Source organism: Leucoraja erinacea, chromosome 14, assembly GCF_028641065.1.
Source record: "Leucoraja erinacea ecotype New England chromosome 14, Leri_hhj_1, whole genome shotgun sequence".
In the NCBI taxonomy this organism is placed as follows: Eukaryota; Metazoa; Chordata; class Chondrichthyes; order Rajiformes; family Rajidae; genus Leucoraja; species Leucoraja erinaceus.
This window is the reverse complement of record NC_073390.1, coordinates 6,854,347-6,976,242: the sequence shown is the minus strand read 5'-3', so window position 1 is coordinate 6,976,242 and position 121,896 is coordinate 6,854,347. Positions and strand designations below refer to the sequence as shown.

The 121,896-nt window shown below is 43.4% G+C and overlaps 2 protein-coding genes across 48 annotated transcripts in view; both read right to left on the bottom strand.

Moving 5' to 3' along the window:
- Window positions 1-383: 383 nt before the first annotated feature.
- On the bottom strand, window positions 384-80,327 carry LOC129703230 (mucin-2-like). The gene is made up of 21 exons (XM_055645509.1): window positions 80,055-80,327; window positions 51,067-51,243; window positions 49,071-49,253; window positions 45,522-45,653; window positions 43,358-43,540; window positions 35,271-35,453; window positions 28,231-28,413; window positions 22,459-22,644; window positions 21,128-21,313; window positions 14,903-15,031; window positions 13,888-14,073; window positions 12,500-12,685; window positions 11,486-11,614; window positions 10,407-10,592; window positions 8,433-8,618; window positions 7,751-7,936; window positions 6,332-6,517; window positions 5,291-5,467; window positions 4,609-4,794; window positions 3,190-3,375; window positions 384-2,325 (listed from the first exon to the last, which is right to left on the bottom strand). The coding sequence occupies exons 1-21, from the start codon at window positions 80,131-80,133 to the stop codon at window positions 2,081-2,083; spliced, it is 3,660 nt and encodes a 1,219-aa protein (XP_055501484.1). The 5' UTR covers window positions 80,134-80,327; the 3' UTR covers window positions 384-2,080.
- A 33,483-nt stretch (window positions 80,328-113,810) lies between these two features.
- The window catches only part of LOC129703226 (mucin-2-like), a 177,536-nt gene continuing 169,450 nt past the window's right edge, over window positions 113,811-121,896 (bottom strand). For all 47 annotated transcript variants that reach the window (XM_055645492.1, XM_055645491.1, XM_055645478.1 and 44 more), the window contains 4 exons: window positions 119,410-119,534; window positions 116,270-116,396; window positions 115,076-115,205; window positions 113,811-113,988 (listed from right to left, as the gene is read on the bottom strand). In XM_055645492.1, coding sequence (XP_055501467.1) covers window positions 113,952-113,988; window positions 115,076-115,205; window positions 116,270-116,396; window positions 119,410-119,534 — 419 coding nt within the window. In that variant the 3' untranslated portion in view covers window positions 113,811-113,951. The remainder of the gene's footprint in view (window positions 113,989-115,075; window positions 115,206-116,269; window positions 116,397-119,409; window positions 119,535-121,896) is intronic.

Below are 121,896 nucleotides of genomic sequence, written 5' to 3'. Positions count from 1 at the left end.
CCGTAGGCCCAGTGGACTCGGCCATGGGCCCAGTGGACCACGTCGTTGGGAGCTTGCATGTCCCAGGTTGGTGACCTGTTTTTCCGGAGCTCCCACAACAATAGCTTTGTCTGCTGGACTAGAGGGCGGCAGCTTCGGCAGCTTCGACCACTCTGGGCCGCGGAGTTTGAACTGGCTCATTCGCGGAGCTTGGATTCAGCTGGAGGACTGACTTACTTACCATCACCCGGCGGGGTCACAACATCGAAAGCCTGGATCGCTTCAGCGCAAAGGGGGAACAAGGAGGAACGAGACAATGACTTTAAGACTTATGACTTCCATCACAGTAAGGAGGTGCCTGGTGAACTCACTGTGGTGGATGTTAAATTTGTGTTTATTGTGTGTTTTTGTTATTTTTATGTATGACTGCAAGGCACGAAATTTCATTCAGACCGAAAGGTATGAATAACAATAAAGGATACTTTTACTTGAGGAGGAAAGGATTGGCCAATCATTATTATTATGTGGCAGGTCACATTTTACTATCTTGATCAAGATTTTTGAGGAGCCCAAGAATGTGATTGATGAGGGAACGCAGAGAATGCTGTCTATATAGATTATAGTAACCATTTCATAAAGTCCCTTTCGGTAGGCTGGGACAAAATATTATGATGCATGGGATTCACAGAAATGTTGTCATATAGATTAAGGACTGGTTTACAGAGAAATTATTCAAGGCTGCTGCAGAAGTACGATATTCAGGCTGGAGATCTGTGACCTGAGGATTTCCACAACAATTTGTGTTGGGATCTCTGTTATATGCAAAATATTTGACAGTTCAGATGTTAAAATAAACCAGCCAAGAATGAATGGTGGAGAAGTCTCGATGGATCAAATAGCCTAATTCGGCTCAAGGGACTTATAATCTTACGAACTTATAATCATACTGTTGGAACAATATGTTTTATGATATGCCAGCCTTCAGACGGGTTGGTTAATAATATTATTATTGATAATACCAAGATTGCGGGAGTAGTGGAATGTGCAGAAGGATGTCAGAGTACACAGCGGGATATAGATCAGCTACTGAATTGTGCGGAGGGATGGAAGAACACTGTAATCAGAGAGAGTGTGAGTTGTTTCACTGTGGCAGGTTGAATGTTAGGATAAAATGAACAATTAATGGCAAAAATATAGATCAGCCAAGATTAAATGGAGGAGTACATTCAATAGGCTAAATGGCATAATTTTGCTCCTATGACTTATGAACATGAACTTATGACAAGTTTATGGGGTGATATGAAGTCCTACCATATTCCAGCCTTCATTGGTAGAGGCATTGAGTATAATAGTTAGGAAGTCATAATACACATTTAAACTGGATTAAGAATTTCTCTCCAGTAGATCTTTATTCTTTGTTCATGTGATACTGAGAGAAACCCTGCACATTGATAACGGACAAAGCTTTACAGACTTACTAATTCCAGAAGTTGTAGAACTGATATCAGTAGTCGTTTCACTTGTTTGAATTGGAGTGGAGCTCTCGGTGGTTGTAGATACTTCTGTGCTCACTGTCCCTGAAGTGAGTGATGTTGAGGTTGATGATAGACCAGTTGTAAATGTTGAAACAGGAATAGTTGTCGGAGTGGTAGATGTTGTTGAGGCTGCATTAAAACACAGATAATCAGCGTGGAAGGCAAGGTGAAATTAGTTGCATATTTCCTTTTTCACTCACAACATTAAGGATAGTGGGTAGTTGAAATGTGAATTGTTGAAACAGGAGGAGATGAGAAACTAGCACGTAGATTTCAGTAAGACATTAGTTAACATTCCTCGTGGTGGGTTTGGGGTGCAAGTCCAGAACTTAGGAAAAGGTGCATCACAAGTTGATAGTTCAGAGGGAAATATAGTTCAGCCAGGAATGAATGGCGGAGTAGACTCGACAGGCCAAATGAATAAAAATAACATCATAGCGTGATAAAGAAGTCATTTGATAGGCTAGCCTTCACTAGCAGAGGCATTGAGTGTAAAAGCTAGGGCCGTATAATACATATTTAAACTGCAACAGGAAATTGTCCGCACTAGATCTGTGTTACATTATTTAGGTGACACTGAGAGAGACCATGTACGTTGCTAACAGACAAAGCTTTAGAGACTTACTAATTTCTGAAGATGTGGAACTGATATCAGTAGTCGTTTCACTTGTCTGTGTTGGAGTGGAGCTCTCGCTGGTTGTAGCTACTTCTGTGCTCGATGTCCCTGAAGTGAATGATGTTGAGGTTGATGATGGACCTGTTGTAAATGTTGACATAGGAATAGTTGTCGGAGTGGTAGATGTTGTTGAGGCTGCATTAAAACACAAGATACTCAGCACGGAAGGTGAGGTGAAATTAGTTGCGTATATCCTTTTTCACTCACAACTTTGAGAACAGTGAATAGTTGAAATATGAAATGTTAAAACAGGAGGAGATGAAACACCATACATATGTCAGGGTAAAGCGCAATCAGCAACGTTCAGCAGGGACATTTGCCGCAAGAGCTGTTGCGAGAAAAATGATTGAAAATGGAATAGTGGTAACAGGAATATTTGCAACAGCAGGACAATATTGGCCAATCCTTATTATTATTTTGCAGGTCACATGGTACAATCTGAATCAAGTCTTTTGAGGAGATCAAAAAGATGATTGATCGGGGTAGGGCATGGATGTTGCCCACATAGATTTCAGTAAGCCATTTGATAACATTCGTCGTGGTGGGCTGATCTAAAAGATTAAGACGCATGAGATTCACAGTGATTCACAAGTGTGAGTTGTTGCACTGAGGGAGGTTGATTGTAAGCGGATAATATACAGTTAATGGCCGAACCTTAACAGCATTGATGTACAGAGGAAGCTTGTGGTGCAAGTCTAGAACTTACCAAAAGGTGCATCACAAGTTGATATTTCAGAGGGAAATATAGTTCATTCAGGAATGAATGGTGGAGTAGACTCGCTCGGCCAAATGAATAAAAAATAACATCATAGTGTGATAAAGAATTCATTTGATATGCTAGCCTTCATTAGCAGAGGCATTGAGGATAAGAGTTTGGGACGCATAATACATATTTAAACGGCAACAGGAAATTGTCCCCAATAGATCCGTGCTACTTTATTTAGATGATACTGAGAGCGACCATGCATGTTGCTAACAGATAAAGCTTTAGAGACTTACTAATTTCTGAAGTTGTGGAACTGATATCAGTAGTCGTTCCACTTGTTTGTGTTGGAGTGGAGCTCTCGGTGGTTGTAGATACTTCTGTGCTCGATGTCCCTGAAGTGAGTGATGTTGAGGTTGATGATGGACCTGTTGTAAATGTTGAAACAGGAATAGTTGTCGGAGTGGTAGATGTTGTTGAGGCTGCAATAAAACACAGATAATCAGCACGGAGGGTGAGGATAAATTAGTTGCTTATTTCCTTCTTCACTCACAACATTAAGGACAGTGAGTAGTTAAAATGTGAATAGTTGAAACAGGAGGAGATGAAAAGCCAGTACATCTGTCAGGATAAAGTGCAATAAGTGAAGGTCAACAGGCATATTTGCAGCACGAGCGGTTGTGAGAAGAATGACTGAGAAAATAATATTTGTAACAGAAATATTTGCAATAGAAGGAAAAGATTGGCCAATCATTAAAATTATGTGGTAGGTCACATCTTGCTATCTTGATCAAGATTTTTGAGGAGACCACAGAGGTGATTGACGAGGGGAGGGTGGAGAATACTCTCTACATTGATTATAGTAACCATTTCATTCATTCCCTCACAGTAAGCTGGTACATAATATTATGATGCATGGGATTCACAGAGATTTTGTCATATGGATTAAGGACTGGTTTACTGAGAAATGAGACAGGGCTGTGCCGGAAGAATGATATTCAGGCTGGAGATCTGTCACCAAAGAATTTCCACAGCAATTTGTGCTGGGAACTCTGTTATTTGCAGGATATTTGACAATTCAGAGGGAAACATAGACCAGCAAAGAATGAATAGTGGAGTAGACTAGATGGACTAAATGGCCTAATTCTGGTCAATGGGACACAATCTTACGAACTCATGAACATGCTGTTGGAAGGATATGTCTTATGATATGCTCGCCTTCAGACGGGTTGGTTAATAATATTACAGATAATACCCAGATTGCCGGATCAGTGGAATGTGTGGAAGGATGTCAGAGTACACACCGGGATATAGATCAGCTACAGAAATGCACGGAGGGATGGCAGATGCACTGTAATCAGAGAGAGTGTGAGTTGTTTCACAGTGGGAGGTTGAATGTTAGGGAAAAATGAACAATTAATGGCAGAAATATAGATCAGCCAAGATTGAATGGAGGAGTACATTCAATAGGCTAAATGGCATAATTTTGCTCCTATGACTTATGAACATGAACTTATGACAAGTTTATGGGGTGATATGAAGTCCTACCATATTCCAGCCTTCATTGGTAGAGGCATTGAATATAATAGTTAGGAAGTCATAATACACATTTAAACTGGATTAAGAATTTCTCTCCAGTAGATCTTTATTCTTTGTTCAGGTGATACTGAGAGAAACCCTGCACATTGATAACGGACAAAGCTTTACAGACTTACTAATTCCAGAGGTTGTAGAACTGATATCAGTAGTCGTTTCACTTGTTTGTGTTGAAGTGGAGCTCTCGGTGGTTGTAGATACTTCTGTGCTCACTGTCCCTGAAGTGAGTGATGTTGAGGTTGATGATAGACCAGTTGTAAATGTTGAAACAGGAATAGTTGTCGGAGTGGTAGATGTTGTTGAGGCTGCATTAAAACACAGATAATCAGCGTGGAAGGCAAGGTGAAATTAGTTGCTTATTTCCTTTTTCACTCACAACATTAAGGATAGTGAGTAGTTGAAATGTGAATTGTTGAAACAGGAGGAGATGAAAAACTAGCACGTAGATTTCAGGAAGCCATTAGTTAACAATCCTCGTGGTGGGCTTGGGGTGCAAGTCCAGAACTTAGGAAAAGGTGCATCACAAGTTGATAGTTCAGAGGGAAATATAGTTCAGCCAGGAATGAATGGCGGAGTAGACTTGACAGGCCAAATGAATAAAAATAACATCATAGCGTAATAAAGAAGTCATTTGATAGGCTAGCCTTCATTAGCAGAGGCATTGAGAGTAAAAGTTAGGGCCGTATAATACATATTTAAACTGCAACAGGAAATTGTCCCCACTAGATCTGTGTTACTTTATTTAGGTGACACTGAGAGAGACCATGTACGTTGCTAACAGACAAAGCTTTAGAGACTTACTAATTTCTGAAGTTGTGGAACTGATATCAGTAGTCGTTTCACTTGTTTGCGTTGGAGTGGAGCTCGGTGGTTGTTCTGTGCTTGATGTCCCTGAAGTGAATGATGTTGAGGTTGATGATAGACCTGTTGTAAATGTTGAAATAGGAATAGTTGTCGGAGTGGTAGATGTTGTTGAGGCTGCATTAAAACACAAGATACTCAGCACGGAAGGTGAGGTGAAATTAGTTGCGTATATCCTTTTTCACTCACAACTTTGAGAACAGTGAATAGTTGAAATATCAAATGTTAAAACAGGAGGAGATGAAACACCATACATATGTCAGGGTAAAGCGCAATCAGAAAAGTTCAGCAGGGACATTTGCCGCAAGAGCTGTTGCGAGAAGAATGATTGAAAATGGAATAGTTGTAACAGGAATATTTGCAACAGCAGGAAAATATTGGCCAATCCTTATTATTATTTTGCAGGTCACATGGTACAATCTGAATCAAGTCTTTTGAGGAGATCAAAAAGATGATTGATCAGGGTAGGGCATGGATGTTGCCCACATAGATTTCAGTAAGCCATTTGATAACGTTCGTCGTGGTGGGCTGATCTAAAAGATTAAGATGCATGAGATTCACAGTGATTCACAAGTGTGAGTTGTTGCACTGAGGGAGGTTGATTGTAAGCGGATAATATACAGTTAATGGCCGAACCTTAACAGCATTGATGTACAGAGGAAGCTTGTGGTGCAAGTCTAGAACTTACCAAAAGGTGCATCACAAGTTGATATTTCAGAGGGAAATATAGTTCATTCAGGAATGAATGGTGGAGTAGACTCGCTCGGCCAAATGAATAAAAAATAACATCATAGTGTGATAAAGAATTCATTTGATATGCTAGCCTTCATTAGCAGAGGCATTGAGGATAAGAGTTTGGGACGCATAATACATATTTAAACGGCAACAGGAAATTGTCCCCAATAGATCCGTGCTACTTTATTTAGGTGATACTGAGAGCGACCATGCATGTTGCTAACAGATAAAGCTTTAGAGACTTACTAATTTCTGAAGTTGTGGAACTGATATCAGTAGTCGTTCCACTTGTTTGTGTTGGAGTGGAGCTCTCGGTGGTTGTAGATACTTCTGTGCTCGATGTCCCTGAAGTGAGTGATGTTGAGGTTGATGATGGACCTGTTGTAAATGTTGAAACAGGAATAGTTGTCGGAGTGGTAGATGTTGTTGAGGCTGCAATAAAACACAGATAATCAGCACGGAAGGTGAGGATAAATTAGTTGCTTATTTCCTTCTTCACTCACAACATTAAGGACAGTGAGTAGTTAAAATGTGAATAGTTGAAACAGGAGGAGATGAAAAGCCAGTACATCTGTCAGGATAAAGTGCAATAAGTGAAGGTCAACAGGCATATTTGCAGCACGAGCGGTTGTGAGAATAATGACTGAGAAAATAATATTTGTAACAGAAATATTTGCAATAGAAGGAAAAGATTGGCCAATCATTAAAATTATGTGGTAGGTCACATCTTACTATCTTGATCAAGATTTTTGAGGAGACCACAGAGGTGATTGACGAGGGGAGGGTGGAGAATACTCTCTACATTGATTATAGTAACCATTTCATTCATTCCCTCACAGTAAGCTGGTACATAATATTATGATGCATGGGATTCACAGAGATTTTGTCATATGGATTAAGGACTGGTTTACTGAGAAATGAGACAGGGCTGTGCCGGAAGAATGATATTCAGGCTGGAGATCTGTCACCAAAGAATTTCCACAGCAATTTGTGCTGGGAACTCTGTTATTTGCAAGATATTTGACAATTCAGAGGGAAACATAGACCAGCAAAGAATGAATAGTGTAGTAGACTAGATGGACTAAATGGCCTAATTCTGGTCAATGGGACACAATCTTACGAACTCATGAACATGCTGTTGGAAGGATATGTCTTATGATATGCTCGCCTTCAGACGGGTTGGTTAATAATATTACAGATAATACCCAGATTGCCGGATCAGTGGAATGTGTGGAAGGATGTCAGAGTACACACCGGGATATAGATCAGCTACAGAAATGCACGGAGGGATGGCAGATGCACTGTAATCGGAGAGAGTGTGAGTTGTTTCACTGTGGGAGGTTGAATGTTAGGGAAAAATGAACAATTAATGGCAGAAATATAGATCAGCCAAGATTGAATGGAGGAGTACATTCAATAGGCTAAATGGCATAATTTTGCTCCTATGACTTATGAACATGAACTTATGACAAGTTTATGGGGTGATATGAAGTCCTACCATATTCCAGCCTTCATTGGTAGAGGCATTGAATATAATAGTTAGGAAGTCATAATACACATTTAAACTGGATTAAGAATTTCTCTCCAGTAGATCTTTATTCTTTGTTCAGGTGATACTGAGAGAAACCCTGCACATTGATAACGGACAAAGCTTTACAGACTTACTAATTCCAGAGGTTGTAGAACTGATATCAGTAGTCGTTTCACTTGTTTGTGTTGAAGTGGAGCTCTCGGTGGTTGTAGATACTTCTGTGCTCACTGTCCCTGAAGTGAGTGATGTTGAGGTTGATGATAGACCAGTTGTAAATGTTGAAACAGGAATAGTTGTCGGAGTGGTAGATGTTGTTGAGGCTGCATTAAAACACAGATAAACAGCGTGGAAGGCAAGGTGAAATTAGTTGCTTATTTCCTTTTTCACTCACAACATTAAGGATAGTGGGTAGTTGAAATGTGAATTGTTGAAACAGGAGGAGATGAAAAACTAGCACGTAGATTTCAGGAAGCCATTAGTTAACAATCCTCGTGGTGGGCTTGGGGTGCAAGTCCAGAACTTAGGAAAAGGTGCATCACAAGTTGATAGTTCAGAGGGAAATATAGTTCAGCCAGGAATGAATGGAGGAGTAGACTTGACAGGCCAAATGAATAAAAATAACATCATAGCGTAATAAAGATGTCATTTGATAGGCTAGCCTTCACTAGCAGAGGCATTGAGAGTAAAAGTTAGGGCCGTATAATACATATTTAGACTGCAACAGGAAATTGTCCCCACTAGATCTGTGTTACTTTATTTAGGTGACACTGAGAGAGACCATGTACGTTGCTAACAGACAAAGCTTTAGAGACTTACTAATTTCTGAAGTTGTGGAACTGATATCAGTAGTCATTTCACTTGTTTGCGTTGGAGTGGAGCTCTCGGTGGTTGTAGATACTTCTGTGCTTGATGTCCCTGGAGCGAATGATGTTGAGGTTGATGATAGACCTGTTGTAAATGTTGAAATAGGAATAGTTGTCGGAGTGGTAGATGTTGTTGAGGCTGCATTAAAACACAAGATACTCAGCACGGAAGGTGAGGTGAAATTAGTTGCGTATATCCTTTTTCACTCACAACTTTGAGAACAGTGAATAGTTGAAATATAAAATGTTAAAACAGGAGGAGATGAAACACCATACATATGTCAGGTTAAAGCGCAATCAGAAAAGTTCAGCAGGGACATTTGCGGCACTGAGGGAGGTTGATTAAACGGCAACAGGAAATTGTCCCCACTAGATCTGTGCTACTTTATTTAGGTGATACTGAGAGAGACCATGCATGTTGCTAACAGATAAAGCTTTAGAGACTTACTAATTTCTGAATTTGTGGAACTGATATCAGTATAATAGTTAGGAAGTCATAATACACGTGTAAACTAGTTCAAGAAGTTCTCTCTAGTAGATCCAGTTGACCGACCCTAAACTGCATTGATGTTCAGAGGTATATTGTGGTGTAAGTCCAGAAATTTTAGTTTATTAGGTTGTGCATGTGCGTGGGGGGTAGAAACTTGTTTTTGGTCTCTACCTTCGGGGGGGATGCGACTTTTTCTTGTCGTATCCCCCGTCTCCATCTCCGTCCGCGCTGAGGCCTAATGGTGGAGCTGGCGGCCTCGGGGCTCAGTACTCAGTATTCAGTATTTACTTTAATGTCATTTTAACGGAGTACTTACATACACAGATGACACAAAAAAATTGTTTCTCAATCAGTTCCCATCAGTGTGGTTAAAAAAAAGCGAATAAATACATATAGCTCTAAAAATTCAAATTACCATATCTGACTGACTTACTTACCATCACCCGGTGGGGTCACAACATCGGAAGCCTGGATCGGTTCAGCGCAAATGGGGAACAAGGAGGAACGAGACAATGACTTTAAGACTTATGCCATCGATCACAGTAAGGAGGTGCCTGGTGAACTCACTGTGGTGGATGTTAAATTTGTGTTTATTCTGTGTTTTTGTTATTTTTATTATATGTATGACTGCAAGGCACAAAATTTCGTTCAGACCGAAAGGTATGAATAACAATAAAGGATACTTTTACTTGAGGAGGAAAGGATTGGCCAATCATTATTATTATGTGGCAGGTCACATTTTACTATCTTGATCAAGATTTTTGAGGAGCCCACGAATGTGATTGATGAGGGAACGCAGAGAATGCTGTCTATATAGATTATAGTAACCATTTCTTAAAGTCCCTTTCGGTAGGCTTGGACAAAATATTATGATGCATGGGATTCACAGAAATGTTGTCATATAGATTAAGGACTGGTTTACAGAGAAATTATTCAAGGCTGCTGCAGAAGTACGATATTCTGGCTGGAGATCTGTGACCTGAGGATTTCCACAACAATTTGTTGTTTCAGTGTTTCAGTGTGGGAGGTTGAATGTTCGGGAAAAATTAACAATTTATGGCAGACCCTAACAGCAATGATGTAGAGAGGGATCTTGGAGTATGTCCAAAACCTAATGAAAGTATCATCACAAGTTGATAATTGAGAGGGAAATGTAAATCAGCCAAGATTGAATGGACGAGTACATTCAATTGGCTAAATGGCATAATATTTCTCCTTTGACTTATGAACATGAACTTATGACAAGTTTATGGGGCGATATGAATTCCTACCATATGCCAGCCTTCATTGTTAAAGGAGTTGAGTCTAAGTTAGGAAGTCATAATACACATTTAAACTGGATGAAGATATTCTCTCCAGTAGATCTGTGTTTCTTTGTTCAGGTGACACTGAGAGAAACCATGCACATTGTTAACAAACAAAGCTTTACAGACTTACTAATTCCAGAAGTTGTGGAACTGATGTCAGTAGTCGTTTCACTTGTTTGTGTTGGAGTGGAGCTCTCGGTGATTGTAGATACTTCCGTGCTCGATGTCCCTGAAGTGAGTGATGTTGAGGTTGATGATAGACCGGTTGTAAATGTTGAAACAGGAATAGTTGTCGGAGTGGTAGACGATGTTGTGGCTACATTAAAACACAGATATTCAGCACGGAAGGCGAGGTGAAATTAGATGCTTAATTCCTTTTTCACTAACAATAAGTGAAGGTCAGCAGGCATGTTTGCAGCATGAGCGGTTGTGAGAAGAATGATTGAATAGTTGTTACAGAAATATTTGCAACAGCAGGAAATTATTGGTTAGGTGATTAAAAAGATGGTTGATGAGGGTAGGGCATGGATGTTGGCCACATTGATCTCAGTAAGCCATATGATAACGTTCCTCATGGTGAGCTGATCCAAAACATTAAGATGCATGAGATTCGCAGTGATTCACAAGTGCGAGTTGTTGCCCTGAGGGTGGTTGATTGTAAGGGGATAATATACAGTTAATATCAGACCCTTAACAGAATTGATGTTCAGAGGAAGCTTGGGGTGCAAGTCCTGAACTTACCAACAGGTGCATCACAAGTTGATAGTTCGAAGGGAAATATAGTTCAGCCAGGAATGAATGGCGAAGAAGGCCAAATGAATAAAAAATAACTTCATAAAGAAGTCATTTAACAGCAATGATGTACAGTGGGATATTAGAGTGGGTCCATAACTTACTGAAAGTAGCAGCACGAGAGTTGAGAGGTAAATATAGATCAGTCAAGATTGAATGGAGGGGTAGATTCAATAGGCGAAAAGGTGTAATTTTACTCATATCACATATTAATATGAACTTATGACAAGTTCATGGGATGATATGAAGTCCTACCAAATGCCAGCTGTCATTGGTAGAGGCATCGAGTATAAGAGTTCGGAAGTCATAATCCATAATTCAACAGGAAGAAATTCTCGCTAGATTTCTGTTGCTTTGTTTATGTGACATTGAGAGAGACCATTCACATTGCTAATGGAGAAAGCTTTACAGACTTACTCATTTCAGAAGTTGTGGAGCTGATATCTGTTGTTTCACTTGTTTGTGTTGTAGTGGAGCTCTCGGTGGTTGTAAATACTTCTGTGCTCGATGCCCCTGACGTGAGTGATGTTGAGGTTGATGATGGACCTTTTGTAAATGTTGAAACAGGAATAGTTATCAGGGTGGTAGATGTTGTTGAGGCTCCATTAAAACACAGATACTCAGCACTGAGATGGAGACGGGGGATACGGCAAGAAAAAGTCGCATGTGTTGGTGTATGATATATGGGGAGCCTTCGGGGCTGTGGCGGAAGTCGGGCCTACGCCGCCGGCAGCGGCCCGACTTCGGAGTTGTGGCGGCGTTCTTGCGCCGGCAGCCCACTTCGGAGCTCTTGCGGCGTTCCAGCCTTCCGGCGGCTGCCCGACTTCGGAGCTGTGGCGGTGTTCCGGCGGCGGCGGCCCGACTTCAGAGGCTCAGCCGTAGGCCCAGTGGACTCGGCCGTGGGCCCAGTGGACCACGTCATTGGGAGCTCGCAGGTCCCAGGTTGGTGACCTGTTTTTCCGGAGCTCCCACAACAATAGCTTCGTCTGCTGGAATGGAGGGCGGCAGCTTCGGCAGCTTCGACCACTCAGGGCCGCGCAGTTCGAACCGGCTCATTCGCGGAGCTTGGATTCAGCTGGAGGACTGACTTACTTACCATCACCCGGCGGGGTCACAACATCGGAAGCCTGGATCGCTTCAGCGCAAAGGGGGCACAAGGAGGAACGAGACAATGACTTTAAGACTTATGCCTTCCATCACAGTAAGGAGGTGCCTGGTAAACTCACTGTGGTGGATGTTAAATTTGTGTTTATTGTGTGTTTTTGTTATTTTAAGTCGTTGTATATAAAGGCGTTGAGTCTCAGTTAGGAAGTCATAATACACATTTAAACTGGATCAAGACGTTCTCTCCAGTAAATCTGTGTTACTTTGTTCAGGTGACACTGAGAGAAACCATGCACATGGTTAACAGGCAAAGCTTTACAGACTTACTAATTCCAGAAGTTGTGGAACTGATGTCAGTAGTCGTTTCACTTGTTCGTGTTGGAGTGGAGCTCTCCGTGGTTGTAGATACTTCTGTGCTCGATGTCCCTGAAGTGAGTGATGTTGAGGTTGATGATAGACCAGTTGTAAATGTTGAAAGAGGAATAGTTGTCAGAGTGGTAGATGATGTTGAGGCTGCATTAAAACACAGATATTCAGCATTGAAGGTGAGGTGAAGTTAGTTGCTTATTTCTTTTTTCACTAACAACATTAAGGACATTGAGCATTTGAAAGGTGAATTGTTATTGAAACTGGAAGAGATGAAAAACCAGTACATGTGTCAGGATAAAGTGCAATAAGTGAAGGTCAACAGGCATATTTGCAGCACGAGCTGTTGTGAGAAGAATTATTGAAAATGGAATAGTTGTAACAGAAATATTTGCAACAGCAGGAAATTACTGGTCAATCCTTATTATTATTTTACTGGTCAAATTGTACCACCCTGATCAAGTCTTTTGAGGAGATTAAAAAGATGGTTGACGAGAGTAGGCCATGTATGTTGTCCACATAGTTCTCATTAAGCTATTTGATAACGTTCCTCGTTGAAAGCTGATCCAAAACATTAAGATGCATGAGATTCACAGTGATTCACAAATGCGAGTTGATGCACTGCGGGAGGTTGATTGTAAGGGGATAATATAAGTTAATGTCAGACCTTTAACAGCATTGATGTACAGAGGGAGCTTGGGGTGCAAGTCACAACTTACCAAAAGTTGCTTCACAAGTTGATAGTTCGGAGGGAAATATAGTTCAGCCAGGAATGAATGGTGAAGAAGACTCGATAGGCCAAATGAATAAAAAATAACCATAAAGAAGTCATTTAACAGCAATGATGTACAGTGGGATATTAGATTGGGTCCATTACTTACTGAAAGTAGCATCACAAGAGTTGAGAGGGAAATATAGACCATTGAATGGAGGAGTACATTCAATAGGCCAAAAGGTGTAATTTTACTCATATCACATTATTATGAACTTATGACAAGTTCATGGGATGATATGAAGTCCTACCAAATGCCAGCCTTCATTGGTAGAGGCATCGACTACAAGAGTTCGATTGATGATGGACCTGTTGTAAATGTTGAAACTGGAATAGTTATCAGGGCGGTAGATATTGTTGAGGCTGCATTAAAACACAGATACTCAGCACGGAAGGTGAGGTGAAATTAGTTGGCTATTATTTTTTCACTTACAACATTATTGACGGGTGAAATGAAGTCCTACCATATGCCAGCCTTCATTGATAAAGGCGTTGAGTATAATAGTTAGGAAGTCATAATACATATTTAAACTGGCTCAAGAAGTTCTCTCCAGTAGACAAAGCTTTACAGACTTACTAATTTCAGAAGTTGTGGAACTGATATCAGTGGTCGTTTCACTTGTTTGTGTTGGAGTGGAGCTCTCGGTGGTTGTAGATGCTTCTGTGCTTGATGTCCCTGAAGTGAGTGATGTTGAGGTTGATGGTGGACCAGTTGTAAATGTTGAAACAGGAATAGTTGTCGTAGTGGTAGATGTTGTTGAGGCTGCATTAAAACACAGGTATTCAGCACGGAAGGTGAGGTGAAATTAGTTGTGTATTTCCTTTTTCACTAACTACATTAAGGACAGCGAGTAGTTGAAATGTGAATTGTTGAAACTGGAGAAGATGAAGAGCCAGTTCATATGTCAGGATAAAGTACAAATTGCTGTGGAAAATGGCCTAATTATTCTCAAGGGACTTATAATCTTAAGAAATTATGAACATGCTGCTGGAACCATATCTCTTATGATATGCTAGCCTTCAGACGGGTTGGTTAATAATATTACAGATAATATCAAGATTGCTGGAGCGGTGGACTGTGCAGAAGGATGTCAGAGTACACAGCGGGATATAGATCAGCTACAGAAATGCGTGGAGGGATGGAAGATGCACTGTAATCAGAGACAGTGTGAGTTGTTTCACTGAGGGAGGTTGAATGTTTGGGAAAAATGAACAATTAATGGCAGACCCTAACAGCAATGATGTACAGAGGGATCTTGGAGTGCGTCCATAACTTACTGGAAGTATCATCACACGTTGATAATTGAGAGGGAAATATAGATCAGCCAAGATTGAATGGAGGAGTACATTCATTAGACTAAATGGCATAATTTTTATCCTATGATTTATGAGCATGAACCTATGACATGTTTATGGGGTGATATGAAGTCCTACCATAATCCAGCCTTCATTGTAAAGGCATTCAGTATAACAGATAGGAAGTCATAATCCATAATTCAACTGAAAGAAATTCTCACCAGATCTCTTGCTTGTTTATGTGACATTGAGAGAGACCATTCACATTGCTAATGGACAAAGCTTTACAGACTTACTCATTTCAGAAGTTGTGAAGTTGATATCTGTTGTTTCACTTGTTTGTGTTGGAGTGGAGCTCTCGGTGGTTGTAGATACTTCTGTGCTCGATGTCCCTGAAGTGAGTGATGTTGAGGTTGATGATGGACCTGTTGTAAATGTTGAAACAGGAATAGGTGTCGGAGTGGTAGATGTTGTTGAGGCTGCAATAAAACACTGATACTCAGCACGGAGGGTGAGGTGAAATTAGTGGCTTATTTCCTTTTTCACTCACAACATTAAGGACAGTGAGTAGTTCAAATGTGAATTGGTGAAACAGGAGATGAAAAGCCAGTACATGTTTCATGATGAAGTGCAATAAGTGAAGGAAAACAGGCATATTTGCATCATGAGTTGTTGTGAGAAGAATGACTGTGAAAATGATCGTTGCAACAGGAATATTTGCAACAGGAGGAAAAGATTGGCCAATCATTATTATTATGTGGCAGGTCACATCTTACTATCTTGATCAAGATTTTTGAGAATCCCACGAATGTGATTGATGAGGGAACACGGAGAATGCCGTCTACATAGATTATAGTCACCATTTCATAAAGTCCCTCACGGTAGGCTGGGACAAAATATTATGATGCATAGGATTCACAGAGATTTTGTCATATGGATTAAGGACTGGTTTACTGAGAAATGATACAAGGCTGTGCCAGAAGAACGATATTCAGGCTGGAAATCTGTGACCAGAGGATTTCCACAACAATTTGTGTTGGAAACTCTGTTATTTGCAAAATATTGGACAGTTCAGAGGGAAAAATAGATCAGCCAAGAATGAATGGTGGAGAAGACTCGATGGATCAAATAGCCTAATTTGGCTATAATCCTACAAACATGATCATACTGTTGCAACGATATGTCTTATGATATGCTAGCCTTCAGACGGGTTGGTTAATAATATTATAGATAATACCAAGATTGCAGGAGTAGTGGAATGTGCGGAAGGATGTCGGAGTACACAGTGGGATATAGATCAGCTGCAGAAATGCACGGAGGGATGGATGATGCACTATTATCACAGACAGTGCGAGTTGTTTCACTGTGGGAGGTTGAATGTTTGGGAAAAATGAACAATTAATGGCAGACCCTAACAGCAGTGATGTACAGAGGGATCTTGAGGTATGTCCATATCCTACTGAAAGTATTATCACAAGTTGATAATTGATAGGGAAATATAGATCAGTCAAGATTGTATGGATGAGGACTAAATGGCAACATTTTTATACTATGACTTATGAACATGAACTTATGACAAGTTTATGGGGTGATATAAAGTCCTACTATATTCCAGCCTTCATTGGTACAGGCGTTGAGTATAATAGTAAGATTAAACAAGAACTTACCAGTTTGAAGTTTGATCTTTAGTTTATGAGTAGTTACGATGAGGTAATACGTGAAGAAGACCGTTCAGCTGCACATGCGTCAATCTTCAAAGCAGCGGTTTGAAATCACAGATAATAATAGTGACTGAAGTATGATAGTAAGATGAAAGAAGACTAGAACTTCCAGATGATCTTAATGAGGGCTGGGAGCGGAGGGCACGTAATCCCTCATCGTAACTCCTCATAAAATAAAGATCAAACTTCAAACTGGTAAGTTCTGGTTTAATCTTACTATTTTACTTCGGAGTCACGTGAGTGACTACGTGAAGATTTCAAAGCTCTGTGATTTCATGTCGTGAGAAAACAAGTCTACACAACCACAACTGCCTCATTGACAAATGAGGGAAAACATTCATAATGCATACAGTCATGACACAGATTTAAACATGCTGATGCTGTTAAATAACCAATAACAATAATCACATCTCTCATCCTGATGGAACCTATAACAGAACATAAAATAAATTGAGAAATACCCCAGGTCTGGCAACGGGTTATTATAACATGTTTGAAATTTTTGTTCATTTGACAACACTACAGCCGTTAGGATGTGGTCCAGCAGAACGTAATTAACCCTTGCTGCTGCTGTTATAGCAGCCCTGGTGGAGTGAGATCCGGATCAGTATCTACTCCTGCATAACTCAACTCAGTTTTAACACCTGGCAAGATCTGAGCAGATAGGTTCCTATAACATCTTTTGTAACTAACAATCGTAGTGAGCTCAGAGTCTCAAATGCTCTTGGTGACCTTGACGTATTGTTGTAAATGTGTGTCCCCACATAACAAAAGGTCCCTGTGTATGTCTTGAACTATCTTGAGACCTGACACCCCTACTGCTCTGCTTAAATTAATTATAACATGAAATCTTATGCATATATTCACAGATATACCATCCTCTCCTGTCACAATAATGTAACGAGTGACCTGTTGCGCTAACCAGCGCCAGGAGGATAACTACCTAATGAGGTCCGATCAAAGCTAAGAATGTAGCTAAGAACCCCCTAGTGAAATAGTGTTAACACAATGTCAATCTCCCATACTGCATTGTACTTGTCCTGGGAACCTTGGGTAACAGATATCCTTTACTAACTCGATATCCGATCCGAGGTGAACACCACAACTTGGACCTTGTTAGCTGCAGTAAGTCTGATGGAAAGCACCTTGGCACAGTTAATGATCTTATAACTCAATATTGTCAAAGACCATTTAAATCAACTGCAATAGCTCAGGATCTGTACCATTTTAAATGTAACATGAGCATTAAACAAACGCTTCCCATCTGAAACGGCAAATTACCGCTTTTTGGTACCATTCCAGCACTGTGAATACATACAAAAATAGGCGTGAATACCCCAGCCGTAAGCAGTCTATTGAGAATCTGTAGAACGTATATTAATTTTATCATGCAACAGCTGATCTCTCAAGGCACAGGCTGGACCAGCAAGTTTCATTTAAAATAACCATATAATGTTGCATTATTATTATTCCCGACAAATCGGGAATCAAACTGCATAGGCCAATTCCACAGCTGGAACCTAAAGCGACTCTTGATGACTTTATTTCAAGACCTGACTCATAAAGCAAATTGGAGGAAGACATAAAAGACCATTCCTCATGCTTGTAGCGAGAATGTATCTTTCGCCACTGTCATGCCACACAGTTTTGCAACCTTTAATTAGCATGAAAACAATATATCTATATTCGGTGTTCAATTAAATCAGAATGTCATAAATACTGCGTGGTCCAACATCCATTCTGTGTTGTCATTGATCTGTACTTAATGATACTCCAGTGGCAAATGAGATTATGTACCTTTTACAGGATCTTTTCCCTGATTGCACCCTCGTGCTTATCATATGCCACATCTTAGTGCATCAACATGAAATTGAGCATGCACCTATGCATATTCACTCAATCACTCTTTAACCCATGTATGCACTTAGGGTCTATAGATAGTTGATACCAACACTGACGAGTTAATAACTCGTTGCAAATCTCCTGCACCTCCAACTGGAGATGACATTTGCATGTTCCCACCTTGAGCCATAGCATTGTTTTTGCAATATAATGACATACTTATTGATCAACTACTGGAGCAATGCTGAATACTGTTTGTCCATCATAGTGGCTTTATTAGCTTCAGCTTGCAATAGCAAGTTGTATTATCAATGACCTTCATGACCCTTATTGTTTGTCATTAAGCATGCTGTCAGTTCTCCCACTTGCACAGCTGCATCACATCTATTACATTGCCAGTTAGTCTAATGAATAGGAACTCCTTTATAACCACAAGGCTGTTCCAGGTTTCTATTGATTCCAATCTGTTGCCCAGGGCGGTCACAGGCCAACTATCCATTTGATAACAACCTAATTTACTGGATAGGAGAGAACAATTCCTCAATTAGCTTGAGACTGAGTGGATTTTAGCCAAATACAGCATCAAAATATAATCCAGACAATACATCACAAGTGTTTTTGAACTCTGAGTAGTCCTTTGAATGATTTATTGTTATCAAACTGTTTAAATTGCCTCATCATAACAATGCCTTCAAATATCTCTGATGATCATCGTACATGGAAAACCCTATGAAATCAGTTTGATCACCCTTCTTTCATAATGAACAGGCCACACCTGCCATAATTTCGAGTCTGCCCTGACGGCAACTCTGGCCCGGTTCCGATAATTCTCACATGTCCCAAGACAACTCTTGCCATAATTCTGACCTTGCCTTGAAAGACAATTCCCCATATCTCCTAGCCTATCTTGAAGGCAACCTGGCTAAAATACTGGACCTGGCTCAACACTCTTCTGGCCAAATTCCAACCTTCTTGGAATATTAGTATTGTCCAGTTACCTGGTTAAAATGCCTCTGCAAAGATGACAATGTCTCAGTTATTTGTGTATTGCCCAACCAATTGTAAATCTTACCAACTTGTTCATGGTCACTTAGTTGTAGAGTAACTCTGGTCAGCTTTCATGCTGCTACCAGCTTCAGTGAACCGCTTCCTGCCGATGAAGCCATGGGGTGCGTTTTCCCCTAAACTATGAATCCTTACTCATCGTTGGCCTAATTGGTCCAATAGTTTATGTTTTGTCCTTCAGGTTTTGCCTGTGGAATAGGTCTTACCTGAATAGAAGATTCGGCAGGTGGCTCTAACATCCCGATAGTGGTGTTCACTGCATTGTGTTGGGATGCTGTCAGGAATCGTACCTCTGACATGTTCCCTTCATCCCTTGAGGTATGCTCCACGCTATACCCTCAGTCTCGGCATCAGATTTACACTGAACCGGCATGTTCTCCTCTTCCATAAGGGAGACATTAAGCAGCCCTACTGCAAGGCGCTGCTGGCATGGCCTCTCCAACAGGCCCACCCTTCAGGGTCAGAAAATGCCCCGGTAAGCTCATCTCCTCCATGAGGGAGACATCATGCAGCCCTTCTACAGGTGCTGTTGCCATACATTTAAGCAGCCCTATTACAAGGTGCTGCTGACACAGCCTAGAGCAATAGGCCAGCACTGCCATAGATTCGGCATCCCCTTTATGCAGCCCTGTTACAAGGCGCTGCTGGCAAGGGCTCTCCCATCTGCCCAACAGTGCCATATCTCCTGATGTTAGGGTGTATCTATCTTGAGCCTCCTCTCAATAAGGCTCCATCCTGGCAATTCCACATTATTAATTTTTTCCCCCGGAAGGAACCCTCTCGGCACCAGGACTGACCACTTGGGTCGATTTGCCCCATATCTTGGGGACCTCTGCGGTCTGGGTACTGCTTAGCTGGTGGATTTCCCTCCCCTGGGAATCCCAGACCCCTTATATATTACTGGAGGGAAACCCCTACCGGCACCAGGGCTGACCGTTCTGGTCCGTTTAACCCCTGTCCTGGGGACCCCTGCGGTCTGAAAACCGTATAATTACTGGATTCCCCTACCCGGGAACCCCAGATCTATATGTATATCGAGGGAAAAACCTCCCGACACATATTTATATCCCGACTCCCGGTCTACTGGAGATCCCCAGGATTAACATTCATATCGGAGGGAAAAGCCCTCCCAACTCCCGGTGTACTGGAGGTCTCCTCCCCGGGAAGCCCCAGCATTCAAATTCATATTGTCAGAGGGAAAAGCCCTCCCGACTCCAGGTCTAGTGGAGGTCCCCTCCTCGGGAAACCCCAGTATTCACATTCATATCGGGGGGGGGAAGCCCTCCCGGCCTACTGGAAGTCCCCTTCCTTGGGACACTCCCGCATAAATTTTATTGTCGGAGGGGAAACCTCTCCCGGCACCCGGCCGGTTGGAGGTCCCCTCCCTGGGAACCCTAGCATCTCTGTGTCTATCGGAGGGAACCCCTCCCGGCACCTGGAGCGCCTGGAAGCCACTGACCCCCGTTAGCGACCATCATCCACGACACCCAACAATCCAGCTACCCGCTCATGGCAGCAAGAACCGGGGTTTCCCCACAGCCCATAGCTGGTTCCCTCGTCAGGCCTCGCGAATCCTTCGGCAGAAAGCCTCTGGAACAGAAAGCCTCTGCAGGGAATAAAACAGGTAAGAAAACGAGCTTACCTTGAGTTCAAACTTACCGCGTTGGAGGAGCTCCTGCTCCCCAACCAGCCACCTGCACCAATGCGTCTAACGTAATGATGCACGTGCGGCTGAACGGCCTTCTTCACATAGTCACTCACGTGACTCCGGAGTAAAATAGTTAGGAAGTCATAGTACACATTTCAACTGCATCATAGATCTTTGTTACTTTGTTCAGGTGACACTGAGAGAAGCCATGCACCATGTTAACAGACAAAGCTTTACAGACTTACTAATTCCAGAAATTATGGAACTGATGTCAGTAGTCATTTCACTTGTTTGTGTTGGAGTGGAGCTCGCAGTGGTTGTAGATACTTCTGTGCTCGATGTCCCTGAAGTGAGTGATGTTGAGGTTGATGATAGACCAGTAGTAAATGTTGAAACAGGAATAGTTGTCAGAGTGGTAGATGTTGTTGAGGCTGCATTAAAACACAGATATTCAGCATGGAAGGTGAGGTGAAATTAGTTGCTTATTTCCTTTTTCACTAACAACATTAAGGACAGTGAGTAGTTGAAATGTGAATTGTTGAAACTGGAAGAGATGAAAAACCAGTGCATGTGTCAGGATAAAGTGCAATAAGTGAAGGTCAACAGGCATGTTTGCAGCATGAGCTGTTGTGAGAAGAATTATTGAAAATTGAATAATTGTAACATAAATATTTGCAACAGCAGGAAATTATTGGTCAATCCTTATTATTATTTTACAGGTCACATTGTACCACCCTGATCAAGACTTTTGAGGATATTAAAAAGATGGTTGACGAGAGTAGGGCATGGATGTTGTCCACATAGTTCTCATTAAGCCATTTGATAACATTCCTCGTGGTGAGCCGAGCATGAGATTCACAGTGATTCACAATTGCAAGTTGTTGCACGGACGGCGGTTGATTGTAAGGGGATAATATACAGTTAATGTCAGACCTTTAACAGCATTGATGTACAGAGGGAACTTGGGGTGCAAGTCCAGAACTTACCAAAAGGAAATCACAAGTTGACAGTTCAGAGGGAAATATAGTTCAGCCAGGAATGAATGGCGAAGAAAAATTGATAGGCCAAATGAATGAAAAATAACTTCATAAAGAAGTCATTTAACAGCAATGATGTACAGTGGGATCTTGGAGTGTGTCCATAACTTACTGAAAGTTGCATCACAAGAGTTGAGAGGGAAATATAGATCAGCCAAAATTGAATAGAGGAGTACATTCAATAGGCCAATTAGTGTAATTTTACTCATATGACTTTTGAATATGAAGTTATGACAAGTTCATGCGATAATATGAAGTCCTCCCAAATGCCAGCCTTCATCGGTAGAGGCATCGAGTATAAGAGTTCGGAAGTCATAATCCATATTTCAACAGGAAGAAATTCTCGCCAAAAATTCTCGCCAGATCTCTCTCTGTTGCTTTGTTTATGTGACATTGAGAGAGACCATTATAGTTCGGAAGTCAAAATACATATTTAAACTGGATCAAAAAGTTATCCCCAGTAGATCTTTGTTACTATGTTCAGGTGACACTGAGAGAAACCATGCACATTGCGAACAGACAAAGCTTTACAGACTTACTAATTTCAGGAGTTGTGGAACTGATATCAGTAGTCGTTTCACTAGTTTGTGTTGGAGTGGAGCTCTTGGTGGTTGTAGATGCTTCTGTGCTCGATGTCCCTGAAGTGAGTGATGTTGAGATTGATGATAGACCAGTCGTAAATGTTGAAACAAGAATAGTTGTCAGAGTGGTAGATGGTGTTGAGGCTGCATTAAAACACAGATATTCAGCACGGAAGGTGAAGTGAAATTAGTTGCTTATTTCCTTTTTCACTAACAATATTAAGGACAGTGAGTAGTTGAATTGTTGAAACAGGAGGAGATGAAAAGCCAGTACATATGTCAGGATGAAGTGCAATAAGTAAATGTCAACAGGCAAATTTGCAGCATGAACTGTGGTGAAAAGAATGACGGAAAATTGAATAGTTGCAACAGGAATATTTGCGACAGGATACATTATTTATATATACAATATACATTATTTATTTAGATGAAGGAATTCAAAGTAACATTAGCAAATTTGCAGATGTCACAAACCTGGGTGGCAGAGTGAACTGTGAAGAGGATGCTTTGAGGATGCAGGGTGACTTGGACAGTTTGGGTGATTGGGCAGATGCAGTATAATGTGGATAAAGGTGAGGATATTCACTTTGGTGACAAAAACGGGAAGGCAGATTGTTATCTGAATGGTGTTAGGTGAGGAAAAGTGGTAGTGCATCGTGATTCTGGGTGTATTGGTACATCAGTCACTGAAAGTAAGCATGCCGGTACAACTGGCAATGAAGTAAGCTAATGGCGTGTTGGCCTCCATAATGAGCGTAGTTGAGGGTCTGAACAAAGATGTCCTTCTGTAGTTGTACAGGGCCTTGGTGAGATCACACCTAGAGTATAGTGTTCAGTTTTTGTCTCCTAATTTGAGGAAGGACATTCTTGCTATTGAGAGTGTACTGCGAGGTTACAGTAGGTTCACGAGGTTAATCCCCAGGATGGCGGTACTGTCATATGATGAAATAATTGAGCGACAAATCTTGTATTCACTGGAATTTAGGACGAGAGGGGATCTTGTAGAAACATATAAAATTATTAAGGGATTAGACATGCTAGATGCAGGAAACATGTTCCCGATGTTGTGGGAGTCCAGAACCTGGGGCTACATTTTCAGAATATGGGGTAGGCAATTTAGAACTGAGATGAGGAAAAACATTTTCATGCATAGAATTGCGAATTTGTGGAATTCTCTGCTTCAGAAGGCAGTGGAGGCCGACTCACTGGATGCAGTAAAAAGAGTTTGATAGAGGTCTTAGGGCTAGAGAAAGATATGAGGAGAAGGGAGGAACGGGGTACTGATTGTGGATGATCAGCCATGTTCACATTGAATGGCGGTGCTGGCTTGAAGGGCTGAATGGCCTACTCCTGCACCTATTGTCTATGTGTCTATGTATCTATGTGTCTATGTAGGAGGAGAATATCGGCCAATCCTTATTATTATTTGTCAGGTCACATCTTACATTCTTGATCAAGTCTTTTGAGGAAGTCAAAATGGTGATTGATGCAGGTAGGGCATGGATGTTGGCTACATATGTTTCAGTAAGCCATGTGATTACGTTCCTCGTGGTAGGCTGATCCAAAAGATTAAGATGCATGAGATTCATAGTGATTCACAAGTGGGAGGTTGATTGTAAGGGGATACTATACAGTCAATTTTAGGCCCCCTGCTTTTCTCCCTTTATCTACTTCCACTGGGCTCAATTTTAAGAAGGCATGGCATCTCCTTTCACTTTTACGCGGATGATAGCCAGTTGTACATGCCACTCAGGAAAGAAGATAATTATTCCCTAAAACCACTTCTGGTGCATCACAAATTGATAGTTCAGAGAGAAATATAATTTGGCCAGGAATGAATGGCGGAGTAGACTCGAAAATGTACTTCATAGTGTGATAAAGAAGTAGTTTGATATGCTAGTATTCATTTGTACAGGCGTTAAGCATAATAATACATATTTAAACTGCAAAAGGATATTCTCCACAGCAGATCTGTTACTTTATTTAGGTGAAACTGAGAGAGACCATGTACATTGCTAACAGACAAATTTTAGAGATTTACTCATTTCTGCAGTTGTGAAACTAATGTCAGTAGTCTGTTCACTTGTTTGTGTTGGAGTGGAGCTCTCGGTGGTTGTAGATACTTCTGTGCTCGATGTCTCTGAAGTGAGTGATGTTGAGATTGATGATGGAACAGTTGTAGATGTTGAAACAGGAATAGTTGTCGGGGTGGGAGATGTTGTTTAGGCTGCATTAAAAGGCACATATTGAGCATGGAAGGTGAGGTGCAATTAGTTGCGTATTTTCTTTTTCACTCACAACATTGACTTGATTAGTTGAAATGTGAATTGTTGAAGCAGGTGGAGATGAAACACCAGTACATATTGTCAGGATTAAATGCATTAAGAAGGTGTCAAAAAGCACATTTGCAGCAGGTAGCAGTTTTGAGAGGAATGACAGTAAAACGAATAGTTGTAACAGGAGGAAAAGATTGGCCAATCATTTTCATGTGGCATGTCACATGTTACTATCTTGATCAATTTGTTTGAGAAGCTCACCAAGGTGATTGATGAGGGAAGTGCGGAGAATGCTGTCCACATAGATTACAGAAAGGCCTTTCATAAAGTCTCTCATGTTACGCTGGTACAAAATATTAAGATGCATGGGATTGACAGAGATTTTGTCACATGGATTCAGGACTGGTTTACTGAGAAATGATAGAGGGCTGTGCCAGAAGTACGATATTCGGACTGGAAATCTGTGACGTGGACCAAGGAAGGTCCACAGGAATCTGTGTTGGGACCTCTGTTATTTGCAGTATATTTCACAGTTGGGAGTGAAACATGGACCATCCAAAAATTAATGGTCGAGTTCACTCGATGGACCAAATAGCCTAATTCTGTTCCTGTTTCTTGTGAACATATGAGCGAGCAAGTTCATAAGGTGACAGTCTAATGCCCCTGTCCCACTTAGGAAACCTGAACGGAATCCTCTGGAGACCTTGCGCCCCACCCAAGGTTTCCTTGAGGTTCTCGGAGGTTCCAGCCACTCTCCCTATTGATGGAAAGTGGTTTCCGCGTAGTCGAGGCTTCTTCTATGTTCCTGCGATTATTTCAAAAAAAACAAAACCGGCCTCGACTAAAAATAGGTTGCTGTTTGGTCGAAGCCAGTGGAGTGGGGTTGCTATTCACTTACAGGCAGTCGAAGGCAATCTCCTTCACTGACCGGCCATTTTGATGGGCTCGTTGGAGTTTTCAGCAAAGAAAACTCTTTGGTTTTCAGGGCCTAAAAGATCCGCCAGAAGGTAAAATGCCCCTCACAACAACTTGATTAACCTTCTTAAAACTGTTGAAGCAGGTGGAGATGAAACACCCAGTACCCCCCCCCCCAGTTTAAATGCATTAAGAAGGTTCTCCCCCACATTCTCTCCAGGTAGCAGTTTTGAGAGGAATGACAGTAAAACGAATAGTTGTAACAGGAGGAAAAGATTGGCCAATCATTTTCATGTGGCATGTCACATGTTACTATCTTGATCAATTTGTTTGAGAAGCTCACCAAGGTGATTGATGAGGGAAGTCCCTCCCTCCCTGTCCACATAGATCAGAAAGGACTTTCATAAAGTGATCTGTGTTAGCTGGTTACCTTCCTCTTCATCTCGCAGACAGCGCTCCTCCGCTATCCCTGGCCCCCACGTTTGCGATGTACTTGTTTGTGTGGGTGTGGGTGTGTGTGTGCAGTCAGTAGCAAAGACCCTATAGGATCTTTGATCAGTAGATGCAGTTCACGCTTCGGTCGAGGCTTTCCAGGCAAGTGGCCAAAACCTCTGGTGACTCATGGAGAGTGACCGAAACCTCCGGGAACCTCACTGAATCCTTGGGTAGGGCGCAAGGTCTCCAGACGTTTCCGTTCAGGTTTCCTAAGTGGGACAGGGTAGGATATAGAAACATAGAAACATAGAAATTAGGCGCAGGAGTAGGCCATTCGGCCCTTCGAGCCTGCACCGCCATTCAATATGATCATGGCTGATCATCCAACTCAGTATCCCGTACCTGCCTTCTCTCCATACCCTCTGATCCCCTTGGCCACAAGGGCCACATCTAACTCGCTCTTAAATATAGCCAATGAACTGGCCTCGACTACCCTCTGTGGCAGAGAGTTCCAGAGATTCACCACTCTCTGTGTGAAAAAAGTTCTCCTCATCTCGGTTTTAAAGGATTTCCCCCCCCCTATATCCTTAAGCTGTGACCCCTTGTCCTGGACTTCCCCAAACATCGGGGCCTAAACAATCTTCCTGCAATCTAGCCTAACCAACCCCTTAAGAATTCTTGTAAGTTTCTTTCTCCTCTCCCTTCTCAATCTCCCCCCGTTCTAGAGAATATAAACCAAGTTCTCCCCCCTTCTTTCTTCATAAGACAGTCCTGACATCCCCAGGAATCAGTCCCCTGAACCTTCTCTGCACTCCCTCTATGGCAATAATGTCCTTCCTCAGATTTGGAGACCTCTCCCTAACCTGTCATTGGTAGAGGCATTGAGTATAAGAGTCCCTCCCTCCCAATGCAGCGCTCTCTATGAACCATAGGCAATGATCTGTGGCAGTTTTTTGTTTTTTCCTCTTCATCTCGCAGACGAGGGCTCCTCCGCTAACATGTCCCCCACGTTTGCGATGTACTTGTTTAATTCATAGATATGTGGGTGTGTGTAACTGGGATAGGAAAGACTCTAGAGTAGATCTTGTGTTACTTGTTTTAGTTGACACAGAGAGCACATTGCTTACAGACAAAGGTTTAAAACTTCTGGTAATTTCAGAAGTTGTGAACGAAACCTCCGTTGTCCTCACTGATTTGTTTGGAGTAGGGCTCAATGGTCCAGATACGTTTCCGTTCGAGGTTTCCTAAGTGAGTGAGGTTGAAGTTGATAGAAACATAGAAAATGTAGAAAGGAGGTTGGCGTAGTAGATGATGTTGTAGCTGCATTAAAGCCTGCACCGCAGCATTCAATATGACATGGCTGAATTGCTCCAACTCAGTATCCCGTACCTGCCTTCGCTCCATACCCTCTGATCCCCTTCGCCACAAGGGAAGAGAGATCTAACTCGCTCTTAAATATAGCCAATGAACTGGCCTCAACTACCATTTGTGGCAGAGAGTTCCAGAGAAAACCAATGGGCTCTGTGTGTAACAAAATATTGCATCTCGGAGGAAAATCCTTAAGCTGTGATTGGCCAATCCTTATTATTATGTGGCAGGTCACATCTTACAATCCTGATGAAGTGATTAATGAGGGTAAGGCATGGATGTTTTTAACATAGATTTCAGCAAGCTTCTCATTTCCTAAATTCTAGTCCCTCATGGTAGGCTGATCCTTCATGAGACAGTCCTGCATGAGAATCACAGTGATTCACAAATGCACTGAGTATGTTGCACTGAGGGAGGTTGATTGGAGACCATAATATACAGTTCATTGGCTGACCCATTAACATAAGAGTGATGTTCACATGGAGATTTGGTGAAAATTCCAGAACCATAGGAAATTCCACAATAATGGTAGTTTGAGGGAAACATTGATCAGCCAGGCTCAAGCGAGGGCTCGACTCGTAGGCCATGTCCAGAACTCTGACATCTGTCCTTCTCCCATTCATAGATATTCCCATTCTTCTAACTGGGATAGGAAATTCTCCAGAGTAGATCTGTGTTACTTTGTTTAGTTGACACAGAGAGCACATTGCTTACAGACAAAGGTTTATGTACTTACTAATTTCAGAAGTTGTGGAACTGATATCAGTTGTCGTTTCACTTATTTGTGTTGGAGTGGAGCTCTCCATGGTTGTAGATACTTCTGTGCTCGATGTCCCTGAAGTGAGTGATGTTGAAGTTGATGACGGAACTGTTGTAAATGTTGAAACAGGAACAGTTGGCGGAGTAGATGATGTTGTAGCTGCATTAAAACACAGATACTCAGCATGGAATATGACATGAAATTAATTGCTTGTTTCCTTTTTCACTCACACCATTGAGGACAGTTAGTAGTGAATTATGAATCGTTGAAACAGGAAGAGATGAAACGCCAGTGTTTATGGCAGGATAAAGTGCAATAAGAGTTGGTCAACAGGAACATTTGCAGCAAGAGCTGTTGTGAGAAGAATGAATGGGCAACTAATAATTGTAACATAAATATTTGCAACAGGAGGAAAAGATTGGCCAATCCTTATTATTATGTGGCAGGTCACATCTTACAATCCTGATGAAGTGATTAATGAGGGTAAGGCATGGATGTTGTCTACATAGATTTCAGCAAGCCATTTGATAATGTCCCTCATGGTAGGCTGATCCAAATGATTAAGCTGCATGAGATTCACAGTGTTTCACAAATGTGAGTTGTTGCACTGAGGGAGGTTGATTGTAAGGGGATAATATACAGTTAATGGCTGACCCTTAACAGCATTGATGTTCAGATGGAGCTTGTGGTGCAAGTCCAGAACTTACTGAAAGGTGCATCACAAGTTAATAGTTCAGAGGGAAACATAGATCAGCCAGGAATGAATGGCGGAGTCGACTCGATAGGCCTATGACAACTCCTGGCAGGGTTGCAGTATTTCTCCCACTCTGTCTAACGTATGGGGGTCAGAGGTGCTCCAGTCCTTCCCTGGAATACTCTGTTGGGGCTCCAAAAGGGAGCAAGGACTCGGATTCACTAGCAGGTGCATCATGTTTGGTACGTATAATAATGATACCAACAGAGCACCAATCTGCACAGCTAGTCCTGGTTCAGCTGCTGAAGGGAGCAGCCTGATGGGGCAAAGTCATAGCCAAGTCTGTGGAACAAGTCTTGTAGGATGCTATGGGACATCTAAGGCAGATGTGATTGGGCGTTTGTCTCAATTAGAACATCTGATGAATCAGATAGTGGCACAAGAAATGCTCCGTGTTACGAAGGCATGTCAGGCAGCAGATCCTGGTTCAAGGTTGCAATTTTCCTCCCACTCGGATGAAAGGAGCATTGGAGGTGGTGCCAAAATATATGCACATATGCCTGAAGCAACTCCTGGTTCAGGGTTGCAATATTCCTCCCACTCGGATGAACAGAGTGACGGAGATGGTGCCAAACTATATATGCACACATGCCTGAGGCAGCTCCTAGTTCAGGGTTGCATAAATCCTCCCACTCGGATGTATGAAGTGCTGGAGATGATGCCATATTTTATGCTCCGTATTACGGAAGCATGTACAGGCAGTTCAAGTCATATGCTTGTAGCTGTCCCTGGTTTCAGGATTGGTATATTCCTCCTACCCGAAAGACTATTGGAGATAATGTCACTAAATATGTTCTGTGTTATAGAAGCATGCAGTCCGAGGCATCCGCATATGGCAATGCCTGGTTCAGGGTGCAATATTTCTCCCACTCTAAGAGAGTGTCAGAGATCAGTATGGACTGACTCCAAACATGACCCCGAACATGACTATGTGCCTGTATCCCATGCTTTAATGCATGATGTGCGACAATCGCATAAGGAAGAGCTGCCTGCTCTTGCCTCTAAATTTGCTGTTCCCTCGGGGACAGACAAGCCACCACAAGAGTAATTGGCCAGCAGCATCAGCTATCTAACAGAAATGACAAGCATGATAGACAGGGTCTGCAAATGGAACTTCGCTGAAGCTCCAACAAAGAAAATCGACCCGCGGTTATGGACGCCGGTAAGTAAGGTCTCGTTATTAACTTCCGTAAACTCCGAAATGGAGCAGCCTGTTGGCCCAGGTTTGGTTTACTGCCAGCATGGGCTGTCTAGTCGGTTTCACTGTCTCTGGGATAGATCAGGTTGATGTAGAGACATTGGCAAGGAGCCTTGCATAGTACCCTCTGTAAGTTCCAAGTAGGAACAGTTTGGTTGTCCTGGATCAGGGTAGACCAACATGGAACTGGCTGGCCATAGGGGTCCTAGTGGCCAGGGAAGCACTGCTTTCACATCTGTGATTGAGGTTATCAGACTGCTCAATAGAATAAAGTAGTTGAAGTTTTTCTCAACATATGGTTTATTTCTCCTCAGTTAGTAGAGTTGCTGGTTCATTGGAATCATCATTGCAATCCTCTCTGGGATAGGTAGTTACCAGCAGGAAGCTTGTCTGGCATATAATATAATTTTATCTGACCTGCAGGTTCATGTTGTGAATCAACAATGTATATATAATAATCCATAGGCTCTCAATACCAGTATTCCTGATTAAGTTGCGGGTCGAAGAGATTGTGTTGTACACTCTGGTGACTTAGACATGTGGTTTCAGTCAAAGGACTGCGAGTTAATTCCTGATTCAGCCTTGCATTATACTATTCTCCACTCTGAAGGAAAACGCTGAGTATTCGTGGTGACTCTTAGTCAAGAGTTGACAGGGAACTTGTATTCCCACATCTAAGGGAGACTCTGGTTTCAGCTCTAGTCATTTGCTGCTGATTATATGTTATCAGCGATATGTATGAATAACTAGATAATGCATCTTCCGCGGGTAGGAAAGCCCAACAAATTTCCGTCCGTAGGATCAATAGAGGAACAGCAGTTCCGAGTGCAATCAGTGACAGCTCATCCGATGATGTGTGGTCTGGCCAAGGACTAGAGGGGTACATTTCTGATACTTCTCAAGATTACAGAAATATGGTGCAGGCCAAATCAGGTTAGCATTTGGCTAATCGGATTAGGGGTTTACTTACCCAGTTTAAGATGGATGATTGGGTTTCTGCAATTTAACTGACTCAGAGAATTGATCTGGTAGTTGCATACTCTGTCATATCTATACACATAAGGCACAGATTCTGCTGTTTTAATAGCAAAGCTAGTGGTGTAAGCCTATGCTGCCCTTCTCAGATTAAAGGGCATTGTGCCATCGAGTTTTAGGTAATATGAAAAAATTGCAGCTGATAAAACCTATGGGTTGGCGGTAGACATCTTTTGCGATATTACAAATGAGGCAACATGAAATTTAACAGTACCAATTTGCCTATTCAATCACACCATTGTAGGCGGCTGAAGCAAGTCTTATTTACTCAGTCACGAGTGACGGCTGGGGCAGCTAGCTCTGCATGATTGTATGAGAAGCTTGTGAACAACATATGTGAGTCAATTTTAAACAGAAGTAACAGAGGTTTGTGTGGCTTCCAGTTTGAGCCTAGAGAAGCTTTTATGTGATAGCAGAATTGACATTGCTTGTACTGCTTTATCAATTTCTGTAGTACCATAAGTGGGACATAAATGATTGGTTATTCACCCACTGTTCTCTAACGTTATGCAGGGTGTATTTTATTTGACCACTCTAATAGCCTACACTCTTTGTAGTGTGCGATGTACATCAGTAAATTATTATGCAAATATTCCTCTATTTTTCCTAATGGGACCAGTATATTAAGATGATCATGCTTTCAGCAACTGATCTCATCATAAAGAGGACAGCCTTTACTCAATCTCTGGCTTAGTCTCTACGTCATAACTGACATTAGGGTAGCTAGTTATAGAAATAATCTCATAAGCAAATGAGCAGGATTGCGTACATTTGAGGTTGACAGCATACCCACCAGAGCAGAAATAAGGGTCATTAGGTATACAAGTGCACTCAGTTGCTAGTACCTATGCAATAAAAGATCGTTCTTTTGTTATTCAATAGTCTCAAGATATTGCTGATGGCTCGTTAGCAGCCAATAGAATGGATTTCCCTTTCATCATACAGCACGAGGTTTACATAATGCAGGTTAATAAATTATAAAATTTGGTGTAATGTGTCTGGATATTTGCAGATAGAATTATGCACAGTGTTGCATGAGTTATTGTCTAACTCAACAGTCTATTGGGACTACGGTCCAGTTAAGAATAATGGCCATGTATGCAAGTTAGCATCATGATATTAATAACTCATGTTTTTTTCCTACCATTAATGGTTTATCTGTTTAAATGTTTCACACACAGATTGTGTCACTGCATGAAACCACAGAGCTTTGAAATATTTACGTAGTCACTCACGTGACTTCGAAATAAAATAGAAAGATTAAACGAGAACTTACCGTTTGAAGTTTGATCTTTATTTTATGAGAAGTTGAAGTGAGGGATTACGTGCCCTCCACTCCCAACCCTATTCTCATAAAGATCATTCGGTAGTTCTAGCTCGTAAACGTCCTATAGCTTAGGTCAGCAACTATTCTGTGGTTTCATACAGCTACGTTGAAGATTGAGGCGCATGCGGGCTGGCGGGCTCGTCACGTAATCCTTCACTTCAACCTCTCATAAAATAAAGATCAAACTTCAAATGGTAAATTCTCGTTTAATCTTTCTATTTTGGTTGTTTTCTATTGGTGTTGTACAAGCGAGGGAGGTTGTAGAAGGCCCTGATTCCTGATATCTGTTTCATTCATATATTTTCACACCCCAACTGGGACAGGAAGTTTTCCCGAGTAGAACTGTGTTACTTTGTTTAGTTGACACTGAGAGAGACCACGTACATTGCTTGCAGACAAAGCTTTATGTACTTACAAATGTCTGAAGTTATGGAAATGATTTCACTTGTTTGTGTTGTAGTGGAGCTGTGGGTGGTTGTAGATACTTCTGTGCTCAATGTCCTTGAAGTGAGTGATGTAGAGGTTCATGATGGAACGGTCGTAGATGTTGAAACCGAAATAGTTGTTGGGGTAGATGTTGTGGAGGCTGCATTATAACACAGATACTCAGCACGGATGGTGACGTGAAAATAGAAATAGATCACCCAGGAATGAATGGCAGAGTTGACTCAATAGGCCAAAAGGCCGCATTTTGCTCCTGATTTATAAACGTATGAACTAATGAACATGTTCATAGAGTGATAGTCTTATGATATGCTAGCTTTCATTGTGGGGCATTGAGTATAAGGTTTGGAATTCATGATGCAGCTTTATGGAAAATATCTGGACCATTGACCACAGACTACAGTGCAGCCTGGTGGCGCAGCGGTAGAGCTGCGTCCTTACAGTGCCAGAGACCCGAGTTCAATCCTGAATTATGGATGCTCTCGGTACGGTGTTTGTACGTTCTTCTATGACCTGTGTGGATTTTCTCAGCGATCTTCAATTTCTTCCCATTATCCAAAGATAACAGATTAGTAGAATAATTGATGGTGTAAATGTAAAAATTGTCTCTAGGATGGGGTAGTGTAGTGTTTATGTAGTATTGTGTTAATGTGGGGGGATCACTGGTCATTGTGGACTCGGTGGGTCGAAGGGCCTGTCCCCGTGCTGTATCCCTAAACTAAAATATACACAGGAGATTCCACAATTATAGTTTTTGGTGTTTTTCTCTTGGTGTGGTTCAAGCAGGGACAGTTGTATCTTGTCCTGATTCCTTTTGTCTGTCCTTGTTTGATTCATATAAAATCACATTCCAACAGGAATAGAAAATTATTCCCAGTAGATCTGTGTTACTTTGTTTAGGTGACAATGATAGAGACCATGCTCATTGATAACTTACAAAGCTTTACAGACTTACTAATTTATGAAGTTGTGTAACTGATATCTGTTGTTGTTTCACTTGTTTGTGTTGGAGTGGAGCTCTGGGTGGTTGTAGATACTTCTATGCTCGTTGTCCCTGAAGTGAGTGATGTTGAGGTTGATGATGGAAATGTTGTGACAGGAATAGTTGTCGGAGTGGTAGACGTTGTTGAGGCTGCAGTAAAACACAGATACTCAACATGGAAGGTTAGGTGAAAATAGATGAATATTTATTTTTTCACTCACAATATTGTGGACAGTGAGTAGTTGAGATATGAATTGTTGAAACAGGAGGAGGAGAAACACCAGTACATATGTTAGCATAAAGTGCAATGTGAAGGTTTACATGAATATTTGCAACTGAGCTGTTGTGAGAAAAATGACCGAGAAACTAATAGTTGTAAAAGGAAAATAGACACAAAAAGCTGGAGTAAAAGCGGACAGGCAACATCTCTGAAGAGAAGGAATGGGTGACGTTTCGGGTTGAGAACCTTCTTCAGACAGTAAAAGGAATATTTGCAACATGAGGAATAGAGTGGCCAATCCTTATTATTATGTGGCTGGTTACATCTTACAATCTTGAACAAGTACTTTGAGGAGCTCACAAAGGTAGTTGATGAGGGTAGGGCATGGATGTTATCTACATTGATTTTAGTAAGCAATTAGATAACGTCCATCATGGTAAGCTGATCCCAAAGATTAAGATGCACGAGATTCACAGTGATTCCCAAGTGTGAGTTTTTGCACTGAGAGAGGTTGATTGAAAGGGGATAATATACAATTTATGGCAGACCCTTAGCAGCATTGATGTACAGAGTGAGCTTGGGGTGAAAGTCTAGAACTTAGCGAAAGGTGATTCACAAGGTGATAGTTCAGTGGGAAACATAGATCAGCCAGGATTGAATGGCGGAGTAGACCCGATAGGACAAATGGACGGAATTATGAACTTATGAACAACTTTAATAACCTACGAACTTATCAACATGTTAATAGGGTATTAAATCAGTATTATGATTATGATTGGGTAGAAACATTGAGTATAAGAGTTAGGAAATCATAATGCAGCATTATGGAAATTTCTAGACCAGATTAATCTACATTAATGGATTTTAGTTGTTTTCTGTTGTTGATGGTCAAATGAAGGAGGTTGAGAATGTCTTGATTTCTGACATCGGTTTGATTGATATATATTCACACTCCAACTGGGACAAGAAATTCTCCTGAATACATCTGATACTTTGTTTAGTTGACACTAGAAGAGACCATGCACATTGCTTACGGACAAAGTTTTATGTACTTACTAATTTCAGAAGTTGAACTGATTTCAGTAGTCGTTTCACTTGTTTGTGTTGGAGTGGAGCTCTCGGTGGGTGTAGATACTTCTGTGCTCGATGTCCCTGAAGTGAGTGATGTTGAGGTTGATGACGGAACTGTAGTAATTGTTGAAACAGGAATAGTTGTCGGAGTGGTAGATGTTGTTGAGGCTGCAGTAAAACACAATATACTCAACATGAAAGGTGAGGTGAAATTAGATGCATATTTCATTTTTCACTCATGACATTGAGAACTGTGAGTAGTTGAAATATGAATTGCTGAAACAGGAGATGAAACACCAATACATTTGTCAGGATAAAGTGCAATAAGAGAAGGTCAACAAGCATATATGATGGATGACTGAGGCGAGCATCTGCAGGGTGGCATCTTCTGCCATGCGAACCGCCAAAGTATCCAGATGTGAAGGGTGAGTGAAATCAATTGCCATAACGTCAACAGTGTTCTGATGTGTGCTGGGTGCTTGACCTCCTTCTTCTTCTTTTGTGTGGCGCGCACAGCCTAAAGTTGTTGGACAACTTGTTCTATTTGATCTTCCGTTTACGCACGTCAAGTTGTTTGCATTAGTCGAAACAGGGAGGACCACGTGAAGGTTGCAATCTTCCACCCCGCTTGACCTCCTGGGAGCACGGGAGTAGGTGACACTAACAGCCACAGCTTTAAGACCATCAGCCATGAAAACATGCCCCACGTAGCTCACCTGGTTAACACGGAACCGACATTTTTGGGGATTCAGTTTTATGTTGACTTCCCTGGCAAGCTTGAGAACCTTCTTCAAATTGGCACCATGTTGATCCATGTCTTTGCCACTAACAATAATATTGTCCATGATGATAGCACAAGGGTATCCGTCAAACAGTTGTTCCATGGAGCGCTGCAACATCTCACTGGCTGAACTGATATCAAACAGCATGCGCAAAAATTTGTAGCGGCAGAAACCAGTGCTGAAGGTGGTACGCATAGATGATGCATGATCCAGGAGAATCTGCCAAAATGAGCTCTTGGCGTCAAATACAGAGAATACCGTTGCCTTACCCATGTGGGCAGCCACCTCCTCCACAGTACACATGGGGTAATGGGGCCTTTTGAGTGCGGTGTCCAGGTCCCTTGAATTAATACATATATGAATCTCCTGTTTATTCTTCTTGGTAGCAGCCTCCATCAATGACACCCAGTCATTGTGTTCAGAAACAGATGCGATGACACCCAATGCCACCATCGTGCCCAGTTCAGCTTTGACCTGGTCTCTCATGGCAATAGGTACATGCTGAGCAGGACGAATCACAGGTCGCACCTCTGGGTCTAAAGACTTAGAGTAGGTTATTGGTAGCTTGCCTAGTTCTTCAACGAAAAGATCTTGGTAATCCATGAGAATATGTTGTGTAGAATCCGGAACTGGAGTGAGTTGATGCACAGCCCTGCTGAAGATAACCAGTCCAATATCTTTGCAGGCATCATCGCCTAAAAGTGGAATAACATTGCGGTTGATGACATAGAATCTCAACCTGTATGGTTGATCCCCGAGGTGGCACTGCAGCTTCACAATACCGACCGTATTGACCTTGCTTCCTCTATTTGTGAGAAGAGTAGCAGTGCTGGGTTTAATAGCTCTGCCTTCCTCAGAGGATTAAACTATTCCCGAGCCAAAACATTGCATTTTGCTCCAGGGTCGATTTTCATCTCGATCACTTTATTGTTTACTGTTACGGTGGCCATTGGCTCACTATTCTGAACATTTTGTGTGATAATAGAATGTGCCTGCAGAAAATTCCATCGACCTTTGGCCTCTTGTCCATGCTGCTATCAGACAAATCTGACAGGGGCTCAGCCTGGAGCAAATGTATGGGCTGCTTTGTCTGCTCTCTGTTAGGTCAGGATCTGCAACATCTCCAGAAATGGTTTCACCTCTTGCACCCATAGTAGACTTGACCAAAGGCAGGGCACTTCTCTCTCTTAGCCAAGTGCGCACCACCACAGTTATTACATTCTTGAATAAAACGAGCCGCAAGATAATTAAACTGTCTCTGCTGTGTTAATTCTTGTCTGGGTTGACTGGGAGATAAGGCCTGAGTGTTCCCAAGCTGACCTTGTCGTGCTACATGCTGCTGCCTTCATTGCCTTGGAGATGGAGCTAGAACGCTATCAACCCCTATACTGGAATGTATACTATCTACTCCCACATTGGAATGCTGTGCTTGGGTGAGCGTTTGAGCATTGCGAATCGACAGCTCGTAATTCTCACAGACCGCTATAGCTATAACCAGAGTTATTGCAGGGTTGCGGATGAGCTTTCTTCTCAGCTTGTCATTAAGAAGATCACACACCAACTGGTCTCTAATAAACTCATCTTTGAGATCGCCAAATCTGCAAGTTCCTGCAGCTTTTTTTATAGCACAAACAAAGGATTCAATAATTTCACCCTCATTCTGGTAACTTGAGAAAATGTTCAAACGTTCGATGAGTGGATTAGCTTGAGGGTCACACAATTGTCAAAACTTTCTCTTGAGACACTCAAGGTCGTCCGGCGACTCAGCCGGGGTCACGATCGGCGCTCCACCATCGGCAGGTTGATGAGTTATTGCCTCAGCATACACACACTGTTGTGCTCGTTCGTAAGCTTCATCTCCTGCGAGGAGAAGGAGCATACTTGCACGGACCACTGCAGGCTTGTCATGAGAAGTTGCAACAATGAACAAATCATACTGTTGCTCAAAGGTACGCCACCGCTGTCTGATTCTGCAGGTCTTCGGAAAGCTTCAGCCATGTATGAGACTGTGAAAAGCCTTTGAATAAAAGCCAAAGTCGAACCGAAATCCCACTACTGCCATGTGCAAAGTACTATTGATACAGAGTCATTATATATCATAATAAGTACTTTAATTGGAATACATACAGAGATCATCAAAATGAGTACTGTAGCTCGGAGTCATAAGTTGAACTAACTAGCATGGCTGCCCGCATGCCACCAGGTGGTAGTGTGGATACCTGACATGGATTATGGATCAGGTCAGCAGCGAAACCAGACACAGATCAAATCAGCAATACTGTTTGATCTACAAGTTGTATCATGTCCTGATTCCTGATGTATGTCCTTGTTTGATTCATATACATTCACATTCCACCTGGGACAGGAAATTCTCCCGAATAGATCTGTTACTTTGCTTAGTTGACTCTGAGAGAGACTACACACATTGTCAATAGATAAAGCTTGACAGACTTACTAATTTCTGAAGTTGTGGAATTGATATCCTTATAATTATCTGGCAGGTCACGTCTTACAATCTTGATCAGGTTTTTTGAGGACTCAAATGTGATTGATCAGCGTAAGGCGGTGGATAATGTCTGCATAGAATTTAATATGCATTTGATAATGTCCCTTGTGGTAGGCTGATCCAAATGATTAAGATGCATGAGATTCACAGTGATTTATTCATATTGATTCAAAACATGGTTTACTGAGATAAGACAAGCGTGTGCTGGAAGTACAATATTCAGGCTGGAAGTCTATGACCAGAGGAGTTCATTTATTTATCACAGGCATAATTGTAGATGGGTTGGTTAATAAGATTGTAGATATCACCAAGATTGCAGGAGTGTGGTTTGTCAGCTAGGCTGTCAAAAACTAGCGGGATATAGATTGCCTAGAAAAATTGGCCTAGGAATGGCAGATTAATCTTATTCAAGTTCAAGTTCACATTTATTGCCACATACACCAATTAATGTACAGTGGAATTTTAATTTACCATGCAGCCACACAATCAAAAAGAGCACAATACGCAATAGACTATAACATGAACATCCACCACAGTGGAATCAACATTCGTCACGGTGGTGGAAGGCAATAACGTTCATCCAGTCCTCCTCCTTTGTTCAGAGCAACCGCGAATTGCTACACTGTGGGGGGTTGAATGTAAGGGGAAATTAATGGCAGACGCTTAATAGCATTGAAGTATAGAGGGATGTTGGAGTATGTCAATAATTTACTGAAAGTGGCATCAGAAGTTGAGAGTTGAGAGGGAAAAAGATTAGCCAAGATTGAATGGCGGAATAGACTCGATGGTTCGAATGGTCCAATTGTAGTCCTATGGCTTATGAACATAAACATGAGCAAGTGGATGGAGTGATAAAGTAGTCTTAATAAATAAGTAGACTTAATAAAGTCTGAAGAAGGGTTTTGGCCCGAAACGTTGCCTATTTCCTCCGCTCCATAGTTTCTCCAGCAATTTTGTCTACCTTCGATTTTCCAGCATCTGCAGTTCCTTCTTGACCAAATGCTAGCCTTCAGTAGTATAGGCATTGAATATAAGACTGAAGACGTTATGATTCAACTTTGTGGAACATTTTTGGACCACATTAGATTCTACAACATCGGCTAGAAATGATTTTCTATTGTTGTGGGACAAGCGGGGGCAGTTTGATTCATATATATCCACAATCCAACTGGACAGGAATTTCTTCTTGGTGGATCTGTCTAACATTTTGTTATGTGACACTGAGAGAGACCATGCACATTGCTCACAGCCATAGCTTTATGAACTTACAAATGTCTGAAGTTATGGAACTGATATCATCAGTTGTTTCACTTGTTTGTGTTGGAGGGGAGCTCTGGTTGGTTGTAGATACTCCTGTGCTCGATGTGCCTGAAGTGAGTGATGTTGAGGTTGATAATGGAATTGTTGTAAATGTTGAAATTGGAATAGTATTACTGGTAGATGTTGTGGCTGCAATAAGACACAAATATTCAGTGTGGAATTTGACAACATTAGTTCCTTATTTTATTTTTCTGTCACAACATGTAAAGAAGCATTAGGTGGTGAAAAATATCTGTGCCACCGCACTTTCTATAATGGTAGCTTATGTGTGTTTATAACATTATGGATCAAATGAGGATGGTAGGTAGTTGAAATATGAATAGTTGAAATTGGAGAATCTAAACGCCAGTACAAATGTCACAATAAAGTGCAATAAGAGAAGGTCAACAGGCACGTTTGCAGCAAGGTTTGAGAAAGGAATAGTACTAATAAGGATGTTTGCAACTGGAATAAATGATTGGCGGTTCCTTATTATGATCTTGATCAAGTTTTTTGAGGAGATCACAAAGGCGATTGATGAGGATAGAGTGGTGGTTGTGGTCTACACGGATTTTAATAAGCCATTTGATCAAGACACTCATGACAGGCTGATCCATAAGATTAAGATGCATGGGATTCACAGTGATTTGGTCATATGGATTCAGAACTGGTTTACTGAGATATGGTAGCGGGTTGTGCTGGAAGTGCAATATTCAGTCTGGAGATCTGTGACCAGAGGAGTTCACAGGAATCTGCATTGGGACCTCTGTTATTTGCAGTATATATAAATGACTTAGGCATAAATGTATAAGAAGGAACTGCAGATGCTGAAAAATCGAAGGTAGACAAAAATGCTGGAGAAACTCAGCAGCTGAGGCAGCATCTATGGAGCAAAAGAAATAGGCGACGTTTCGGGCCGAGACCCTTTTTCAGACGGATGTGAAGGTGGGGGGACAGGAAGAAGAAAGGAAGAGGCGGAGACAGTGGGCTGGCGGAGACAGTGGGCTGACGGAGAGCTGTGAAGGGGAGGAGAAAGCAGGGACTACCTGAAATTGGAGAAGTCAATGTTCATACCGCTGGGGTGTAAACTGCCCAAGCTAAATATGAGGTGCTGCTTCTCCAATTTACAGTGGGGCTTTCAGGACGGAAAGGTCAGATTCGGAATGAGAGGGGAAGTTGAAGTGCTGAGCCACCGGGAGATCAGGTTGGTTATTGCGAACCAAGCGGAGCTGTTGGGCGAAGCGATCACCAAGCCTACGCTTGGTCTCACCGATGTAGAGCAGCTGACACCTAGAGCAGCGGATGCAATAGACGAGGTTGGAGAATGTGCAGGTAAACCTCTGCCGCACCTGGAAAGACTGCTTGGGTCCTTGAATGGAGTCAAGGGGGGAGGTAAAGCAACAAGTGTAGCATTTCCTGTGGTTGCAAGGGAAAGTGCCAGGAGAGGGGGTGGTTTTGGGTGGGAAGGGACATATTGACCAGGGAGTTACGGAGGGAGTGGTTTCTGCGGAAAGCAGACAGGGGCGGAGATGGGAAGATGTGGCCAGTGGTGGGATCCCGTTGGAGGTGGTGAAAATGTCAGAGGATTATTTGTTGTATGTGATGGCTGGTAGGGTGGAGGGTGAGGACAAGGAGGACTCTGCCCTTGTTAGGAGTGGGGGGATGGGGAGTGAGAGCAGAGTTACAGGGTATAGAAGAGACCCTGGTGAGAGCCTCATCTATAGTAGAAGAAGGGAACCCCCATTCCCTGAAGAATGAGGACATCGGGTTTGGAACACCTCATTTTGGGTGCAGATGCGGCGTAGACAGAGGAATTGGGAGTAGGGGATGGAGTCCTTACAGGAAGCAGGGTGGGAAGAAGTGTAGTCCAGATAGCCATGGGAGTCAGTGGCTTCATAGTAGATGTCGATCAGTAGTCATATGGGTTGGTTAAAACGATTGCAGATAATACCAAAGGTAGACAAAAATGCTGGAGAAACTCATCAGGTGAGGCAGCATCTATGGAGCAAAGGAAATATGCTCTTCAATTGCTGGAGTGGGGGACTGTGAGGAAGGCTGTCAAAGTATACAGCGAGATATAGATCTGCTACCAAACTGTGCAAAGAAATGGCAGATGCACTGTGGAAGGTTGAATGTAAGGAGAAAATATAAAAATAATGGCAGTTCCCAAACAGCATTAATGTACAGAGGGATCTTGGGATGCATCCATAATAGAATAGAATGCATTTTATTGTCATTCAAACAGCTTGGTTTGAACAAAATTGCATTTTCTACAGTCTTAACATTACAAAAAAAAATGAAGACCCACACTTAACACAATTTACACAAACATCCATCACAGTGAATCTCCAACACCTCCTCACTGTGATGGAAGGCAAAGGTCTTATCTCTTTCCTTTCTTCTTCTCCCGCGGTCCGGCATTTCAACTGCAACGTTGAGGCGACTGGGGCTCCTGATGTTAAAACCCCCGGCGGGCGATGGTAAGTCCCGCGGACGTTAAGCCGCGCCGGGCGATATTAGGCCCCACTCCGTAATTTAACCCCGCGATTCCGGCGGGATAAGTTGCCGTTGCGTGAGCTCCGAAAAGCGGTCTCCCACCAGGGACCTGCGAGCTCCCAATGTTACCATCCACAGGGCCTGCAGCCGGAGCCTCCGAAGCACTGAAGTCGGGTCGCAGCCGTGCTCCACCACAGCTCCGCCCGCTGCGAAGTCGGCCAGCTCCACGATGGCAGGTCCGCAGGCTCCGCGACTGGAACCCTCAGGTTGGTCCCAGCCGGAGGCCAACCTGAGGGCTCCAGCCACCGGCTCCATGATGTTAGGCCCAACGACATCGGAGACCCAACAAGGAAAAAGTTGGGTCCCCTGTACAGGGAAGAGATTAACCAGATTCCCCCACCCCGCACATATACACAACTAAAAAAGTAGTAAAACTAGAATCAAAACATACATTTAACGAGACTAAAATTTAAAAAAGACAGACGGACTGTAGTCGAGCTGCTGCCGTTAGGCGCTGCCACACCACACTTATGTAACTTACTGAAAGTGGCATCACAAGTTGAAAGTTGGGAGGGAAACACAGATCAGCCAGGATGGAATGGTGGAGTAGACTCGATGGGCCAAATGGCCTAATTCTGCTCCTGTGTCTTATGAACATATGAGCAAGTAGATAGAATGATAAAGAAGTCTTAATAAATGCTAGCCTTTGTTGGTAGAAGAGTGAGGAAGTCATGATGCAGCTTTATGGGTATTCCTGGACCACATTAGATTCTACAATAATGGATTTAGGTGTTTAAGTGTTTTAGGTGTGGTAAACGTGAGGACAGTTGTATCAGGTCTTGATTCCTGAATCTGGCCTTGTTTGATTCATATCAATTCACACTCCAACTGCGGCAAGAAATTCTCCCGAGTAGATCTGTGTTGCTTTGTTTAGTTGACACTGAGAGAGACCATGCACACTGCTAACAGTCAAAGCTTTATGTACTTACAAATGTCTGAAGTTGTGGAACTGATATCTGTCGTTTCACTTGTTTGTGTTGGAGTGGAGCTCTCGGTGGTTGTAGATACTTCTGTGCTTGATGTCCCTGAAGTGAGTGATGTTGAGGTTGATGATGGAACTGTTGTAAATGTTGAAACAGGAATTGTTGTCGGAGTGGTAGATGCTGTTGAGTCTGCATTAAAACAAAGATACTCAGCACGGAAAGTGACGTGAAATTAATTGCTTATTTCCCTTTTCACTCACGACATTGAGGACAGTGAGTAGCTGGAATGTGAATTGTTGAAACAGGAGATGAAACACCAGTACTTATATGTCAGGATAAAGTGCAATGAGAGAAGGTCAACTTGCAGCATGCATATCCTTATTGTAAATGTGGCAGGTCATGTTTATCTTGATCAAGCTCTTCGAGGAGCTCACGAGGGTGATTTATGAGGTGATTGCAGTGGATACTGACTACATGGATTTTAGTAAGGCATTTGATAAAGTCCTTCATGGTAGGCTGCACCAAAATATTAAGATGCATGAGATTCACAGTAATTTTGTCATATGGATTCAGAACTGGTTTACTGAGAGATGATAGAGGGTTGTGCACAATATTCAGGCTGGAGGTCTGTGACCAGAGGAGTTCTACAGGAATTTGTGTTGGTACCTCTAATTTGAGGTATATTTAAAAGAATGGGGCAGAAATTAAGATAATAGACAATAGACAATAGATGCAGGAGGAGGCCATACGGCCCTTCAAGCCCGCACCACAATTCAATGTGATCATGGATGATCATCCACAATCAATGGGTTGGTTACTAAGATTGCTGATCCTACCAAGTTTGCAGGAGTCATGGACTGTGGTGTAGGCTGTCATAGTGCACAGCAAGATATAGATTGGCTGCAGAAATGCAGGTAGAAATGGCAGATGTACTTTAATCAGAGCAAGTGTCTGTTGTTATACTGAGGGAGGGTTAATATAAGGGGAAAATACACAATTAATGACAGACCCTTAACATAATTGATGTACAGAGGGATCTTGGGGCCCAAGTCCATATGAACTTATAACGTAAACATATGCACAAGTAGACAGATTGATAAGAAACCTTTATCAATGCTAACCTTCAATGGTATAGACATTAAGTATAAGAGTGAAGAAGTCATAATACAGCTTTGCAGAACATTTTCGGACCACTTTAGATTCTACAACATTGGCTGGAGGTGTTTTTATATTTGTGTGTTACAAGCGAGGACAGTTGTTGACGGCATGAACATTGACTTCTCCAATTTCAGGTAGCCCTTCCTGTCTCCTCCCCTTATCAGCTCTCCCTCAGCCCTCTGGCTATTCCTCTTCCTTTCTTCTTCCCGCGCCCCTTTTTCACCCAGAGAGTTGTGAATTTATGGAATTCCCTGCCACAAAGGGCAGTGGAGGCCAAGTCACTGGATGGATTTAAGAGAGAGTTAGATAGAGCTCTAGGGGCTAGTGGTTTCAAGGGATAAGGGGAGAAGGCAGGCACGGGTTATTGATAGGGGACGATCAGCCGTGATCACAATGAATGGCGGTGCTGGCTCGAAGGGCCGAATGGCCTCCTCCTGCACCTATTTTCTATGTTTCTATGTTTCCTCGACTGAGATGCACCATTTTCTGTGTCATATCTCCGACCGCACTGCGGCCTAACATCATGGAGCTGGCTGTCCCTTTGCTAGGGATCGACTTTGCGAACTCCAAGTTGCAGGAGCTTCAATCGTCCCAACGCCAGAGCTTCGATCTCCCTGACTGCGGATGGTTCGACTCCCCCGACTGCGGGGTAATAAGAGGAAAGAAGATAAGACTTTATTGCCTTCCATCACAGTGGGGAATGTGGAGGAGCTGCTGTGGTGGATGTTTATGTCAAATGTTTATGTAGTTGTGTGGCTTGTTGCATTTTTGATATGATTGTATGGCAAATCAAATTTCTCGTAAGTTGCAAAACATTCTTGGCTACTAAATTACGATTATGATTATAATAATCATTATGATTATGATTATGATATCTGATCTGTTTGATTCACACATATTCACACACCAACTGGGACAGGAAATTCTTCTGACTAGAACTGTCTAACTTTTTTTATTTGATATTTAAGAGAGACCATGCACATTGCGAACAAACAAAGCTTTTCAGACTTACAAATTCCAGAAGCTGTGGAACTGATATCAGTTGTCGTTTCACTTGTTTGTGTTGGAGTGGAGCTCTCGGTGGTTGTAGATACTTCTGTGCTCGATGTCCCTGAAGTGAGTGATGTTGAGGTTGATGATGGACCTGTTTTAAATGTTGAAACAGGAATAGTTGTCAGAGTGGTAGATGTTGTTGAGGCTGCATTAATACACAGATATTCAGCACGGAAGGTGAGGTGAAATTAGTTGCGTATTTCCTTTTTCACTCATAACATTGAGGACAGTGAGTGGTTGAAATATGAATTGTTGAAACGGGCAGAGGTGAAACACCAGTACGTATGTCTGGATAAAGGGCAATAAGAGGCCAACAGGGACATTTGCAGCATGAGCTGTTGTGAGAAGAATGACTGAAAAAGGAATAGTTGTAACATGAATATTTGCAACAGGAGTAAATGATTGGGAAATCATTGTTATTATGTAGCAGTTCAAGTCTTACAATCTTGATTACATTTTTTTGAGGAGTGCAAAGGTGATTGATCAGTAAATCGATGGATGCCGTCTACATAGATTTTAATAAGCATTTGATACAGCCCATCATGGTAGGCTGATCCAAATGATTAAGTTGCATGAGAGTCACAGTGATTTGTTCATATTTAATCAGAACTGATTTGCTGAGATAAGACAGAGGGTTGTGCTGGAATTACAATATTCAGGCTGGAGATTGAGATCGGAGGAATTCAACTGTGTTGGGATCTCTGTTTCTCTTAAATGACTTGGGCGGAAATATAGATAGGTTAATGTAAGGGAAAAATAAGTAATTAATGGCAGACCCTTAATAGCACATGTACAGAATGATCTTGGGGTCCAAGACCATAACTGAATGAAAGTGGCAACACAAGTGGATATAGTGATTAAAAAGTCTTATTATACACTAGCCTTCATTGGTGGAGGCATTGAGCCCAAGTGTCAGGAAGTCACGATGCACCTATATATGACATTAATTACTGAGCATTGGAGTACTTTGTTGAGTTCTGCACGCCCCATTATCGGATGTGGTAGCTTTGGAATAGCTGCAGAGGAAATTAACCCAAATTATGCCTGGTTTAGAGGGTATTAGGGACAGGGAAATATTGGACATTGGATACTTTTCTCTTGGATGCCGGAGGTTGAGGGGAGAACTGATAGGTGAGGTTAGGCTAGGTGAGAGATACAGCATGGAAACAGGCACTTCGGCCCACCGAGTTCGCATCGACCAGCAATCCCCGCACATTAACACTACTCTACACACAGTAGAGCCAATTTTCCCATTTACATCAAGCCAATTAACCATCACACCTGTACATCTTTGGAGTGTGGAATTAAACCAAAGATCTCGGAGAAAACCCACGCAGTCAAGGGGAGAATGTGCAAACTCTGTACAGCCAGTGCCCGCAGTCAGCATCGAACCCGAGTCTATGGCGGTGTGGGACATTAGCTCTACCGCTACACCACCATACCACCCCATAGATGTATATAAAAATGCAAGAGGCATAAATAGCGCGAACACACTGAGCCTTGTTACTTTGTTTAGGTGATTCTGAAAGAAAACAGGCACATTGCTAACAAGCAAAGCTTTACATACTTTCTAATTTCTAATGTTGTGGAACTGACATCATTGGTCGTTACACTTGTTGTTGGTGGGGTTGAGGTCTGGGTGGTTGCAGTTTCTGTTGTGCTTGTTGGCCCCGGAGTGAATGGCATTGTGGCTGATGATGGAACTGATGTTGAATTTGCATAAGTAGTAGCAGTGGTAGTAGCAGTTGGTGTGGCTGTTTTAAAACACAGATACACAGCATGGAATGTTCCGTGGAATTAAATGGCCAAATCAATGGATATTTTTAAGGCAGAGATAGATAGTATCTTGATTAGTACGGGTTTCAGGGGCTATGGGGAGAATGCAGGAGAATCTGGTTACATTTTTTTGAGGAGCGGAAAAGGTGATTGGTCAGTAAAGCGATGGATGCTGTCTACATAGCGACAGATAGATCAGCCATGATTGACTGGCGGAGTAGACTTGATGGGCCAAATGGCCTTTTTCTACTATCACTTGACCGTATGACCTAAATGGTTATTGTCTTGTTCACTCACTATATGCAAGAAAGAGATACTTGATGGAAATTTCTGGACCACATTAGTGTCTACAATAATGGCTTTAGTTTTTTTTTTATTGATGTGGTTCACTCGCGAACAGTTGTATGAGTATTTCCCTGTGTGTGAGTAGATGAAATATGAATAGTGGAAACAGGAGGAGATGAACATCAGTACGTAGATCAGTATAAAATGCAATAGCAGAAAGTCTATAGGCACATTTGCAGAGCAGGTTGACCACAATTATACCTGGATTAGATTGCATTAGCTACAGGGAGAAGTTGGACATACTTGGATTGTTTTCTCTGGAATGCCAGAGGTTGTAGAAAGACCAGCTAGAAGTAATTAAAATTATGAATGGCTTAGATAGGTTAGACAGCACAGAGTGCTGGAGTTACTCCAACCTTCCCGGCGGGTCCGCTGCCAGAACGCTTCCCGACAGACTGCGGCTGTGGACTAGGAATGCTCAATGCATCCCAGATCGCGTAGAAGCCCTGGTCGGGACCTGGCCGGGGCCTCACGGGTCGAAACATCGGTCGGCAGAGCAGCCAACGGAGTCCGTGGCAGGCGCCAGGTCAGCACCATGTACGTGTGAAGTGGAGCATTGACAGTGGTTGAAGCCTCGTGATGATGGGGCTACGGCGATACCTCGCGGTCAATGGTCGGTGAGAGCATGGAGGACTACCATGAGGGGGAGGGGAAGAAAAATGGAGGACCCAGCATGGGGGGACCACCGTGAGGGGTGGAAGAACAAAGGACAATGGCGACCTGGCGTGGGGGCACTGTTGGGAGGGGGAACAAAAGGAGGAGCCGGCAGGCTTTGTCACTTTGTCAGCACCGTAGTTGATCGCTATTTGTATACATTGCATATGCAAGCAAAGAATCTCACTGTGCCTAGTCAAATATGACAATAAAGTATTCTTATTCCTATTCCTTCCTACAATTGGAACCTTTTTCCCAACAATGGAAATATCATCCACTAGAGGGCATAGCTTTAACATGAGAGCGGCAATGTTTAAAGCAGATGCGCAGGGCAACAGAGAGTTGGTGGGTGCCTGGAATGCGTTTCCAGGGGTGGTGATGATGGAGGCAGATTCAATAGTGGCATTTAAGAGACTTTTGGATGGACGAGCGGATATGCAGGGAATGGAAGGATATGGATTGTGCGCAGGAGATAAGAGATTGTGTTGGCATCGTGTTTGGTACATATGTTGTGGCCGAAGGGCATGTTCCTGTGTTTGATGTTCTATGTGCTAACTGACACGCTGAATGTTTCCACTAGTTTCTGCTTTATTTCCAGACCCCCGGCATCTGGCCCAATTAGATTATACATTCATACTGCAATTGGGACTGGAAGTAGATCTCTGTCACTTTGTTTACGTGACACTGAGAGAGACCATGCCCATTGCTAATAGACAAAGCTTTACATACTTACTATTTTCTGATGTTGTGGAACTGACATCAGTAGTTGTTCCACTAGTTTGTGGTGCGGTGGAGCTCTGGGTGGTTGTTGTTTCTGTTGTGCTCGTTGTCTCTGAAGTGAATAGTGTTGTACTTGATAATGGAACAAATGTTATTGTACCAGGAGGAGTAGTTGTAGTGGAAGCAGTTGTTGTAGCTGATTTGAAAAACAGATAGTCAGCATGGAATGTAACATTAAAATAAATGCTTTACAGTATTTGTCACTCATTACATGTAAGGAAGGGAAGGAGGTATTGTTGTCACAGGATCTGAGGTACAGTTAAATGCTTTGTTTTGCATGCTTTCCAAACAAATCAGATATACCGTACATTAATACAATTAAGTCATAAACGTTAGACATTTCCAGTAGCAGATGCTACTATAATGGTTCAGCCGCGTTGATATTGGTATGGTTCAAGTGAGGATAGTTGTTTTAGGTGTTCCCATGAGGAAATATGAAATATGAATAGAAACACCAATATGTACATCAGGATAATATACAATAGGAAAGTCAACAGGCACATTTGCAGCAGGATTTATTGTGAGGAGAAAGATTGGAAAAAAGAATGGTTGTAACAGGAGTATTTACAATAGGAATAAATTAGTTGATTGGCCACATCTTATTTCTTAATTAAGTTAGCCCCCAAAGTGATCATGAAATTCTATCCACTTGATCTGCTTAATTTAGGTAGGACTGAAAAAGACAATGCAAAAGCTAAAGGGCCTTTCTATATATAATTACCAACTAGGATGGGGGAGGCATGGAGAGAGAGGGAAAGTAAGTTACAAAGTTAGAGAAGGTCCTCACTCTGACAGTGGAGGAAGAGCGGGACAGAAAGATCAGTGTGGGAATGAGGAGGGAGAGTTAAAGTGTTTAGCAACTGAGAGATCATGTTGGCCTAGGCGGACTGAGCGGACTTGTTCAGCGAAATGATCGGCGAGCCTGCGCTTGGTCTCACCGATATATAGGAGTCCACACGTGGAACAGCGTACACAGCAGATGAGGTTGGAGGAGGTGCAAGTGAACCTCTGCCACCTGAAAGGCCTGTTGGGGTCATTGGATGGAGTAGAGGGGAGGTATAGGGACAGGTGTTGTATCTCCTGAAATGTCTCCCTTCTCATCTTAAATGTATCACCACTAGTTTTAGACGGCTCAAGGAAGAAGACTCAGCTCAGCTACCCTATCTCGGCCACTCATAGTTTTATAAACCTCTCAGCTTCTCATAATCCATTCACTCCTTTTACCCCATCCCACTTTGTCGATGTCAATTATATCCTTTAGATCGTACCAAGAGAACCATGAACAGTTTTGGTTGCTCTATTTAAGAAAAAGTATTATTTGATTGGAGGTGGTGTCACTGGGATGATCACAGGCATGATGAGAATACTTTAGCTTGAAAGATTAAACAGATTGGGATTCTATTTGTTTAAGAAGAAACTGCAGATGCTGGAAAATCGAAGGTACACAAAAATGCTGGAGACATTCAGCGAGTGCAGCAGCATCTATGGAGCGAAGGAAATAGGCAACGTTTTGGGCTGAAACCCTTCTTCAGTCTGAAGAAGGGTTTCGGCCCAAAACGTTGCCTATTTCCTTCGCTCCATAGATGCTGCTGCACCCGCTGAGTTCCTCCAGCATTTTTGTGTACCTTGGGATTCTATTTGTTGAGGTTCAGTATAATGGGTAGTGACTTTATTGAAAGTATCATGGGGTAGATTGGATAAATGCTGATGGTGGGTTACATCAGTTTTAGAACCCCAGTATAATTTTTGAAAGGGTAAAAATTCACCACAAGAGAAGACATCTTCATGTTATGATATTGACAGTATTTTCCTGTACACATTTACTAGTGTTTCATATTCTCAAAATTAAAGCAAAGAATGAGTAAAAATAAGACACATTCATTTTGTGTAATTATTTGGATGATCTTTGCTTATAGATCATGAATATGAAGAAAATGTCTCTTGCTTACTAGTCATTGCTGTAGCGGATGTTGCTGATTCAGTTGTTGTCTGGGTGGAGCTCCCTGTAGACGTTGGTATAGACGTGCTGGTTGTTTCGACTCTGGGTGTGAAGACTGGCGTTGTGGATGAAGACTGAATGGTTGCATTATTTGTTTCAGTCGTGATTGTAGAATATTCAGTTGTACCTGCAGAAACAATATATTTATTCAGCCTCTGTATGCATCATGAGATTCAATTGACGTCTGCTTTTATTTAGATTAAGTTACAATGAGAGGGACTATGCATATTTATAAGCAATGCATTTTTATATATTAACTAGACTTTGGGACCTGTTGGGTCCCGTCCCCTCAACGTCTGGTTGCGGGGGTGGGGGGTGCCCTTCGGCATCACAAACACACACTAACCACTCCCAAACATACACACTATCCAGGGGAGGGCTGGTTCCCGAACGCAATACACCACCACTCACCCATAGGTCCCAATATTCACCACTCCCTAGAGAGGGAGGGGGAACAGGGAGAGGGGGTGCAGGGTGGAGAGATTGGAGGCCAGAGGGGGGGAGCAGAGAGGGAGGCAGAGAGGGCGCCCCCCTCCCTCCTTTCCTCACCCCCAGAGAGGGGGAGAAGAGGGGGCAGAGGGAGGGGTCCCAGAGAGGAAGGGGGCAGGGAGAGAGGGAGGACCCCCTACCCCCCCCCCCCCCCCCCCCCCCCTCCTCCACCCTCTCCTCCCCCTCCCCTCCACCCCCTCTCCTCCTCACTCTCCTTCCCCCCCTCTCTCCCTCCCCCCTCCATCCACTCCACTCCTCCCTCTCCATCCCCCTCTCCCCCCCTCTCTTTCTCTTTCTCTGCCCCGGTGAGGGGGTAGAGAGGGAGGGGAAGGGGGTAGAGAGGGAGGGGAAGGGGGTAGAGGCAGCACCTACCCAGGTTGTACAGAAGAAGGCTCCCCACCAAGTGCCGGGCCCGAGCTAGGCTGCGGCCGGCGTGGACCAGAGCGAGGCCTGAGGATGGTCAAAAGCAGTGACCCCCGCCCGATCGTGGCTTCCGCGAGGGGAAGTCCACCCACCAGCGTGACGGACGATCGGGTGGGCGAGGCGGAGAGGTCATCCCCTGTAACGACTGCCGCCGCCATGTTGTAGAACTTCAAGGATCCCAACGGAGCGCGCAGCATGACTTGAGCACGTGTTTAGCGGCTTCAATCCAAAGCCGTGGGGGGGGAAGGGCGGCTGGGCCACATAATTCGCAGCTCGTGGAAAACAGTGCCCAGCAGGCTGCGCGTTGAAACCACGCTTGCTGTGAGGAGCAGCAGCATTGTGACGTCATCCTGCTTAATGCAGCTCGTTAATTTCAAAAAATATCTCAGATTGGTGAACAATTTTAGTAAAAAACTCAAGAAATAATGAATCAAATTTTCAGATGAGGCGATTTTCGAGATCATGAGGTAAATTTCTATTTGAAAATGTAAAAATTTCACCATTAGCGCGTCGGGTTTTCGAGGAGATGTGAATCACCGACAAACAAATACACACACAAATAAGTAAATCCGTATCCAAGATGAGAGTTTTATATTATAACTAGACGAAGTGCAGACCTGTTGGGTCTGTCCCTCCAACGCACGGTTGCGCGGGGGGGGGGGGGGGGGGGGGGGGGTTGGCATGCGGTGTCACACACACTAACCACCCCCAATATGATATTATATTAATATTATTAATTTGCTCCTTTTACCCCATAACCGCCCTATCCACTGATGCATAGCCCCCAACTCGCAGGCGGGGGGGGGGGGGGGGGGGGGGGGGGGGAGTAGAGAGGGAGGGGAGGAGGAGAGAGTGAGGAGTGAGGCAGAGAGAGAGTGGGGAGAGACAGAGGGAGAGGGGCAGAGACAGAAGGGCAAGAGGCAGAGGGAGAGGGGGCTGGAGGGGAGAAGAAGAGGGAGGGTGGGGGAGGAGGTGAGAGAGAGAGACAGGAGGAGAGAAGGTGGGGAGGATAGAGAGGGGCTGAGAGGGGGGAATGGAAGGGGGGGGGGGAGGGGTGGAGGGGAGAAGAGGGTTTAGGGGAGGGAGGGCAGGGGGATTGGGGAACGGAGAGAGAGGGAGGGGGAGAGAGAGAGAGGGAGGGAGAGCGAGGGAGGGAGGGAGAGAGAGGGGTGAGGGAGGGGGAGAGAGAGAGGGGGAGGGAGAGAGGGAGAAAGAGGAATAGGGGCGGGGCGGCAGGTCGCGGGGGCCTGAGTGAGCCTGGAGCGATACGAGAACCAGTAAGAACAATAGGTTATTTGCTGAGGACTGTCAAAGGCTTCCGCAAGCATTACAGAGGTTCAGGCCGCGGACACGGAGAGGAGGTTGTGAAGAGGAGGAGGGGGAACCGGGCGAGTGAGTGGGCTGCGAACAGCGGAGAGAGACAGAAGCGGCTTCACTCTCTGGAAGCCGGCAGCTGAGTGCAACCTTAATATTTAAAAAATATCTTGTGTCAATAATGCTGCAAGGCAGCAGTTAAATAGTTGCAGCACTGTGTCACTCTGGTGAAAGTGATCGTGGCACCTTCCTGCATGAAATAATTACCTGGTGTGGAATAATACTATTCAAGATTACAACTGGATTATTACGTGGCTAAGGAAGGTTCAATCGTGATAAAGGCAGTAGGATTAAGGTTATCTTCGGGATGGAGGAGTTGGGTGTTGGGGGTGTGTTTCCTTGAAGGAGAGATAATCAGTCTGGGTCTCCACTCTCCAGAGTTCCATGACCGTGTGGTAAAGAAAGTAAAGCAGTACAACATGAACCGAACAAGCAGATCGACAAATTAGAGGTAAATTGGTCAGGACAGCAATAAAAATAACTTTCTTCACCAAGACAGTCATGAATCATCAGAATAGTCTACCATTGGTCAATTAATAATATTAAGCAATAGATTTTTGAATATTAAAAGAGTCATGAAAAGTAGGGTTCCTGCTGGAAAATAGCACGATATGTAAGCAGACATGAATGTTTTGAGTGTCAGAACAGCAGTGAAGGGCTGAATGGCCTAATTCCGCTTATATTTCCCAATAGCTTTTTTTTAAAACATTTTTTATTCAATTTGCTCAGCCCTGACCATGTTATGTGCTAGTGAATCATTGTTATGTGCTAGTAAATGACTCTTGTTGAGGAAAATCTAATCTCAGGGGGAGGAGTGCAGTGTACATATTGTGCAATGTGTTGTGTTGTGTTGTTAACAATAATGTCCAGCAGGAGGAGTCAGGAAGGGGAAAATGAAGCCTGGTGCTCCCAAATCACCAACACTCGACTCGGCCTCCTTCTCTGCCTTTCACTAGTATACTCACAGCCACTCGGCATCCATGGGGAAATGGGAAATGCTGGTTGCACGAGTATGCCCCTTGCATGAGAATTATGAAGCAAAAATACTGTATATCACACAATAGTATTCTGAATTAATTAATAAATAAATACTTTGTCACATGTGAAATTCTTTGTTAATAAATATATTAATGAATAAATACTTTATTGTCACAGTGAAATTCTTTGTTTTGCATATTCAAGGTATGCAAAGAGTCGCCGCATAAAGGGTGCTGAAAAAGTTACAAAGTATCCCACGCCAAGTCCCCCTTTATGTCTCCTCACTCGTGTGGTTCCCCCACACTGGGCCCTCCTTTGTTTACTCCTCTCCCCCTTCATGATGGCCCTCCCACGCCAGGCCCTGCTTTGTTATCACCCCCCCCCCCCTCCCCTTCCCCTTCATGCCGGTCCCCCCACACCGGGCCCCACTTTGTTCCCGGTGGCGCTTCCTCTGGCTCCCACGTGGCCTAACCTCAACCTCGATGACCTCCGACCTTAATATAAATTCCAAACTATATGTAATTTCCTACCCTTTCAAATAGAAATGCTACAGACTGCAATTTTATATTTTAATACCAAACAGTATTTATGTAAAATACTGCAATATAAATCAAATGAATGACCACTCAATTCCACAAGAAGAGGCATGTCTTCATAGAGTGTCACGTTCTAATCAACTTACAATTGCACTGTCCTTACCTACAATAAAGAGTAAACAATATTGTATTTTTCTACTTATTTTGCATAACATGAGTCACTGATTCATCTTATTTTCATTTTTTTAAATCTTTCCTTTCTGCCAGTGCCATAAGAATACCAAATAAGCGAGGGCTAAACATAGAAACATAGAAAGAGCTTAGGTGCAGGAGTAAAGTCATTCGTGCCCTTCGAATGTACTGCACCGCCATTCAATATGATCATGGGGCTGATCATCTAACTCAGTAAACCCGTAAGCCTGCCTTTTCTCCATACCCCTGAGTACTGATCCCCTTTCGAGCCACAAGGGCCTCACAGTGGGATCTGACAAGCGACCCTCTTAAATTAGCAAGAGAGATTAATTTGCTTTGAAGCAGTTAGATGAATAAGCACCCACGAGTACTTGTAGGATGATGGTGTCTAAGCATCCATCTTTTAATCCAAGGAACATCTTTGGATCATGGGGAGTAGATGGTCTCCAGAGGCTTGTGATCCGTCAGCCATTCAAACTCGATGCCATATAGGTCTGCATTAAAGTGTTAACATGGCCACACCAAATCCAAAACCTCTTTACATTACATTTTAGAAATACAGTGTGGAAACAGGCCCTTCAGCCCACCGTCTGTGCCGAGAGAAAACCCATGCGGTCACAGGGAGAAAGTACAAATACCGCATAAACTTCCCCTGTAGTCTGGTTCGAACCTGGTCCTTGGCACTGTAAGGCAACAATGCCACAGCTGTGCTAATGTGCCGCCCTTCTTTTTTGTTTAGGAGTATTTTCTTTCTACCTCTGTCAATGATCTGCTTGTGTGCACAATGATGAAATGTGTGGAATGGAACTGCAGATGCTGGTTTAAATCGAAGGCAGACACAAAATGCTGGAGTAACTCAGCGGGACAGGCAGCATCTCCGAAGAGAAGTAATGGGTGACATTTCGGGTCGTGACCCATCTTCAGACTGAAAGTCACGGGAAAGGGAAACAAGAGATATAGACGACGAAGTAGAGAGTTATGGAAAAAATGAATGAACAATATCAAAAAAGTAACAATGATTAAGGAAACTGGCCATTGTTACGTTTTTGCCCAGTGAGAGCGAAAAGCTGGTGTGACTTGGATGGGGGAGGGATGGAAAGAGAGAAAGCAGGGCTTACTTGAAGTTATAGAAATCAATATTTATACCCCTGGGTTGTAAGCTGCCCGAGCAAAATTTGAGATGCCAATCCACTAATTCCAGCTGCTCCAACTACACCATGCATAATGTTCACTTCAAAAATTGAACTACACAGTTCCTAGTTTATCCTCGTCACCTGCATCAGATCTTTGCCTTGATCTGATAATGATAAATGAACATTTAACACCACTGTATCTATACACTGTATAGCTCGATTGTAATCATAGTCTTTCCGTTGACTGGATAGCACGCAACAAAAGCCTTTCACTTTACCATTTCACACGCGACAATAACCAAAACTAAACCAATTACGGACATGTTTTTTTATTCCGCCATTTTGTTATCTCCCTGAACAGGAGCTACTTGACCTCCTTACAACCGAGTGCAATGTGCAATGCATTGCAATATGCTATTGGTTGTAATGAAAACTTGCTCTGGAAGGTTGGATTGCATGGGGTCCGGGGAGGAGAGCAGAGAGGGCTATGTATAGAAGAGCAGAGAGAGCTATGAGGAAGATGAATCCCTGAAAGTGACTCGACAGCCTGAGCTGCAAGGAAAGGTTGGGCATTCCTTGGAGCGTAGGAAGCTGAGTAGTAATCTTATGGAGCTGTATAAAATCACACTGTGAATAGATAGCATGAATTCCCAGTCGTTTACCTGTGGTAGGAGAATGATGAATCAAAGGGCATCAGTTTGGGAGAGGTGTGAGATTTAACAAGAACCTGAGGGGCAATTGTTTCACTCAAAGGGTAGAGGAGATGTGGAACAAGCTGCCAGATGAAATGTGTAAGAAGGAACTGCAGTTGCTGGTTTAAATAAAAGATAGACACAAAAAGCTGGAGTAACTCAGCATTGTTGAAGCAGTTACAATAACAGCTTTAACAGATACCTAGATAAGTGTATGTAAAGAATATGTTTAGAATGATATGGGCCAGTTGAGATGAGCTTAGATGGGGCATCTTGGTCGGCATGGATGAGATGGGCCAAAGGGCCTGCTTCATGTTGCATGAGTCCATAATGGAGGTAATTACAGGTTGAAATGCATTGCAATGCCCTTCCAGGTAGTAGAATCACTTATTTTATTGACAATGTCTGACTTATCACATTGCCTGTGGCAGCAAGGCCTTGCTGTACGCATGTGGGTCACGTGTGCATGGATTGTGCATCATAGTCACAAACTTGTCGTCAAGACATAGCTCTGATTGCCCAAAGGTCAACCTTTGATATTGTTGCCTTGTGGTGTTTCTCATAGAAGAGAGAGAGGTAGAAGTCTCTTTAGATAGACACAAAAAGTTGGAGTAACTTGGCGGGTCAGACCGCATCTTTGGAGCGAAGGAATAGGTGATGTTTCGGGTCGAGACCCTTTTTCAGACTGAGAGTCAGGGGAAGGGTAAAAGAGATATAGTCATTGATCTAGAGTGATCTTCTTGCTGTGTATGCCCCCCCCCCTTTACAATACACCACAGAAAGCATACTGTCAGATTGCATAACAGCTTGGTTTGTGAATAGCTCAAAGACCACAAAAAATTTGCAGAGATTTGTGGATGTAGCCCACTCTATCGCAGAGACCCGGCTTCCCACTATAGACTCCATCTACACCTCGCACTGCCTTGGAAAACCAGCCAACATAATCAAAGACTTGTCCCACCTGGTCGTCCTTGCTTCTCCCTGCTCCTGTCTGACAGAAGTTACAGAACCTTGAAATTGTGCACCACCAGACTCAGGAGCAGAATAGAACAATGTTCCCTGCATTATCCGGCATATGAACAGACTTTCCATAAGCTGGGGCACTGTTCTGTTCACCTCTACCCCTTTGAAAATATTGGACTTTGTCTAAGGAACAAATTCTGAGATCTGTACGGCACAGTGGCGCAGTTGTAGAGTTACAGCGCTTGCAGCGCCTGAGACCCGGGTTCGATCCCGACTACGGGTGCTGTCTGTATGGCGTTTGTACGTTCTCCCCGTGACCGCGTGGGTTTTCTCAGAGATCTCCGGTTTCCTCCCACAATCCAAAGCCGTACAGGTATGTAGGTTAATTGGTATAAGTGTTAATGTGCGGGGATTGCTGGTTGCGCAGACCCGGTGTTTTCGCACTGTATCTCTAAACTAAACTAAACTATATTCTGCACATTGTATCCTCCCGTTGTTCTATCAACTATACTTGCGTTTGAACTGATTCTACAGTATGTATGGTGTATCTAATCTGTTTGGATAGCAGGCAAAACAAAGCTTTTCACTTCCTCTTGGTGCATGTGGCAATAATAAACCTAAACCTTCAAAGAGTGCCTGCCTCTGCAGCCACTAGCAATGTATTCCAGCCTTCAACCTTCACGGGGGTGAAAAAAGTTCTTCCTCAACTCACCCCTAAATCTGATAAAGCTTTTCACAGCAGTCAAACGTGTTGCACAGCATTCACTGAGTGCTGAATAATGGTGCAATACAAAGAGGCAGTTTCCTGTTTCATATCCAATTTCATTCCGTTCAGTGTGACCAGATTGCCTGTCCAAGAGATAAGGATTAATCTGATAGAAATAGCAATAATGAAAAGAAGAATGAGGAAAGAAATTGAGGAAAAGCAGTTTAGCTTTTGGACTGAAACTTTTTTCAGGAACATTTTATGGGTTTAGTACTATAATGGTGAAATTATTTAAGACAAAGATTCTTGATTAAAACGGGTGTTGGGGGTTATGGGGCGAAAGCAAGAGAATAGGGTGAAGAGGGAGAGATAGATCAGCCATGATTGAATTGCAGAGTAGACTTGATGGGCCGAGTGGCCTAATTCTGCTCCTATCACATGACCTTTTGACCTGAGATTTTAGTCATTTTACTCTGCAGTAGATTGTATCTGAGTTACCTGTATAAGAATATGTGAAAATGGGGAGTGGAAGGTGTCAAATTCTTGAACATTGCAAAGATGCATAGTTGGAGTGATAACTTCAAATATTAATATCTGATATTGCTTTTCTGTATTCATTGATAAGACGGAGATCATGTAATGGACAGAGATTAACACCCTAACCTTATTTCTCAGTTTAGGACCCAAAACAAAATGCTAGAGGTTCTTCAGAATTCATGCTTTTATACACAAAAACAATTTTAGCTTTTTATTGCCATAAGAACTTAATTGCTGTAGAAGCACATTTTTAAAAGAGCACTATATTGATATTTATAGGAAGGAACTGCAGTTGCTGGTTGAAACCGAAGATAGAAATAAAAAGCTGGAGTAACTCAGTGAGTCAGACAGCATCTCTGGCAAAAAGGAATAGGTGGACTTTCTGGTCGAGACCCTTCTTCAGACTGAGAGTCAGGGGAAAGGGAAACGAGAGACATAGACAGTGATATAGAGAGATATAGAGCAAATGAATGGAAGCTATGCAAACAAAAATGAAACAAAACAAATCCACATGCAGGAATGGATGAAATTATTTATCTAATAATAGGTTTTCTGTGCATGCACATATTTGAAATCTGGGCAGAAATCATAATTGTAAAAAATTATCGGACATCAATTCCATAGGATCTGTGTATACACTTTGTATCCCTTATGCTTGAAAAGAATACTAACAAGGAAAAAACAGTAATCCTAAACTGGATGTATCTGAGCAATTTGAAGATAAACCAAGCGCATTGTGAACGGGAAATCCCCTATTATACAGTTTCCTCATTGTCTGGCATTGCACAATAGAAATACTCGATCTACGGGAGCTATATGACAGAGAACAAGGAACATTGTTCTGTGTAGAAAGGAACTGCAGATGCTGGTTTAAACTGAAGATAGACACAAAAAGCTGGAGTAACTCAGCAGGACAGGCAGCATCTCTGGAAAGAAGGAATGGGTAACATATCGAGTCAAGACCCTTCTTCAGACAGGTTAACACATTGTTCTGTATTAGGTGGAAGGAGCCATTGACAACAGTGCAACAGCAGCAGCAGCAGGCATGGTTGCTTAAGTGATCGTGGATACTTCCATTATGCAAGGTTCCTTATGCAAAATGGTGGCGCACACAGTTGCAGCGGATCGATGTCCTCCCGGTCAGGGCTTCGTGTTTTTTGTGTATGTGTACGTGTTGTTTTGTGCTCTGTGTACTTACTGTCGGGCGAACAACGCCTACGGCCGGCAGGATCTTCTTAGGATTGGAGCCGGTCGCGAACGGGAGGTTACCGCCGAGTTTGTCTGCTCATATGAGATCCCGGCGGACATAGCAAGGAGCCCCGACTCTCCATGGATCACCATTCCCGCGGGGAGGAGGCGAAGATGGCGCAGAGAGAGAAGGCAAAAGCGAGGCGGCAGGGCCGGCGCGCTAGCGAGGCTACGGAGGCAGCCACTGAAACCACCGCTTCCCAGCCTGTTTCTAACGAACGCCAGATCCCTCGCTAACAAGATGGATGAACTGAGGCTACAGACTGCAGCTAACAACGTCGTGAAGGACAGCAGTATCCTGTTGATCACGGAGACCTGGCTTCATTCTTTCATTCCGGACTCTGCTATCGAGCTAGCAGGCTACACAGCACAGCGTCATGACAGGACAAGAGACTCTGGTAAGAGCAGAGGTGGAGGGCTCTGTGTGTACGTGAACAACACCTGGTGTACAAACACAGTGATTGTGGATAGTCACTGCTCCCCGAACCTAGAGTATGTGACTGTTAAATGCAAGCCCATTTATCTCCCTAGAGAGTTTACTGTTGTCATGATAACAGCTGTGTACATACCACTGGATGCTAATGCTAACTCGGCTATCAGACATTTGTATGGTAGCATTAGCAGTCAACAGAGCATATATCCTGACGGTGTTCACATCATAGCAGGGGACTTTAATCACGCGGACTTGAAGAAAATGCTGCCCAAATTCTACCAGCATGTTAAATGTGCTACAAGAGGAGCTAACACACTGGACAAGGTCTACTCCAACATCAAGCTGGGCTACAGGGCTAGGCCACTACCACACCTGGGTCAGTCCGACCATATGTCCCTGCTCTTAATTCCTGCATATGCCCCCCTCAGGAAAACCGCTCCTACCATCACAAAGACCATCACAACCTGGCCTGATGGTGCTTCTCAGCAGCTGCAGGACTGCTTCGACAGGACCAACTGGGAGGTGTTTGAACACCGGGACCTGGAGGTGTTCACAGACAGTGTACTGTGTTACATTAAAAACTGCATGGACACGGTCACAGTGGACAAACGCATCCGGGTCTACCCCAACCAGAAGCCCTGGATGCCCTGGGAGGTCCAGCGGCTGTTGAAAGAGAGGAACACCGCTTTTAGGTCTGGCGATAGGGCTTTATACAGCACGGCCCGAGCTAACCTGAAGAGAGGCATCAGAGAGGCCAAATCAAACTACAGGAGGAAGATAGAGGACCACCTAGACAGTAACAACAGCAGGCAAGTGTGGCAGGGGATCCAGTATCTCACCAACTATAAGACCAACCTTGGAGCTGTTGAAGGTGACGCCTCGTTGGCAGAGGAGCTGAACCACTTCTTTGCTCGCTTTGAAGTGGAGCCACCCGAAACAGCCACATCACAGCACATGGTCCACAGCAGCTTAACCCTCAAGATAGAGGAGCATGAGGTGAGGCGCACGCTGCGGGCCATCAATCCAAGGAAGGCTACTGGACCTAACGACGTCTCTGGACGCGTGTTGAAGGACTGCGCAGACCAGCTGGCTGGAGTCTTTATGAGGATTTTCAACCAGTCTCTGGCCCAGTCCACTGTTCCACCCTGTCTGAAGTCCTCCACCATAGTCCCTTGCCCAAAAAAACCAACATCTCCAGCCTCAACGACTACCGGCCAGTCGCACTCACACCAGTGGTGATGAAGTGTTTTGAAAAACTGGTCCGGGGTCATATCACATCACTCCTGCTCCGAAGCTTTGACCCCCACCAGTTTGCGTACAGAGCAAATAGATCTACAGAGGACGCTGTAGCCACAGCTCTCCATGCTGCACTCTCTCACCTGGAGCAGCGGGGGAGCTACGTGCGGATGCTCTTTGTGGACTACAGCTCTGCTTTTAATATCATCCTTCCCTACAAACTGGTGGACAAACTGGGGGACTTGGGACTTCCACACTCCACCTGCATGTGGATAAATAGCTTCCTGTTGGGTCGCAGCCAGAGAGTCAGAGTGGGCCATCATACATCCACGGCCCTCAGCCTCAGTACCGGCTCTCCACAGGGCTGCGTACTGAGCCCCCTGCTCTACACCATCTACACACATGACTGCACCCCCGCCCACCACAGCAACACCATTGTCAAATTTGAAGATGACACCACGGTGGTGGGACTCATCTCCGGGGGGGACGAGTACGCCTACCGGGATGAGGCGGAGCAGCTGACAGTGTGGTGTGAAGAAAATAACCTGCTCCTCAACACCTTAAAGACAAAGGAAATAATAATAGACTTTAGGAAGAATAAAACGGACATGCTACCATTGATTATCAGAGGGGACTGTGTGGAGAGGGTGGTGGATTTCCGCTTCCTGGAAATCCATGTTGAGGAGGACCTGACGTGGAGCGTGAACACCACTGCGCTGCTGAAAAAGTCCAGCAGAGACTGCACTTCCTGAGGGTGCTCAGGAAGAATAACATCAATCAGAGACTGCTGCTGTTCTTTTATCGGTGCTCCATTGAGAGCATCCTAACATACTGTGTATGCGTATGGTACACCAGCTGCACAGCGGCTCAGTGGAAAGCGCTCCAGAGGGCCATTGACAACGCCCAGAGGATTGTCGGCTGCCCTCTCCTTACCTTGGAGGACTTACACAGTTCCCGCTGCATCAAAAAATCCTAGAGTATTATAAAGGACATTTCCCACCCTGGACACTCCCTGTTTGAACTGTTGCCATCAGGCAGACGGTACAGATCTACAAGGACAAGGCCAAACAGACTTAAAAACAGTTTTTACCCCACTGCTATAAAAGCACTAAATGTAGTCGCCAAGGAACGCAGGGGGGATACATACTAAGGGACTGTGGTACACTGTGAAATCGACAGAAGGATGCAGGGTTGGGTGTTTATGCGTGCTATTTTCATGATATTTATTTTAGTTGTTTATCTTTTAATATCTTATCTTGTATGTATCGTTAGCTTTTAGAAATGTTTGAATGGTGCACTGACTGGCTGACATTTTCAAATTTCATTGTGCAAATTTCGTTGTTACAATGACAATAAAGAAACTATTCTATTCTATTCACTTGGGCTTTGACTAGCACAATTGGTAATTTCTGTCAACCCCACTTTGACTCACAAGAAACCAGTCTAGCAAGGCATAATTATCATGCATTCCATACGTCTCACCTCCACCCCACTACATTGCTCACTGTAAACTCATGTCAATATTACACTCTAGTTAAAAAAATATCTACACATCACTCACATAATGTGCAGACAAGGAAGGACAAAGGACATTTATTGTCACATATACCATTTCTGGTGGAGTGAAATTTGAGTTGCCATTTGCAGCACACCAATAAAAGTAAGACACAACATTAAAAAAGAATTGAACATAAAACATAAAAACATCCCCCCACAATGGTTCCCACTGTAAGGGAAGGCACAACGTCTAGTCCTCTTCCTCATTGTTCACCCATGGTCAGGCCTATTGAGGCCCTCTTGCCGGATGATGGGGCTTCGGCGTTGGGAGAACACTCTTCAGCGGCTTGGAGTGTCTGGAACAGCCGCTTGCTGCCAGAGACCGCGGCTCCTGAAGTCCACAGGCCACGCTGCTCAGAGCTCGGACACTGGCGATCTCGGTGAGAGATCCCAGGCTCCGCGGTGTTCAGAGTCAGCACCACCGTGGCTGGAAGCTCCTCAACGACAGCTCCGCGATGTTGTGAGTCGCTGGTCTCAGCCCTCCGGAGCCCATCGCAAAGCGACCCGGGCAAGGCATTGCCCGCTCCGCAATGGCACCCCAGCGCTGCGCTGCCGCCGAAGCCGAAGTTCTGGCCAGTCCCAGCATGGAACGCCACTCCAGTCCCACTGGTAGGCCGCGAGGAAGGGGCGAAGATACGGCCCGGAGAAAAGCCGCATCTCCGACCAGGTAGGGACTGAGAAAAAATAGTTTCCCCCTTCCCCAACTCACACATAAAAATGATTAGACCCCCAACCAAACTTTTAACATACTGTGCAGACAAGGTAGTAATTATTATGAAAATGTTTCTAGATATAGTCATTGTGGTTTGATGGAGGTGGGTGGGGGGAGGGGTTGGAAAATCAACAGCTTGTCAATGTGCATGTGTGAGAGATTAGGTTCCAAGAAAATCAGTGATGCAGTGTGATTGATGGGGTTACTCTGAGGCCAACCGACTTGAATATACCGTATGACCTCTTTCTATCTGGGCAAATTCGGATCCAACTCAATTTTCAAGTTCAAAACAATGACAAGACGGAGTAGAGGATGAAGATAGCGGGCTTCATGCTGACCATACAACACTCTATCCCTCAATGTCAGCAAGATGAAGGAGCATGTTATTGACTTCAGGAAGTAAGGTGGTGTGCATGCCCTAATTATCAATGGTGCCTGTGGAAATGGTTGGGATCGTGAGAGCTTCAAGTTTATAGGTGTAAAGATCACCAACAATTTGTCCTGGACAACCACATTGAAGGAACTGCCAAGAAAGCGCACCCCATGCAGCAGAAGAGGTTGAAGTATTTGCACGTCTCCAACAACTCATACGCTACATGGATAGAACATGTTTGGAGGGATATGGACCAAATGCTGGCAGGTGGAACTAGTGTAGCTGTAGTTGGCCGTTGTGGGCAGGCTGGGGCCGAAGGGCCTGTTTCCACACTGTATCACTCTATGACTCTTTAACTAATGCAGGTGCACCATAGAAAACTCCTATCGGGATGCATCAAGCCTTAGAATGGCAACAACTCTGCCACACATTACAATCAATTTGAAGAAGGGTCCCAGCCCGAAGCGTCAACTATACATCATTATTCAGAGAATCTGCCTTACCTGTTGATTTACTCCAGTACTTGTGTCTTTTTTTTTGTAAATCTGCATCTGCAGTTACTTGTGTCTTATTTTAAATGAAACACACAAAACTTCACAATTTCAGAATATTCCCTGAAATGATCCATACTTCCAATATCACCGTGCTAAGAAATGAAAAATATGTTTGCCAAGTATTAGGTCTCTTCTCCTGATGGATCAGTGAACACATGTTTAGACTAGCTTACGACTGTTTTGGATGGTGCAAACCAAGTTTATTATCTCCCATGTTTCTGTCTGAACAGTGCTAAGTTTAAATGGTGAAATTTCAGATGCATGGGCAACAATTGCCCTTTACTTGTCCTTATCTGCAATAACTGGCTACATAGATTTTTTTCTCTTCTGTTAATTTCTGTAAGGTGTCCTTGAGACTTTGAAAGGCGCCCGAAAATAAAATTTATTATTATTATAGATAACGGCGGCACGGTGGTGCAGTGGTTGAGATGCTGCCTCACAGCGCTAAGGTTCTCGGGTTAGATCCTGAATATGGGTGCTGTCTGTATGGAGTTTGTACGTTCTCTCTTTAACCTATGTGGGCTTTCTCCGGGATCTCTGGTTTCCTCCCACACTCCAAAGACATCCAGGTTGTAGGTTAATTTGCTTGGTATAATTGTAAATTGTTCCTAGTGTGTGCAGGATAGTGTGCGGGGATCGCTGATTCGGCGCGGACTTGGTGGGCCGAAGGGCCTGTTTCTGCAATGTATGCGTATCTAAACTAAAAGGATATAAAAAAAGAAACAGAAACTATTCAGCATTTAAGACAATTATGTTTATCATCCCAGTGTACAAGGATGTCAAAACCCTCAAATTTAGAAAGAGCTTGCTATTATACCATGCAGTTCACACAGCATATCCCAAAGAATTTTAGGAAAAAAGTTTAAATCTAATCACAATTATAATATGGACAGTTACACTAATTAACATGCAAATATTATGGCAGAAAGCAATGCAAAGCTTTGCAAAGTGCGATAACTAATGAGATACAGATTTTTGGCCATTTGGGTAATATGGCAAAATCATTAGGCAAATTTCCTGTTCTTAAGGACAAGGGATATCTTACATCGTAAAAAAGCAGTGTGGATTTTAATATAACAATGAATATTTGATGAGACTTCATGCATTCCCAAGGCTTTAACTCTGCTAATCTGGATAGAAACATCTCTGCTAATCCATGACCAGAGTTTGCCAGGTGCTGCTAAAATTGGACTACACCTCTGAGAAAGCAATGCCATGACAAATACAAATTCATAGTGCCGCTCTGAAGTCTGACCCTAAAATTAAAGCAGACATCTTCCTACCTCAAGATTTATGGTGTTGGAATTTTTTGTACTGTTTCTATGAATTTCCTCCCAAGTTACCATGACATGTATATAATTGACTGAATAGTATTCTTCCATCATAAAAATGAGTATTAATGAATCGAGAACCTCACGCGTAACTTCAAATCTTATGTTTTCAGGTTCTAGAGCAAATTTACAAGCCACTTGTCCAAAACCTAGACCACTGTTAAATGAGGCATTTACCAGCTGTACAATTATTGCACATTTCTTGCCTAGTGGAGACCTTTGAAGATTTAGCTGGAAATATGAACATACTTCCACCATGCTCATACCAGGGCAAGAAAATAACGTCATCTGAAACTTCTAATGAAATATCATTTGAAGTTGATGAAAACCTCATCTGACATATTGCTGTTAATCAAGGTAAATATTCAATAGAAATATAATTGGTCGCCCAATTATAGGAAGGATGTCAACAAAATAGAGCGAGTACAGAGGAGATTTACTAGAATGTTGCCTGGGTTTCAACAGCTAAGTTACAGAGATAGGTTGAATAAGTTAGGTCTTTATTCTCTGGAGCACAGAAGGTTAAGGGGGGACTTGATAGAGGTCTTTAAAATGATGAGAGGGATAGACAGAGTTGATGTGGACAAGCTTTTCCCTTTGAGAATAGGGAAGATTCAAACAAGAGGACATGACTTCAGAATTAAGGGACAGAAGTTTAGGGGTAATATGAGGGGGAACTTCTTTACTCAGAGAGTGGTAGCGGTGTGGAATGAGCTTCCAGTGGAAGTGGTGGAGGCATGTTCATTGGTATCATTTAAAAATAAATTGGATAGGCATATGGATGAGAAGGGAATGGAGGGTTATGGTATGAGTGCAGGCAGGTGGGACTAAGGGAAAAAAAGTTGTTCGGCACGGACTTGTAGGGCGGAGATGGCCTGTTTCCGTGCTGTAATTGTTATATGGTTATATGGTTAAACAATAAAATGCACAGTATACACCAACATAAATAGTAGTGCATAAAATATGTAAAAGAACTACCCCATCCATAGTTAATAGGCAATCTACCTTTCATTATCTCTACACATGTAGATAAATTTCAATAATATTTGCACATAAATATTTCTTAATTTCCAAAGAAGATCAATGAAAATAACTTTTATCTAATCCCGCATTGATATAGCTGAGAAACAATCTGCTGCATCAGAGAGCCTAACCCAAACAGATGGGTAAGATAAGACAGGCAGTTTTTCAATCCACTCACACAAAGAAAACGATCTGTTAGGTTTCAGTGACTAGGCAAGTTGCTTGCTCAACATCAATGTTTAAAAATTGGTAATTGTTCAGATAAATAGGAAATCTGGTCGACTCATCATTACATATCACTGTACTGCAGATCTTAAATGGTTGATGGATTCCAGTTTTTGTCAATGAACACATAACACTAAGGAACCGAGCAGCACAAATTAGTTTAGATTTAGTTTTGTTTAATTTATTGTCACATGTGCCGAGGAACAGTGAAAAGCTTCTGTTATCAGTCAGCAGAAAGACAATACATGATTACAATACGATTGGAACTGCGGCTGGAGTCATACTGGAGCATCCACGATGCTGAGAAAGTCGTGGATAGCACGTACAGTGAGTTGGTCACACCGCAGGTAAAAGGAAAGAGGACAGAAAGGGAACGGGTGGCCAATAGCCAGCAAAGCAGTAGGCAGGTAGTGCAGGAGTCCCCTGCGGTCATCTCCCTCCTAAACAGGTATACCATTTTGGATACTGTTGAGGGAGATTCCTCATCAGGAGAATGCAGCAGCAGCCAAGTTCATGGCACCATGGGTGGCTCTGCGGCACATGAGGGGGGACAAAAGAGTGGAAGGGCAATAGTAATAGTGGATTCAATTGTCAGGGGAATAGATAGGCGTTTATGCGGCCACAAACGAGACTCCAGGATGGTATGTTGCCTCCCTGGTGCAAGGGTCAGGGATGTCACTGAACGGCTGCAGAACATTCTGGAGGGAGAAGGTGAACAGCCAGTTGTCGTGGTGCATATTGGCACCAACGATATAGGTAAAAAAAGGGATGAGGTCCTACAGGATGAATTTAGGGAGCTAGGAGATAAGCTTAAAAGTAGGACCTCAAAGGTAATAATCTCTGGATTACTACCAGTACCACGGGCCAGTCAGAGCAGAAATAGGAGGATATTGCAGATGAATACGTGGCTTGAAAAATGGTGCAAGGGGGAGGGATTCAAATTTTTAGGGCATTGGAACCAGTTCTGGGGGAGGTGGGACCAGTACAAACAGGACGGTCTGCACCTGGGCTGGAATGGAACCAATGTCCTTGGGGGAGTGTTTGCTAGTGCTGTCGGGGAGGATTTAAACTAATGTGGCAGGGGGATGGGTACAAGAGCAGAGAGGCAGGGGGGTGTAAAATGAAGGAAGAAGCAATAGGTAGCAAGGTAAAAAGTAAAAGTGGCAGGCAGACAAAACCAGGGCAAAAATCAAAAAGGGCCACTTTTCAACATAATTGTATAAGGGGTAAGAGCGTTGTAAAAACAAGCCTGAAGGCTTTGTGTCTCAATGCAAGGAGTATTCGTAATAAGGTGGATGAGTTGAACGTGCAGATAGCCATTAATGATTATGATATAGTTGGGATCACGGAGACATGGCTCCAGGGTGACCAAGGCTGGGAGCTGAACATCCAGGGATATTCAATATTCAGGAGGGATAGAGAAAAAGGAAAAGGAGGTGGGGTAGTGTTGCTGGTTAGAGAGGAGATTAACGCAATGGAAAGGAAGGACATTAGTTTGGAGGATGTGGAATCGGTATGGGTAGAGCTGCGAAACACTAAGGAGCAGAAAACGCTGGTGGGTGTTGTGTACAGGCCACCTAACAGTAGTAGTGAAGTTGGAGATGGTATCAAACAGGAAATTAGAAATGCTTGCGACAAAGGCAAAGCAGTTATAATGGGTGACTTCAATCTACATATAGATTGGGTGAATCAAATTGGCAGGGGTGCTGAGGAAGAGGATTTCTTGGAATGTATGCGGGATAGTTATCTAAATCAACATGTAGAGGAACCAACGAGAGAGCTGGCTATTTTAGACTGGGTATTGAGTAATGAGGAAGAGTTAGTTAGTAGTCTTGTTGTGCGTGGCCCCTTGGGCAAGAGTGACCATAATATGGTTGAGTTCTTCATTAGGATGGAGAGTGACATTGGTAATTCAGAAACAATGGTTTTGAACTTAAAGGTAACTTTGAGGGTATGAGACGTGAATTGGCCAAGATTGACTGGCAATTAATTCTAAAAGGGTTGACGGTGGATATGCAATGGAAGGCATTTAAAGACTGCATGTATGAAGTACAAAAATTGTTCATCCCAGTTTGGCAGAAGAATAAATCAGGGAAGGTAGTGAATCCGTGGATAACAAGGGAAATCAGGGATAGTATCAAAGCAAAGGATGATGCGTACAAACTAGCCAGAAAAAGCAGCATACCGGAGGACTGGGAGAAATTCAGAGACCAGCAGAGGAGGACGAAGGGCTTAATTAGGAAAGGAAAAATGGATTATGAAAGAAAACTGGCAGGGAACATAAAAACTGACTGCAAAAGTTTTTATAGATATGTGAAAAGAAAGAGATTAGTTAAAACAAATGTAGGTCCCTTGCAGTCAGAAACAGGTGAGTTGATCATGGGGAACCAGGATATGGCGGACCAATTGAATAACTACTTTGGTTACGTCTTCACTAAGGAAGACATAAATAATCTGCCCGAAATAGCAGGGGCCCGCGGGTCAAAGGAGTTGGAGGAATTGAGTGAAATCAAGGTTAGTCGGGAAGTGGTGTTGGGTAAATTGAATGGATTAAAGGCCGATAAATCCCCAGGGCCAGATAGGCTGCATCCCAGAGTACTTAGTAGCTCCAGAAATAGGGGATGCATTAGTAATAATCTTTCAAAACTCTTTAGATTCTGGAGTAGTTCCAGAGGATTGGCGGGTAGCAAACGTAACCCCACTTTTTAAGAAGGGAGGGAGAGAGAAAACGGGGAATTACAGACCAGTTAGCCTAACATCGGTAGTGGGGAAACTGCTAGAGTCAGTTATTAAAGATGGGATAGCAGCACATTTTGGAAAGTGGTGAAATCATTGGACAAAGTCAGCATGGATTTACGAAAGGTAAATCATGTCTGACGAATCTTATAGAATTTTTCGAGGATGTAACTAGTAGCGTGGATAGGGGAGAACCAGTGGATGTGGTGTATCTGGACTTCCAGAAGGCTTTCGACAAGGTCCCACATAAGAGATTAGTATACAAGCTTAAAGCACACGGCATTGGGGGTTCAGTATTGATGTTGATAGAGAACTGGCTGGCAAACAGGAAGCAAAGAGTAAGAGTAAACGGGTCCTTTTCACAATGGCAGGCAGTGACTAGTGGGGTACCGCAAGGCTCAGTATTGGGACCCCAGCTATTTACAATATATATTAATGATCTGGATGAGGGAATTGAAGGCAATATCTCCAAGTTTGCGGATGGCACTAAGCTGGGGGGCAGTGTTAGCTGTGAGGAGGATGCTAGGAGACTGCAAGGTGACTTGGATAGGCTGGGTGAGTGGGCAAATGTTTGGCAGATGCAGTATAATGTGGATAAATGTGAGGTTATCCATTTTGGTGGCAAAAACGGGAATGCAGACTATTATCTAAATGGTGGCCGATTGGGAAAGGGGGAGATGCAGCGAGACCTGTGTGTCATGGTACACCAGTCATTGAAGGTAGGCATGCAGGTGCAGCAGGCAGTAAAGAAAGCGAATGGTATGTTGGCTTTCATAGCAAGAGGATTTGAGTATAGGAGCAGGGAGGTTCTACTGCAGTTGTACAGGGTTTTGGTGAGACCACACCTGGAGTATTACGTGCAGTTTTGGTCTACAAATCTGAGGAAGGACATTATTGCCATAGAGGCAGTGCAGAGAAGGTTCACCAGACTGATTCCTGGGATGTCAGGACTGTCTTATGAAGAAAGACTGGATAGACTTGGTTTATACTCTCTAGAATTTAGGAGATTGAGAGGGGATCTTATAGAAACTTACAAAATTCTTAAGGGGTTGGACAGGCTAGATGCAGGAAGATTGTTCCCGATGTTGGGGAAGTCCAGGACAAGGGGTCACAGCTTAAGGATAAGGGGGAAATCCTTTAAAACCGAGATGAGGAGAACTTTTTTCACACAGAGAGTGGTGAATCTCTGGAACTCTCTGCCACAGAGGGTAGTTGAGGCCAGTTCATTGGCTATATTTAAGAGAGAGTTAGATGTGGCCCTTGTGGCCAAGGGGATCAGAGGGTATGGAGAGAAGGCAGGTACGGGATACTGAGTTGGATGATCAGCCATGATCATATTGAATGGCGGTGCAGGCTCGAAGGACCGAATGGCCTACTCCTGCACCTAATTTCTATGTTTCTATGTTTCTACAATCGAGCTGTCAAGTGCATAGGTACATGACAAAGGAATAACATTTAGTGCAAGGTAAAGCCAGCAAAATCCGATCAAGGATAGTCCAAGTGTCACCAAAGAGGTAGATAGTAGTTTAGCAGTTGCAGCGTGATTGTTCGGTTGCCTGCACACAGCTGGGAAGAATCTGTCCCTGAATTAGAGTACCTACACATTTGGTACTCTATACCCTGCTGCTGGCCATTTAATTCTATAGCCAATCCATGTGTCGTGACCTTCTGCTCTCCCAGGACTAGTTTGGGAAACTTCTTTCTGGACACATTGCAGCATTCTGGACTCAATATCAAAATTTACACCTTCAGTTAATTCACTTTCCCTCTTACTCTGTCACAAATCGCCATGGCTGTTGTAAGTCGTCCAGCTGTGATATTGGGTCAGTTTTTCTCTCTCTGTTTGTATTGTCTGACCACTATCATTAAGCTCTCCATTTTGTGACTTTTGTTGATATTCTCACTCTCGACCTGCCCCATTTTCATACCTTTTGTTGAGAACTTTTGTTTATATAGAGAATAATGACAAAATCCCTTCCTTGAGGGACATTAGAAAATCACAATTTGCTGGCCATTTCATAGTTACCAGATTTTTATTCCAAGTATATACATTTCAGTACCGAGTTGCCAGAATAGGATTTAAACGTTTACTTGCTTCTCTGGATTACGCGTCCAAATTTTTGCATTACCAGTCCAATAATTCAACAACTGCATTGTAGTGCTCAAAGTTGACATTACAGAGAGCAAGTATGGAGGAACACCAACTGGTATTATTAAGAAAAACAGTCTCAGTGATTTCACCAGAGGACAATTTTAGGTGGTGCACAGTGTAGGTGTTGGTAGCATTCAGTTCACCAACAATGGTTAACTGTAATTGATTGACCGTGATTAATGAGCTACAGAAACACCTCATATTATTAATATGTGCAATATCCATAGGAACAAAAAGACTCTAAGGTTCAGACCGGTTATCTCTATTCAGCTGTCACTCTTCTACCTGTGGTAGATGGATGCTGGTTTTGAAGCCAGAGACTCCAAACGTGTGTGTCACTTCAACTCCTACTTGACCTCTGAGATGGTCATGGGCTCCAATGTGTTGCAGAGAGTGTGGAGGTGTAGTGTAGAGAACCTTTGCCTCAGTATGTTGAGGGAGTGTGGGATCTGTGCCCCAGTGTGTTGCTGAGTGTGTGAGATCCTGCATCTCAGTTTGTGTGGAGGGAAGTGAAGGAATCCTGGGGCCTGGAATATTTTGGGGAATATGGACAACAGCAGCCAGTGAGCCTGGAGCTGAATCACAGGAATTTCTGAACAGTCAAGGGCCTATCCCACTTGCGTGCGATTGGCGTGACAGGCCGGAAGCGACGGTCGCGCGACCTTCAAGCATCTTCACGAAACACAGCGCGTGATGTCATTTACGTATATGAAGGGGGTTGCTGACTGCTATTCTATAATCATCATGGAAGAGATAGATACAGATAGATACAAAACAACAAGAAACAAAAGAAGGGCCACGACCCGAAACGTCACCTATTCCTTTTCTCCAGAGATGCTGTCTGACCCGCTGGGTTACTCCAGCTTTTTGTGTCTATATTTATTTTAAACCAACATCTGCAGTTCCTTACTACACATAGAAAGCAATGAGATGGATGAACAGTTAAACAGTTTGCTTCTTTTTCTTTGTTTTTTTTTTCCCTGTTCCTCGGTCCCCAAGTGCCTGAAAACAGCTACCATAGTGCCGGTGCTGAAAAAGTCTAAAGTCACCAACCTGAATGACTACCGCCTGGTTGCCCTAACTCCAATACCAATGAAGTGCTTCGAAAGGCTGGTCCTCTCCCACATCAAATCCAGCATCCCTGCCTCACTGGACTCTCATCAATTTGCATACAGGGCAAATAGATCAACAGAGGATGCCATCTCTCTGGCTCTTCACACTGTCCTGACTCACCTGGATAGACAGGGCACAAACTTGAGGATGCTCTTCATAGAATATAGCTCTGCATTCAATACGGTCATCCCCACCAAGCTCACCACCAAACTCCATCAGTTAGGCCTCAGCTCGCCGATATGCGATTGGATCCTAAACTTTCTGACGGAGCGACTGCAGGTAGTGAGACTGGGCCCGCACCTGTCCTCCACTATCACCCTGAGCACCGGCACACCACAGGGCTGTGTACTAAGCCCCATGCTCTACTCCCTCTTCACTCACGACTGTGTTCCTGCATTCGACACCAACACCACGTGAAGTTTGCAGGCGACACAATGGTGATTGGGCTGATCACCAACGGTGATGAAACAAAATACAGAGCGGAGGTGCAGAACCTGGCGGACTGGTGCGCACGTAACAACTTGTCACTAAACACCTCCAAGACCAAGGAGCTGATTATTGACTTCAGGAGGTCCCATAATGGAGAATACGCCCCAATCTCCATCTACGGGGAAAGTGTGGAGAGAGTGGCCAGCTTTAAGTTTCTGGGCACTCACATTTCAGAGGACCTCACATGATCCACCAACACCGCTGCGCTGGTCAAGAAGGCACAGCAACGACTGTTCTTCCTGAGGACATTAAAAAAGACTGGTCTGCCCCAACAGCTGCTGACAACCTTCTACCACTGCACCACAGAGAGCATATCAACCAATAGCATCTCTGTGTGGTATCTCAGCTGCACGGAGGCGGAGAGGAGAGCTCTTCAGCGCGTCGTCCACAGAGCGCTGAGGATTATTGGAACACAGCTACCAGCCTTGGAGGGCATCTACCACACACGGTGCCTCAGGAAGGCCGTCAGCATCCATAAAGACTCCTCACACCCTTGTAATGGACTGTTCAAACTACTTCCCTCCGGCAGACTTTACAAGGCCTTCTACGCCCGAACCTCCAGACTAAGGAACAGCTTAATTCCCAGAGCTATAGCAGCTCTGAACCGGCCCTGCTGAGTGCCCCCCACCCCCCTAGACTGTCTCCCTTGGATGGTCACGTCACACAGACACATCTGCACTTTAGTCTGTTGAACTATTTTGACTGTTCTTTATACAATCCATGTTCTCGGGATATCTAAATCTAAATTTTATTAGTTATTTATGTTTTGACATTGGTTGGAAGCTGCATACCAAATCTCGTTGCGCTTATGTGCAATGACAATAAAAGATATTATTATTATTATTATTATTATTATTATTATTATTATTTTTCAGCATTCCATATCAGTCATTCAGTTTAGGATTTCCAGGGACGGAATACATGCATCGTGGACCTCCAGCTTTTTAAAAGGTTGAAACTGGCAGTTTGTTGCAGAAGTACTGGTACTAGCTAGCAAGATCTATCCTACATGCTAAAATTAATGTTCATAACTCTACTTAATAGTGTTGAGATAGGTCCTGAAACTATCATTGCTGAACAGGCCCTCACTCCGTGGCAAGAAACGCGGTGAGCGTGGTGAGGATTTTCAAATTGCGCGTGCTTTTATTGCTGATGCGAAAAATGCGGACTGATTTTGGGCGTCGCACGGCATCGTGCGGTGGTGTCATCACGCTACGCATTGCTACGCATACGACGTCAAGACACCTGCGGGGCGTCAGGCTGGCTGGTGGCATGCGAATATTTAGTTCAGTACAAAATCCCGTAGCGCCGTGCGATACCGCGCACAACCATCTTTGCGCACAACCCCATACGCCTCCGCGCTTCTCAGTGGGACCGGCCCCGCGTAGCCAAACAATGCCCGTGCGCCTCAACGCGACAACGAGGTCGCGTAATTTGCCTGCCAAGGACACGTAAGTGGGGCAGGGCCTAATACTGATTTATTTGTACCTGTGCCTCTAATAGCATTTTCACAATCTTCTCCCCTACCAGGCAAACAAACCCAGATCTCCTCATCACTGAAATGCTCCTTCCGGTTTTCACCCTAACAAATTGCCGCTACATCCCTGTTATGCAATTAGAATGGTATTCTGTACATCCGCCTTGACCTAACCAATGCACCCTAACCTTCCAGTTCGTACATTTACAATGGTTCAATGTTTCTTTATTGTCACGTATGCACAGCATACACAGCAAAAATATTTTGCACAATCCACAAATGCAGTCGCCACACGTTTGAACCGTTTACAAAGCAAAACTCCAACGGTCTACATGCTGGAAGTACTGGAGCACCCCCAATCCAGGTATGCCCCAGGCTGAGAAAGATCCACGTCCGATGACACTCTCCTCGCCCGACCGCCTCCGTGTCAAACTTACAAAATTCTTAAGGGGTTGGACAGGCTAGATGGAGGAAGATTGTTCCCGATGTTGGGGAAGTCCAGAACAAGGGGTCACAGTTTTAGGATAAGGGGGGAAGTATTTTAGGACTGAGATGAGAGAAAAAAAATTCACAAGGAGAGTGGTGAATCTGTGGAATTCTCTGCCACAGAAGGTAGTTGAGGCCAGTTCATCAGCTATATTTAAGAGGGAGTTAGATGTGGCCCTTGAGGCTTGGGGGATCGGGGGTATGGAGAGAAGGCAGGTACAGGATAATGAGTTGGATGATCAGTCATGATCATATTGAATGGCGGTGCAGGCTCAAAGGGCCGAATGGCCTCCTGCACCTAATTTCTATGTTTCTATGTCCCGGGAGCACCTCCTGCAGCTGAGCTTGAAGGCTCTGGAGCCAATACCCTGGTCCCTGTCCGACCGGCCCACTACTCACGTCTGTCGTCGCCATCTGGTCCCTCCTCGACTCTCCTCGGAGCTTCCGAGCTTTCCCTTGTAGGTAGCGGTCCGCCAGACCCTTCTTTGCAGCAGTGAACCTGGCCTGTCACCACATGTGCCCACGGGCAGCTCGCCGGGTCTTCGTACCCATCGGCTACCAGGTCCCTCCTTGTTCCTGGCGGCCACAGGGTGAGTCTTTGTTCACTGCCGGCTACTGGTCATTCACCAGGGCCACCAGGTCTGTTCTTTTACGGCTCCGCAGCACCTCACGGGAGCTTGCTACTGGTCATTCTTCATCCTCCAACCTCACATTTACAACGATTAGCTTCTCTTTACCATTGTTCTGCCCATCTTAGCAACTGATCAGCATCATAGAATCATAGAGATGTAGAGCATAGAAATGGAGTCCTTTCCCCAACTCATGAAGACCATGATGGTACTACACTCATCTACACAAATTCAACTACCTGCATTAGGTCCTTATCCCTCTACTTCTTTCCTCTCCAAGTACCTGTCACAATGACTTCAAATATTGTAATTGTATTTGCCATTACTATCATCTTTGGCAACTCATTCTCGATAATCAAAATATTTCCCCTCAAATTTCCTTTAATTGTCTCCCTCTCACCTTCAACCTATGGCTTCAGGTTTTAGATTCCCCATCCTTGTAAAAAAGACTCTGACTGTCTACCCTATCGATGCCCCTCATAATATTATTAAATACCTCAGCAAGGTCACCAGTCAGCCTCTTGCACTCTAATGAGAAAAAGACCAGCCCATCCAATCTCTCCTTGTAACTAAAACCTTCCATTCCCATCAACCTGCTGGCGAATCTCTTCTGCATTCCCTCTAATACTACTACATTCTTCCTGTCTTGTGATGACCATAGCTGTACACAAAGTGTAGTCTAATGCTACAGCTGTGACATGAGACTCAAACTCTTACACTTTCCTTGGCCTATGACAGCAAGCTTGCTGGCCCTACCCATCTGTGTTACTATTTTCAGGCAACTATGAACTTGAACTATTAATTTCAGGCACCCCAAAGCCTCTCTACACATCAGCATTCTTGCGGTCCCTGCATGTAACATATGTAAAAACATATGTTACAGGGCATGTAACATAAATGTTACATGCCCTGCCAGTATTTGACATGGCAAAAAGCATTGTCACATTTATCTGGATTAAATTCGATATAGACAATAGGTGCAGGAGTAGGCCATTCGGCCCTTCGAGCCAGCACCGCCATTCAATGTGATCATGGCTGATCATCCTCAATCAGTACCCTGTTCCTGCCTTCTCCCCATATCCCCTGACTCCGCTATTTTTAAGAGCCCTATCTAGAGCTCTCTTGAAAGCATCCGGAGAACCCGCCTTCACCGCCCTCCGAGGCAGAGAATTGCACAGACTCACCACTCTCTGTGAGAAAAAGTGTTTCCTCATCTCCATTCTAAATGGCCTACTCCTTATTCTTAAACTGTGGCCCCTGGTTCTGGACTTCCCCAACATTGGGAACATGTTTCGTGCCTCTAGCGTGTCCAAACCCTTAACAATCTTATATGTTTCAATGAGATACCTTCTCATCCTTCTAAACTCCAAAGTGTACAAGCCCAGCTGCTCCATTCTCTCAGCATATGACAGTCCCGCCATCCCGGGAATTAACCTTGTAAACCTATGCTGCACTCCTTCAATAGCAAGATTGGCCTTCCTCAAAAAGTCTATGTCTATTGCCCTGCTTTGATCAATTTTCTTGGTTTCCTTCTCAAAAAATCCCTGACTCCCCCAATCAGTCTTTGTCTTCCCAAGTAACCACTCAAATATCTTCATCAGAGCCCCAGCAATCTCCTCACTTACTTTGAATAGATCCTGAGATTTATCCACCTTAATGTGTGCCAATAGCCCTCATCCTTCCTGATACAAATATGATCCTGAACATCAGTGTACCCCCGTTCCCCCACCCCTATCTCCCTATCTTCAACATCCTTTTGCCTGGTACCCTTCAGATACCCTCCTCATTCCCAAGAACAATGCCAAGTTTCACCTCATTCGCAAACTTGATAATTATATTCTAAACTGGAACTCTTATTATTTGTCATAAACCTTAGTCACAAACTAAACAATTTAGATAGAATGTAGAACATAATTATCAAGAGTTCCAGTTTGGAATTTCTGTAAACAGCACTGGCCACTGGCTTCCAATCACAACAATTATCTTCCACCTTCACTCACTACCTCCTAAAGCAAACTTAATTTTGCATTCAATCTGGCAACTTGTTTTGCCATTTTCAGTGGGCTAGAGTAGGATTAGTGTGAACATAGGTGACAGATGGTGGGCTGAAGGGCTCGTTTCTATATGCATCTCATTGTAATTCACTGGTGCCACAGCTGGAGATAGTTGGAGCATCTCATCATTTGCTATCCACTGTTGCAAATGGAGTATAGTGCACCACTCGAGGAAAAATGAGCACCCTTTATTTCCCTTTACCACAGAGTAACAAGCACTGAACCCTTGTCTCTACAATGACTACATACCCATGTGCCACTTCATTCAGTGAACCAGTTTAAGCTTAATATTTATATTTGGGTTTGAGTATAATGAAACTTCCAAAGACATTCTGCTTTTGGAGGTCAGAGTTAGGACATATACCTCATCATGGGCAAAGGAATTCAAATCATGGTGTTCATTTTGCAGAAGAAAACAGACACTCTAGAGATGATAATCTCAAGTTGGACAATGTACCTGCTCATTGCTTAAGTCTACACAATAGCATTTTCAGTTAGCATTCAGTAGTAGCCGCAGAAACAGCAGAAGAAAGAATCCTCTTTTTGGAAACTATTTATCTTTTTTTTCTCTATCAGAACCATTGAAACTTGGTGTTGAAACTTGGTGGTGATCCATCTGTTAAGTGACAGCTTTGTGGTCAGGTGGGATCTCCAATCTATCAATTACAATCTAATAAACAAAAGGTGTATCATCTTTATGCAGCATGTACTGTAAAGCTATTTTCATGTTTGGTTAACTTATAAGTTTCTTCGTCAAGCTATTATGAAAAGCACGGAATGTTTAATCCACCCAATATATAATGCACACTCTTACCCATTGAGGCACATTTTTCCAATTGAGGAATGTTCAGCATAGGCTAACTACAAGCAAATCTTCAAGCTCGTTAAACATCTACAGAGGCTTTGACAAGTACATTCACACCATGTACCATAATCATGAACTAATGTGCAAAGACTGTATTTCCAATTTAGCTGCATCCGGTAAGAAAATTTGTGGTTATATCAATTCACAAGGAATTCTTCATTTTCATTGTATTGCTCTGAAATCTACTGTTCATTAAACAATAAGGACATCAAATGTATTTACCTATTGTAGTCAATTGGTGAGCCATGTCAACAGCAACCAGCAAGATAAAGTAATGCGTCCACATCTCTCCCGATCCCATGGTGTTATTTTCTCTCTTGTGCTCTTGTTCACAGTGCCGTCTGCAGTGACTTTCTTAAAGTAAAGATTCAACTGATGTCACATTTCAGACAGAACTCCGCCCCTTGAAACTTTGCCAGTGTCATTTTTCAAATGCTTTTTCCGGGTGAAAGGAACTTCTCACATTTCACAGGTAGGAGATCGTGTAGCCTCAGATCTCTGATCACGTTGTTTAGCAGTTATCCCATGTTGAAGCTTTGTATTGAAGCTAACAAGTTTAGGTTTTTATTCTCACATGTCCCGACATAGAGTGAAAACTTTATTTTGCAAACTATTCAATCAAATCTGTCAATGCTGTACACAGATGGAATCAATATAATCCAAAGTGCAATAGGTAGATCAAGGAAAGGATAAAGTGCAGAATATAGTTTTCGACATTGTAACGCAACAGTTCCCCCAGGACAAAGTTCAATGTCCTCAATGAGGCAAAGGTGAATCGGACAGTATCCCAGTTTATGGAAAGACTGTTCAAAAGCCTGCAATCAAAGGGGAAGAAGCTGTTCCTGGTGGTGCTGGTGGTGCATGGTTTCCAGCTTCTGTATCTTCAGCCCAATGGTGAAATTTAGATGAAGTCCAAGCTGGGGAATCTGCTCCGTGCGATGGACTGTGCTATATCCGCAACACCCCAGACTGGGCTATGTCCACAACTCTCCCAAACTGGGCTTTGTCCTCAATTTCTTGTACTCATGGGCTTAGATGTTTCCAAACCAAACTGTGATGCCACCCGGCATTATATTGTCTGGAGTGCATCTGTGGAAGTTTGAAAGAGTCAATGGAAGTAGAAACGTGGGTGTGAGGTAGATACATGAAATAACAAATGCTGAGCCCAATATTTACTTTCATTTTTTAATGCATACATGAAAGGAGTAATAAACTGGCTGAATTACAATCATAAATATATGACGAGGGAGTGCTTGTAGTTTATTTATTACCTAATTGTAACTAATCCGCAAAGCAATTGGAGCAAAACACAAGTGCTGGAGGAACTCAACGGGTCAGGCAAATTCTGTGAAGGAAACAGATAGTAGTGGTGGGGAGGAAACTGGAAAGGAGAAGCGAGGGCATGCAAAGTTTGGCAAGTGACAGGTGGATACAGGTGAGGGGGGGGGGTCGATTGGTCGACATGTAGAGTAAGGGACACGTGCTAAATGTGAAAAGAAGATGGCATCAGATAAGGAGAGAAGAGGAGTGAATTGTAAGGCCAAGGGGAGGGGTGTTAGCGGAAGGGGACAGGTAAGGGGATGGGTGGGGTGTTATTAGCAGGTGGGTGGGTAAGTGACAAAAGGAGACAACGTATCAGATAAGGAGAAAGAGCAGGGATAAAAAGGCAGCATTGAAGGTGAGTGTATAAAAGGAGCAAAGTGACAAGCAAGAGTGCGAGATTGTGGGAGAAAAGGTGGACACTAGGGTGAGGGGGTGGGTCCTTTCTAACCTTAATGCATTTCGTTGTCTCTGTACTGTACACCGACAATGACAATTAAAATTGAATCTGAATCTGAACCTTGGCCTCCTCCATAGTCAGAGTGAGCTACACTTAAACTAGCGGAACAGTACCAAATATTTTACTTGCAACCCAACAGTATGGACACTTAATTCTCCAATTCTAAGTAATACCCCTTCCTCTTCCCTCCTTCCATCCACTCTATTGCTCTCGCTTTTTCCAACATCCCAGCCCTTTCCCCTCCTCATAATGTCCCCTTATGTCCCATCCCTCAGTTCCTCATTTCTCTTTAATTCCACCTATCTCCCCTCTCCACTGTCTACTTCCTCCTATATCCCTCCCTCTGGCAATAGTTCACTCTTCTCTCCTTATCTGACACATGTTGTCTCCTTTTGTCACTCACCCACCCACCTGCTAATAACACCTCACCCCTCCCCTCACCTGTATCCACCTATCACTTGCCAGGCTTTGTCCTGCCCTCGCCTCATTTTTCCAGCAATTTCTCCCGATCCCATGGTGTTATTTTCTCTCTTGTGCTCTTGTTCACAGTGCCGTCTGCAGTGACTTTCTTAAAGTAAAGATTCAACGGATGTCACATTTCAGACAGAACTCCGCCCCTTGAAACTTTGCCAGTGGCATTTTTCAAATGCTTTTTCCGGGTGAAAGGAACGTCTCACATTTCACAGGTAGGAGATCGTGTAGCCTCAGATCTCTGATCACGTTGTTTAGCAGTTATCCCATGTTGAAGCTTTGTATTGAAGCTAACAAGTTTAGGTTTTTATTCTCACATGTCCCGACATAGAGTGAAAACTTTATTTTGCAAACTATTCAATCAAATCTGTCAATGCTGTACACAGATGGAATCAATATAATCCAAAGTGCAATAGGTAGATCAAGGAAAGGATAAAGTGCAGAATATAGTTTTCGACATTGTAACGCAACAGTTCCCCCAGGACAAAGTTCAATGTCCTCAATGAGGCAAAGGTGAATCGGACAGTATCCCAGTTTATGGAAAGACTGTTCAAAAGCCTGCAATCAAAGGGGAAGAAGCTGTTCCTGGTGGTGCTGGTGGTGCATGGTTTCCAGCTTCTGTATCTTCAGCCCAATGGTGAAATTTAGATGAAGTCCAAGCTGGGGAATCTGCTCCGTGCGATGGACTGTGCTATATCCGCAACACTCCCAGACTGGGCTATGTCCACAACTCTCCCAAACTGGGCTTTGTCCTCAATTTCTTGTACTCATGGGCTTAGATGTTTCCAAACCAAACTGTGATGCCACCCGGCATTATATTGTCTGGAGTGCATCTGTGGAAGTTTGAAAGAGTCAATGGAAGTAGAAACGTGGGTGTGAGGTAGATACATGAAATAACAAATGCTGAGCCCAATATTTACTTTCATTTTTTAATGCATACATGAAAGGAGTAATAAACTGGCTGAATTACAATCATAAATATATGACGAGGGAGTGCTTGTAGTTTATTTATTACCTAATTGTAACTAATCCGCAAAGCAATTGGAGCAAAACACAAGTGCTGGAGGAACTCAACGGGTCAGGCAAATTCTGTGAAGGAAACAGATAGTAGTGGTGGGGAGGAAACTGGAAAGGAGAAGCGAGGGCATGCAAAGTTTGGCAAGTGACAGGTGGATACAGGTGAGGGGGGGGGGGTCGATTGGTCGACATGTAGAGTAAGGGACACGTGCTAAATGTGAAAAGAAGATGGCATCAGATAAGGAGAGAAGAGGAGTGAATTGTAAGGCCAAGGGGAGGGGTGTTAGCGGAAGGGGACAGGTAAGGGGATGGGTGGGGTGTTATTAGCAGGTGGGTGGGTAAGTGACAAAAGGAGACAACGTATCAGATAAGGAGAAAGAGCAGGGATAAAAAGGCAGCATTGAAGGTGAGTGTATAAAAGGAGCAAAGTGACAAGCAAGAGTGCGAGATTGTGGGAGAAAAGGTGGACACTAGGGTGAGGGGGTGGGTCCTTTCTAACCTTAATGCATTTCGTTGTCTCTGTACTGTACACCGACAATGACAATTAAAATTGAATCTGAATCTGAACCTTGGCCTCCTCCATAGTCAGAGTGAGCTACACTTAAACTAGCGGAACAGTACCAAATATTTTACTTGCAACCCAACAGTATGGACACTTAATTCTCCAATTCTAAGTAATACCCCTTCCTCTTCCCTCCTTCCATCCACTCTATTGCTCTCGCTTTTTCCAACATCCCAGCCCTTTCCCCTCCTCATAATGTCCCCTTATGTCCCATCCCTCAGTTCCTCATTTCTCTTTAATTCCACCTATCTCCCCTCTCCACTGTCTACTTCCTCCTATATCCCTCCCTCTGGCAATAGTTCACTCTTCTCTCCTTATCTGACACATGTTGTCTCCTTTTGTCACTCACCCACCCACCTGCTAATAACACCTCACCCCTCCCCTCACCTGTATCCACCTATCACTTGCCAGGCTTTGTCCTGCCCTCGCCTCATTTTTCCAGCAATTTTCCCTCTACTAATATCAGTCTGCAGAAGACTCCTGATCCAAAACGTTGCCTGTTCATTCCTCCACAGATGAACCATTCCTCCACAGCCCTCCACAGGGCAGTCCGGCCCAGAGTTTGGAAAATTTCCCTGTAACTGGATGTTTTCTCCGGATTGCACCCATGTTCCAAAGACATGCAGGTCTGTAGGTTAATAGGCTTCCGTAAATTGTCCCTAGTTTAGTTTAGAGATACAGTGCGGAAACAGACCCTTCGGCCCTCCAAGTCCAAGCCGACCAGCGATCCCCGCACATTAACACTATCCTACACCCACTTGGGCCAATTGTTTCATTTACCAAGCGAACTATCGTACAAACCAATACATCTTTGGAGTGAGGAAACCAAAGATTTTGGAGAAAACCTACGCAGGTCACGGGGAGAACGTACATACTCCGTACAGACAGACTAGTAGTTGGGATCGAACCCGGGTCTTCGGCACTGCAAACGCTGTAAGGCAGCAACTCTACCGTTGCGCCACCATGACTGTATAGTGTGTAGGATAGAATTAGTGTATGGGGAGAATGTTGGTCGGTCAGTGCAGATCTTAAAACTATGCCCTCTAGTGTTTGATTTTTCCATCCTGGGTAAAAGATTCTGACCATCTCCCCTATCTATGCCTCTGATAATGTTTTATACTTCTATCAGGTCTCCCCACGACCAGACAAGAGACTCCAAGTCAGTGCAATCTCTCCTTGTAGCTGAACCACTCTAGCCCAGGCATCATTCTGGTAAACATCTGCACCTTTTGAAAAGGCTCCACATTCTTCCTGTAATGGGATGGCCACAACTGCGCACAATACTCAAAATACAGCCTAACCAAAGTCTTATAAAGCTGCATCATGATTTCCTAACTCTTGTACTCAATAACCTGACAAATGAAAGCAAGCATACCTTCTTTACTGCCCTATCCACTTGTGTTGCCACTTTCAGAAAGATATGGACAGATCCCAAGATCCCACCATACCACAATGCTGTTAAGGATCATGCCATTAATTAAATATTTTCCCCTTACATTCAACCTCCCAAGGTACAACACCTCACAATTTCTGGGATTATACTCAATCTGCCATTTCTGCGTCCATATCTGCAGCTGATTTGTATCCCGCTGGATACTTTGTGAGCCTTCCTCAGTCTTTGATCCCTGAAATCTTGGTGTCATCTGCAAAGGTACTACGCAACCCATCTATGTTTACGTCCAAATCATTTATGTTTACGTCCAAATCATTTATATACATCACAACCAGCAGTGTAAGAAAGAACTGCAGATGCTGGTTTAAATCGAAGGTAGACACAAAATGCTGGAGTAACTCAGCGGGTGAGGCAGTATCTCTTGATAATGCTGCCTCATCCGCTGAGTTACTCCATCATTTTGTGTCTACTCACTATCAGCAGTGATCCCAGAACAGATTCATGTGGAACTCCAGTGGTCATAGACATTGCCAATCTTGCCAATACAGCCAATATTGTCCCACTGAAACACTCCAGCATTTTGTGTCCACCTTCCATCACAAACCTCTGCCTTCCATCAGTAAGCCAGTTCTGAATCTATATGACAATAATATTCTTGATCAGACTATCACTGGGAACTTTATCAAAAGCCTTCCTAAAATCCATGTAGACAGCATCCACTGCCTTACCCTCATCGATCAAAACTAATAGCTCAATGGTTCCTCTAAAAACTTGACCAAATTAGTAAGACACTATGGTTTTGATGAAAGATCTTTGACCTGAAATGTAACTGTTTCCCTTTCCAAATTGCCTGAATGGCTGAATATTTCCAGTGTTGTCTGATTTTATTTCAGTCATTTGAACACAAAGGCTGTTTCATTCCAGGAATTGGCAATTTTCTGCATTAATAGGTGGTAAAAGTTGCACGTTTCCATTTATTAACATATAAAATAAAAATGGCATGAACACCTGATTATATCTTTGCATGCTCTGGTTTCAAAATGTTAATTTGCTTTCAGCATTATGACATTGTTCAAAGCCATTCAATTAATCATTGTTTCACTCCCTAGTCATTTGCGTATCTGTTCTTCATAATGCCATTATATATGGTTGTGACCATTTATATTTGTATTCACCACATGGAACAACTAAGCTATTCAGATTGTCAACATTGCCATATTTCTGCAGTACCTCGAATATCACAAAGCTTATGTAAGGCTCAAACAATATTTTACCTGTTTTTACAAAGCTGGAACAACTAAAATAACAAGCTTTGTCCTACACTCTGTGGTAAAATTTATCAATTGACAAAAACCTTTTCATACTTTCAGTGAATAGTCTTGTTATTCTTTCAGTGAATAGTCTTGTTATGTTTTCTATTTTGCTCAGAGCCTTTCCTGAACAGACAGACTTCCACTGGTGTAGAATTCCATCAGCAATGGCTACGTGTGTGTGTGTGTGTGTGTGTGTGTGTGTGTGTGTGTGTGTGTGTGTGTGTGTGTGTGTGTGTGTGTGTGTGTGTGTGTGTGTGTGTGTGTGTGTGTGTGTGTGTGTGTGTGTGTGTGTGTGTGTGTGTGTGTGTGTGTGTGTGTGTGTGCTCTTACACTTGGCATCTTGATAGTGAGAGTTATCACTATTAGTTCTGATAAGACCTCATCACATCACCTTTCAGCCGAGGGTGACTAATTAGTGAATAGAATAGACTAATGATTGTCCTTTCCCTATCTCATGGCAGATGAGCTCAATTAATTAGCATGTTTACTATCCTCCAGCTGTGTTGTCAGTCTGATCATGAATCAAACTTGTCCATTTCTGGTCTGTTGGTACGGCACCCTTTTCAAACTTTAAAATGTTTTGGGCCACTGTTTTACCTGGTTAACTTTTCAATTACACTCAAAATTGATCAGGTTAAAATAGCAACTGTCAGCCACTACCATCTCCTCTCACTCAGCCCACACTCACACAACTAAAATAGTCCCCATAGTTATTCCAGAGAAAACAAACTGCACCAGGTTAGAATTCAAGAAGTTGGCAACTCCCAGCAATGCATCACCGCACTGACTTACATGTGTATGGGATGTGAATGTCACTAGTAATGCTGCACTTATTTCCCTCTTCTCATTGTCAGTGACTTATGGAGGCAGTAACATTGAAAGGTCCAGAATCACACACAAACATGAATGGATAAGGGCAGCAAATTTATTTCCCCGAAGCACAGATAGGTTTTTCTTACAACATTCCAGTATTTGACTATTACTGAAATTAATTTCATTGAACTCCAGATTTATTCAATGACTTGAATTTAATTTTCCTCAGATACCAAGATGGGAATTGGACTTGTGTCTCTGTCAATGATTCAGTACTCTGAATGATCGTCCAGTCATAAGCATCTGCTACTGGAGCCAGAATGTAATAGTCAGTGACCATAGAAGTTACTGGTGTACATGTTACTGTAAAACATACTGAATTAGCATCATATAAATTAGAAGATGCGCAAAATATATGAATGTTAACAATCAACAATCTATTTGCATTTAAAGCCTATCATTCCAATCACAGATTACTTCATGGCAAGGAATATTTTAAAATAATGAATGGAGGTCGTAACATACAACTATTTTTTAAAAAGAAAAGTTAAAATTTGGAAGAGTTATAAGTTAGAACTATTATTAAACAAAGATAACTCAGTGGGTCAGACAGCACCTCTAGTGGAGAGTGTTTTTGATAGGCAGATGATTGGACAAAGGCCAGAGATGAAAAGTTAAAAGGTGTGAGCAGGATAAAAGAGGTGAGAATTGTGAAACAAGTGTAAGGAATATAGGTGGGAGCAGAGGGTGATGGGAGGAATGGGCGCAGGGAAGGGAGTGGGTTGCAGAAGGGGCGGTTTAATAATAAATAATAATAAACTTTATTACGGACTCAAGGTCCAGACAAGGGGCAACATTACATAAAAAATGCATTGCATTTTAAATATCATAAAATACATATAAAATCTTAGTATATCACTTATAAAAACATCATAATTTATATATATTTTTAAACACAATACATAAGTTAAAAATCCAGATTAAAAGAATGATCAATGTCCTACAACGAGATAACGACACCAGTGTCTCCACAGCTGGGATTCGTAGCGTGTAGTGCTAGCCCTTATATTTGACAAGGCCACAATAAGCACATTTTTAGTCATTTATCCTACAAATGAATTTATACATGTGATGTGTTAGGATAGCTTCTAAAGTACTGACTCCTGCAGCCTATTACTGGCACTACACCATCTAGGTTGCCTTAGCAGTGTTCTCATGGCATCGTTATATACCACCTTTAGTCTCTGCATACTTGTCTTTCCATAATTCGACCACAGGTGCGCAGTGTAGAGTGGTGTGCAGTATGCTCTAAATAGCAACATCTTCACCACATCTGCACTCGCACCAAATTTACGCAAGAGAATATTCGCCTGTACATACAGCATGCGTCGTTGCCTATAAATATACTCATCATCTGTCATTTGTTCTGTAATAATATGCCCTAGATATTTTACCTTATTACAGACACTAAGATTATTGTCAGACAATTTAAAATCAGGAAATTTTAGACATTTATCCTCTTTGGTTCTACAGATCATAACAGCACTCTTACTAGCATTATATTTAATGTCATGTTCCACACCATACACAGAACATATAGTAAGGAGCTGCTGGAGACCAGCACTAGATGGACTAAAGACCACAAGATCATCTGCATATAACATATGGTTCACTAAAATATTACCATATACAAGTCACCTTCGACACAGTTGAATAAAGATTTGTTTGTAGGTTAGTTACCTTCAAGACTATATAATTCAATGTTCACACCATTAGGTTGTAAATTACCTGAGCAAAATTTACACCATTAGTAAGCTACCCAAGTGGAATTCAGATCGTTGCTTTGTGAGCTACCCAGAACCCTGTTGGATCTCCCGGTTGCCAACCATTTTAACTCCCCTGCCCACTCCCATACTGACCTTTCTGTGCTGGGCCTCCTCCATTGCCAGAGAGATTCTGCACACAAATTGGAAGAACAGCACCTAATACTTCACCTGGGTAGGTTACAACCTAACTGTATGAACATTGAAGGTACTCAAAAATGCTGGAGAAACTCAGCGGGTGCAGCAGCATCTATGGAGCGAAGGAAATAGGTGACGTTTAGGGCCAAAACCCTTCTTCAGACTGATAGGGAGTGGAGGGGGTGAAGGAATGAAAAAGGGGAGGAGGAGGAGCCCGAGGGCGGGGGGATGGGAGGAGACAGCTCGAGGGTTAAGGAAGAGGAGACAGCAAGGGCTAGCAAAATTGGGAGAATTCAATGTTCATGCCTGCCGGCCGCAGGCTACCCAGGCGGAATATGAGGTGCCGTTCCTCCAATTTCCGGTGTTGCTCACTCTGGCAATGGAGGAGACAGAGAGGTCGGATTGGGAATGGGAGGGGGAGTTAAAGTGCTGAGCCACCGGGAGTTCAGGTAGATTCTTGCGGACTGTGCAGAGGTGTTCGGCGAAACGATCACCCAACCTCCACTTAGTCTCACCGATGTAAATCAGCTGGCATTTAGAGCAGTGGATGCAGTAGATGAGGTTGGAGGAGATACAGGTGAACCTTTGTCGCACCTGGAACGACTGCTTGGGTCCTTGAATGGAGTCGAGGAGGGGGAGGTAAAGGGACAGGTGTTGCATTTCTTGCGGTTGCAACGGAAAGTGCCCGGGGAGGGGGTGGTACGGGAGGGAAGGGAAGAATTGACAAGGGAGTTGCGGAGGGAGCGGTCTTTGCGGAAGGCAGACATGGGGGGAGATGGGAAGATGTGGCGAGTGGTGGGGTCATGTTGGAGGTGGCGAAAATGGCCGAGGAAGATTTGTTGTATAGAACATTGAATTCGCCAATTTTAGGAAACAATAACCATCCCTCAATCTCCCCTCCCTTTTTTTAGGATCACAATTTTCACCTTTTCTACTCTCATCACACACCTGTTGTCTTTCCTTCCCTGGCCTTTGCCCCCCCCAACCCCCACCCCACCATCCCCACCCCACAACCCCACCCCACAACTGTAAACACCTATGATTCTCCAAGGTTTGTCCTGTCTCTAGTCTATCCCAGCTTTTTCCACCTCCCCCACACCATACCACAATCAGTCTTAAGAATGGTCCAGACCCAAAACATCACCTATCCATCTTCTCCACAGATGCTGCCTGATTCACTAGGTTACTCCTGCACATTCTGTTTTTCCATACACAAGTTTTCTTAAATAAAGATGGAGACACAAGGGACTGCAGATGTTGGAATTTTGAGCATAACTCAAGGTGCTGGTGGAATTTAGTGGGTCAGGCGACATCTAAGTTTAGTTTAGTTTAGTTTAGAGATATAGTGTAGAAACAGGCCCTTTGGCCAACCAGGACCACACTGTGTAGCAATCCTCGGACACCAGCACTTACCCTACATACTAGGGACAATTTACAATTTTTACCAAAGCTAAATCAACCTACAAACATGTACATCTTTGGAGTGTGGAAGAAAACCGGAGCACCCAGACAAAACCCATGCGTCCGTGGGAAGAATGTATAAACTCCATACAGACAGCACACAGAGTCAGGATTGAACCTGGGTCTCTGAAGCTGTAAGGTATTAATTCTACCGCTGCGCCAGTGTGCTGTTCGAGGGACAAAGTTTAAAGGAGAAGTGCAGGACAGCTTTTTTTACACAGACAATGGCGAGTGCCTTGAACACACTTCTGGGGTGGTGGTTGAAGCAGGTAAGTTAATGGTATTTAAAATACTTTTGGATAGGCATATGGATATGTAATGATGGAGGGATATTGGTAATGTGAAGGGAGATAAGTGATGTTATTGGCATAATGTGTTTAGCGTTCTATGTTCTAAAACTGTGACAAGCCAAAATCAAACAAGTTTTAGGTTTCAGAGAAATGGTGAGAGTCTGAAGAAAACAAATAGAATGTCTGTGACGATAAACCAGATATTCTGGTTCATGACACCTGACAACAGTGTTGACCTGTAAAGATCCATATTATGCAGGACACAAAGACTGAGAATGACAAACATTCCACCTATGTTTTTTTTTTAATTGCAGTCACTCTTCTAACTGAAACCAAGAGGGTTTGCTTAAATAAATGTAATATATCAGCTGCTCATGATTATAATTGCAGCTGGAGTATCAATAAAATGACAGTAACCAGCAAATCAATAAAATACCTTTCATACCTTGTCATTTTAAATGTGTCTACATTTTTCATAAACATAATTATTCCATGTTTACACCACCTCCACTGGTGGTACTTTTCTAAATATCAGTCAATGTATAAAAAAACTTACCCCTCAGATCCTTTTCCTCAGCTTCAGATGAATATGTTTTTATGAAAATGTTTTTTAATGTGTTAGCCATGAATTTTTTATGAACTTGCTTAATTTTTAACGTTTTTTGGAATGTTTTAAAATGTTTCTGCGCATAAGAAACACTGACTAAATGCTATTAACTATCAATGAATCATTGGCTGTTTAGTGTAAGATACTGGTTCTGAATACACAAGGCCCTGCCACTTAACAGAGCTTCACTGGTGAGGGTCAGTATCCATGCTATCAGTAAATTGATAGCACCTGAACTGCACAAGGTGTGTTTACTGAGTTTATTTTGTCTCATTGGTACAGAGAATACATCTGTGGGCACACAATTAAGTTAACTGTGTCCCAAAGCACATTTTAAAGAAGATGTTTCCTAACATAGCCTGGTCTTGTATAATTGCAATTTTATATATGCTTAACCAACTATGTAGCAATCTGAATGTATTTTATAACTGCACACAATTTCCATGGATTGGGTATTATTGGAGTCAAATATAAGAAAGTGTGATTTTTATGCCTAGAAACTGGATTGGACAATTCTCTGTGTCCATGCCTACAACTCTATCCTCAGTTCCAGTCGCTCCTGAAAGCACACAATTGAGATACACTTTTCCTCAACTCCTTTCAGGGACCCAAGCAATCGTTCCAGGTGCGACAGAGGTTTACCTGCATCTCTTCCAACCTCATCTATTGCGTCCGCTGCTCTAGATGTCAGCAGATCTATATCGGTGAGACCAAGCGGAGGTTGGGCGATCGTTTCGCCGAACACCTCCGCTCGGTCCGCAATAACCTAGCTGACCTCCCGGTGGCTCAGCACTTCAACTCCCCCTCCCACTCCGTCTCCGACCTCTCTGTCCTGGGTCTCCTCCATGGCCACAGCGAGCAGCACCGGAAATTGGAGGAACAGCACCTCATATTCCGTTTGGGGAGTCTGCACCCCGGGGCCATGAACATCGACTTCTCCCAATTCTGTTAGTCCTTGCTGTCTCCTCCCCTTCCTCAGCTCCCCTGCTGTCTCCTCCCACCCTCCAGCCTTCCGGCTACTCCTCCTTTTCCCTTTCTTGTCCCCACCCACCCCCACCCCTGATCAGTCTGAAGAAGGGTTTCGGCCCGAAACGTTGCCTATTTCCTTCGCTCCATAGATGCTGCTGCACCCGCTGAGTTTCTCCAGCTTTTCTGTGTAACCTTCGATTCTCCAGCATCTGCAGTTCCCTCTTTAACTCCATAAAAGATCTTCATGGATGGCTCAGAATTGCTCCGATATAGTCAGCCTGAACATTGAGAAGGTGATAGTGCTGAGTTGGTATATGATCATTGGGAGCTACTTCTTTGGTGACCCTCAGACTATCTTTGATTGGATTTTGCTGGCTTTACCTTGTACTGAATGTTATTCCTTTATCATGTATCTGTATACTGTAAATGGCTCGATTGTAATCTTTCGGACGGCCTCGTAGCAGAAAAATCCACGTCTCGGGGCTGGAAGCTGGAAGTATGCTGAGCTAATTCTGCTACCTCCATCATTTATTGCGACAAGTGATGGCTTCCCCTGATTGTCGTCAGAAGCTTGCATCCTTTTCAGGACGGACGATGACACGAGGCCAATATTTGTAATAAGATGGACACGAAAAGAAGAAGATTGTCTTTCTGCCGACTGGTTAGCATGCAACAAAACCTTTTCACTGTACCTCGGTACACATGACAATAAACTAAACTGAACTGACTTCCAGTTCCCACCTGCCTCACTACTGCATTGGATTTTGTCTACCTGCCAGTCTAGTTTAAACCATACCAGCAATTAGCCAAGCCAGTGAAGGGAAACAAGATTCAAGAGAGTTTATTGTCATGTGTCCCTGATAGGACAATGAAATTCTTGCTTTGCTTCAGCACAACAGAACATAGTAGGCATGACTACAGAAAAGATCATTGTATAAATATATACACACATGAATAAATAAACTGATAAAGTGCAAATTACAGATAATGGGTTATTAATGTTCAGAGTTTTGTCCGAGCCAAGTTTAATAACCTGATGGCTGTGGGGAAGTAGCTATTGCTGAACCTGGTCATTGCAGTCTTCAGGCTCCTGTACCTTCTACCTGAAGGTAGCGGGGTGATGAGTGTGTGGCCAGGATGATGTAGGTCCTTAATGATGCTGCCAGCCTTTTTGAGGCAGCGACTGCAGTAGATCCCCTCGATGGAAGGGAGGTCAGAGCCGATGATGGACTGGGCAGTGTCCACTACTTTTTGTAGTCTTTTCTTCTCCAGGGCGCTCAGGTTGCCAAACCAAGCCACGATGCAACCGATCAGATTGCTCTCTACTGTGCACCTGTAGAAACATCCTCTGTGCTGTCAACCAAGACTTCTCAGAAGTCAGAAGATCTAGTTTAGTTTAGAGATTTAGTTTGGAATCAGTCTACAGAAGATTCATTGCATTCACTCAATGGGATGTAGCTTGTTTCTTCGGTCAGGAGGCCAAAACTGCACCTGCTCCAGGTGTGGTCTCACGAAAACCTGAAATAATTGTAGTACGATTTCTTTCCATATTAGAATCTATTCTCAACCCCCACCCCCCACAACTGTACATATTCTCTATGTTGATTTTCCTGCCCAGCTAGTTTACACCCGCCTCAAATGGATCTCCCCACATGGATTTTTGAACCCTTCCAATTTCACAGGTCCCTCTTTCGCCAGAAACAGTCCCAGGAATCCATAAATCCAGATCCGTTGTTGCTGGTCATGTTTTGTTCTGGCCTTCTCTACCTTACAGTCTGAGGAAGGGTTCTGATCTGAAACGTCACCTATTCCTTTTTACCAGAGATACTGCCTGACCCGCTGAGTTACTCCAGCATTTTGTGTCTATCTTTCATTCTACATGACCCCTTCAGTCCCATATACATCCTTTTGATTCTTTCCCTCAGTGTGAAAATCTTGCTCCTGAGAATTCCTTTAACTAGTTTCCTTATCACCTTAAACCCATGTACTGTAGTTTTAGACTCCACTCCTATGCAACAAGGATTGTGACTATCCACCTTATCTCTGCTCTTCATAATTTTGTAAATCTCAACAAGGTCACCCCTAAGCCTCTTGCATTCCAACATGAACAATCCCAGTCTATCTAATTTCACCTTGTAGGTAAAGTCCTCCATTCCAAGCAATATCCCACTGAATCTTTTCTGCATTCTTTCCAGTAATACCACATCCTTTCTATAATGTGGTGACCACAACTACACACTATATTCCAAGTGTGGCCTATCCAATACCTGGTACAGCTGCAACACGATGTTCCAACTCTTACACTCAATAACCTTGACTCTGAAGACTAGAGCGTTATTTGTCTCCTTCACTACTCTACCCACCTGTATTGTTGTTTTTCAGGGAGCTATGAACTTGCATCCTCTGAATATCAACACTACCAATCTCCCTGCCATTTCCTGTATATATCCGGCCAGTATTAGATGATCCAAAATGCTTTACCTCACACTTGTCTGGATTAAATTCTCTCTGTCACTGTCCGTTTAACTTTCCATTTGACTCCCTGTTTCACTGCAATGTAGATAAGCATCCTTGGTAGCTACAACTCCAGCAATCCTTGGGTTATCTGCAAATGTATCTATTGACCCCAGACATTGAATGGAGGTGTATGGAACAGTGATGTAGTGGCACAGAAGAAGGGTCACAGATATCTTACATTAGCCACGATCATGTGGACTAATCCTGCTCCAATTTTCTTGTGTTTTAGTGCACAATCAGATCTCATCTTTAATCATAAGAAACTAAGCAATATGCTCTGAAATACAAATGTATTCCTCGTACTGCTGTTTAGTTTAGTTTATTGTCGCATGTCACATATTGTCACATATTGTCACAGGTACAGTGAAAAGCTTTTGTTGTGTACTACCCAGATAGTGGAAAGACATTAAATGATTACAATTGAGCCATCCACGGTGTCCGGATATATGATAAAGAGAATGTCAGCAAGACAAAGTAGATGGTGATCGACTTCAGGAAGCAAAGCGATACATATACTGTACATTGATGCAGTGATAGCACAGAAGTAGAGATGGTTCCAAGTTTCCAATTTCTAGCTGTTAATGTTCACAGTGGCAGATCAAATATTAACAGGGTTATACTTGTAAATTGGACTGACTAACCCAAATGTTTGCAGCAAAAGTATGTAAAAATCCATTTTGTCTTAAGCAGAGAACACTGGTAAATCATTTTCAGTAATAATCATTCTTAACAGTCTTAAAGTGGCCAAGCAGCAGACATCTCCTCATTCACAAGTTCCAACACAGTTATTCCCTCAAAAATGAACTGCATGTTTGGATGGCAATGAGTGAAAGATATGGCACCACGTAGTCATAGCAGCACATCTAACACCATCTGATAGTCAGATCTGTCAACATACATCCTAACCCTAGAGTGGCATAGTGGTGCAGCTGTAGAGTTGCTGCCTTACAGTGCCAGAAACCCAGGTTCGATCCCGACTACGGGTGCTGTCTGTGCGGTGTTTGTACTTTCTCCCCATGACCTGCGTGGGTTTTCTCCAAGATCTTCCAGTTTCCTTCCACACTCCAAAGACGTACAGGTTTGTAGGTTATTTGGCTTGGTATGAATGTTAAATTGTCCCTAGTGTGTGTAAGATAATGTTAGTGTGCGGGGATCCTTGGTCGGTGCAGTGCCCATCAAGTCCGCACAGATCAGTGATCCCCACACACTAACTCCATCCTACACACACTAGGGACAATTTACATTTATACCAAACCAATTAACCTACAAACCAGTCTGTCTTTGAAGTGTGGGAAGAAACGGAATATCTCAGAAAAATCCCCCCAGGTCATGGGGAGAACGTTCAAACTTCCTTTATGCAAATCCAGACATAAATCGCTCAGTGAAATAAACTTTCCCCTCAAAATCCCCTTTAAATTCCTTCCTCGCATTTTAAATCATCAGCAGGCCCCAGGATTTCCATCAGAAAAGTATCATTCCACCACAACCCTCTGCCTCAAATTACCAAGGAGAGGATGAAAGCTTCTTGTCCAGAGGCACCACCTACTTCAGCTCTCCATGGAGCAGTGAATCCTGAAAGCAATGTTTACCAAGTCATTATCTGCCAATTGCCATCTGTGTTGTAGCGTCTTTCTGATCGCCGCTGAATTTTCAACATGTTGAACATTTTCGCAGACTTGCAATGACCTATGACGGGTGCCGGCAGTCGCCGAAAAAGTCGTGTAAGTGGGTCAGGCCCATAAGTGACTAAGAGAGGTGGGTTGAAGGAGATACTGGTTCCCTTAGCATTTTACAAGAGCCTGCAAGGGAACAGAGGTAGGCATTAGTTAATTTTAGTTTATGAAATCATTTAAACGCCTTTAAATATCTCAGGACTTTAAGTTTTAACATTGATAGAAATACTTTACATTTATTTTAAAAGCTGATAGTTGTGGGGAGTTTTGAATAACTTGTGCAGGAAGGAACTGCAGATGCTGGTTTAAACCAAAGATAGATACAAAATGCTGGAGTAACTCAGCGGGATAGGCAGCATCTCTGGAGAGAAGGAATGGGTGACCTTTCGAGACCTTTCGGGTCGAGACCCTTCTGCAGACTCAGACTTCAGGCTTTGAATAAATTGTGTTCTTTATAAATTTCAGTATATTCAAAGTGATGGACAACATTAAGAACTCCAGCTAAATCAGTGACCATAACCCAACAGATTATCAATGAATTTTCCACAATGCTTGTTGATGGAACAGCAACGTTGGTCAGCTCCACAAATTTCATCCCACCTCTCTCTCCGTGTGAACAAAATTTACCACAGAATGCCTTTCAAGTGACAATAATAATAGAGGATGTACGGGGAACAAGAGGACAGATATAGTTGTGTTTTATCCACTTTACTCGTTTCAGAGTCACTGCATGCATAATTGTAATAAGCACCTGCTTTGACATAAAATGCACAAATATTTTGTAAATTGACAGTACTTGTTGGTCAGGTTTTACAACAAGTGTTTAAGTTCCCGTAAATGGATGAAAAGATCAACAAGGACAAGGGTAACAAAAGCCCTTCATCATGTTTGGGACAAAGACCCATCATTTATTTATTTGCCTCTGTACTCCACAATTTGAGAATTGTAATAGAAAAAAATCACATGTGGTTAATGTGCACATTGTCAGATTTTAATAAAGGCCATTTTTACACATTTTGGTTTCACCATTAGGCTGTGGGCCGAGCATCGAAAATGTGTCTAGAATTTAACTTTTGTGACCCATGTCTCGGAACTACATGAAATTTTGCACAGATTTAGATAAAATATCATTGAGAAGTCATAACTCATCAGTGCCAAAAGTTGCACATTAATTAATTAAACTAATTAGAAAATTAGATTGAAAAAGTAAGCGCCAACTAGTGTTCAATGCCCATATTACACCAAGTGGTAATATGAGCCTAATTCCATGCTGAGGACTATTTAAATACTTGTGTCTATTTAAAAAGTGATTATGACTGTAATCATATATAATTATGTATAATTGTATCATTGTATTATATAAAAATAATATAATTAATATAATTGTGAGTGTGTATTTTGAATGAGACTGCAGCACGGAAATAGACTGCAGGAATTAGGCTCCCCATGGTGTACTATGGGCATTGAACATATTGAATGAGACAGCCGCAGAGGTCCGCCTCATGAACCAGTCTAATTAATGGGTGAGGGTAGTTTCTGTGGGTTCCCCCATTTACTGAACCCCACTTACTGCCAGTGTGCAGAGTGGGGGTCACAGCCATAGTGGGACTGGGGCAGTGCCAGGCTGGGGGAAGGCTAAGGCATCTTCTACTGACATGAAAATGCCTAACCCTAACCCTAACTCGCCCCTCCCCCCCCTCTGGAAGCAAACCTGCAAAGTTGGTAACATTTTGTTGTTCCTTTAAATTAATTTCTTCCACAGAATTTGTCGCTGCGAACAGGGTCCCAATTTTAACGGGATTCGAATGAATATAGGGGTAAATAAAAGGGAATGATAAAATAGTCCTAACTGAAAAGGGGACGGGAGGGCTTCCCAGAGAAGGGAGAGCCCCCGGGCAACGTAGCTTACTGGCCAGTGACTCATGCTGAGACAAGATACCAATTAGGGTTGATGCAAGATGCGGGGAAATACATTTATTCACACTGGGCATAGAAAGTAAATTGAAGCAGTTGCCGTTAAGCGCGATATAGAAATTGAAAGGTGACTTCGAGGTTTGCAGATGGAGTAAAACCGGAGTGCGCAAACTGTGAATAGAATATTATAAGACATTGTCCACGGAAACCTAATTTTGTTTTACAGACTTGTGAGGAAAATATGCCAAGCAACAGTAGTCCATCAGAGAAATCTGATGCTACTGAAAGAGGGAGGCCTGAGGAAAAGAAACAGGTGGTCCAGAAGGGAAAGATGCAGATAAGAAAGAACACTGCAAAGGTGATATAAAAAAAGACTAAAAGACACCGGGAAGAGATAGGAGATCCCATTGTTCCACTGGGATCACCAGCAAATGTGGTAATAAAAAAGTACCGAGATGACCAATGTCCAGTAAATCTTTATGGTAATCTAGTTGATCAATTAAATTGAAATTGGGAAGATAAGGGAAGTTATAAGCTGTCTCTGTCCTACTCATCTCTAAACAAATAAATGGGTTGGTGAGATTGAAGCACAATTAATATTTGCCATGGAAGTGTTATTAGTGATGGTTGGAATGGTAAGTGCAACTTTAAAATTGATGGAAATAATAAGGAGATGGATTGGGATGGAGAAAATACACCAGGCCCTAGAGGAGGAGAAAGGTGTTAAGCGGACAGAGGGAAATGAGGGACCTATGCCTATTATAACAAAGCAAGTGGCAGCTAGATCATGATCAACAGGCTGAGGGGAATGAGACCCTCACTTGCTGGTTGGCCCACAGAAGAAAAGAGGCTATAATTGGGGGAACAAGATAACATAGTGATATAGGGGAGGTGGTGCGATACTTGCAACACAAAGACGAGACAATCCCAGATTGTATAGCCAATTTAAGAGTAAGTGGGAGGAACATGCCGGAGGGCCCCTAGATGAAAATGTGCCTCTAGCTGTTCACACTTTACTAAATTGTTTGCTGTCCCGACAGGCTCAAGCTTTTAAATGGGGGCAAAATTAGCCGGGGGAGAATGTGATCGCAGCACTTTTGAACATGACAGAGGAAGGGGACAATGGCAATTAAAAGATACAACATGAGGTACATGCTGGAGATGTGGTAAGAAAGGGCATTGGGCTTGAGATTGCAGATGTTCCCTACAGCTACAACAAAGGAACACCCAACAGGGAGGGTGTCTAGTCCCTTACTGATACTTTTTATAATCTCTCAAACAGCCCACTCCCGTTACTGGAAACACAGGCTTTGTGCAAACTGGGAGCAGATTTACACTGTACTGCATACAATATGTTTATTGAAATCCCTCAAATGCGGACACATCAATTGTTAGATTTAACTAAGGAGAAAGAACAAGGGCAAATGATGCCCATTCCATATTGTTGGCAATTAAGTAGTAATCCATACAGTCAATTGGCTAATCAAACCAATTGTGCTCTGCAAAGATTCAAAAGGCCAGTATTTACAATATCTTGTTGAAACCTGCGAAGAAGATAAGCGAATCCATTAGCTTATCCAAAGCTTAATCCCAGATACCAGGAAAGAGTCTCCCTCTAGTTGAATAAATTCGAACAATTAACAGTGACCTCTGATTTTTTGGGATCCCGTGATTAGGAATTAGCCTGCTACGGTCAGGCTAACGCCTCCGTTGCCATGCTGTGAGAACGGAGAGGTTGAGAAGGAGTTTCTTCCCAGAGGCCATTAGGCCTGCAAACTCCTATCTCACCAGGGACTAACTTTACTGTACCACTCTACTGTTTTTTTAAAAATTGCTGTTTTTTTTTCCCTTTTTTCCTTCCGCCCACAATATTTAATATGTAAAATAATATGTGATTCTGTTCCATTCTGTTTGTAGTTTGGTTGGTTGTTTGTTTGTTTTTTTGCACAAAGTCCGCGAGTGTTGCCACTTTTCATTTCACTGCACATCTTGTATGTGACGAATAAACTTGACTTATTATGTTTAAACGCAGCTGTAATTTCTACATGGTGAAACCAAAATGTATAAAATACCCTTTAATAAAATTTGACAATGTGCACTTTGACCACATGTGATTTTTTTTCTATTACAAATCTCAAATTGTGGAGTACAGAGGCAAATATATAAATGTTGGGTCTTTGTTCCAAACATTATGGAGGGCACTGTAACTTAAAATTACACAATGCAAACATACCAATTACTTTTAATGAGTAAGAAATAGTTCCATCTTCCATTTCTGGGAATACCAGTATTTGTTGGCCATCATTAATTTTCCTTGGAGGTGGTGATCTGCCTTCTTTAACTGCTGCAGGCCTTCTGTTGAAGCTACTCCCACAGTGTTGATGGTGGGAGCACTGGGAATTAGACCAGAGACAATGTGTGAGTCAAAGGGGAACCTGCAGATGACGGTGTCCATATGTATCTTCTGACCTTGTCCTTCTAAACAGGTTGAGGTTTGAGAGGTGCTCTTAGAATTGTCTTGGTGAGTAACCACATTTTGGATGATAATAGATCCTCTTCTAGGACCAGATCCAAAGAGTTGCCGCACTTCAGCACCATCATGCACCAACGCACGCCCACATTACTGTTTACAGACGGGGCACAGCAGGAACATTGCAACAATGGTGAGTGGACTCATTGTTACGGTATTCCACGTAGAATTCCACTGAAGCTTTGTGTGGGTGTTATTGAGTTTCTTGATATTGGACTGCAGTCATCCAGGAAGTAAAAACTATTTCATGATGTTTCTGAATTGTGGCCTGCAGATGGTGGAAATTCCTTGTGGACAAAGGAGGTGAGTCACGCCAAAAATGTTGCTTATGCAAAGGTGGAAAATCAAGTGGCTGTTCCACGTGAGTTTCTATTCAGTGATTACCACCAGGATATTGCCTTGAGAGAATCAATGAGCACAATGTCATTCTATCTAAAGGGTGGGTAGTTAGACTCCGTGTTGTCATAATTGTGTGTTGTGTGGCGTTTATGTAATTTTTCTTCATAATAGCTCTCACTATCCACTCTTTTTCCAGAACATTGATGACTACATTGGGGCTGCCTTTTGTATTCATGAGGAAATTGACTATATCATGGCTGTTGTTGCCAATTTATACCCTGCCCTCGCCCCCAGACATATAGTCTTTTTCTGACTCTTCTCTTCCTTTTCTAGATTTCTCTGTCTCCATCTGATGAGAGAGGCTAGCCACTGCCATTCATAACAAGCCCACTAACTCCCACAGCTATCTTGGCTACTTCTTGACCCACCCTGCCTCCTGTAAGAATTCTATTCAATTCTCCCCGACCACCCATCTCTGTTGCATCTACTGTATCCATCACCCACATTGGCTCAAGTTATTGATGTTCTCCCTCTTTTCTTTATTCCTCTGGACATGTCTTCCTGTTCTGTATTTTGCAACTCCAATATTTTCTTGCCTATGTCCTTTCATTTATGTTCTCACTCTCTCATTCAGTCATTAACCCAATACCCTTGTTTCCAGCTTATCCCTATCATAATCCCAGTTTTTTTCTGATCAGCCACATCCCCCTTCCCTAGCCTTGTTGCAACTTAACTAGCATAATTTCTCTCTTTCTCAGTTCTAGATAGAGTAATGCAGCATGAAAACAGGCCCTTCAGACCAACTCATCCTTGCTGACAATGTTGGCATTCTGAGCCAGCCCAATTTGCTTGCATTTGGTCCATATTCCTCTAAACCTTTCCAATCCATATATCTGCCCTAATTTCTTTGTAAGTTGTAATTGAATCCACATTTATTGCTTCCTCTGGTAACCTGTTCCAGATACGTACTATTCTGAGTGAAAAGCTTGCTTCTGAGGTACTTATTAAATATCCTCCTTTTCATTTTAAGCCAATAAGCTAGTTTTAGAATCCTCTACCATAGGAAAAAAGATTGTGAGGATCAAGTGTCAAGTGTGTGTTATTGTCATATGTCCCAGATCGAACGATGAAATTCTGACGCAGCAGTACAACATAATATGTAAAACATTCACGTTATCCATGCCTTCATGATCCATCCATGATTTTAGACCATTTACTAAGATCAACCCTCAGCCTCCTACACTCCAAAGAAAAAAGTCCCAACCTATCCAGCCTCTCCCTATAACTCAAATCTATATATCCCAATATTATCCTGGACCGTTGATGATAGGTCTTTGGCATAAACATTGATGCCATTTCTCTTCCCATAGACCTGACCTTTCCTGCACTTTCTATCTTTATTTTAGATTTCCAGCATCCACAGTGTTTTTCTTTGATTTTCAAGCCTGAATGTTGTCTAAGCCTGTGGCCAACTTCATTTGCAAGACTTTGATCAAACAATGAGAAAACATCTCCAATTCCAGCCTCAAGATAGAAGGAAGATCATTAATGAAGAAGATTGTAGGGCCCCTGAGAACACCCACATATCCTGCATTTCGAATGATCGACTTGCTAAAAATTAAATTCAGATCCAAAAAAGTGAGCAAATGCAAAACATCATAGATGATGAAAATTGTAAATAAAAACAAAGAATGCTGGAACACGGCAGGTCAGGCAGTAAGAATATAGCAATGTCACAACATTTTGAGATTTAAAAAATCAAGTCCGCAATTTGTCCCATCAGATAAAACATAAAATTAAGTTTAATTTGACACCTAATTCACTTTCATATCTTCAGTATTAAAAAAGCTATGGCCATTTTTATACTCGGAAATTAGTATCTTGTTCCCTATTGCTTTTCCATTGACTTAACACAAAAGCTGTGATCAAGGACAGTCAAAAGCCTATTACTTTCTTAAATATTAAGAGAACTGAATGAAATGTTCAGTTATTATAGATTGAAGCATTCTGAAACAAATATGAAACAATCTTACTTGGATGACCAGAAATTAAAACATATAATTAGCTAGTTACCCAATTGTAGCTAATTACAAAATGCAATTACTAGATCTAAACATCTATCCATTTCTTAAGAAAAGGTTAACATTTTTAAAAAGCCTAAGTGTCCAAATAACATTCACACAAGAATTCACAATATAACATGATTTTAAAATCTAATTGTCATGAATGTATAGGCCAAATGGAAGGAATTTAGTGTTTAATTCCTGTAAATTAATGGGCATTTAAATCATCTTGCAAGTGGGATTTTGTGGAACGCGCTGGTTTGGAACGTTGCGGCTGCAGTGAATTTAAACCCCATATTGGCAGGAAAAATACTGCCGGTTCATATATTTACATAATCACATTTTCGCAACGCGAAATTTTGATTAAAGGCATCCTAAGAAGCAAGTTTATATGAAAAAATAAACAGCATACCTTGCCTTGTCCCCTACGTGAGATCCATCCCGTTGTCGGTGTTGACAGCATTTGAAAATGATTTTAATTTTACTCCAACAATTAAATTATTCAGCGCTAATTCTAATAAACTTAATAAAACGGCAGTCAAAGTGATTTTTCTTTAGCAACTAAAGAGCCTGACAGAGATCGATTTGAATAGGCTGCAGAAAAATCCCATTTTAAACCCGCCCCCCTCTCAAAGGCACCAAACTCGTGGGTGTGCATGTGTATAATCATACTGCTCTAAAAAACAGTTTTGTAACGTACCTATACAGTATGCTTTTATTTAATTGAGATTTATGCCGTGGTTAAAATTTGCCTTATTAAAATCTATATCTATTTATCATATCTATCTATGATCTATTATGATACTGTAAAAGTAATCTTGGATAACTGAAATAACTGCTTTTGTGTATGCGCTTACAGCTGTGAAAAACACGCTGGGATTGATAGCTCATTTTTAACATTTCCGAATAGAGACTGGGTGCCGTGGTCAAAATTTGATTTATCTGAAAATTGCTGCATTATTTCTCGATGTTATTTATGAAAATTTTGACACATGTGCAGAAACTTCATATTCTGAAATTCAATTGCTTTGTCATTGCAGTGTACAGCTGTGAGACACAATGGGCATTGTAGCCCTGAATTACACAATCTTCAGTTGTGTAATTCAACGTCACTGGGTATTTTGGCCTTTTATCACAAGACACCCTCATTTTTTTAAAGTCACATTGGTTGAATAGTAGGACTGGGTGTGACAGTTAGCCTTTAGATGGTCACGTGGCAGCCCAGACAGCAAATTTCCTCTTGCTCTGTTTGGCGGCATTGGCCAGTTCTTCTATTGCCCTCCTCTGTGCCTGCCCTTTGACTCCTACTTCCCTCAGGAGCCTTGCGGTGGAACTGGCTACAAAGTCCCTGCACTCCACCGCCACTGGATGCACTTATGCTCCAACCTCTCTCCTCTGCCTCTGCTGCAAGGTTTGAATATCAAAGCTTTTTCCTTTCATAAGCCTCGTCCACAGCCTCCTCCCATGGGACCGTCAGCTCAATGATGAAAACACGCCAACAGGAGTTGGTCCAGAGAACGAGGTCTGGTCGCAGGTTGCTAACTGCGATTTCAACTGGGAACGAAAGCCTGTGGCCTCGGTCACCACGCATTTCCCAGTCCCTGGCTGCGATCAGTGGCCATGAGTTGAGAGGCGAGGGATTAGTCCTCCGTTTCTCTCCTTCCCAGATGAAGGATGGTATTTGCGGGGATGTTATCTGGGCATAGATAGGCATGGCGTTGGTGGTAACTCTCTTGCACTTGGTTTCAGCTGCCAAACACCTCAGCACCTGGTTGTGTCGCCAGGTGTATCTGCCTTGTGTTAGGCTGGTCTTACAACCGACCAGGATGTGCTTGAGGTTTGCTGGAACTGCACACAGGGGGCAGGCTGGATCCTCTCCCAGCCAAACATAGAAACATAGAAACATAGAAAATAGGTGCAGAAGTAGGCCATTTGGACCTTCGAGCCTGCACCGCCATTCTATATGATCATGGCTGATCCAACTCAGTATCCTGTAACTGCCTTCTATCCATACCCCCTGATCCCTTTAGCAACAAGGCAGTTACAGGATACAGTTACAGGATCTAACTCCCTCTTAAATATAGCCAATGAACTGGCCTCAACTACCTTCTGTGGCAGAGCGTTCCAGAGATTCACCACTCTCTGTGTGAAAAATGATTTAGGTTTGTGGGAGAGGGAAGGATGTCACATGTGTCTCTGACAATGAAGTTCAACTTATTTGACTCCATGGTCCACATCTCTCCATATGATCTTCCTCCTCTCAACACCATCCCATGTCATCCAGCCGCCTTGTTTGGCCTGGGATATGGCTTGAGCACACCTGGCTGCTTCTTCCTGGTGGTGCACCTCCTCCACCACCAGATGCCGATGTTCAGCTGGAGTAGCCTTTTGCCAGGTAGGTTTCATTGCTCCCAGGCCAAAGCCCTCTCGGCCATGTTGGACATGGCCCACTATGTCCCGGTGTTGGATGGCGGATTTTGCGTCCAGTACCACTGCTGCTGGAGTCCATTTCTTCCCTGTTGCTAGGGTTGGAGTTGTTAGTCTTATTATTGGGTCACGGGATTCTGTTAGTGTCATGTCCAGCCTTACTTTGGCACATTTGTATTCCTCCACCAGGCTTGAGACTGGCAGTGAGAGGGCTCCATTCCCATAGAGCCCTATGCTGCTGAGGCATCTCGGTAGCCCAAGCCACTTCCTCACTTGTGAGTTCACCAGTCTCTCTAGCTTGTTGACATGGGATAAAGTGACCTCGTAGATGGTAATTGGCCACATGAGTCGGGGCAGTAGACTGAATTGAAGGCACCAAAGTTTCAGCTTCCCTGGGAGAGCAGTGTTGTTGATTTGATTGAGGCCACTGATTGTATCCTGCCTCAGTTGTTCCCCCTGCTCTGCATCCTTGAGGTATGCAGTGTACCATCGCCTGAGGCTTTTGACAGGCTTCTCCAGGACAGTTGGTATTGTCTCGTTATTGATGCAGAACCTTTCGTCAGTGAGCCGGCCTTTGACGATGGAAATACTGCAGGATTTGCTGGGTTTAATCTCCATTCGTGCCCATTTGATGTTTTCCTGGAGTTTATCCAGCAGGCGTTTGGTGCATGCTTTTTTGTTGTTGTTATTGTGGTCATGTCATCCATGTACGCCCTAATTGGAGGAAGACGCAGCCCACTCTTCAAGCGTTCCCCTCCGACCACCCATCGCGATGCTCGAATTATGAGCTCCATTGCCATGGTGAAAACCAGAGGAGAAATGGTACAGCCTGCCATTATGCCTGTCTCAAGGTGCTGCCAGGCGGTGGTGTTGTCCTGTGTTGTGACGCAGAACTGGAGGTCCACTAAGTAAGCTTTTACCAGCTTTGAGATGACCTCTGGGACCTGGAAGAAATTAAAAGCTGCCCAAAGAGTCTCATGGGGCACCGAACCAAAGGCATTGGCAAGATCTAAGAAAACCACATACAGATCTCTCTTTTCCTTCTTGGCAGTTTGTATCTGGTGCCAGCTGACGTTTGCATGTTCCAGACATCCTGAGACACCACGTACCCCTGCTTTCTGCACTGACTGGTCAATGAAGTTGGTGCTCTGCAAAAATGCTGAGAGTTTTTGGGCCACAACACCAAAGAAGATCTTTCCTTCCATGTTCAGAAGGCTAATGGTTGAAGAGTTCTTTTCTTTGGGAATTAAGATCCCTCCTGCCCTTCGCCATGCCTTAGGTATGATTCCTTTCCCCCATGCCACTTTCATTAACTTCCAAAGGTATTTCGGGGCACCAGGGATGTCCTTATAGAGCCTGTATGGAATGCCATTGAGCCCTGGGGCTGATGCTGTTCTTGCCCTTTTGACTGTGTCTCCACCTCCTTCCATGTAGGAGGCCTTATATCCATCTAGTGCTCAGGTGGGTGGATAGGTGGCATGCTATCTGGAATGGTGACTGGCTCATGCCTCGGGTTGTCAGAGTACGTCTTCCTCAGGTGCTCGTCTACTTCCCTTACAGGTACTCTCAGGATCCCGCTCTTCTTCTTGACAGGCTTTGACAAACTTATACGGATCTCTGCAGAAACTTGTCGTCGCCCAATTCTTTCTTCTTGTGTTGCTTTCTCAGGCATTCTGCTCTTCGCAGGATTGCCAGGCGTTGCTTTATTTCTGCCTGCAGTAGCTCAAGTCCTTTCCTTTCTGCCTCTGTGGCCTTCCTCCACTGTTTTCTCAGTTCCCTCTTACACCAGTCTTTTGATCTCCTGCTGCCTCCTGCACTTGTTCTGGAGTGCTGGTTCCTTCTGTGTCCTCTGTTACATGACCTTCACCCCAAATCTCTCTGCCCCATAGTTATATATGTAACTGCATCTTATCCAGTTTCCTTTCCACACATCCCTTCAATCCTTCCAGAAGATGGACGAGGTCAGTGTTAATGGTCTCCCACTCTTTCCTCTGGCACGATTTAGGCCACAAGATTTGAGGCTTTTTCCCTTTCATTTTCTTCTCTACCGCTGACTGTGGCTGGTTGGGCCCTGGACTTGTGTCCGTTGGTGGTACTGTACCTGGTTGTGCTTCGCCTGTGCTGATACCCTGTGGACTGTGGCGGTTATCCTGCCACTGGGCTTCACTTGACTGATTTTGCCTACCTCTTAGAAAGTAATGGTCAATGGGAGGCCCCCACACCAATCTCTCTCAGGCAGTTTTTCCTGCCCAGGTGGATCTTGAGACCCTTCTCTGATATTATCTTTTCCCAGCCACAGATACAACTTCGTAGCTTATGGCCTGCCGGTGCTGCTGCTCTGCCAATTGCTGTGCTAGTTGTAATACTCACAGTCGATTCCGTTCCTAGGTCTGTTGCCCTGTGGTCTGGCGATGAGTCATCTTCCGCCCCTACTCTCGCAGACTCAAGGGGTATTCTTTGTCTTGTCTTTTTCGTAGCAATATATGGGTGAATCCAAAACGCTGATTAGCGATGGATCCTGCTGGCAAGAGGAGCTAGCCCATGTCAGCCCCGGTGGGGTCCATTCCCTCCGGTCAATCCCTGAGATTTCACTATAATTGACTTTCTTGGGTATGACCACTAGGTGAATTTGCTAACAATCAGACACATATTCAGTTGTGTACGTCAACGTCACTGGGTGTTTCGGCCTTTTATCACAAGACACCCTCGGTCGAGGCAGGACCACCGCAGGTTGATCAGACCTGGGTGTGTGTCTTATTGTTGGCCTCTAGATGGACACATGGAAGCCCAGACAGCATCTTTCCTCTTCAGCCACAGCAAGTGAATGCTCCGTTCGGCAGCATTGGCCAGTTTTTTTATTGCCCTCTTTTGTGCCTGCCCTTTGACTCGTACTTCCCTCAGGAGCCTTGCGGTGGAACTGGCTACAAAGACCCTGCACCCCACCTACACTGGACACACCCTTACACTCCAACCTCTCTCCTCTGCCTCTGCTGCAAGGTTTGAATATCGAAGCTTTTTCCTTTCATTAGCCTCGTCCACAGCCTCCTCCCATGGGAACGTCAGCTCAATGATGAAAACACGCCGACAGGAGTTGGACCAGAGAATGAGGTCTGGTCGCAGGTTGATAACTGCGATTTCAACTGGGAACGAAAGCCTCTGGCCTACGTCAACACGCATTTCCCAGTCCCTGGCTGCATTCAGTGGGCATGAGTTGAGAGGCGAGGGGTTAGTCCTCCGTTTCTCTCCTTCTCGGATGAAGGATGGTATTTGCGGGGATGTTATCTGGGCGTTGATAGGCATGGCATTGGTGGTAACTCTCTTGCACTCGAGTTCAGCTGCCAAACACCTCAGCACCTGGTTGTGTCGCCAGGTGTATCTGCCTTGTGTTAGGCTGGTCTTACAACCGACCAGGATGTGCTTGAGGTTTGCTGGAACTGCACACAGGGGGCAGGCTGGATCCTCTCCCAGCCAATGATATAGGTTTGTGGGAGGGGGAAGGATGTCATAGGTGGCTCTGACAATGAAGCTCAACTTAATTGACTCCATGGTCCACAGCTCTCTCTATGTGATCTTCCTCCTCTCAACACCATCCCACATCATCCAGCGGCCTTGTTTGGCTTGGGATATGGCTTTGGCACACCTGGCTGCTTCTTCCTGGTGGTGCACCTCCTCCACCACCAGTTGCCGATGTTCACCTGGAGTAGACTTTTGCCAGGTAGGTTTCATTGCTCCCAGACCAAAGCCCTCTCGGCCTTGTTGGACATGGCCCACTATGTCCCCGTGTCGGAGGGCGGATATTGCGTCCAGTACCACTGCTGCTGGAGTCCATTTCTTCCCTGTTGCTGGGGTTGGAATTGCTAGTCATTTTATTGGGTCCCAGGATTCTGTTAGTGTCATGTCCAGCCTTACTTTGGCACATTTGTATTCCTCCACCAGGCTTGAGACTGGCAGTGAGAGGGCTCCATTCCCATAGAGCCCTATGCTGCTGAGGCATCTCGGTAGCCCAAGCCACTTCCTCACTTGTGAGTTCACCAGTCTCTCTAGCTTGTTGACATGGGATAAAGTGACCTCGTAGATGGTAATTGGCCACATGAGTCGGGGCAGTAGACTGAATTGAAGGCACCAAAGCTTCAGCTTCCCTGGGAGAGCAGTGTTGTTGATTTGCTTGAGGCCACTGATTGTATCCTGCCTGTGTTGTTCCCCCTGCTCTGCATCCTTGAGGCATGCAGTGTACCATCGCCTGAGGCTTTTGACAGGCTTCTCCAGGACAGTTGGTATTGTCTTGTAATTGATGCAGAACCTTTCGTCAGTGAGCCGGCCTTTGACGATGGAAATACTGCAGGATTTGCTGGGTTTAATCTCCATTCGTGCCCATTTGATGTTTTCCTGGAGTTTATCCAGCAGGCGTTTGTTGCATGCTTTTGTTGTTGTTATTGTGGTCATGTCATCCATGTATTGGAGGAAGACGCAGCACACTCTTCAAGCGTTCCCTGATTTCTGCTCACTAGCAAGTGCAAATGCATTTTTTTAAAGTTTAAAAATGAGGGAGGGTGCATAAGACGAGAAAAACAACCCTTACGGAGTTGTCGGCTATGGGTGAGTGGTGGAATATTGCGTTGGGGAATGGGACCAGGCCCACTGTGACAGGGACCCAACGGGTCCCACTTGGACTAGTATACTTATAAAACTCTGGTCTTATGGGTGCGGGGGTGGCAGGGGTGGTGTGTGTGTGTGTGTGTGTGTGTGTGTGTGTGTGTGTGTGTGTGTGTGTGTGTGTGTGTGTGTGTGTGTGTGTGTGTGTGTGTGTGCGTGTGTGTGTGTGTGTGTGTGTGCATGTGCGTGTGTGCGTGCGGGTGTGTGTGTGTGTGTGTGCCTGCGTGTGTATGCGTGCGTGTGTGCGTGTGTGTGTGTGTGCGTGTGTGTGTATGTGTGTGTGTGTGTTCTCAGATAGGTCATAGATGATAGAACAGTGCAGCACAGGCATACATCTCCATTAGGCTCTCCTTTCTCACCTCATAGCTATGCCCTCTAGTGTTGGACATTTCCTCCCTGTGAAAAAGATTCTGACTACTCTATCTATGCCTCTCATAATTTTATTCACAGGTCTACCACTGATATCCCGGCATTCTTTGTTCCAGGGCCTTTCCGGATTATCCATTTGGCCAGACCATAAGAAGCCACAGCTTCGGAGAGGAGTCCAATGGTACTAGAACGGTTCGCGTAGGTTGCCCAGGGGTCAAGATACAAGCCCGTAAAGTCAGCCACGGAGGTTGGCAATGGGAACGGATCTGCCGGTTCCAGCCAGGTGGGGGTTCCAGAGCACTGGCCGCTGTGGGTAAATTCTACCCACCGATCGGCCAAGGAAATTAGCTGTGGGAATGAATGTGCTGACTCCAGTGGGCCAAAGCCCCGGCCACAGGGGGGAAATCTGGCACAAAGTCCCAATGAGGTTGAGATTGACCAATTCACCCAGTCTAGGCGCCAATTTTCAGGGAGGGACTTTGGGGGGGGGGGGGCGGGGGGGGGGGGGGGGGGGGGGGGGGGGGGGGGGGGGGGGGGGGGGGGTTTTTCAAGTGCGCTCTCCAGATTTTGTTCCAGTTTAAAGGAAGTGCCGGACCAACAGTTGCCGGAAAATCAGTGGTGGACTTGTTTAAAAATCATTGGTGGAACTATGTATAAAAGGTCCTATGCCTCTATCGAGTCTACCCTCAATGTCTGACTGTCCCACAGAAAACATTCCAAGTCCATCCAACCTCTTCATGTAGCTGGAACCTTCTAATCTAGGCAATATTCTAGTTAACCTCCTCTGAACCCAGTATAAAACCTCTATATTGTTCCTGTAGTGGGGCAACCAGAAATGCAGGCAATGCTTTAGAAAATAGGCAGCACAGGCAAAAAGGGGGTGGGGTGGGAGGTTGTGGGTGGTGGAGTAGGGGAGGGGGTGTATGTGGGAGGGGGATGTGTGGGAGGGGGGGGGGGGGGGGGGGGGCTTTTGGTTCGGCGGCCTCTGGCCCCGGCACCAACCACATTCCCCCTCCCATATACAGGTCGGTGGGGGCGCTGCAAGCCGGCAGCCTTGCCAGCAGCGTGTCAGTTTTTTCTTTTTTTTTTTTAGTGTGTTTAAATGTATGTTTTTAATGTTTTTCTGTGTGTTTTTTGTGTGTGTGGGGGGGGGGGGGGGTAAGAGGGAAACCGCTTTGGTCGCCTCCTCCACGGAGAGGCAACTTTATCCATGTCGCCTCCCCCGTGGCCTAACATCGAGGATCGATGCAGCCTTTTCCGGAGACGTGCCCGGGGCTTCAGCAGCGGGCGCAGCTTGGACTCTCCTCATGGAGCGGGCGAGCCCTCGCTGGGGCTCGTCGGAGGGGAGCGCTCCGTTCGCTGGCCCGCGGCAGCCTGAAGCCGCGGTCTGCAGAGCTCCAGCTGGCACGCGTCTGCAGCCTGGGATCCTTCATTGGGGACCCGGGAGAAGAAGAATCTCTCACCGCCGGCCTACTTCTACCGCGGGCGTGGCGGGGACTTGCCATCAGAAGCGGGGTCCCTCGCCGGGGACCCCTGGGGAGGAGCTTAGACTGTGGGCCCTGCGGTCTGCGGTGCTTCTGGCTGCGGCGCGGCGGGAACTTTAAATCTTTGACCGCAGTCCTGCGGCCTACACCAACTCGAAGCCGCGGTCTCCGGTGGGGGAGGCACCGATTCAGGACTTACCTTGACTTTTACTTATCTGGGCGTCCGCAGCGGCGGCTGCGGAGGGTTGAAGTCCCGACCACGGGGGGAAATGGAGGAGGACTGGCCAAATTAATGACCTGTGGAGGAAGGAACTGCAGATGCTGCTTTTTATGGATGGAGGGAGGGTGAGGTGAGGGGGAGATTGGGAGGGGAGGAGGAGAGGGGAAAGATCCTGAGGAGGTGAGGAGGGACTGTGGGGGGATTGAGGGGGAGAAAGGGGTATGGAGGGAGAGAGGGAAAGTGGGGGGGGGTGAGGATAGAGGGGAGGAGGGGGAAATAGAGGGAGAGGGGGGAGTGGGGGAGGGAAGGAGGGGGGAATAGAGGGAGAGGAGGGCAGTGGTAGAGGTCAGGATGGATAGTGGAGGGGATGGGGGGAATTGAGGAGTGGGGAACAGAGGGAAAGGAGGGGAGAGGGGTGATGGGGGGAGTGGGGGAGGGAGGGACGGAGGGTAGGGGAAGGAGAGGGAGGAAGAGGGGAGGGGGGGAGTGGGGGGGAGCGGAAGAGTGAAGAGGAGGGGAGGGGGTTTTGGGGGATGAGGGGAAATGAGCCGTGCCTGCGCAGTTGGGGGCTATGCGTGAGTGGTGCAATATTGCATTGGGGGAATGGGTTGCATTGGGGGAACGGGCGAGTGGTGGAATAATGCAGTGGGGGACAGGTTGCGTTGGGGGACCAGACCTCCCATGTGACTGGGACCTAACAGGTCCCACTTAGTCTAGTTGAAATTAATTTTCATTAAATTCTTTGCTCTGCAAAGTGCTGCACTGAATTAATTGTGGGAATCATTTTCATTAATTAATATTATTTAGAAGTAAGAACCCTCTCATTGCAGCACAACATGATCAAAGATTTACTAATGTAATTTGGAATTCAGTTCTAAGCATGCTAAAATGTTCCATTCCAAAAAAAATTATTGCATAAAACCAATGCCTTCTCCAAGGATGTAATGCCTGGCCATATTTCCCAAATGTGTCGGGACATAAGGTACACATTTAATTAAATAGTCATTTAATTAGCCACATGGTGGCTGACACTACACTGCCTGTGGACTGTGGGTGTTAGCTCAGTTTGTATTGAAGGGGATACGATGAATTTTGCCCCCATTCATCCCATGCAGTATGTAACACTGGACAACTAAACTTATATTTTTCCTCTTACATACTTTATTATTATTTTGTAGACATTATTACAAAGGGTGCCAAAAATAATGTATTAACGTCATCCAACACACTTTGTTCTTTCTGTATCCATCTTTGAATTCTCCTACTTTCTCTGGACACAATTTTTCTTTGCCATCAGCTCAGTTGTACATCTTTTCGCATTGCAGCAATTCTGAGGGCGATATATAAATGTTAAATACATATATCTATTCTGTGTCTACTCATTATTGCTAGACTCTACACTCTACAATATACATCTCTTCACCGTGCCATGAATGATATCTTTAAACATGATACATTTTTGACCAAAACCTGCTTCCTCATTTCACCTTTCTTGGTCTGCATGCATTCATAGACATTTCTGCTCCTCTCTCCTTTTACTACAACTTCAAATATACAAGGCTGCTAAGTGCTCTAATTTCCAATTAAATATCAACAAATTGAAGTGTTATTTATCTCTTTGTTACTTTCTTAACAGATGTTGCCGTATGCTCAGTATTTTCATCAATTTCTGTTTTAGCCAGGTTTCCAGAATCTCATGAGAGTCATAGGTCATATGACCCTTTGCCCAACTAGCCCAAACCAGCCAACATGCCCAAGTTACACTAGTTCCACCTGCCTGCTGTATCTTACTTTGTAACTTCCCGCATGTGTCAAATATTGACACAAATATATTTACTTTAGTTTAGTTTAGAGATATAGTGCGGAAACAGGCTATTCGGCACTGAGCATCGAACCCCGCACATTAACACTATCCTACACACATTCGGGACAATTATACACTTACACCAAGCCAATTAACCTACAAACCTGTACGTCTTTGGAATGTGGGTGGAAAACAATGATCTCGGAGAAATCCCAGGCAGTCACAGGGAGAACATACAAACTCCATACAGACAGCACCTGTGGTCAGGATTGAACCCGGGTCTCTGGTGCAGCAAGCACTGTAAGGCAGCAACTCTACCACTGCTTAACTGTGCTGTCCATGCAAAATGTAGTATACAAAATAAAAATGATTCAAACTGATACTGGTACACCCATATTGTTGGGAGTTCTCTTGGGAATCGCTTCTTCAATGTTCCTGCAATGATCTGAGGGGAATGGGCTTTTATTGAAGTAGACAGTGGCAGCTTTAAGATTGTTGTTGGTCCAATGGCTCCCAGTATTGATTTACACAATATACCATTTAGCTATTCAATTGTGGATGGCTCAGTTTACGGCACAGAATGTACAGTTGGTGATTATTTTCCACAGCATACCTGCTAAGAAAAGGAGCATGCAGGCGAACTTCACGTTGGAGAGTTAGGTAAACCTTGTCCCGTATTTCTTGATCGGCCAGATTCAGCTGCTCACATGTGACAGTAAATCGTAGGGAAATTTTAAGTTGTGCTGCATGCAATGCAAAGAAGTGATTAATGGTTGAAGTAAGTTGTAGATAAACAATTTAAAAAATACGAAGATAGACACAAAATTCTGGAGTAACTCAGTGGGACTGGCAGTATCTCTGGAGAGAAGGAATGGGTGATGTTTCAGGTTGAAACCCTTTAGAGACTGATAGTGGAAGAAGGATCTCGACCCGAAACGTCACCCATTCCTTGCCTGTCCCGCTGAGTTACTCCAGCATTCTGTGTCTATCTTCGATTTAAACCAGCATCTGCAGATCCTTCCTTCATAGTTTTTTTAAAACTCCTGGTTTCTGAAAATGAACGTTGCACAGACATAGTCAAGATGATCAAATAGTGCAATAAAAATATCCTTCTATCGCACAAAGGAAAACGTTCCCTGTAATAGTTATAATTACTATGGTGGAATGAAGAATTGTGATTCTGATTTTCCAATACAACATGAACAACTGGCATGACAGTGGTGCTGAAGCAGAGATATTCAAGTACTTGAATTTCCCAGACATAAATAACACAAACCATTTGTGTTGGTCTAAGTGAATGGAAGCTATGGCTAAGAAAGCACACCAATGTCTCTACTTCCTCAGAAGATGCATAAATGTATGGAATGTATTGGATGCTAAGCACAACCAAGTTTTTCACAGTATTTCAGTACACATGACAATAAACTAATACTGTACAATGCCGACTTGTTCACAGTTTGAAATTTTGCTCACACGTGCATCAATCTGTGAAGAAGCAAATCCAATCACTCCTTACTCAGGTAAAAGCAAAACTTCTGTAAGAACAGCTTGTCAAGCAGCATCATATGGAAAAATAAACCAGTTAACCCTTTGAGACTATGGCCCATCCACAGAAATAGGAGGAGTGGAAGGATTATACTTTTCAAACTAGAGTCAGGGGTGAGTAGAGAGGTGTTAGGCAAAACACTGTATGGAGATAAATTAAGACAGATCAGGTGATAAGGAGCAGGCGAATTAGAAATGATATCACGCAATCTTTTCCAAAATTACCACTTGCAGAGAATCTGTAAATATAAAAACATCCTACCATCACAAAATGAAGGGTTGGTCAAGTCATTGCTGAAGCCTGTGTTACAACTGCACACATAGCTTCCATTTGTGTTGATGCAGATTTCTGAACAGTTTGCAGTATTGGTGGCACACTCATCGATATCTGCAAGAAAATGTCCATTATTTCACTTAAGGCCAATAAAGCAGAAAAGAGCCACATTTCATCTAATATTTTACATATCATTTCTCTTGCTTGTAAGTTGAAGTTTTATTGAAGATGTTTGCTTCAAAATAATAACTTGCTATTATGGAACTTGAAATGCAGTGTGTTTGATAGTTCTCCCAAACAGGATTTAAATGAAGACTGCAGTGAAAGCTAACGTACAAGCTCACAGAAAATGATCAGGAAACTCCAGTTAATTTCTACACCAGATAACCATTGCTGAATGAAGACCTATAGATTACGTCGGCCAAATAGAACCACCAGGGGGAATATTTGCCGAGAAATGCCGATGCATTCTCATGGATGCATTAATAGGCACAGAAGGAACATAGCAACCACTATTCCAGTCAATGCCTTCTAGTCAGTAGATTCAGGTCCTACCAGAAATATGTTACATAATTTCCAAAGATAGACACAATATGCTGAAGTAAATAAGTGGGTCAGGCAGCATCTCTGGAGAAAGAGAATAAGTAACGTTTCAGGTTGAAACCCTTCTTCAGACTGGTAGAAGGGTCTGAAGTCTGAAGAATGGTTTTGACCCATTTTTCATTTCTTTCCAGAGATGCTGCCTAACCTGCTGAGTTACTACAGCATTTTGTGTCTATCTTCAGTATAAACCAATATCTGCAGTTCCTTCCTATACTCTAATAGATATACCACATTGCAACATATCTCCAGTACTCCATTATGGGAGTCTGGTTTCAGGATGTCCAGCAGTTACACATCCAATTACACTTTGCTGTTGTGGGAAGAAGAGGGCAGGTCGGAGAGGCCAATTGCATGAATGAAAATTTGAGGTGGGACGTAGAAACCAGAAACATACAGATTGGGGAGGATAAGGTCGGGCCAATTGACCAACAGACAGGTTGGTGTAGAGATGCAATCATAAACAAGCAAATTACATGGTGGTGGGAAATCAGCAGAACTCATCATCTTGCCTGGTGGAACTGGAGTCCATCAGACTGGATGCTGGACGCTCTGGAATTAGAGACCAGCAGACTGGGAGATGCAAGGGGAGATGCAACGAGACCTGGGTGTCATGGTACACTAGTCATTGAAAGTAGGCATGCAGGTGCAGCAGGCAGTGAAGAAAGTGAATGGTATGTTAGCATTCACAGCAAAAGTATAAGAGCAGGGTGGTTCTACTACAGTTGTACAGGGTCTTGGTGAGACTACACCTGGAGTATTGCATGCAGTTTTGGTCTCCTAATCTGAGGAAAGACATTCTTGCCATAGAGGGAGTACAGAGAAGGTTCACCAGACTGATTCCTGGGATGGCAGGACTTATATATGATGAAAGACTGGATAGACTCGGCTTGTACACGCTAGAATTTAGAAGATTGACGGGGATCTTATAGAAACTTACAAAAGGGGTTGGACAGGCTAGATGCAGGAAGATTATTCCCGATGCTGGGGAAGTCCAGAACAAGGGGGTCACAGTTTAAGGATAAGAGGGAAGTCTTTTAGGACCGAAATGAGAAAATCATTTTTTACACGGAGAGTGATGAATCTGTGGAATTCTCTGGCACAGAAGGTAGTTGAGGCCAGTTCATTGGCTATATTTAAGAGGGAGTTAGATGTGGCCCTTGTGGCTAAAGGGGTCATGTGGTATGGAGAGAAGGCGGGTATGGGATACTGAGTTGGATGATCAGCCATGATCATATTGAATGGCGATTCAGGCTCAAAGGGACAGATGGCCTACTCCTGCACCTATTTTTTATGTTTCTATGTTTCTATGACTGGATGATCAAAGATAAATGTCAAAGATAAATTTGGATGATGAGTAGGAAGGGAGTGATTTGGAGACAGGTTTCATAGTTCACAATCGTGGTTACAGGTGGGAAAGGAGGGTATAGCAGGCTGACATTTGTATGTTGGGAGATGGGGATAAATTGTAGATTTTCTGATTGCATGGATATGAAAGTATATAGTTATGGTATACAGGTATATGGAGCTGAAAGTGTAGAGTTCAGGGAAATTATTTGTGGGATTGGAGACTGACAGTTTAGATGGCAGTGTGCGGACAGGGTGGGAAGGGATGGAGAAGGTATCAGGGGGCAATCTGGTGGTCAGAGCCTGGCCTGGGTTATTATCTGGATCGGTGGGATCATGCAATGCAAATGATGGTCATAAGATCTGTGACAAATAGTTGGCTCATTTCAGAGGAATACCTCTGTGGCACTGTGGTAATAGAACCTGGCTCAGGGTATCTGGGGCAGGTTTGGTTCAGCTTCCCTGCTGCACTTTAAAAATGTCCAGTTGTATCATCCAGTACAGAACAGACACAATAACAGTACCTGGGCCTCAAGACCACCCAGGTAAGAAGTGACCTCTCAAATTACCAATGTGCTCCAAGTTCCTCTACAAACTTGTAAAATGGTCCTGGCATGGAGAATAGCAAATGTAATCATGTAGATTTGTCCATAGTTTGACATGTTAGTCACATATTCATCAATATCTGATGAATACAGTCCAATCACTCATTCTTCAAACTAGAACAAAACTACTGGGATATCAACCAGTCAAGCACCAACGGTGAAAACACACACCAATTGGCATTTTGGGTCAATAATCCTTTCTCAGAACTGGGCCTGGGTAGAAGGTTTACAGTTTTCAAAACAGTAGTGGGGTGTTGTACAAAAGACAGAATGGAGACAGGATCAGGTGACACAGGAGCAAGAGTACTGGCCGTCAGCAAGGTAATTTACAAAAAGGGTTGAGAAATGAACAAAAGTGGGATCAACAATGACTAACTGGAAAATAACAAACAATTTATGATCTAGACAACTATTTTATCTAATTCTGAAATTAAAATATTGTTATAGCTTCAGAAGTTTGTTGTAATTATTTAATTATCGAAGGGAAGCAAAAATGTTTTGGGGACAACCGGAATGAACCGGCCAATCAGAAATATATCAAGTGCAGAGAATCGGCATGTTTGACAGCTTCCTAACATCACAAAGCGCAGGGTCGTTCACGTTGGTTCTGAAGCCTGGACCACAACTGCACCTGTAGCTTCTGATTGTGTTGGTGCAGTTTTGTTGATATTTGGAGGTGTTGGTTGCACATTCATCGATGTCTGGGAGAAAATACCCCATTATTTCATTTTAGAACAGAAAGCTGAACATGCCAAATTTCATCCCATTTTTAATACACCTTCATGCTATCTTGTGCGTCAAATTGTTCTTCCTGATGAATAGAAATTTAATTTCTCCACAACATTCATTTAGCACGATCGTTTTTCACTCCCGGTGGCTGCTATGAAACAGTGAAGGCAGCTGCACTGAGCTCTCCTCCAGACAAATCGTGTTTAAAGTCGACTCCCATGCCAGGATCGATTTAAAAACTCTTACCGGGATTGCTGAACGTCGAGGGTACTGATTCTATCAAACGGTGCCAGTGGATTCGGGATTTAAAACGATTTTATCGGTAAAAATCGGATGAAAAAGAGAAGAGGTCAGAGAGGACCCAAGAAGACTACAATCAGTCTCCAGCTCCAAAATGCTCTGGATGAGCTTGAAACCACTCCTGAACACCCTTTTGAAAGTTTGGAAGAGGAGCTGGAGCCTCAACAACCAACAAGCGATATGGAGAAAGAAATGAAAAGCTGGGAAGAAACGGTAAGAGCTAATATTATTAAAGACATTACTAAAGATCTTCAGAAGCAATTTGCCAAAATGAACTCTACAATTCAGAACAACTTCTCCACTATGGAGAACAATTTTTCTAAGAAAATTGATAATAGCTGCGGCGAAGTAAAAGAGCTTTATGTAGCCCTGAACCAGCAGTTTAAAAATTTGGAGTCGAGGACTGCGAAGGAATTGGAAAGTATGCAGAGAGATTATAACAATAAACATGACTCCCTGCTGAAGCAATTAACAGACACGGAAAAATTGATGGAAGAGATGGAGGGTGAAATGGAACAGATGAGCCACGAAATAACAGGTTTGAAAAAACAACACGATATGAATTGGGAGCTAACGAATAAACTGAATGAGAAATGTCAAGATTTAGAAGCCAGATCAAGAAGGCAAAACCTGAGAATAATAGGTGTTAAAGAGGGTGCTGAACACGGCTTTCAAATGCGCGATTTTATCACTAATCTACTTAAAGATGTTTTCAAACTGCCAGAAAAACCAAAGATAGATGTGGCTCATCGAGTGGGTCGCTTCCAAAAACATGTTAGTGCTTCGCCAAGGCAAATTATCGTAAAGTTCCTAGACATTTCAACTTTGGAAAATCTATTAAAGAAGATACCCTATGGAGAAAATCTTACATTCGCTGATAATATCGTAAGATTCTACAGGGATTATCCTCGGGAAATTCTGGCAAAAAGACGCAAGTTTAAAAGGGCAAGCAGTATTTTATATGGACATTCTGAAGTTCGTTATGGCGTGATCTATCCAACGAAAATGCTAATTTCGTTTAACGGCAAGCAACGCTCATTCATGGAACCGGACTCTGCTTGCAAATATGCCCAGGAGATTTTAAACAAAATTCAAGGAGGAACAGAATAATAGCCATTCTATCTGTGGAACTTGTTTTCTCTGTTTCAATTAAGACACTCGAACTGTTCAGACGGTTACTAGACAGGCTTATCTGGCAAGAATGTGTTTTTCAATAACACAGGCCAAATTAAATTTCTGAACTGAAAGCACAGATGGAAGCTCAAGGTCGCAGGCTCGTTGCCAAGTCCTTCAGCCCTGAGAACTATGAGTGTCCCCTTTTGAAATGGCCATGATATGATGCATCCGTCCCACACTATATGACCTATTTTTTACACATATAACATATAACTAACTAACTAATTTACTACTTTCGCGCAATAAACTCAACTAATGTTAAAGGCGTAATGTACTATACTAACACGACTAACTATATAGCAGGAAGGATGGGGGAGGTTAGTCATATATTTTAGATACTAATTATGAATTAACTAACATACAGGTTAATGAAAAGTGTAATTATTGACGAGGTGCTTTAACCCATAATTACTTTTATTTTAGTCCAAATCTTCTAGCTTCTCTTTTATTCTATTTTAAACTGTCAGCTATTAATTGACCTGATATGATAATTTTGGTTACAACTAGAGGGAACCAACTAACGTTGGGTCACACTTTAATAGGGGGGTAAGGCCCAGTGCATAATCTCATCGACGGAGGTCAATTTAAAAACCATCCTAGCTACCATTGGTGGCTTTTTTGTAAGATATCGCTTTTTTGATAACTTACACTCACTTTTTTTGTTTATTCACAATTATGTGTTGTATGACTTAACAAATTTCATGTACACTTTATATTATGCTTTTCTCTTTCCCTTAATTATGTTTAATAGTGTCAGGAGATGTAAAACTATTGCAGAAATTATGAAGGACAACTCTGGAATCGGGATTCCGAGGTACTTGGCTGCAACGCATGAATCATACAGTCTGGTAATAGTAG

Excerpts from the sequence above, each read along its gene's own strand:
- LOC129703230 (XM_055645509.1), bottom strand. The coding sequence starts at position 80,133 with ATGGGATCGGGAGAGATGTGGACGCATTACTTTATCTTGCTGGTTGCT. Across the intron at positions 45,654-49,070 it reads TTCCACAACATCAGAAAATA|GTCCATCATCAACCTCAACA; the intron begins GTAAGTATGTAA and ends CATTTAAAACAG. Across the intron at positions 3,376-4,608 it reads TTCTACAACCTCTGGAATTA|CCTCAACAACATCTACCACT; the intron begins GTAAGTCTGTAA and ends GTTTTATTGCAG.